This window comes from Amblyomma maculatum, chromosome 2 (genome assembly GCF_055883805.1).
Source record: "Amblyomma maculatum isolate TAMU_Amacu chromosome 2, ASM5588380v1, whole genome shotgun sequence".
Lineage (NCBI taxonomy): Eukaryota > Metazoa > Arthropoda > Arachnida > Ixodida > Ixodidae > Amblyomma > Amblyomma maculatum.
In genome coordinates this window covers 105,400,197-105,544,061 of record NC_139345.1, presented here as the reverse complement: position 1 = coordinate 105,544,061, position 143,865 = coordinate 105,400,197, and the positions used below count along the sequence as shown (strand labels likewise).

Sequence of the window (143,865 nt, the reverse complement as noted above, 5' to 3'; positions counted from 1 at the left end):
ACTTCAAATTTATGCAAAAAGACAAGTTTTTATTACTCATAACAAGCATTTTGATTTTTGTATACAAAGCTTTTTGAACTTTGTTTTTGGTAGTAGACGTATTTAGTCTGGCCACCACTTACTACCTGTTTTCGGTTCCCAGGGGGCAGCACCCGAATATTTGCGTGACACTTCTCTTCCTCGAGAAATCGGGGGCCGTGTGCCTTTGAATTACGTGGCACAACGCGTGTCGGGAAAATAGCCGGCATGGCGACTTACCAGACGTATCAAGACTTTATACAGAAAAATGAAGATCGCGATGGAATTAGGTTCAGCTGGAACGTGTGGCCGTCGAGCCGGCTGGAGGCAACGAGAATGGTCATCCCCCTGGGCTGCCTCTTCACGCCGCTGAAGGAGAGGCCGGACCTTCCGCCGATTCAGTATGACCCCGTCCTGTGCACCCGGCAAACTTGCCGGGCCATACTTAACCCTCTGTGTCAGGTGGACTACCGTGCCAAACTATGGGTGTGCAACTTTTGCTTCCAGAGGAACCCATTTCCCCCGCAGTATGCTTCTATCTCGGAGCAGCACCAGCCGGCTGAGCTGATCCCACAGTTTTCAACCATCGAGTACACTATCATGCGGGCCGCCTGCGTGCCCCCGATATTCTTGTTCGTTGTCGACACCTGCATCGACGATGACGAGTTGACAGCGCTGAAGGAGTCGCTGCAGATGTCCCTGTCATTGCTGCCAGCCAACGCACTCATCGGCCTCATCACTTTCGGCAAGATGGTTCAGGTACACGAACTGGGCTGCGAGGGATGCGCCAAGAGCTACGTGTTTCGGGGCACCAAGGATCTGACGGCTAAGCAGATCCAGGACATGCTGGGCGTAGGCAAGTTTGGGCAGCAGCCACAGGGCGTCCCGCCTCAGCAGCCGCGTATGCCGCACCATCCACAGCAGCCGCAGCAGCCACAGCCCGTACCGCCGGCGAGTCGCTTTCTGCAGCCGGTGCACAAGTGCGATATGAACATGTCCGACCTACTGGACGGCCTGCAGCGCGATCCCTGGCCCGTGTCGCAGGGCAAGCGTCCGCTGCGGTCTACGGGCGTGGCGCTGTCCATAGCAGTAGGGCTGCTTGAGTGCAGTTACCCGAACACAGGCGCACGCATCATGCTTTTCACTGGTGGTCCCTGCACCCAAGGCCCTGGCATGATTGTCGGCGACGAATTGAAAATTACCATTCGCTCGCACCATGACATCTCGAAAGACAACTGCAAGCACATGCGCCGCGCCATCAAGCACTACGAGGCGCTGGCTCATAGGGCATCTGCAAATGGACATGCCGTTGACATCTATTCGTGTGCTCTTGACCAGACGGGGCTGCACGAGATGAAGTACTGTCCCAACATGACCGGTGGCCACGTTGTCATGGGTGATTCGTTCAACTCGTCGCTTTTCAAGCAGACCTTCCAGCGAGTCTTTGCCAAGGACACGCGTGGGGAATTCCGTATGGGCTTCAACGCACTGCTTGAGGTGAAGGCATCACGTGAACTGAAGATTAGCGGTGCCATTGGACCGTGCATCTCAACCAACGTGAAGAGCTCTAGCGTCTCCGACACAGAGGTTGGCCTTGGTGGTACCTGCCAGTGGAAACTGTGTTCGCTCAGTCCGAGCACGACTTTAGGCATATTCCTTGAAGTGGCAAACCAGCATAACGCTCCTATTCCCCAGGGTGGTAGGGGTTGCCTTCAGTTCATCACGCAGTACCAGCATCCAAGCGGGCAAAAGAGGGTCAGGGTGACAACTGTGGCGAGGAACTGGGCAGATGCATCGGCCAACTTGCACCACATCTCTGCTGGCTTTGACCAAGAGTGTGCCGCCGTGCTTATGGCACGTCTGGCATGCTTCAGGGCTCAGGGAGAGGACGATGGAGCTGACGTCCTACGCTTCATCGATCGGACACTCATCAAACTGTGCCAGAAGTTTGGAGAGTACGCTAAGGATGACCCCAGCTCGTTCCGTTATGCCGAGAACTTTTCCCTTTACCCACAGTTTATGTTTCATCTTCGACGATCACAGTTTTTGCAAGTAAGTGAATATGGATGGCTTGCACGCAGCAACGGCAGGGGTGCTGGGGTGAAGGAACATACATATCTTCCACCAAACTCCCACAGAACAGACAGAAATTTGCATATTCGACAAACACACTTAGATTCATGCTAGATACAGTTGCTGTGCCTATTGAAAATTAATGTGTGTGATACCCGTACAATTAAATGACGCTTGTGTGCTTGCATATAAAGGCTAAGCGAACCTACCTATTTTTGTCACAGAATGTGAGGAAAGAGACGTCATATTGTGGTCCATGTTATTCTATTCGTGACTACACTTCACACTTAAAGTTATGAAAAATTGTCAGGTGCTGGCATATTGTTAAAACAAGGACCTGGTACTGAAGCCACATTCACATAGACCCTTCTTCGTTTGGGGTAACAATTACTGAGGAAGGAAGCCATCGACAGGCAGAACTGTGTTCCTCTTGTTATTATATTTTTTTAACAACTTGAATTTCTACCACATGTTAAGCGGTTTTTGAAACTGTGCAGTCTAATTAATATATGTGCTACTTAGGCAAAGCAAAAATTTCATCTGTGACGTCATCACACCAGAGCCAAAGCAGATATACGTTATTAATTATAACTGTTCTGCTTACAAGCTTTTAATGATGTAGGCACTACTGATTCTGATAAAATACACCTGGAAAGCTCTTACCAGTTACTTCTACTCACTTCTGCACTTGCAGGTAATCTCTGTTGCTTATAGAGATACACGTTCCTCAATACCATGGGCTTCTGAAAGAACTGCCTCACATTATTTTCAGCAATGTTCAGTTTGTCACTGGTGTTTTGGAAGCCTACCCTTATTTATTCTGCATGAATCAATATCGGCGCTGCTTGTGTATTTCAGTGCATTCCACAGGCAATCATACTTTGTAGACTCGAGACAGGCCGCTAGTAGTCTTCATGGCATCCAAAGGTCGCTGGAAAATATTGCCTACTTCTTGTTGCAGGTGTTCAACAACAGCCCTGATGAGACATCATATTATCGGCACATGCTGAATCGGGAGGACATGACCCAGTCGCTGATCATGATTCAGCCAATCCTGTATGCATACTCCTTCAGCGGGCCTCCAGAGCCAGTGCTGCTCGACACAAGCAGCATCCAGCCTGACCGGATCCTGCTTATGGACACCTTTTTCCATATTGTCATCTTCCATGGGGAGACTATTGCCCAGTGGCGCAAAGCTGGCTACCAAAACTCGCCTGAGCATGAAAACTTCCGGCAGCTACTGCAGGCTCCAGAAGACGATGCACAGGTTTGTCAACCGCATTATTTCACTTTGTGATCTGACCAGCCACTGCCACTATTTGCTAATGTTTCGATTGGCATGGAGTCTATGGTTGTCTCTGAAGAGAGCTTTTGAGAATCACAGTCCATTCTGGAGATTGCTGGGCCCCATGCAAGGAGTTTCAGTGGAAGGCTTTCCACTATTATTAGCTTTCCAGGAAGGCTTTCCACTATTTATTATCTACAGATCGGATTAGAAGTTGTCCTGTGCGCAGATTCAAACTTATGACCTTCTTACCGAAAAGTGCGAGTTGCCTTTGTCTGAAAGTAAACGGCAGCGTAACAAGATCCTGATATAGAAAAGTTTTTTTCCTGTCGAAAGGACTTTACTATAAAGGGGTTCTACTTAGAAATAAAATTTTAGAGGATACTGGGAACAAATTAATCCATTTTTTTGTTACCAAGAAAAATCAATGCCCTGTTTGTTTATGGCTCTGTCGGCATTTATCCAGCAGAAAAAGACTCTTTTATTATCTACAGATCGGATTAGAAGTTGTCCTGTGCGCAGATTCAAACTTATGACCTTCTTACCGAAAAGTGCGAGTTGCCTTTGTCTTAAAGTAAACGGCAGCGTAACATAACCTCGGGGATCAGTGCTCAGAAATTGATGTCGATGCCCGGATTTGCCCTTTGTGTCCCTTTAAATTTGGTATTGTTTTCATCCTTGCATTCCAAACAGCTTATTTGCGTGACTATTTTTTGTTGCAGACTTGTTCAGTAAAGTTGGATGAAATTTTATTTATGACTTGGTCTGCCAATAGTAATAGGGCATATCTGAGAAGCGTGCCATCTTGTCACAAATTGCCACCGTGAAACTTTCAGATATCGAAAATGCTTATTACCCACTGTGGTGGCTGAGTGGTTATAGTGTCCTGCAGTGTCACCCAATTATCCTGTAGGCTGTAACCCTATTTTGATGGATGCAAAAGAGACTACCATGTGCTGTGTGATGTTGGTGCACATTAAAATCCCCAGGTTGCCAAAATTTTTTCCGAGACCTTCACTATCGTCTCTCATAGTCCATATACCAATTCAGGCGTTACAGGGCAATTCCAGAGATTTCATGAACATTGTGAGTTTGTAATCACATCACATTTCGTCCCCTCTTTTCAGTACAAAAGTGATTTTTTTTTTTTTTTTTTTTCAGAATACTGAATAGAAGTAGTATTTTAAAAGAGCGAAAACTCTGGAAACCGATAACAGTTTTCGATCATTCTATGATGTCACAGCATACCAACCGATTACATCACGGATACAACCGCAAAACCTTTTGATAAGCTAATTGGCAACACATTGATAAGCTAAACTGGTGACTGTAGGTTACAGCTAGGATTACTGTTTGTTTGAAATGATCAAAAGTAATATCTAAGCTTTTCTCTGCAGTAAACGCAGATCAAATTTAGACGGCCATGCATCCAGTTACATCACACATTCAAGGTTGCTCGTAGAAATCTGCTCAGTTGAGGAAATCCCCACCAAATGGGAAATCCTAAAATTCATTTGTGCTGTGTAAATCATCGAACCACTGCGAAGTTTAGCACAAGTGACCAAAAGATTAAGGAGATTGTACTGTGAAAGTTTCAGTAAAATTCAGGGAGGTTGAAAAAATGCCAGACTTGCATTTTAAACTCCACAATTCAAGATATGAAACTCTTGTTACTTGTTGTAGCCCGATAGTACTGGATGCTACAGGTGCTGTGCTTAAATACAGATTTAGATTATGACACCTTGGTGTTATTAGTGTACCAGGAAGTCATAAGCTTATCTGACAGCCTTAAAATATTTTTTGATGCTTTAATCTGACACAGTTGATCTTGCTGTACTTATGAAATTTTCCTGTGTTTTTATTTAGCTACGTTGAGTCTGTGTGTAGCCGTCAAATAATTGGCATGAATTTTTACAGTGCTGTAAACTGTAGACTGTCTTAATTGAATTGAGCCTTGATTATGAGCCTTGATCAACAAAAGGTTACAATCACATTTTTCGTTGTTGATGCAGACAAAATAAGGTTTGCTAAAAGGTGACGTGAATGGTACCTGCAACATTCTTTTCTTATTTCTTTTTTTTTTTTTTGATGGCTGTTATGCATCACATGAATGCTGAATATTTCATTAATTTGGACGTAAACAGCAGTACAGAAATAAATGCACAAAGAGGACTCGGAGTATTTAAAATGAAAGCAAAATTTTCCTTCCACTTGGTTTATCTTAACTTGGTTTATCATAATTAATGGAGGTGCACGGATATCTGTGCATGCTTATAGTGAATCTCAAATGTTTCTCTATAAATGTTGGTTGGTAATTATACTCAAGAACAGAAAATGTTCATTAGCAGGATGTGCAGTGTAATAGGTGATGACCGGTAGTCTAAAGGAGGGGCAGAGTGGGCACATCAGTGAGACGTAGTAGGCAGTGGTAGAGAACAAACTGAGTGACGAGATTGGAGAACTTGCTGGAATAGTGTAGCTGTGGCTGCTGCAAGACAGTGGTAACCCTGAGGTCGCCAGGACAGGCCTTTGTCCCTTGGTGTTCCCAACTGGGCTGATGAGTTGGTAACGACAATGATAAAATATGTTACTGACTGATCAGAATTGCTACTTGCATTGAGGTGTGAGAAGCAGTCGTTATAAGTGAGGCAACATAGTTTGCAGCTTTTTCAGCAAAAGCACAGAAAGTTTGTTCTGTTTCTTAGCAAGCGCAAGGCAATATACTCCTGCCAACAATTTCTTTGATTCTGTTGCTGTCTGGCTTTGCAGGAGATTCTGCAGACACGTTTCCCCATGCCCCGATACATCGTATGTGACCAGGGTGGCTCTCAGGCCCGGTTCCTCCTTTCCAAGGTGAACCCATCGGTGACGCACAACAATGCCTACAACTGGGGTCAGCAGGAAGCTGGCGGGGCCCCCGTACTCACAGATGATGTCAGCCTGCAGGTCTTCATGGAACACCTCAAGAAACTGGCAGTGTCAAGTTCTGCCTGAGACTTGCATTGAAAGTTTGCCCCCCTTTTCTCACCTGATGCCTGACATCTGTGTTTGTGTGAGTTTAAAGGTATATCAAAAGTTGAACACTAGCTTACTCTGGTTCCCTCGTAGTCTGCGAGGCTGTCTTTGCTGTCACAGAGTTTCTGCCTCTTTGCCCCAATTCTTTTTTGTTTGTTTGTTTTATTTTGAGGTTTCACATCTCCGTAGAATTTACTAGGGAGCTAAATGTGTGAATAACGCAGAGGCTGCAGTGGCAGCCATAGAAAAGTTATTAGCTGTGCACTTGTCGTGCACAACTGGTCTGAGAACAGCAGCGATGGCACGAAGACAGTTTCAAAAGACACCAAGAAATTTTCAACTTAGCCAAGGTAGCAGGGCTTGTAGTATACTGCCCGATTGTTGGTTTCCCGGTTTTTATGACTACAAAAGCATGGGTGTACACCACGTGGGGCATTGTATAAAGAGGCATGATGGGGACAAGCTCGGTGATGTATTCTGTACGGCTCTCCAATTGCTTCGCTACTGCATCTCTTTTTGCCCTTCATCTCACACTTAAAATTTTATTGCAGCCTGACCCATGTAGTGAAATTAATTTGTCACACCCAAATCTGTCCAACATAACGGCTGTGTTGCGGCTCACATGTCTGCATATGCGTTGAAACATGTCACATAATTGACAGCCATTCTGCTTTTGTTTAAAGGCATTGTCGCTAATTGTACTGTAAAGGTTTTCCAAGTAAATTGCTGTCCATAACCCCAAAACATTCCTGTAGCTAACGTGCATTGTGTTGCAAAGGCTACATTGGTGCTATGTCATTCAAAACTGTTTTCTTTCAAAAACGCGCTCAAGCTTTTTCTCTTAATTTTATTTTTTATGCAGCATTGTATTTCTGAGACTGTTGTGGTCTGTTGTGGTGCAATTGGTTTCTGCCCTTTTTTTTTTTTTTTTGCGTTCTTGGAAGTGTATGTATGTGTAAAAACGAAGTTGGAATAAACAACATTTTCTGAACAGTTACCATCAGCGCAGCTAGTACTCCTTATCCACAGTTTTCCAAGAAGCGAAGAGCGTCTGGCTGGGCCTACTACTCTAGTGTACATTATATTTTTATTTGAGAAACTGTAAACATCACACGATGACTTTCTTTCTCTCGACAAATGCCATACGCTATGTTTCTTATATCATCTTTTCATTATTGGTGTCTTTTCTGACATGAGCCCTGTATTAGAGCTTGGCTGGTGCTTCTGGCTGGTGCATCTGGCAGCGAAAAACTTGCTTTTTAATATGTAGTGCTTTATTATTATTTGTCAGGGTTGGATGAAAAGATTTGCATTTAAAGCATGTGCAATTATTTGGCTGCGATAGAATTTCAAGATTGTTTTGCATCTTTTAATCGTGACAGGGAAGGTGTTGGAACTGGTAGACGTTATTGTAGACGTTCAGGGCAGTGCAGTTTCCTACACAATGCATGGTGCTTCAGGTTGAAGCAAAGGTTCCTTTGTGAAGTGGTGGACGTTATGGAGTAGCAGTATGATCAAACACTTTGTGTTGGCCGCAGTAAAGAGTAATGCAGCTTTTAGAATATGTCATGACCTGTACGTGGTGCACTCTAACGAGGGCTGTAATCTCAAACTTACTGATCAGTTTCTACAAAGTGATGAGGCCTTAATTACATCATGCAGCAAAGGGCATTGAGGTGCACAATGCTGTGGCAGTGAAGACTGGACAGCCTTTCTACATGCGAAGTTAAAACCACTGAGAACAGCATCATTGAACTGATGGTGCTGACTGGATCGGAGAGCAAAAGCAAAGCAGCAGTGGGCACAAAAGTAATTGCCACTGACATAGGTAACAAACATGCATTTCTGCACATCTTAAATATGTTCTATAAGAAAAAAAAAATGGCAATAACATGAGTTTTTCTGCAAATAATGAACAAAAATTGAAAGAAATGCATTCCATTTACATTGTTGCTTGCATTCCTGGTTGGATGATGCTAATTTTTGGAATGTATGAATATTTCTGAACTGCCAGAAAATTTATATCTTAGATTGCACTGTATGATGCACCATTCTTTAGTACTCCTGTGCTGTGCTGTTTGTTTCTACTGTGGTACCTAGGTAATTATTTGTGACCTTAAAGTACAGTGATTTTAATATTTTTATTTCTGAGCAGTGAGACAGCATTGTTTGTGTGTGCTAGCATTACGGGAAAAAAATAAAAGGCTGCAAATATTGCATCAGGTCAAGGCACTCCTTGCGTACAGAACTTATAGAGCAGTGAGCTACGACTTGAAATATTTAGGATGATTGTCATTCTTGGGTGGAATTGCATGCCTAGCCTAAAATTTAGTGATCATGCAGATGTCATTTTGAGGGTTGATTTTATTCCATTTGTGCTTAACGGATTTAGAGCATTAATTTGTGTTAATTTACAGCATATATCCAAGCTGTGTGCGACTACTTTCGATAAGCGATGACAACTGAAATAATAATAATAATAATTGGTTCACAGGAAGGGAAAGGCGCTGCTGTATCTGTCACACTTGTTTCTGTGGGCACCTGAACCCCACCGTAAGGGGAGGGAGGAAGGTGGTAGGGAAAGGGGAAAGAGAGAAAGAGAAATCGTAGTGGAGGAGTAGTAATTGCGACCACCTGAGGATCTCTAACCTACACAGTAAACGGACGCCTCTTCGTTTCGCCTCCATCGAAACGCAACTAAAAGGCAAAATCATTTCAGTGCGAATGCACTATTTCACAAGGTCTAACCGGGCCTTCAGGATGTGCACCACAGATACTGCGTCTTTTCTTTCGTGTAAACCGATTACTAATGAAAACAGTAGGGTATGTAAACATGATATAGTGATGATGGTAATTAATAACAAATACTAATAAAATGATAATCCATGATAATTAGTGGGATAAAATCATAAAGCAAAGATAAAAAAACTAAATATAACAAGAAAAATAATAAAATAGTATCTTGCTGCACGCCATAGTTGCTTGCACAGGCGCAGCGCTCAAGGATTGTGAGTGAGCCAGGTCCTACTTCTGCGGTCTCGGCGGAAGAAGTACGCCGTGTCCGGCGAGCTGAGTTGGAACGAGAGAGATGACGCCTTAAATTTGAACACGTTGCCTAATATGCGTGTATATCCTGAAGCGTAACCAAATGAAAACTTAAAGCAAGAAAACAAAAAGCAAATGCCGACCAACAGGTAAACCGAATTAAACCGTGCGAAAGCACGGTTTAGCCCTAATTGAAACGCTAATCATTGAACTTTGACGAATCCATTAACTCAGAAATGAAAAAAAAAAAAGCTAGCAGAGCGTGGTTTCGATCCACGGACCTCTGGGTTATGGGCCCAGCACGCTTCCACTGCGCCACTCTGCTGGATATTGCAGTGGATGAAACATATATGGAGTGACTCAAGCGCACATGCGCGCCACTCACGGCGGCGAGCGCGTCCCTGTCGGGAAGGCATGGCCGGTCTCGAGGGAGACCGGCCGTGGGGAAGGCTAGAGCAGACGGCGGCACCCGCAGTGCTGTCGTCGCGAATGAGGTTTGTTCCTCTTTCTCGATCACAAATGGCGCATAAAAACAGTCGGACACAATAGGCGATGATGATGATGAGTTGAGGCCATTCCCTTTGTAAGGGGGAGGGTATTTTTGCCGGTCGTGAACGCGCAATCACGTGACACAAAAGTGACGTAGAGCTACTACGTCACTTCTGCGTGTCCTGTCGACGTTTTTTTTTGTTTTTGTTGTTGTTTTTTTATTCTACTGGGGCAGCGAGGAAAGCGCTTGGCCGTCGGAGCGCGGCTTCGAGCTGGCGGAGGGAGAGCATCTAGCCGTCCGCACGCTTTCTTCTGTATTTTTTTTTTTCCTCCCAACATTCTCCCGTCCCCCGCCGATGCCGCCCATTGAGCACCGGCTGTGAGAGGGGAGAATGTTTTTGCAGATCGACGATGCGCAATCACGTGACACATGGGTGACGTAGCCTACACGTCACGTACGCGTATCTCGCGGAATTCCGCCCATCCAACAGTGAGCCGACCTTCAGTGATCCCGTCTTCATGCCTGGCGCTTATCCCGGCGCTCAAGGCTCACCGGATCCTCTTGCCCTTTACCTTCCTTCCTTGCCACTATCCCAGTCATCCTCCCTTCCTTTTACCCCCCTCCCCCTTAATTCGGCGCAACGGCGGTGGTCCCTCATACCTGAGGAGACAGTTGAACGTGCCGATCCCCCTTTTCTTCCCCAATAAAGAACCACTGCTCTCTTTCTTTTCTTTTTTTTTTCCTTGTAAGAGGAAGCGCTCGCGGCAGTTTTGTTGAGGGGCTTTATACCCGTGTTACACGGGCAGTGCCTTTTTTTTTTTTTCCTGCAAATATACATTGGTTATTCGCGGCCTCACCAGTTCTTAGTCGCGGAGGTTCCAGCCCCCGTTCCTCAGGCCTGCGTGCCAGGAGCGGGGAGTAGGGGGCCTCCTAAATCGGCGGGAATTAAAGTTTCAATCAATCAATCAATCAATCAATCAATTTTTTCTCCTGCAAGAAAAAAAAATGGGGAGGTTGTGGCTGCCCTCCCTGCAGCGGTGGAAACCGTGTGCTCCGCGTCTGTAAGGGGAAAAAAAAAAGAAGAAACGTGTTGTCTCACGTGCTCTAGCAGCAGTTTGGAGCTAGAACGCGTTTTCATCTCAGCTTCGGTAACGGCACAAACACCGCACGTACTGCGCCAAAACAAATGAGTATAATTATAGCACATGTATTAAACCGCAGCAGAAATAATGCTCATTCCGACAACATTATTAATCGCAATCAGGACAATCAAAGGAAACATAATGAACTATTCTATCAATAAAAGAATTGTTCGCGACAACATGGCAAGATGCTTTTGACAGAAGCATTAAAAAAATTAAGTTAAAAAGGCACTAACTTAAATATTATTTCACTCAAATTTTTCGGAAGTCGTGGTTAGCTTTGACGTCCTGCATATTACAAAATGAAATATAACTGGCATTTTTTGTTAGCCTCTTGTGCTTTGGGGCTGGAAGGCATTGCTATCTTGGCTTTAGTAGCTGTACGCAACTTCACAGTTTAAAGCCCCTCTATCTGGAAAGTAGCGAAACTCTCCTCCCTTCGGCTGCTTTCCTCCTCAATTCTCCTCTGATTTCACTCTCCCACCGGCGGGAGCGCTGCGCACGGCACGCTGAACCTGCCTGCGCTCGAGGGGCGCCGCGGAAGGGTCAATGATAGTGAATGGCGGGGGCTTTTTGTGTTGCCTTTTAAAGCGTTCTTTTAAATCTGCTTTGCACAGGTAACTACTAATCGATTTGAAAATGTTATGTTTGGTTTTAGCGGCACATATTGTTCGCAATAACAAAGAAGGAAGGAGAAGACATGCTCAAAACGGCAAGAAATGTTTGCACTCAGCATCGCGCTCGGGTACTCTGAAGCATCAAGAACGGGAAATAAACTGAGCAGGCAATTATGGTGTCATCTGTGTTGGGTGACAGATAGATGACCCTGAAGGTGTCATCTGTGTTGGGTGACAGATAGATGACCCTGAATGAGAGCCAATGGCCCCTTCAGAAATCTTCTGCATCTTTGCGCGTGAGCGGCAAACCGGCGAATTTTAACATCGATCGCTTCTGGCTAACCTATAAGCAAAAGCGTCGATTGTTGTATGCTTTCATTTTCAAATCACATCTGTACGAAAACGATGAAGCTGTGTTCCTACAGCTGCTAATCAGAGGCAGTGTAGGTGAAAAAAGTGGCTTTTATTTCTTCACAAAATCAATTGATCGGCAAAGTGACTCAGGCAAAATAGGGTCTTATTTTATTGTCACAATACTGGTTTGCTTTAAAGGTCGTAAGATGTGGCACATACAAAATACACAGTTCCAAATACAGAAGAAATGTAGCGATAAACACTGTTGCACATTGGAACCAAGTAGCATCTTTGATTTTACTGACACAGCACTGGTCGCTTTGAAAAGGGTCCTAAGACTGGCGCAGGCACATTAATTGAAGACACACATTTTCAAATAAAAATAAATGCGCAGAAAAACACTGTTAGTCAATTGGAAGATGCCGAGAAACCTTAACGAAATGATAAGATATGAAAACGAAGTGCAAGCAAATAATTTTCGTAGAAACATTTTTCACACACGCTACAGTCCAATTTTAATTTCGATGATTATAAGCTTCAGATATGCACGAGAATATCTTTAAAAAATGCAAGCAGTTACCAGAAATTTTGAACAATTTACAGATACATTCAGGCGACAGGCAAAATATTAATTGTATGCATATTTTCAAACCACAACTTTCACAAATGTTTCAAATTAAAGGGCCCCTGAAACGCCATTTACGGCCGTATTTTGATGCTACATGTGTTTAGAGGTGGTCTTAGTGAGCATCGAGATCACATTCAAAAAGCTCTGCGTGTTAGCTGTAATTTACAAATAATTTTGGAAAATTGCCGCTCGCAGCCGATTTGGGCGACTCACCACCGTGCGTTTTCAGCCGCCCAGCCCATGCGACGTCATTGGGGTTAGCGTTATCATTGGCCATGGCCATATGACGTCACGTGTAATTTTTGCAATTATAGATTTTAAAATTAGCACTACTCTTCCTGAAAGTAGTATTTTATTCGTTAGTTATTATTGTACATTAAAGAAAGGTAAGAATTCTGCGCGCATCTTGATAGAAGCGGAACACTTCCGGCCGAGAGAGATCCGTCTGCTCGCAAAAGCACGTGTTGCCCGGTTGTCAGTCTGGAAATCTCGCGATCCCAACTACTGCTGCTTTTTTTCTGGTCTGCAAGGACCACCATTGCTGTGTAGTTGCCTGTAAAGCCGAGGACAGGAAAGATGTTATAATGCGACATCGTGTCCCTACAAAGCAAGGTGTTACGCGGGAAAGCTGGCTCCAACGCGTCGGGCTGTCATCGTCGGACAAGCGCCAGGAGCTCAGAGTTTGTGGCCGCCACTTTTCCTGTGACGCATACCAGTATAATCCCAGTTTGGCGCAGCAAACTGGCCTCAACGTGAGACGTCAACGCCTCAAGTCCGACGCTTTGCCGACGCAGTTTCTCCCTGGAATGGTAAGTTTTCTGCGTTGCGAATTATTGTGGAAACACGCGTAGCATGACTCGGAGTCTCGTATGGAAGTGCATGAAGCCTAGCGCAAGTTTTGCAGGCGCAGATTCCTTGCGCGCAAACCGCTCTTGCGAGAGGACCACAACGAAAATGTATGAAAGGGAGCTCTCGCCCTGCGGCGCGCGGATAAGGAAAAAAAAAAGATAAGGCGACCTGCGCACATGGAACCATGAATTAACATACACTAACGTGTGCGCGAATACAACAATCGCAGTATAATTTGCCTGGGTGGTGCAGTGGGTTAGGGTGGTCGACTGCTGTGCCCAAGGCACAGCGGCCGCTTTTCGACGGAAGCGCAAGAAAGGTGCCCGCGTACCGGTGCGGACAAAAGTAAACGGAGCACGCTTTTTCTTCATTTTTCACTCGGTGCATATTTGAAACTGGTAGTCGTGGTATGCGTGGACCGGTAGCAGACGCAAGTGCCCTTTCACGGACAAATATTTCCTGATCTCCAGTGAGGAAGGCGTTATTTTAATTTGACTGAAAAAGCCTAGCTGCTCCGTTTACTTACGTCCGCACCTGTACATGTGATGTGCGATGTCACTCAGTGGTGTGCGGCGCCTCATCTGAGTCGAATTTGGGGCGTTGAACCCCATAAACCAAGCCTGACTTCTAATAAAAAAATACCAGCACACTAATAACAATACAGACCAACTGCATCCCCCCCCCCTCCCCCACCCCCATCCACCTAAAGATATGCTTATTTTACAGTGCGTTTAGTCTACTCTTGATCTTTGCCTTTTAACACCTGTATATGCATGTCTTTCTCATTCATGAAGCGGAAAATTGGCTCGTTATGATACAATTAATGAAAGGAGCCAGCAGTCGAGTCCAAGGTAAATGTAGGTTTTTTTTTAAATACTTTTGTGGTTGACATTGATCAGAATTAGTCCTGTAACGATTTTAGGCAGAAAGATAATTAAATACCAAGTGGAAGGAAAAATAACATGTGGTATATAGATAAAAAAAAAAAAAGAAGGTATTCCCTATGACCTTGCACTTGCAGACTGTTGTCTCCTTTCATTCTCATTCATGTGCAGAATAATAAAACTGCCATTAACACAATGTTGATTACGCACAAATTTCCTTTCTTTTCCTAGCATGGCAAACCATCATCGCCAGGAAGCCCGAAAGACCTCGGCACTACACAGGTTTCCTTTGGACAGGTTAGTACTGTTATCATGGTATTAATAACAATGTATATATACTTTTATATTTATATTTATGTATATTTAGGCCACATATATAACTTTAGAATATGTTGCACACATATATGATGGCTCTATTGCTAGAAGCTATATAAACTAGCACAATTGTTGCTATGTCATTATGCTTTCATGCAGTTAGTTACGTGTTCAACCATTGCTTCAGGCACCTACCAGAGGTGATCCAAATACCACAGCTCTTCCTGTAGAGGTGAGAATATTTTGGATAGTTCATTTTGTCCAGTGGATGATGCAAGTCTTTTGACATATGTAAATGCTTAATTTTCAACTGTACTGAACAGCTTTGTATTATATTGCATATGATGGCTCTATTGCCCGAGTAAGTAAGCTATGCAAATTAGTGCAAATGTTATGTCTGCTTCCATGCACAAGCTCGATCATCGCTTGAGGCACCTTCTGGAAGCAATTAAAATGTAGCTCTTCCTGTATAGATGAGATTATTTTGGAGTTCAAATAGTTAATTTTGTTTAGTGGATGATGCAAGGCTTTGGTGTGCACTGGCACACCAAAAAAAGAAACTCGGAGCACATATATTAACTGAATTAACATGGGAGACCCGACGTTCAAAAATAATGAGCTGCTGGATTGGTTCATGGAACAGTGTATTAGTCGACTGTCCTGCACTGTGTCTTTTGTTTGTGCTGCTAACATGCCTCCAAATTTTTCAGGGCTCTTGAAACTCCACAAACTACAGCTTGTCTGTGCAAATTTTTTAGTCATATCAGTTCTCCACTTTCACAATATTTGTGTATGTGTAGCAAGTTGACAATGTTTGCATTTTGTTACGGGCAGTTCACTTTATACAGCACCTGAAAATGAAAGCATGAAAAATTTCAAATCTGCAACCATCATTATAATTATGAATATCTGTCTGCAGGAAGCATCACCAGCGGGGCCTTCAACTACTCGCACTCATACTGTGGCAACACAATGTGGGAGTGCCATTCTGTTGGTAAGTCATTATTGATAAAGATGTTGTAGTGTTGTGAAAATGTATTAAAGAGCTATATGATTGATTACATTAAACGTAGATGGGGTGCTTGCAAATAATTTTAAATATATGAAATTTTTCCAGGCACACAGGTGTCTATTGGATTTAAATCTCTAGTCAGCACCAAGGTTCAAACAGAGAAGCCTGCCACCAGAGAAGTCTGTGGCAGGCTGCTATCACTGGCCAGTTACCGCTATCACTGGCCGCTCGTTGGAACAGAACTTCTTTCATCCACTTTTGTGCAATTGCTGGCTATGGCAGGCAAGAAAATTTGTCATTTAAGCACTGTTCATTAGGCAAAAAAAAAAAAAAAGAAAACTTGACGAAATACGTCACCTATGTGTCACATATTCACTCATTCAAACCTGCAAATATACCCTCCCTGTGACACAGTCCATTCGAATGATAGCGTTCATAACTCTCATGCATGGCTTGACATGATTAAGGATGTGGTAATACTCACAATGGGTCAACAAATATTGCCTTGATGAGTCTGTAGAGACCATGCCTCATACATACCTTGCACACCACTAATCTCGGACGTGGTGTTAGGATATTCACAGTTGCATCAGGTAGCAAAAGGGCAATTTTTCCTTACACAATATGGTCATGCTGTGTCTGCCTAGTGTACATTAGTGCTGTCTTTAGAGCTACTACGGAGCCATCACATGCACTTTGAAGTTTAATTTTGCACAAATATTTGAACAAGTCACTAAGATGCACAAGGATATTTGATTCTGTTGTGAAAAAAATATATGTTGCGTAGCCCTAAAGTGTACCTAATTTGCCATGGCATTTTTCTGTTCCCTGTTGATAGAATGAAAAGAAAAATGCATACCTACTATAAACTTTGACACCAGCTTTATTTAGCACATTTTACAGCCAAGACATTCCGAGATGAACATCCACGGCTGCTACGTATTAGTTCATAATATTAACAATCACATGGCACCAATCGCTGACATCACTGCACTTCTTTTTCAGCGACCATCAGGATGAAACGGCCCAGTCAGCGATTGAGGAACCCCTCTACAAAGAGCGAAAATTCCTTGTGTTCAAGGGTTGCCTGCGGCAGCTTCTTGAGACATGAACAATGTGCGGGCAAACAAGAACCCTTTACTTTAGCATAGCGGGAAGCCTTGTGACTGTGAAGGGGACATGCTCACTGCAACATTCTTTCCTCTGGAAAAGCCAACCACTGGTTGAAGGAAAAGCAGCAAGAAATGTCCTTCTGGCTGCAGGCACCTTGTTCTCTGGCTGCGGTATAGCTTCAGTTCTTTGGTTCCTGCAATCCATTGGGGTGCAAGACACCACAGAGAGGACCTACTACAACTACCAATGGGCATACTTGCTACCTGCCAGAAATGAGGTTTGACAATAAAGATATCTCTCATACAACATTCAAGTCAAAGTATATGTTATTAACTCGACAACTATATGTCGCATCCTTTCATGACAACAACTTCAAGCTACAATGCAACATATAAAACATATAAAATGCAGCATATATGCAACAGCGGAGGCATTGCAGTGCAATGCACCTGCTACTGCACTTCTCTGTTGCCTTTGGCTACATGTTTAATAGACCAGCTGCATGCTCTAGTATTGAAGGCATAATTTTTGCAATATTTTTTCTTAGTAAATGTGCTGTGAGAAAAGTGAAAAGCAATGCGGCATTTGAAACCTGCCCCCCTCATCCTAATATGCATTAAGGCAACCACATGACTGCAAGTTTGTAGCCTCTAAATTGAACATCTCCTTCTTTGCAGCTTTTTCAGCAAAGGCAAGCAGAACTTGCTAGTGAGCTTGTAGGGACAACAACAGACCTGGCAGGGGATGGTCGCTGTGACTCGCCAGGCTACAGCGCAAAGTACATGACTTGCAGTGTACTAGCTGTGCAGAATGGAGCCATTTTGCACACTGCACAAGTTCAAGTCGGTGAGGTAATGCGACTCATCCTTTCCGACAACTGAGGTTCCTCCTAACATCACATCCTATCTTACGGCATTTCAACCCTTCTGCTCCAACTTCAGTGCACACGGATGCAAGTGGCATAGGCCTCAGTGCTGTCCTCGTTTAGCGCTATGACGACTGTGAACATGTGATTGCTTACGCCAGTCGGACTCTAAGCAAGACTGAGCACAACTACACCATCACCGAGCAGGAATGTCTCGCGGTTGTTTTCGCCGCTACCTGTACGGAGAGCCTTTCGTAGTAGTAACCGATCACCATTCCCTATGCTGACTACTCAATCTCTGTGATCCGTCTAGTCACCTAGCCCGCTGGGCACTTCGCTTGCAAGAATACGACTACAGCATTTCATACAAAAGCGGCCGACGGCACGCAGATGGAGACTGCCTCTCCTGGTTGCCACCTGCCACGACGGAATGCGACGCGGACGACTTTGATCACTACGTCACTGCTTTATCTCAGAGATTTCCAAATACTCCTACCTTTTGAACCGAGGAACACACCGATCAGCATCTGGAGTCGTTCTTAGCTGCTGCTCAAGACCCAACCTCGAACAGCCAGTTTTGCCTATGCCTATGTGATGGCCTGCTATACAAAAACGTTTACTCTCGTGGCTGCTTGCTCCAGGAAAGTGTCTTGTTTTTTTCACCGAGCCCACGACCAACTTGTCCCCACTCCCTGTATGGCTGCCGCTACCGGCCAACTCTGCGATTACGATACCTCATTAGATAAGAAGGCTGTGAGAATCCGTTTTGCTACAGACTGTCGGTTAATTGAATATTCTTTTTGCCTTTGTTTAAACCTTGACCTGGCTTAGTATTTTACGCTGTGTTTTTGTGTAACTCTCGCCCTTACTTACTATCTCTGGAATACTTGCTTTGTTATTTTATAGTCTTCTTTATCGCAGCGTATGCTCATTGTCGGTTTTTTCTCTTGTCATTTATTGAGTCGTTTTTTATTACTATCATGTCCTGGTGTTTTATTAATTTTTTTATGCAGTGTAATTTGGACTACTACCTATATATGTTCCCATTGTGTGTTAAAAAAGTGACGCATAAATTTATTCCTTGATCACACACCAACACACGCACTTCACTGGTTGACCGGCCTAACTTTTAACTGTGTTCTCAAACCTCATAGAGGGACGACGGGTAACCGTAAAGTGGATCCCGCGCCTCTGTTATCGTTAAGGCAGGGTTTGTGACAATATAAAACAGACCAAAACTGCAGTAAAGGTATTACATATGCTAAAAAATTACAAATAGGTTAATGAGCTGCAAGGATTCATGGGATTTGCCAACTTTGAGAAAAATTTGTGGCACAACCTGCATACTCTAGTGCAGTGAAAAGAACTGCTCCCTCCCCCCCCCCCTCCAAAAGAGATTGCACGAGTGCACTCAATTCTGCTTAGGTGCAGTAATGTGAAAGCACTGCGAATTATGTCACACTGCTTAAATTGGTCCGACATTACGCTAGCAAACCTCGGCCGCACTCGTCCAGATGGCGTACGTGTATGCCATATTTACCCAGGTTAAATGAAGCAGTGGTGCAGATGGTACTTCATGAAGATCACAATGTTTGCCGCACAGCTGAACAGTATGTTGTAGTTTGAACTTGATGAAGAGAATGATGCTTACTGCACAGCATGAGAGTTTGTTGCAAAGTGCATTGCTCGTACCGTAGACGGGGAATGCCTCAGCCCACATAACCAAAGCAGAAGCCAGTGGAGGCCGCTTGGAACCGTCAAAGCCGACAGCCCACCATCACACACGCACGTAACTGGTCGGAATGCTCTGCCCCAAAGCAGGTGACCTCTTCTCCTTGGATAAGTGCTCCCTTCTTCTCTCCTTGCAAATTTCATCGTGGTCTTTTTCTGCAAAGCTGTAAATTCTTCAGTTCTGCTCCTTCTATCTGGTGCTCTGTTCTATACTGCCTTCCGTTTTCCTTTGACTATCCTGCACAGACGAATAAAATGTAAACACCAACACTGGAAAAAGCGACCATGAAAAGAAGCCACAGAAGAAGAGATATGCGGATAGAAAAGCGACAGTAAAAACTAGAAACATATTCACAGATCTCAAGGAAGCAAGATAACAAGCCAAGCTGTCGACAAAGTTCAGGCCCCAGAAATTGCAAGAGAACAAGTTAAAAACATCCTTATCAACAGTGCCAAATGAATGAATTATGAAAGAAGCTCCTCGCTCTATAAAATGCCAGAGGGATAAATATTAGAACAGGCAATGACAAGGTCTCCCAGCCCAACTAAGTGATTCCTGCGGTACAGGCCACAAAATGAGAAGCATTGGCTACCTTAGCTGGCGGAATTTGTGTACATATATTCACTGTGAAAGGAGAGCGATATAATGCACAGTTAGATACAGCTGATAATCAAAAAATAGGGGATTATGTCCAGGCATGACAGCTGGTGATAGCTGAGACAGCTAAAATAAGGCTTTTAGAGCATTCGCTCTACTTCTCCCGTGCACAAACCTCAAAGTGAATGCAATGTTGACTTTGAACTCTCACGCTGTGCAGCAAACAATGTCATCTTTATAGCTTAGACATGAGAGCACTATGCTATTGCCACAACCTATCACACCTCGTAGTAAAACTACAACACACTCTCCTCTGTACAGTAAACATCGCCTCCATCAATTTCTAATTGCAAGACATTTTCGTGCGCTACAATGATCATCGTCTTAATGTTTCATCTACTCCTTCTCCTTCATTAAACTTACGGAAATACACCATGCACATACGCCACCTCACTATAGACGGAGGTTGCAACCGTGCCAGACAGCCTGCCGAGACCATTGAACAAAGAGAAGCCAGTCTAGCCCATTGCCAAAAAGCTGAGCAAGGGTGCAAGCGAGCCAAGGTCTAAGTGGCAGCAGCAACTGTGACTGCGGCCAATGGCTAACGCTCATGAAATTTGGTTCAAGGACGGTTGAACCTGCACAACGTTTTGAAAATATGCAGCGCTGCCCCTACACTTTGGCAAACACACCTGAAAAGGACCAGCTATTACTGCAGCTTGGAGATAAGAAATGTAACACTCTGCAAGCGTATTAGACTGTAAACAAATTCAAATTAATAATTCAGATCAGCAAATCCAGGAACAAGAGTTGTGGTTTGATCTGTGCTTCACCTGTATTACTCCACTGCTGGAATGGATGTATTCTGCGATTTGTTGTCATGTATTCACAACTAGGAGTATCAATAAACAAACCTTCAAGCACTCATTTCATTGTGTCAGTATTGAGCACTCACACACTCGGTATCAATCAAAACACAGAATGCTTGTGCTGCCTCGGCACAAGCATTCTGTGTTTCGATTTTAATTTTTTTTTCTATAAAATTCCATTCCAAATAAATGAATGTTTATGGTAGATGCTTGGAAGCATGTGCTCAAGCAGACTTGGCGATGCTCAGCATTGTCCTCCATTCTGGATTGTTTTTGGATGTGCATCTTTTTTTTTACTAGGATTTGAATTTTCTTTCCAGGCTTTATTTTTCACTAACAGTTCTACACCTTTCTTGCTTAGATATCTATAAGTTCTGGCACTTTAGAGGAATGAGATGTCTGTTCTTAAACAGTGCCACAAAACAGACACTTGACGCAGTGCATAACTTGGCGTTCATAAAATAGCATTCTCTATTTTTCCACCTTAAAAATAAACGCACTTCCATGCACCACTCGAAGCAGTGCGCCTGGCACACGTGATAATGTTTAGAATACAGCATGCAGTGAAGCGACAATCACCTGAGATTAAAGGGGAGGGTGCCTGAATCCCACGTAGCTCGCCGACGGAAATTCACGCCGAATCCGGCAAACGACGCAGGCTGGCAGGGCCACCCTGTTGCCTTCGCCCAGCCTGCCCCAAATCCACTTGGTAAACAGGCGGTAGGCTATGAAGCGGTGCTGCCTGAAAATACCACGCTTTACAGTAAACGGATCATACACACACACAAAAAAAAATAATGCGAATCTGTCACCTGACGCTTCCGCACTACCTACTTGTTTACATCTCCGTCTCCATCGATGTTCGCTCCCTCCTCCTCTAGCGCAATGTGCACAGCCCGAAGGACTTCGGGCGTTAGGCACACGGAACGCTGGAAGGATCGTAATGCAGCCGCCGTCCTGCTGGCACACCACCAGCACCTCCGGCATGCTGCGGCAGCACACATCTTCAGGTGTGGGCATGCTTTCGCAGCGGCCGCAGCGGCACCTGCGCATAAGTAAAATGTGAAAAGGCCGCGAAGCAAACACGAAACGGCATTTCGTGAAATAAGAAAGTTGTAATAACTTATGTGCAGTGGCGCGTGCGCCACGGAACGCACCATGGTAGGCCGTCGTCTCCGTTGCCAGCGGGTGGTTCAGAAGGGCCAGTCGATGGCGTGCTGCTGTCGTCGCTGTCTAGCGGATCACGAAACGGAGTACAATCATATGGATCAAAGTCCAACTCGGCAGCGGCTTCACGCAGCCTCGCTTCGAGCTCGGGATCCATGCGATCCATGGCGACCGACACCCGAACCGCCGCAAACACGAAGGGGAAGAAATCGGAGGATCGGAGCACTACCGGAAGTAAACAAACCGAGAGTCGGTGGCGTCACTTCGTGACGCATTATGGGCGGGGCGTCGGCCCGGACATTTTCTTTTTTTTTTTGACCGGCGCATCGGCGTGTATGAGTTGAGGGCTACAGTGACGGGAGAGGAGGAGCGTCATTTTTAATATGGAATATCTGCGCTATTAAAGATGTTAGCCTAAAATTTTTTTGCGCTTTGCTGACTAGCGAAGGCACGCCGACCGCTCGTGCGCCTTTCTTAAGCACGGCTTCAAGCTTTTCATGGGCCCTTTAATAAAACATGAAATTACGAATGCATACTGTCACCGAATCTGAGCTGCAGCGACCCGCATGCCTACGCTTTTGCTACCGCATTTACTACTAGTCACTGGAGATATTTTGGAGGCTTCGTCTCGGACAAAAATCTGGATCCGTACTTTCACGAAAACACTCACAATCTCTTTTACAACATCGTGGCAGGCTGGGAAGCAAGATACCAATGAAATGCTATCTTTTATCCGGGCCTGCAGTTGTGCAGTGCTGATTGAATTTTTGAGGAGACCCTCTCTGTTACTGCGGAAAAAGTTCTCAGCAATTTTTACAGTTTCGATTACGGCTGGCGATGGGTTCGTCAGTGACATGTGAGACTGAAAAAATCTTCAACTCAATTAACCTTGCCGGTGCCGTGTTGGTAATCAGCGAAGCGCGGCAGTCGTTCTGTTCTACTATTCTATGTTCTGTTTCATTTCTACTTGAACACTGAAACGCGCAGCAGCACGACATCGCGTGCACGAAACTGCACGCGCGCGAGCCACAGGAACGGTACGACGAGGCAGTTTAATGGCGGCAGCGAGAAAATAAAAAACAAGCAAAACAAGATTTTGTGCGCGTTGATGACGTATGGTGACGTGTTTGTCACGTCAGGGGGCCCGGCAGCCAACGACGAACCAGAAAACCCGCCCTCACTCTCTCTTTGGAGAGGGGAGCGTAGAGGGACGAGGAGGAAAGCGCCGGGAGAGGGAAACGGCGGCAAAGATCTTACAATTTCGCTACTTTCCAGAGATAGAGGGGCTTTACCACAGTTTACTGCAAAGCGCCGCGCGTACAGCACGGAAGCAAATGGGTACGAATATAATCAGAGAGTATTGAAACGCAGTGTAAATGCACACTATATTACTCTTGGTAAGCAGCTAAACTGAAGAAAAAAAGAAACATGAGCTCTCGTCAGAAATTTTGAGAGTGCTCTTAAATTGTCATTTATGAATTAAGTGATATAATTTTAAATAATATCACGCTGATATCGGCTGTGGGGAACGGCTTTTAAAGCCGTAGAAACCGTGAAAACGTGACTCCGTCGCTTAATATTTCACTGTCACCGGCAAGTGCAAACAATGCGGCTTCAAAAGCTCTAGAAATTTCTCTTGAAACTGCTTTGAAAAAATGGGTTCTCTGTCTGGCGGGTACATTGCGACCTTTTCTTGCATTTGTTTTCCCCATTGATATGCTTTTTCTTTACTTCCTTTATTAGACGACCTCCTCCCCTTGATGATGTTTTCTTGCCGTGTCATTTATCCGCTGTTTGCTTTTTTTCTCTCTTTCTTTGTTCAGTTTTCTTCTCTGCTCCTTTCCTCACCTCGCCCATTACCTCTTTCTTTTCCTTCTTCACCTGTGCGGCAGTCGTTTTGACTTCTTCGCCTGCCTAACCAATAAGTTTCCCGCCCGTCCAAATCTTTACCGCCCCGAACCTTATTTGCCACTCTGTACTTGTTTTTGGTTCTGGTTGTGTCTATATAATGGTTCTTAGCTCAACTTGTGAGCCACATGCTTTACATGATTTCAATTTGTCAAGGACCTTTTCTGCATTTGGATCGGCTTAGGTTTGCGAGAAAAGCTCCCAGCTTAACTGTTTGCAACGAGGCACCGTTTGCTTAGCTCCGAAATGAAAGGGAGTGAAATTCCAAATCTACTGCTTGAAAAGCGTTACCTCAGCACCCCGAATAACTAGCTGTGAACCAATAATATTATTATAGGTAACGGAGATGACTCGGCTGCAGAGCCAGTAGCAGGTCCGTGCATTTTCTTTTCAGTCGCAACAACCCAACTACGGTGCCCTCAACGCTGCATGTACGGATAACTCACTGAAGGCACTGTTTCACCATCCACGCTATCCAGCAGAATGGCGCAGTGTGATCCATTACAAATCAGGCATTTGTAGCAACACTTTCATTCTCGTGTTGTGTATTTGTCGCGTAATTTTCGGTGTGCGCGTGCGTGCGCGCGTGCGCGTGTGCGCGCGCGTGTGTGTGTGTGTGTGTGTGTGTGTGTGTGTGTGTGTGTGTGTGTGTGTGTGTGTGTGTGTGTGTGTGTGTGTGTGTGTGTGTGTGTGTGTGTGTGTGTGTGTGTGTGTGTGTGTGTGTGTGTGTGTGTGTGTGTGTGTGTGTGTGTGTGTGTGTGTGTGTGTGTGTGTGTGTGTGTGGAGTAATGTTCTTTATGTGTAAAATCTGATAATAAATTAGGCAATTTCTTTCTGCAAGATCTTCAAAAGAATATTTATCAACTGTGAAAAAGAAAAAGTTGTACAAAGGTTTGTGCGACGTTGTTCTTCCGGAGCCCATCATGGGAGGCCCTGGCAGGAATGTACTGAAGACGGTAAAGAGAATGAAGGTGCCGGCAGCGGCTAAAACTTTCTTTTTTAAGTTGCACCCTGGAACTTTGCCAGTCAAAGTGTTTTTGACAGAAAAATGTTTATTTCTTCCGCGGGGTGCACATTGCTTAATTTGTAAGCAGCCTGAGACGATAGATCATGTATTTCTTCACTGTTGGGAGGGGGTTTATTTTCGAGACGTAGGTACTTCAAAGAACCATAAAGAAAGATTTACCTATTAATCCTTACGGAATACGGTACTTACCCACGCAAAATGAGGAGGGGGTTCCATATGATTCAATTATGCTAATGGGCCTCCACAGTATATGGCACTGTGATCCTGATGCACGTCCTGTACGAAATTTTTTTCCGCGAGGCTCTCCATTGGTTTATCGAGATTATGAAGTTTGTCGATGATAATCCTGAGTGGTTGCCAAAGGTAGAACTCTTGATGGATCTATTAAGGAATTTTAGAACGACGAAGCCCCTAGCTGGCAGGCTTATTATATCAATTTTTGGTGTGTGTTTGTGTTGTCTTGCCAAAGTCAGGCAATAAACAAAAAAAAAAAGAAAATAAGAAAGCAGAGCGGCGCAGTGGAAGCGTGCTGGGCCCATAACCCAGAGGTCCGTGGATCGAAACCACGCTCTGCTAGCCTTTTTTTTTCTTTTTTTTTTTTGAGTAAATGCGTGAGTCAAAGTTAAGTGAACAGGGTTTCAACTAGGGTCACGGTTTAATTCCGCTTAGCTGTTGGTCGGTATTTTTTCTTTTTACTTTAAGTTTCAATTTGGTTACGGTTCAGGCAACGTGTTCATGTCTACGGCTTCTTCTCCCCCGTTCCAATTTAGTCCGCAGAACACGGCGCGCTTCTTCAGCCGAGTCTGTAGAAGGACCTGGCTCACTCGCCGTCCTGGCGTGGTCTGACGTGCCGTAGCAATTGCGCGGTGCGGCTATGCAGGTAACCATGGCGAGCAGCAAGATACAAGCAGCGGAAGGCCGAAACGAAGCAGTGGTTCAGTGGAGCGACGGCGAAGCCCGCCTTGACCCTCTATATACTGTGCCGCTAAAAGTGCAATCGGCAGGGAGCGATGGTACCTGGTACAACTCCTGTGGCAGCTGCCTGCTGGCTGAGGCCCGCTGCTGAGTGTTACGCACACGCGTATGGCGCTATAGTGCTCTAGAGCACTATAGTACGTGGCGCACCAGGTTTGTGAGTGGTATGAGCACGGTATGAGCACCGACTGTGCCCTTTGTGGAGCAGTGGAAGAAACAGTCAGTCACGTGGTCCTGGAGTGCCCGGCTCTGTCTCCTCCCCGCTGCCCTGGGTTTCGGCGACGATTGTGAAGCATCGCTGGAGTCGATCAATCGCTCTGTGGTGGAGTGCACGAAGAGATGCTTGGGCTATTGGTGGCGCCACGATGCGATGCGGCGCGAGGACTTCAACGACTGTGATCGACGAGTGAGCCGGTTGCTGTGAACGTAATTAAGACGTGGTTATTTGTTTTTTTCTTTGCTAGAGAACTTTCTGGCTCCGCCGCGTCGCGAGGCGCTGGCGACCCGTTGCAAAGGGTACAGCCACCATTTCCATCACTATCCCATTTATTTATTTATCTTAATTTTTGTTTTTATTTTATGCTTTTATCATGCTAACTATCAAGGATAATTATTTTATTAGTATTTGTTATTAATTAACATGATCACTAAATTTTTACATGCCCTACTAATGCTTTCTTTAATAATTGGCTTACAGGAAAGGAAAGGTTGTTGTTGTTATCTAATGTGATGGCACATACCCACACAGGGGGACCGGCCAAGAATTGGGGTGCAGAGATATTAGATTTTGAGATGTATAACTACATCGCAAAAATAAAAAAATAAATGCTAGGGAATAGAAAAGGAAATGTAAATATGATAAACCAAAATATAAAAGAGTAAATACTAACGCACGCAGTAGGAGAATAGTAAGATTTATATGTACAGATTAAAACTTCAAAGCATATTAGAAAGGTAGACGTTTTGTTTCTATTAAGAAGTTTTGAATGACGTTAAAAACATACCTGTGGCTGTACCCAAGCATGGTGGCACTGAACGATAATAAAATTTGGCTGCTCAAATTAAGACCCAGCTGTTGTAACGGCTTCTCTAAGTACCGTTTTCTCATCATGGTAAAACGGCGGCAAAATATCAAGAAATTATCTATTGTTTCCGGTTCCCCGCAGAATGCGCAGACAGGAGAAAGCGCCAAACCAGACCTGTGCATATAGAAATTTAGGGGCGGAATACGACAGCGTAGCCTGGTTAGAGAGACCTCAGTCTGCCTTGATTGACATGATTTCTTATTCAAGGAATACGTGAGACGCAGGTAGTCATCCGAGGATAAAATAGGTCCAGACTGCGTGCTTAATAAGGCACGCCGCCGAAATCGTGTTGCTGTTATGTACGCTATTACCGGGAGGATGGGCAATACAGGGCCGTTCAGAGAATCTTTGGCTAGTCTGTCAGCAACCTCATTGGCTGTCACATTGCTGTGTCCTGGTACCCACACTATATGTATGAGGCTCAAATGTGAGGGGAGTAATGAAAGAAAGGTGTTTAAAAGTGGCGGATCCATATTCGAAGAAAGCGACAAGCACAAGGAATAAGAGTCTGTAATTACAGCCACTGTTGAGTATGTTGGGTCTAGTTTGCGCAGAGCAAGCACCACCGCCAGCAACTCCGCCTGGAAAATTGGAGTAAAATCCGGAAGACGGACTGAAAAAGCCCAGTCTAAAAGCGGACAGTATATTCCAACGCCGGCTTTTTCATTAAATTGAGAAGCATCCGTTGCTATCGTTATGCTAACGGGAAGACTTTGTAAATGATCTTCTAATAATCCATTCAAAATGTGAGGTGATAAGTGTTTTGCATTATTTGGGAAAATGTCATCATAGACAATTTGAACCGACGATGCACTTACTTTTGTAGAAAGGATGTTAGAAAGGACTACGTGCAAAGGTTGTAACAGATTTTGCACTAGAATTACCTGCGGGGTATGAAACCGAGGCCATCCGACTCCAAAAAAGGAGTCCTGCTCGCAACCGAAAATTGATATGGAGCGGTGGAATTGGGATTCATATATTTTCAGATACGTCTGGACAGTCAAGAATTGTAATCTAGTTAACAACGGTGGTATTCGGGCTTCAAGGTATAATACATTATTAGCCACAAATTTGGGGAGCCCAAGGCATAATCTAAGCGCTTCCCGCTCTAAAAGAACAAGAGAACGAATTTTGTAAGCAGGTGAACCAGAAAATAACACAGATCCAAATTCTATAATTGGGCGGACATACATAACATAAATCATTAAAAGTGCGTCTCGCCGCATCCCAGACCTGTGCAATATCAGTGGTGCACATCCTGCATATTCTTTTCCTTCTTCCTACAGCCACAACTACACGAGGCAGCGGAGGTGGCTCAGCTACAGAGCCAGTGGCAGGCCCGTGCATTTACTTTTCCTTTTTCCTACAGCCACAACACGCCGGGGTGGTGCAGTGGTAAGACGCCCGAATACTGTGCCGGAGTTCCCGGGTTCGATTCCGAACGCGGCAGCTGCGTTTTGATGGAGGCGAAATGAATTGGCGTCCGTGTTGTTGTGGCTGTAGAGGAAGAAGGAACAGAAAATGCACGGACCTGCTACTGCCTCTGTAGCTGAACCACCTCCGCAGCCTCGTGCGGACAGAAGAAAAAATAGAGAAGAAAAAAAAAAAGAAGAGGAAGAGAAAGACGCGCGCCGCAACAGCCGTCGTCCGCCACCCAAGCGGTGGCGGGTGCACGGCCTACAACAGATAAAATTCGGTGGCATGGCTAGCCCCTGCCGCATGCGGCGTTGACCTACCGTCACAGCCCCGTAGGGCCAGGAACTGTGACCCCTAAATTTGCGTCATAAAACCACCTTGAGCAGCCACCTGGCACAATCATTGTTGCGAAAGCATTAGAAGCCTCACTGGGAGGGAAACGCGCGGTCCTAAAAAAGTGCGTCATAAAACGACCTTAAGCAGCAGCATCACTGGGAAGGGAACTTGCGTTGTTGTTGTTGTTGTTAAGTACTTTATTTTTCCTCCGCTGTAGGAGGCTCCCTACTCTCCGCCCCCGGCACGCAGGCCTATGGGACGGAGGCCGGGGCCTCCGCGACTAAAGACAGGCGAAGCGACATTGTTTCTTCGCGGCTTCAGCCACCAGGCGGATAGCTTGCTGCTGGTTGGCGGATGACTCGCTCCGCAGTAGCAGTTCCCAGGCTTCTCAACTATTTATGTTTTCCTTGGCGCCATGGGAATCAAGGTATTGCCAGATTATATGATCCAGAGTACCCCTTTCTCCGCAGGTTTCGCATTTATCGTCCACCTTTTCCTCCACTTGCGTGTGGAAAAGCCAGACGGGACTTGGAAAATGCCCAGCTTGTAGGCGCCGCCAAGTGACGGCCTCCTTGTTATTTAGCGTTCGGTCAGGTGGTGGCAGGGACGTTTTGCTCAGTCTATAGTGTTCTAAGATTTCCTTATATGTTTGCCGCCTCTCGTCCATCCCATCCAAGTTTTATCTCCTTGATCCCATCGCAATCAGGCGGCTCTACGGCTGCCCGGAAGTAGAGAGCTCGGGCTAGCTCGTGCGCCGCCTCGTTGCCGGGGGCGGATTCGTGCGCGGGGGTCCAAATAATTCGAATCCTTCTTCCAAGTTTTCCTTTCTCTAAAATTTTGGCTGCCTCTTTCGAGACCCTCCCTTTTCCAATCCTGCCAGGGTGGTGCAGTGGTAAGACGCCCGACCACTGCGCCGGAGTACCCGGGTTCGAACCCGACATCGGCGGCTGCTTTTCGATGGAGGCGAAACGGAGGCATCCGTGTGCTGTGCGATGTCAGCGCACGTTAAAGATCCCCGGTGGTCGAAATTACTCCGTAGTCCTCCTATACGGCTCCTCTTTCTCCCTTTCCACTTTCACTCCCACTTTCCTTCCTTCCCCTACGGTGCCGTTGAGGTGTCCACAGAAATCAAGTGAGACAGTTACCGCGCTTTTCCCTTCCTATAAATCAACCAATCCTCCCTTTTCCAAAGTTCCAGACAGCCATTTTGTTGTCACTAATAACTATGCTGGCTTCCGTTCCAAACGAAGAGGCGTCCGTGTGCTGTGCGATGTCAGCGCACGTTAAAGATCCCCAGGTGGTCGAAATTACTCCGTAGCCCTCCACTACGGCTCCTCTTTCTCCCTTTCCCCTTTCACCCCCATCTTCTTCCCTTCCCTTACGGCGCGGTTGAGGTGTCCGCAGAGAACAAGTGAGACAGTTACCGCGCCTTTACCTTCCTATAAATCAATCAATCAATCTGGCTTCCGTTCCAACGCAAGCGAGTGCGTTCCTTAATTCTTTTATTTTATCCGTTCCTTTATTTCTCCTCGGCCTCGTATAATAATAATAATAATAATAATAATAATAATAATAATAATAATAATAATAATAATAATAATAATAATAATAATAATAATAATAATAATAATAATAATAATAATAATAATAATAATAGTAATAATAATAATAATAATAATAATTGGTTGACAGGAAAGGAGAGTAGCAGTATCTGTCTTACCTTTTTCTGTAGAAACCTGAACCGCGCCGTAAAGGATGGGAGAGTAGAATGGGAAAGCGGAGAGAAAGAAAGATTCGCGTAGTGGAGGGCTTCGGAGTAATTTCGACCATCTGGAGTTATTCAACGTGCACTGACATCGCACAGCACACGGGCGCCTCTCCGTTTTCCTCCATCGAAATGCAGCCGTGCTGGTCAAATATTTCTGGAAATACCCCAAGGTGGAGTAGATTTGTAATGAGTGAGTAATTACTCATTGACACCCACCCAACCTAAATGCAGCCGCCGGCGGTTGGGATCGAACCTATAACTCGGGGACAACTTTCTGTGGCAATGGGGTGGAAGCTACGGAGCCGAAACGCACCAGCTCACTCCACACAAGAATATAGTGCCGCCAGAAATTTCGCAGTGCATGCTCTGGAATGTTATACCATTACGGAACTATTAAGCTTATTGTTATTTCAGGCTTAAATTACAGTACTAGCTGCGCGGCCTGTCGATAATCTCGCAAAGCGCAAGCGGCGTACGCGGGGCCGGGTGGTGTTGGTGGGATGCGACTGCCGCCTTTCTCTGCCCATTTCTGCGCGCGTTCGTAACGCGCGTCTGCTTTTGACAGAGTACGTCATGCGCGTTGCCGAAACCGCAGCTGAGGCCAGGTACTCGGAACTACATGGCGTAGTAACATAGCTAGGAAAGCCCCGCCCTCGTAGCTTTGGTTCCATTGCCACAGAGAGTTGTTCCCGACTAGGTACTCCAGCACAATCTGGTCCGGCATCTTAACCACCAGTACTGCACCAACGTGGCGGAGCCTCCTAGACAGACGCCAACGTTGCTAAATCAACTAATATTTTGGACAAATCCGCCCGTCGGGTCGACTCCAGTACAGCTAGCCACGCTGTCCAAGCCTTGCTCACTTAGGCAGAATGAAAGTATATGGCATATGGCATATGTGAGGTATAAATATATAACGTACTCCGAAGCGACTCTGGAACGCGGCTGCGGAGGAATGCGAATTAATCTAAACTCCCTGGCGACTTTTTTTAAGGTTCTGAACGTTGCACTAATATGGCATGCTTGCTGTCGCGCTGAATCGCACAATATGACCTACAACGTACAGTAGCGTGGCCGCAGCATTTCCCGGAAGCAACTTACAGTCGACAAGCGGAGCCACTGTAAACGACGGGAATTCGGGATTGGCCTCCTAGATGTCAGCATTTTCCCCTGCGTCATCGACTCTCAGCAGTATATATCAGTGTTCCATGCGGTTAAATCATGGCATCGCATCAATACGAGGCGCCCGCATGACGATATCTCTGTGACAACGCAAGGATCGTGGCACATTTGAGCCTGTTTACTGTCATTGGTGCTTATCACGCCCCCATCTTGCGCCCTTGAAGCAAATTTGGGGGCACGCCAGCTTTGCGTTCCCCACGCGGCGCGATTTTCATGTTTCATACGTTTCATATACCGGGTGTCCCAGCTAACTTGAACCAAGGGTTAAAAAATCATATATTTGAGGTAGGTCAGTGAAACCAATTGCATGCAACTGCCAGCCTGTTTGCGCACTACAGGCAATTTTTTGTTTTGCAATTACTTAATTAGCTAATTATGTTAATTTTTCTAATTTATTAAATATCGAGTTTAGACCAAAAATGTGAATTGGAAAGTTGTAGAGCACCTTCAGAAACCCCCATTCCATTAATTGCGATAAAGAAAGTCTCACGTGTATCTTTTTTTCCGGGCTCAGAAGAAAGCCCGCGAAATACAAATAATACCACGTGACTAGCGCATTTGTGCGCCGCGATTGTGGTGCTCTCAGTCGTGGTTTGAGCGAACGAAATCAGCTGCGGCCGTGACCCGATGGTCCCGTTGCAGCGGCAGGCAGAAATGTTGGCGATGGTTCGAGCGAGCTCGAGCTCGCCCGTCGCCATCGCGATTTTGGCCAGACCTGCGCACCGCAGCATGCCGCAGCAGCCTACATCACGCCAGGCGGATGACGATAAAGAACCGGCAAATGAAGGTGCAGCGCTAATGTTAGTCGAGTCACATGATGTCATCTCGCCTCTTTACCCAAGCATGTATGCGCAGATTCAGTGGCTGATACCTTATTTCTCATCCGTTTGTCGTGACGTTCGCTGATGGGAGAGAAGGAGGTCTTGTTAGAATATCGGTGGTGTCGGCTCGCCGCTCTCGCTGCTACTGCACCGTCACGTGGGCCGGCTGTCTGACGCGGGCGAAAAAGCCATCGCAGGCATATCGGCCTGCCACTTTAACGGGGCCAAGAAGACACGGCCGCAGCTAATTTCGCTCGCTCAAACCACGACTGAGAGCACCACAATCGCGGCGCACAAATGCACTAGTCACGTGGTATTATTTGTATTTCGCGGGCTTTCTTCTGAGCCCGGAAAAAAAGATACACGTGAGACTTTCTTTATCGCAATTAATGAAATGGGGGTTTCTCAAGGTGCTCTACAACTTTTCAATTCACATTTTTGGTCTAAACTCGATATTTAATAAATTAGAAAAATTAACATAATTAGCTAATTAAGTAATTGCAAAACAAAAACTTGCCTGTAGTGCGCAAACAGGCTGGCAGTTGCATGAAATTGGTTTCACTGACCTACCTCAAATATATTATTTTTTAACCCTTGGTTCAAGTTAGCTGGGACACCCGGTATATGCGGTCAAGGCATTGCGTTGAGGAGACGATGTGGAGGATGCAAGTAACTGCCAGAGCAGCGGAATCCTTTCCGTTTACACCGTTCATCCTGGGAAAGCACCGCGAAACACTCGCATGATGGTAAGTCATACTGAGCGCGGTAGTATGTGACGGACATCTTTCTTCATTAGGACACGGTCGATCTTTTCGGGCTGCTTCTACCACGCTTGCTGCCAATAATAATAATAATAATAATAATAATAATAATAATAATAATAATAATAATAATAATAATAATAATTGGTTCACAGGAAGGGAAAGGCGCAGTATCTGTCACACTTGTGTCTGTGGACACTTGAATCACGCCGTAAGGGAAGGGAGGAAGGTGGGAGTTAAAGTGGAAGGAGAGAAAGAGGAGCAGTGGTGGAGGGCTACGGAGTAATTTCGATCACCTGGGGATATTTAACGTGCGCTGACATCGCACAGCACACGGACGCCTCTTCGTTTCGCCTCCGTCGAAACGCAGCCGCCGAGGTCGGGTTCGAGCCCGGGTATTCCGGATAGTAGTCGGGCGTCTTACCACTGTACCACACCGGCGGGGCTGTCAACCAGCCGTTTTTGGGACACCATACATTAATAAATTACTTCTGAAGAGCTTTCCGTTTGCGCCTCCGGCAAAATCATTTGCTACAGAAGTTGACAGCAAATGTTCCTTCAAATGAGGCTGAATTCACGAAAAACTCACCGAGACGACCTCCATCGTGTTTGGAGCGATTGAACGCTCGAGCAGGTGACATATAGGTGCATTGATTTTGAGAACGTCGCTATAGCCGACTTATTTGCAGGGGCAAGGTATCATAAGAAGAAATGGTAGGAATAACTAAATAAACAATTTATATTATCATGTTCATGCGTAAAACCGGACTAACCGTTCAAATCTAGCGTGCTTTCCCGCCTGAACGGGTGCTGCAAATTTTAGTTGACCATCGCTTTGACTATCTCGATTGAATGCTCCTTACAGGATAACTATGAGTTAAACTAATAAAAAAAAGGGGAGCTTTGAGCACTTTGAGTAGCTTACACCTGACACTCGTGGAACGCGCCGTGCGTTTTTATCATGCTGTCCTCATAACAGTTACATTCACTTTAAACTTAGGTGCTTTTAACCACAGGGTGATCAACATTCAAATGTCACTCTGAGATTGAATTTGTTATGTACTCGCTTAGTGAATGACCGTGGTTGTAATTACATCGCATAGCATTAATAAGCATCGTCATGATTACGTCTGTTGAACGCAAGAGGGCATTGAGTACTGTTTACTTTCGGGTAGCATGTGCGGTTGTCGGAGCGAAGTACGATTAGGAGCAAAAGTTTGGTACAACCGTAAAGTATTGCAGTGAATTGCCACCTACCACTCTTATCGCAAGTTTTTCTTGATACCAGCTTGGAACACCTTATAACGCCTTTTTCCAGTCGTTTCCTTGTCTGAAATGCATATTACCGAGGGTGTAGCTGTGTAGCATATCCTACATTGCTGTTTTCTGTAATTTTTGTTGGAAGTTTGTAATTCATGATACCTTCAGTAGGCAAGCATGGATGTACTAGAAGTGGCAAAGCTTAAATTCTCCTCGTTTCAATCCTGCTTTATTCGCATTCCCAAAGAATGGGCGAGGCACCAATCTCGCAATGTAAGTTGCTTGATGTGCTGTGTTGTCGACCTCTTGTAAGTAGCGCTCACTGAAAGCGTATGCGTGTCACGTATCTCGGTTCTTTTTTTGTCCTTAGCGCTTAGTCTTTTGTCCATTGCACACAGAATTACATTGAGAAATCGACTTATTGACAAGTTCTAGAGGGAACAGAACCTGCTCTGTCATTTTCCTAGTCGGCAGAAGAGACAGGTTTACGTGAATGTCCGGTGCAGTTTGCCGTCAGGCATTTGATTTGTTTTGTTCGGAAAAATATAGAAGTGTTTAATGTGAGAGCGAGTGCCACTAGGTCCTTTTTCTATGTTATTTCTATGTTATGCAATCTGACTCGTGGGCATGTTATTAATGCAGAAGCCTATAAACACACGCCCTTACTGGTTCACACCATTCACTAGTAGATGAGGTCCCATCTGCCAGTGAGACGGGACTAGTGCTTTATCTTCGCAGTGAATGCAGCAGAACTTAATAGGAAAATGTAATGAGCATGCTGCAGTGGAGCATTCTTCCCCTTTGCAAAGAAAAATCAGTGAGCCAGAGAAGAAACTACCCTTTTGATAAAAGCTGTGATCTTGGCGTTGGAAGTTATCAAGGTGTCATTCCTTCCTGTTTGTGAGGGAACCTCTGATAACATATAGTAAGCTCTTCGGAGTGTCTTTATTAGGAAACTTGCGAACTAACAGTCCTTCTTAATAGGTTACATGTGAATGGATCTACCTGTTCCAGTTGTGCTGCTTATCTGCATTCTCAGGTTAACTACACAAATAATTTGTTTATTTCATGCATATCTTGTGGACTCACCATTGGTCCAATGGCTTTGGCGTTCCGGTGCTAATCCCAAGGACTCTGGTTCGATCCTGGCTGTAGCGGCTATGTTTTGCTGGACACAATATTCAAGAATAGCTGTGTACTGTACGGTGTCAGCGTACTTCAAAGAACTATTAACCTGAAACTCCCCACCACATCGTCATCATAGCCCATGCTTCACTTGAATACTTTGAACCTTACAATTTACATTTACATATAATGTGACCTTTTCAGACGCTAAATCCTTATTCAAGGACTGTTCGTTCAAAGCATTTAAAATGCTAAGGCTCACCATACAAACGCATGTCTTCTACACTAAAGACATCATTGTTGCAAGAACCGTGCTGCATTGCTATATTGATATTCATGTGCATGCATGTGGCGAAAGATTTTTAAATTATTTTCTTATTTTCCAGAGCAACGTTATTGTTTACAAATTATGTTCTGCTCAAACGAAGTTCAGCATATATGTCTCATGGAGCCGACAGACGACATATGGTGACAACATAGAGATAAATGGTGATTTTGCAACATTGTATGGCTTCTGTGATGGAGAAGAAGTGAGTACACACTGCTGATGCAGGATTTGTTGAAATCATTCACCTTTTAGCTTGGTACCTCAGGCTAGGAGTTAATTGCCTTTTATCAGGTTTTCCATATTTGAATTAAGGTAAGACTAATGTTGACTGATATGTTATGAATTTTAACACTTTCTGAGGGCAAAGCTGGCTATCTAGCTTGCTTGTTTGTTGTTAATCTTTAAAACCTTTTGAGCCTAATTTGTTTACCAGTTTATTATATTCAGAAGTTTTTATGTCATTGCAAGGTTTGTTTTGCAGCCAAAAGTGCCCAGCCTTGTAACCTGAAAACTACCTCCTGTCAGAGCCATAATCGGGATTTTTTGCTCGGAACGTTGATGTAAACAGTGCCAACTCTGAATCGTGATTTCATGGAGAACGGGGCCATTAATGGTCTTATGTTAAAATATGGTCCGTTGGTGCACCATTGTCAGCTTGCTGGCACTTTAAGCTAGTGGGACAGGTGTGTACTGCTACCATATAATGGGTTAATCTACATAAACTTTGGATGATCACCTGCTGCTTTCAGAAGTGTGTAAAAAGAGAGGCCTTTGACAGCACTTTTCTTTTATCCCCTAGTCTATAGTTTATTGTTGTGCCCTTTCAACAGCCATCTCAGAGCCATCTCGAAGTCGCGAGTTTGTACATTAGAGAGCACCCACCTCATTTTGTGTTGGGGAAGAATGCAAGAATGTTGTTAGGTGTCTTGCAGAGAAACTTACCCAAAGCTCTCTGCTAATGGCCAATTCTTCTGTGTAAATTGCAATCTGAAATATATTTTGCAACGTTCTGTATTGTTGCAGCCGTAGCATACATCATGAAAGCTTGAATTGGAGCTAAATATGTCATGTATTTTCTCGTTTTTCATTTTCAGGAACTATTTTAGCTGTATGTTGCACGGAACACTTTCATATTTGTATAACACACTTAGACCATGGTGCAGGGCTCTTATATATTGTTGGATAATGTAGGTAAAAAAAAAAAAAAGGAGACTGCCAACAACTTTATCATTGCTGCTACATACAACTGTTTACAACATACTAGTAATATCAGAATGGACACTGTTTAGGTCACGCAAGCTTAACCAGGAGCCCATGCCAGATGCTCAATTAAAATAACTAGCAAACAGCTTCTGTTGTTATTATTATTTCGGAATTTCTTGTACAAGTTTCCATACCATCATGATACCAAGCGTGCTAAGATGATAGGAAAAGAAATGGCCCCATTGACATTGTGTTGCTCACTAGTACAAAAAACCTTGCTGAAATGTGCAAGAAAAACGCTTATATTCTTGTTTTAAGCCGGTGGCTAGACATGGTTTATAGAGACAAGCGTCAGCCCGTGACGTCAGTGGAGATGCGGCGGCGCTGGCGACAGCAGTGACTTTCGTGGTGTAGGCAAAAGCCCGAACCGTTTGCATTGGATGCGCGGCGCTTGCTGCATTTTCGGGCATTATTCCCAATATTTCTGCAAGCTGTGGTGAGGTTGATTGCGCCATGAGGCACAAAAAGCAAAATGGCACGTGTTTTAACATGTTTCTTGCGGTCAGATAAAGATGAGAGCGAAGGGCAGCGGCGTTGAGCGCGGCAAGTAGACTTTGGTGACGGATTACCTTCGCGGCTAACGTGCTTTGCACTTCTGCACTGCAACTAGATGAGTTTGTTTGCAACCCTTAATTGTCGTGATGACTTTTTGGCGGCACGACGAAGAGCGCAATAACAATAAACGCCTGCAGCTCGAGCCCGTTTTGACATACTATCAAGTCATAAGGAGTTTAGACGCAATATTTCGTGTGCGTATGATCCCGTAGGGAAGCTGCACTAGTTCCATTCGCCTGCAGTATTGCCCGTGCATGCATTCACACAGAAAAAGACACAAAAGCTGCTGCGAAGGTAATTGCAATTACCTTGAGTGGTCACTCCAGAGCGATATTGCCGATATAACAGGCCTGCGGACTTAATTGTGAAGTGTAGCTTTTCTTTGTTTTTCTTTCAAGAGTTTCAAGTGACTTTTCATCACCGGTTCTATAGTAACATCGTTATGATCTGGGCAGTCCCGCAGCGTTATTTCTTATAGTCTTAAATTTTTTTTTTGAAGTTCATTAAGATCTTGACGAATGCACGAATTAAATATCCACGTACAACGCAGCTCTGGTCGAGCAGGATATTTAAGTATATACGGTACATGGAGTTTAATGTCCCAAAGTGGAATCGGCTATGAGGGGTGTAAAATAAGCATAATAGATGACGCGCATTCGAATAAAAAATTTCCAAGTATATTAAAAAACATCAGCAGATCGCGAAAATTTCGCTGCAAGCGATCGTGGAGAACGTTAATTTGCATCTGCACTCATGCGTCTCTCCTAGAGAGCAAAGAGAAAAAAATGAGAGCATTAATTCTCACAGGCCTTCATGTATATATTAACCTCTGAATGACCTTGGCTACGTATGTAAGATGGGACGGACGTCAAACGTCTTTTTTATCGAGCAGGCGAAAACAAGTTGGCAGCGCGCTATGCGAATATGTTACAATTACTAAAAGATTGAGTTCTTATTAAATATGAAATTCTATGACTTAAGTTGGCGGTAAAGTGAGCTAGAAATGTAATTTCTAGTTCACTATATATAGTTGCTGATAATATTGTTCCTTAAGTGAAAGTGCTTGAAGCAGCTAGAAAGGCGCGCAGTCAAAAGAGTCGGCATTTGAAAACACGTGCACTTCCAGTCATTCACATTGTCGTCTTTGCATGCGCTAGGAATAGGCCCTGGAGTTGAGCAATGTTGATTATTAGTCTTTCTTATACATTGCACTTTCCCGTTTTAATTTAACTTGATCACGCACTGCAGTCGCCTACGCACCGTAGCCGCGCACGGATAAGGAAGCCAATGCAGCGCTCTTCGCTGGGTAATTCCAGAAGTGATCGGCTGATAACGTGCTGCAATACTCTCCAGGCATAAACCAAACTATTTCTACGCAGAAGCGAAGCATATGCTTCAGAATATTCGCACGTGCAAACTGCTTTCGAAGGCATTCGTCGCTTGGCGCAGTGTAGGCACGCTGCGCTTTTGCCTACACCCCATGTCGTTGCCAATCGCAGCGCCACCTTTGTTTACAAACATGACGCTTGCCTATAGGAAAATTAAAGTACAATAATGTACTGTTTTCATTCTGTTCCCATTACAAGTTACTGTTTTGCTTTTGCTATGAACAAGGCATCCAGAAAATTGCATTCATGGTAGGTGCAAATGGTGCACTGCTATCTTTCCTTTCTTTGCCTTTTAATTTTCTAGCTGTTTGGCTGTGGGCAGTAAACATCTGTTGTAGTGGCTGAAGTGGCCACATTGACATTTGACGCTGACTTTTGAGGTGCTTTTTCTGGAGACTCCAATATTACGAACAAGATGAGTGATGTGTGAAATTATCTGCAGGGCCCTTTAAATATGATACTTACGGAATGTGCTGAGGGATTTTTTGCAAAATGTATTTAAGTAGCATACAATTTGGGATGTAAACATGGCATAAGATTCATACACTTAACATTCTTGCCACAGCCCACTGCAGTGGTTAGGGCACTAGACTTCTGTGCCCAAAGATGCAGGATCGAACCCCGGCCGCAGTGGCTGCTTTTTGATGGAGGCGAAAAGCAAGACGCCCGTGTGCGGTACATGTCAGTGCACGTTAAAGAACACCAGGTGGTTGAAATTTCCGGAGCCCTCCACTACGGCGTCTCTCATAGCCTGAGTTGCTTTGGGACATAAAACCCCATAAACGGTACCAAACCAAACCTTCTTGCCACCTTTTATATATGAGGCTTATGTCTTGCAGCTTCTATTAAAACTTTGAGTCAGGTATAATAAAAAGTCGTACTTTTAGTTTTTATTTCCTGAAAATTTGGCATACTTCTGTTCATTCAAGCAAGTGTCGCTTTTTTCTCCCCATTGATTATTATTTTTGACGAGTGAATTACTGGCTTTTTTAATGTGGCCAGCCTGTGTGGTCGAAAGCCACTTAGAATGTAACGCAACATTTTCGTCAGCATGAACAAGTTATTTACTTAACAAGCAATTAATACTACTTGGCATGTGCTTATAGGAAGAATTGATATTTTCATGATAAGAGTAACTCAGCTTGAAAGAGAAAGCCAGCAGACAGATATGCTTAAGCCAGAGGTGAACATGCTATTCTTTTGTTGTCACACTGGGTAGAGCGGGAAGGTAGAGGCGCATCAAGTGGTTGTCTGCATATTGATAGCGGTGATGGAACTCCCACTCGAAGGTCACAGTAGCCAAAACATTCATGACACTTTTCACTTTTCATGACACTTATGCACAGCTTCACGCTAGTGTCCTACAGGTAGATGATAAAATTAACCAACTAAGTACTCTAAGTGAGTGATGATAGTCTACTAATAATACTTAGCTAGTAGGCTGCAAGGAGGAATGCTTCCCAGTCTGAAGAGCCTGGTAAGCTAGCAGATTTGTTTGTCAAGTCACACAGCATGCTGCTTATTCAACAATATTTCTGTCGTATCATACGCTTGGCTTCTCTACTTGCTCAATTTTCAACTTTGATTCAGTGTTGCTCGTATCAAACAGCCAGGTGGCTACGCCTTGCATGCCAAGAGTACTGACATCTCTCCACTATGACCAAACTTCAGAAACTGAATTTGGCATATTTTTATTGTTTTTTTCTTATTTTCCAGTTTAAATAGAAAAGTTCAGCCCCTAAGTATACAAATCTATTTTATGTAATGCAAGTGCTGTTTGATGGTTGGGATATGCCACCTTTTGGATATGCCTCAACTTTTGCCGATTAGTTGTGCCTTAGCGGAGTGTGCACATTAACTGAAGTTGTGCAAAGCTTGATTATGAGCATTTGTTGCTGTCACATGCTGCAGGCATTACTTCTGAAACGAGTGCTACTCTTTGTTAAGGCCATTGTTATGAGGCGACATGTATTTTGTGCTGCATTTTAATCAATGAAAGAAAATAATGGCGTTGATTATGTCCAAATGGCAAACACCTTTTGCTGTTTACCCTGCTAGCATTCATTTTCCCTCCCTATGTTAATAACAATTTAGTTGCTGAGTACAGTGGAAAATTAGGAGAAATATCTGAATAGCATATCTGAATGCACATCGTGAGTGCACACTTTGGCCTTTTGCCAAATGGCGGCATGGAAGTTGCGTGGAGCCTGCAATTTCACGGCTTTGAGTTTTTACAAAGGATACTTTTGAGCTTTTTTTATGTAAGTTCTTCCAAGGGCATGTTTATGCGATATTGAGATGGGAAGGGAGGGCTCCGTGCCCTGCACCATGACGGGGTACTGCTTTTCTGTTGTGAAGCTTGTAGTGTTGTCAGTTTAAAGGCGGCAAATTAGTGAACTCTGCGTACAAATGAACATACAAACGTTCAACAATTTTGCTGAGCTCTGGACCTCCTGATTACTGATTTCACACTAGTATGATAATTTTCTTAAATGCCATGGGCTGCCATCCAACACAGTGGTTTCCAGGAACCCTGCAAATTATGCTTTAATGAATAAAATGAATATCAGAAAATATCTGAGTGATTGATATTTAAATTAATAGATTTTTAGGGCCTTCAGTGAGACCAAAGAAAAGTAGAATGGCACCTCAACTCATGCTAGATACTGTCTTAATATTTTTTTTAAAATTCACAGGTGGCAGTGGAAAGACTGGAAGATGTCCACAATGCAGAAGAGGTCAAGATAAAAACTTCAAATTACAGGGACTATGAAAAGCTTGTGAGCATTTTTTTTTTGCTTCCAGATACATTGGACTTCTGGGGAAAAGAAAGAAAAGACACTGCATTGTTAAATTTTGTGAAATTTGACAGTATGTTTGGGCATTATATGACAGTTCCTGATAAAGCAGATGAATAATGGGAGGTGCGTTTGGTTTAGCTTACTGCCTCCTGCTTAGCAGATTGTACTTTTAAAGAACGCTCTTATATGTAACCATACTCAGCGTTGACAATTGATCTCAATGTTTTCCATAAGGCTTAAAGCAAAAGCTTTCCTTGCCTCATGAGTAATGTGAGCAGAAAGGGATGCCAAATATACAATATGATTTCGTGTCAAAATTGTGATACAGCTGTTCTTGTGGCGCATTCGGTTAGGGGGACGAGAGCAGAGACACCGAGCATTGCAGAGCAGTACAGGAGCACGCCGAGCGAGAGTGTAACTATCCTCCCACGTGAACGCTCTCAGCGTGTCGAGAGCAGTGTGCCACGACCACGTGGCCGCACTTCTCTTCCCAGCATTCTCCGCCTGCCCGCAGTGGCGACAGTTGAAACCCGAGGAGAGGCCAACGCTCCGTGAAGAACTGCTTGTTTTGTATTCCTTTGTTCTCATAGCACGGCGATTTGCCTCCTTTGGCCCTTTTGACACCAGAAGCGACTCTCAAACATGCATACAGCACCTAAGCAATGTTTTCCGGTCCCGACGTAAATTCACTTGAATTCGAAGAGCTCGCTGAGCGCCGACGCTTTGCAGCCGCCATTTTGAGTGTCGCCAACTTGAGTGTCGCCAACTTGAGAGAAAAAAACATAAGCGCGATTATGACGCTTTATGCTATGTGACTTCCTCTACACTCGCTTTAAACGAGAGAGCAGCCGGGAGTGCACTCGGCTGCTCTCAGTGGAGGAATAGCCTTCCTCCTCTACCATTGGAAGCCAGTGATTCTACTCCTGCTCTCCCACTGAAGTGCGCCCGCTTGTCTGAGAGTACTTTCGAAGTGCTCTCAAGTGCACCTGCTCTCCCACTCGAATTCGCCATTAGTGCAGCATTCAAGGTGGTGTGATACCATTTTGCTTCCCATGATGACATGCTTAGCTTCATTTATATGCGGCAATTGTAAGAGGTGTCCACCGAGAAATGAGACAGACAACAAACCTTACCTTTCCTCAAAATCAACCAATTTTCATTTTGGGGAAGGCACACTTTGCCAAACTCTCTGCTAGTATCTCAGTGCTAAGCTATGCCAAACGGTGCTTTCGCATGTCTTAACTAGTGTAAGTGGAGTTTAGGCTCGGCTAATTTTTTAGCTCCCATAATAAGCGTTCTCACTGTGTGATTTTTTTTTGCATGATTTGGTTAGACTGAGGCCATTGTTACTTAATTTTTTAAGGCATCATCTTATTTCGCTCTTGGGTTTAGTACTCATAGCAAATATTTGATGCTGTTTTTTTTTGAAGTGATAGAAAAGGCATACATTCAATTTGTCTTCCTGGGCAGGGGAAAAAAAAAAGTCTATTAAAGTAATCAGTGGCGTCTGCGGCCCCTATAAAGGACTATTTACGAGATTTGATCAATTGGAAGTTTATTGCATCCTACAGATGTTTTGCCAATGGTGGCTTGATTAATATTGTCGAGCTATTGTAGGGTTATATGCAGTTCTAGTATGTGCACATTGTTGAGGGCACCTTTCTGGAAGGAACCACTGTTGCTTCACTTGCACCTTTATACGTAGTCACCCTTTATGAGAGTAAAAAAGAGCTGATCGCCCTCTATCAGCACACAGCAAATAGTTGTCAGTGCTCATGAGTTTTTTTCATCGACAAATGGCATCCGTGATTCACCTTCATTGAAAAACTTGGGATTTGGAAGCTAGTTAAGGTGCCCTTATCAAACCACACCATGCTTTGTCATCTGCAAATCTTTCTGGTGGTTATCACAAAAAACAGTGATTGCAAGGTAGATCTTACCTTGGCAGAGTGAAATTATGAAGTGATGCCCGCTATTCTCTGTGCTGTGGTCTGTCCTTGCATAGCACTGCAGCATTTGTTTGAAAGGGCTTATGCTTGGCCACATCCCAAATGTAAGCCAAGACTTCGCTCACTGATGTTAGGCCTTCGTAAGTGGTCTTAATCTGCCTCTGTCAGTCTTGAATGCTGGAGGAAAGTTGTGGCTGCCTTGAAGAGATGCATGCACAGAAGCTCTTAGGATCGTCATCACCAAATGTTGCTCTCAGAACTAACTACAATTGCGTAAAAGTTCAGCCCATTAGAGTGTTTATATTAGAAGGTTCTCAGTTTTGCTAATGAGGTGTGCAGATGCTGAAGCCTTCTAGGCACCTCTGGTTATCTGAGTGTGAACGATCTTTATGGTGTGTCTGCATAGAAAGGTATTGTCCACAAATTTACAGTGAAATGATCAGCTTTGGTTCTTTTCTTGCTCAAGTCATTTCATCTTGAATAGGTGGGTATAACAAGACAGGACTCAGATGCTCATGATCAGTATTTTCTGTGTTTCATCTTTTATGCACCATGTTATGTTGACTTCCAGCATTTGTATGCTGAAGACATTCGTTCGTAGTTTGTAGTACTTTTTTCTTTTTTTTACAGTGGCTGCTTATGAGAAACTACATTCCTGATAGCTTGGCATGAAAAGGGGATGTATATGGAAGAAGAAAATGTAAAAGTTGAGACAGATTTCTTAGCCCCTTTTTACCACGTTTTTTTAAGGCAACATGGTGGTGTTTTTATTGTAAGCAGGTCTTGCTGCTTTACACTCTGTCCCTCGTGCACCATTGGACAGAGACATATACAATAAATGCCATCCCATGCTTTATTTTAGGTCATCTCATTCATTAGGCATGCTATAGGTGACAACTTGTTGCTGTTGGTTGAAGCTAAATAATATGCTGCCACTTTTTTGTGTGACGCACTTTGTGTGACGCACTCTACTAACACTATTTAAAATATTAAATTAACCATTATTAAATTAATTATACGTGATTGAATTAAATATTAATTTAGGTGAATAAAATATCACAGTGAAATGTGTCTCAAACACCATATTGTTGTGCCTGAAGAATGTCGTCTGAATAATTTTTGTCAGCACTATATCCGCTGGAAGCTTATGGTTGCTGCTATAGCAAAGCTATGCATTGTCTCATGTTTTGGTCAACATACTGTAGCAATAATTGCTGCTGTAACTAAATTCATGTCATGTTTTGGTCAAAGTATTTCAGCAGTAAGCTTCATGTTTTAAAACAGTGTAAATTAACCAGTAATTTCTTTTCTTTCACTGTTTTTTGTTTAGCCATAAACAGCACCTTTGCTTTTTTTATTCATTTGGTTCAACTTTGTTCCAGGCTGAGTGTGCCACGTTTCTCGAAAATGTGTTGTTGAATCAAGTTCGCATAGTCTGGAGCGGTATGAAATTTCCTGTGTGGACGGCATCGCTGTCTCCGGTTTTTGTAAATATTGGTGAGTTTGCTTTTCTTGATAAACTTTTATTGCTTAACCCTCTTCGGGTAAACTCCTGTAACCACGTTTCTTTATTTTTTTAATATAGACTTGCAGTTTGCATTTGAAGTAGTCTCTGAGTTAAGTTTTCTGGCTATGGGTTCTGTATGAAGAATGAAATAAATAATTTTTTGCTCTTGTACTCCATGGGCCACCCTATTACATATTAAAATATATTGGTTTGATACAGTGTTGAATTAAAATGACACCTCAGAGCAAAATCGGAGCTAGCATATAAACTGTGAGAGTAATGGTAGTATACTATATCAAAACAATTAGTACTGAATGCCACTGTTATGATATTTAACCAAGCCAGTAATAACAATTCATCAACTATGTTCTTAAGCTGAAAATTGGTTTTAGATATACCTATATATATTGAGAGCTAGCTTTTTTTCACTTGAAATTAGTTTGTTGATACTGCTTAAGGGGGAATGAGGGTCTCAAAACCTTTTTCTTTATTTTCCAACATATCTTGTTGAATCGTAGCATGCAAGTGCAGAATAGAATGCTGATTTGAGATACACATTTAGATTTAAAACATCTTAAAAGGAGCGAAAATATGGCATAATAACATGTCTGTTTCTTACGGGCCATTATGGCAATCTCTCGTTGAAAAATGACCTCATTTAGGAACATGCACACATTTAAAAAGGTCCACCTAAAGTGAAGAAAATTCATATAATGTCATTTTCGGGACCATAAATAAATACCAAAGTTGCAAAAAAACGTATGTGGCAGTATAATTAGACAAAATATTGTTTAATTGCTGATATGACAACTAAAGAAAATAGAAAGCTTTAGGATTTGCGGTGGATTTTTTGAAATGTTTGAATGCTCCTAAAAGAGGTCTTCTTTAAAGAGAAATTACCATAATTGCCCGTCAGAAACGACCTAACTAGGATAATTATTTTGCCCTATCTTCTCGAGATCTGAAATCTAAAGGCATATTTGAAAGCATTATATACTGCACTTGCATGCTGGGTTTCAACAGGATGAGCTGAAAAAAAAAAGTTTTCAAGACCCTCATACCCCCTTAACTGTGCAATATTCAAGCAGGTAGACTATCAAAGCTTTGAACTTGTTTATTGCATGAGCGAAATTTGTAAATTTGGCTAATTTTTTTAGTATTTAAGGGTGAGAAAACTGCATGGAATAAATCAGTAACAGAATGCAAATTAATGCCATCGCTGCTTACTTAGTTATACACCCCATGAAGTTTTCGGTTGTTAGCTAGTAGTGATGGCTTGTACAGTGATGGATCTTGTAGTATGCCTTCTTTATCTCTGGCAGCTGGTGATTTGACTGCTTTCTTGAATAGGTTGGAGAGTGTGCTTTGTGTACGGCTGGGAGGATTTGATGTGCTTTTGTTAGTGGAAATGAAAACAAGATGTATTTAATCGTGCAGTATTTAGCATTAGCGATGTACTTGACATTATGATGTTAATGGGCTACTTAATTCCTAGCTACTTAATTCCTACACAAATTTGGCACGGTTGCTCCGAGTGGTATTTGATCTAGCTTTGTGAAACAAAATATTGTGGGAGATTGTTTAATTAATTAGATATTTTGAAACTAGACATAACCTGTATTATGCATTGTAGCTTTGTTGTAATGTAATATCGGTTTTGTGACAGCTATGAAATAATGTTGATTTTCCATCTTTTCCAGAATCTGTTATACCACAGTGCACACCTGTAGTTCTTGTTGAAAACACTCGTGTGATCGTTGACCCAGACATAAGCCCCGAGATGGAAGAGACAGATATTACTACTTTGCCCAGAGCGTCAGATCAAGCTCATCACTCGCACAGTACCAGCGCTTCTACGAGCGGGTCTTGGATTAGCCAGTTTTTACACCTTCCTATGGCTATTCTGAGCCGACCAGCAACACGAACACCACCTGCAACCAGCCAGTGGTATGATTCACCACCCACAGAACAGCGTGCTGAAGAAGTGCTGTCGTGTTACAGAAGTGTGTGTTTCACTGCCAGGGTGATTCCGCGCAAGTTCTGCTCGGTGGAGTTATGTGAAGGCCGTGGTAGCATTGAGAAGCTGTTGCACGATCACCCGACCACCGTTTTTGCATCAAGGTCACAAATTCCGGTGGGTTCACTTTGCAGTGACGACCAATCAGTCGCAACCTTCATTGCCTCCATTGCCAAGGTTGCATCGCCTCAAGAGAAACTAGACAAGATACGTTCAGACTCAAAGGGCGAGTCAAGCGCTTCTGTGAAGCAGAGGACTGAGGCAGGCCTGCCTGATTGTGAAACTTGCTTTGTACGAGTGTTTGTGGTTCCGATTACGTGGCTAGACTTTCATCTCTTGCATGGGACTGACTTGGTGCTTGTGAGTGATACCCTTCGGCGGCAACTGGGGCTTGACTATGCGAGCAAAGTGGAGTTGAAGTCGCATTCAGCATCTGAGCAATCTATTGCCTTGGGCTCAATTACCTTATACCCGTTAGGGAGGACGGTGAGTGGATTGGCCATTTTCGGAGCTGTTGCATCCAATATATGGCTGCTACCGTGTTAGTTCGCTCAATTTCTGGTTGTCGTGCTGCCTTTGAAGATCATTGTTATCATCATTAGCCAAGTTTAATGTGTTGCAGGATTCTGGCCTCTCCCAGCGACCTTTAGTTACCGTTATTTGGGGCCAGCCATGGGGGCCATGTTTTTTGAACATATTTCCTGAGCTTGTCATTTCGTGTGACTTTAGCTGCCCTCAGTTAGTTTCCTTCCCTTGATGGTGTCCATTCTGACACTTTCACTCAGTAAGAGTCAACATATTGTAATATAGAAATGTAGCTCAGAAAGGGGGCTAGGGACATAAGAGTTTTTTTAGTGCAAAAGCGCTAATAGGTTAGCAGGATGAATTTGAACATTGTCTCAATGAAGCCTCTGGCAGGCGCTGTTAACCCGGGCTTTGCCATTGAGATGGGTGTCATCGGAATCCAGCCTTCCTGGGCCCTTGGATCTAGAGTTAGACACGCTACCACCAGGCCACGCAAGGCGCATTCGGAAGACCTGCTTAAAGTGGAACTTGGTACCCAAGTCACTCATGGCAATGTGGGCTTTAAGGGTAGACATGTAGTCCACGTTTAATCATGCTTTACTGTGACCTTGACGTTTAACTTTTCACCTTGACCTTGATAACTTCAAAATATTACTTTTGAATCTCTTTTTCTCCAGTGCTTTCATGGGATATTCCATGATGAGCTGAGCTTAACTGTCTGTTGTTTCTTTCTTTTCTTTTGCTACGAGAGGTTAAAACATTAAAACATGTTTTACTGGGGCTCCGAAATTGATAGTTTATGGAATATTTATTCTTTGCCATTGTTAAATATTTTGAAATTTGGAAATTGCAAAAGATTAAGATAAACAGGTTCTTGCTTGAATGCTTTGTTTGAGGCACATAATTTATGTTTATTTTCAGAAGTTCACAAAGCACAATATCTCTAGTGCCTTCCGTTCATGGTGTGACAGCATATCATCATGTGGATACCCACTTGTACTTTCATCTGGAGGCCTTTTGAGGCTGAAACATGACAGTGGTGAGCATTTTGTCGTGCTACCATGCAGATTATCATGCTATCATTTTTGACTGTTTTGTATTTGCTGCTTGCAAGAAGTATGTGAGGAATTGATTCTTTAAGCATGCATCAGTAAATTACTCTTCAGGCTGATGGCTGCAAGTGTAGTCATACTTGATGTTATGATTGGACTAATGTTGTCCTTGGATTAACTAACCAATGCTTTCATCGCTATAAGACTTTGAGGAAAGCTTTTTAGTGAAGCTTCAGTGAAGCTTTTCAGTTTTTGAGCGAAACCTCGCTTGAACCAGGCTAAACACATACCGATTTTTTTTTTTATTGCTACAAAGGTGGCCTTTACACTGAGTATTGTATGCCAGATCAAGTGCACATGTAGTTTGACACGTCGCAGCCGTTTTCCATTTCATCACATTGCCTTCACGGAAAAAAAAACCTGCTGTGGCGAGGCATTAAACTTCTTGAGCAAGGATGACTGCTATGCAGGGATAATACCTACTGCTTCACTGTTGGCTTACCGCTTCATACGAATTAACCCAAGTCGCTTTGGGACATAAAACCCCACAAAACAAGCAAGCTTCGTACGGATTGCTGCATGTCTCAGATTAGTGCTATGATTTCTGTTGCCAAACCGCACAAAACCAACAAAACAGGTTTTTAAACATGTATGACAGCTGTACTAACTTTCTTCTTGGGAACCTGCTAAATTTGGAGAGAAGTTTGTCTTGTGATTATAGATGGACAATACATGACAAAACAATGTGCGAAAAGCAATATGGTGACAAAACAACACGGAAGGCATAGCAAGTTAGAAAGGAGCGCTGAGTGACAAAACAGTGCACATAGAAACTAGCGCAATGACAGAAAAGCACAGAGGAAAACAGCACAATGACAGAGCAGTGCAGTATTGTGCAGTGTTGCCTGAAGAGTTGCTGCTTGCTTGATTTTAATGATCTGTTTCTTTTTTTCAGCATTGTATAAGCAGAAGCTGGGCAACTGAGAAGGGAAATTAGCCCAGACATCTGCCTGTGTTTTTTTGTGGTTTTGCTGCTATTTTTTAACCTATAGACCAGGTTGATTTTTGTAAACTGATTTTTGCTGAGATGACAATGCATTTTCTCATTAAATCATTTTTTGGTTCTTGGAATTGTAGTGAAGTAATCTCACTCATTATCCATATGACTCAAGCTGCTATCTAATGTCTGAAGGTGAGGTTGTGCTGTCATGTTTAAACAATCATTTCATGAAGCACTTGAATAAATAAAGGTCATTTCAAGAAAAGCACGTACATAAGAGACAGAACAGGTGTTTTTCTAAATACTAGAAAGCCATAGAAACATAATTCCCAGTCCATATGATAGTGGCATTGTCAAGTCAAGTTGTATAGCTATAGAACTTGACCTGACAGTGCCACTGTTGTATGGACTGGGCGTTACCTTTTGTGGTTATGTCTATGGCAGTTCACCCTTCATATAGCGCTGCTCTGTTTTGTCGTTGTTCTGTTTTTTTGTGTGCTGTTCCTAGTACTGTTTTGCCACCTTGCTGTTCTTTCCTTTGTTGTTTTGTCACTGCATTAATTTTTTGGGTGGCGTTCTGGTGAGTGCTGTTTTATTGTGTGCTGTTTTTCATGTAACGATGTAAATAATGGAGCTAATTGGCATACATTAATCGTGAAACAACTGAAAACACTGTCTTTTAACAGACAGGAAGAGGGCTCACTGTACGAGAAATTAATTGCAGCATTCATTGGTTAAGAACAGAAGAGCTTTCTCATGTAAAAGTAGAATATAGAATGATTACCTTTCTTTCTATTTGGTGCAAAAATTGTTTTTTTTTTAGATCTGTTAGTAAAGAAAGTTTATTAAGACATGTTATTTGTTACATGTGTTTCTGCAGAGATATCGGATGGGATTTACTTCTGAATCATCGCATCCATAGTTTTATCGTAAACAGTTGTATTATGAGGCATAATTGCATATCTTTTTCTCTTATTTTATTTTTTACTCTTTTGGAATAGTGTCTGCTCTTCCTTGTAGTGTGATTGGGATGTGGAATAACGCAGATATTAATTTTCCAGGATTGATGTGCATCACAGTGGTGCTGCAAAGCCATGCTTAAAAAATAATATGTCTGTAAGGTATAGTGGTATGTGATTGTTGATTTTTATCTTTTTTTCATAATGCAGGAGAGCTGACAGACTTTATAGTCAAGCTTTCTCCAAAGAAGAGCGACAGTGGAGGTACAGGGAACAGTCAACGTGATGGCGAAGGTGTACTGCAATATTGTTTTCTTAAAGATTCAAGTAATGTAGACATTTCCCTTGAGAAAGCTGCCAAAGCACAGCCTTCAAAGAAATGTGCAAGAGAGCTTCCTGTCACAAACATCAGTCTCCTTGATCCAGATCTTCAGGCTTCGAGGCTAGATAAACTTGGGTGAGCAAAGCAGCAGACTGTTGCTCAAAATGACCTTCATTAGTGTGCTTATGAAAGAAGGCAATAGCCTTTAAAGCCATGGAGAGTGTATGGGATCGTTGCTACTGTCCTTCTTTTGCTGCTGCCTGGAGAAAGTAATTGAATAACTGGCTTTAGTTTTGAAGCTTGTCTCTATGCTGCGTGTGATGCATGTCTCATAAAGTAGATGCCGTGCTGCTGGTAGAAACTGAATCCAGGGTGTCCATGCATGATGTTGTTGCCTTGGGTTCCATTTCCTGCTCTTAAAAATTATTGGTTTCTTTCATGCATATCCTGGCTAGCCCTGCATCTTGACCTTGACAGGAAGGATGGCAGTTTTGTAGTATTTTGCTCTGTGTCACTTCATAACATTGCTTTCCATCTTGAACTAGAAACAGGGACATTTTCTATTGCCTTTATGGAAACACAAATGGAGTTACGGTGATGAATATTGAACAGTTTTTTTTTATAACATCTTGAGTTTGAAATAGTACTGATGTGGGGGAGGGAGGTAAAACGAGAATATTGGAATGTGAAATGATGCAGTTTGGAGAAAGAGCTCAAGGGCTGAGTTGTGCTCCATGCACACAATAGTACAAATTTTTTTTTAGCAAACATATTGTGTTTTTTTGGTCATCAAGTCACAGCATTATATGGCTTACACCTTTTACATATGATCTTATTTCTTCTTACAGAGGGTTAATGTGAAAGTCTTGTTGATAAGGTTTTTTTTTTTACGGTGCTTTCTTTGTTTTTGAGGGCTTCTCTGAACTATGTACCAAATTCTTGTGGGCTGTTACAAAGCTCCTGTGCACAGAATCTTTGTTCTGCTTCTGTGCTTGTGAGGTGCAATTCATGAATGATGGCAGTGCTTTGCTTAGCATAATGTCATAGGTTCAAGAACAAATGTGGCAATTATGGGAGCTGGAAGAGAGGTACGAGGATATCGCCTTATACTATTGCAACGGGAATATGTTCTCAGTCAGCCTGCTGATGGTATAGAAAATGAAAGATTTTAGACCATAGCTCACCGTTTTGCTTTATGTGATGATGTCCTTTCTCAATAAAGCCGCAGAAAATATTTCATCATGCAGGTAATGGCAACGCATAAACGTTTCATGATAGGCTGCTTGTATTTGATAGAACTATCATGGCCTGCACATAAGGTATGAACTTCTCGAAAAGTATCATTCTTTGAAAATTTGGCACAATTTTTTTGTGTTCGTTTCAGAACACAGTTTTCGTTTTTTTCTTCAGTGAAAATATTTTCTGTCAATGAATTACTCTATATTTTTTTATGTAATATATTTCTGTGGTGTGAAAAGTTTAAACTTAGAATGTATTGTAAAATTTTGAGCAAGGCCCCCACCCGTGCCAGCCCCTCCCTTACTTCACTGCTAATTTCAGATTTCCGCGCCGTTCCGGGAAAGCGCCTCCCTCTCTTCCAAGCTGCACTTGCCCGCTCCCTACTCTTGGGCACCCCCTAGAGGTTGTGTAAGGAAATCACTGCTGTTAACGGCATCGGATGCCCACCGCAAGCAAGGCATCCGATGCGCACGACCAAAACAGCAGATGGCCGCTGTCTAGACAGGAGCTGATGACAAGATGAAAGAAGGCAAACACTGCCTTCCTGAGGCAAACACTGATTAAGTAGGCAATCAGTAATATGTTTCAACAGCACGCCGAGTGGAAACGTCGGCAACTGAGCAGCAAGGATGCACTGCATAGCAGCTCGCCGATGTCTCGACGCACACTTTTCAGCCCGATTGCCCCGATCAGAGATAAATAATCCTTTAAATTCATATGCATGGCGTTAAGATTTTTGGGGGTGAAATTTGTCATTGCAAATTTTGGCTTTGTTCTGGGAAAGCACCTTCTCCACTTTTCCAGTAATTTGGGGTGTGAAAGGGGGGGGGCGCTTGCTCGGAATTTTACGGTCATACTATGTTGGAATTTTCACCCGTACGAGAAATTGATTTGCCAGTAATTAATGCACAGCTGATCTGCTTGGCACTGTTCTTGTACAGGGAAGTGCTTTTGGCCCTCAAAATAAGTTATATAAAATTAATTGTGACACTTTCTGATAAAAGCGGAGGTGGAAGTTTACTTCTTAAAACTGTGTCATTTTACCATTTGATTGTTGCACTCGAACTCAGTCGAACAAAAGGGCAGGGCATGACATGGTCTACGACAAAAGCAATTAAATTGCCACTGATCTCTTGGAGTTGCAAGGACATTTAGAGTTTCTTTATAACACTTAAGCATGATTTTGCATCAGTGCTCTTAGATACATTGAAGAAGCTTGCTTAACTAACTGTCCTAAATGGGGGATGACAGGGAATAAAAAATGAATCACTAGCTGATGGTGAACAGATGGTACCTCTCTTTATAAGGAGCAATGCCTCAAAACCTGCAACTTTACTACATAATCAAGTGGTCCCGCCTTTGATTGATCTGTAGGAGTTGCAAGGACGTTTAGAGTTTTTCTTGGAGGGACACTTAAACATGATTTTGCATCAGTGCCATTAGATACATTAGAAAGGCTTGCTTAACAAGTCATTGCAGTCATTACTTTTGCACTGTAAAATTTACTGCTGTAGTCATACTTACTGAATTTTATTATGGTAGATTTTGCTTTTAAGTGTGCTTGTATGCATATTTTTACTAGAACTGATTTAACATATTAATTTAGTTTTTGTGTTCCACTTGTTTTCAGCAGCAATACAGGTCCACGCAAGTCACAATACATTGTGCGAGTTACTCAGGAGCATAAATTTACCTCTTTTTTTTCCTTTCTGCTTGCGCCAGTGGTGTGAAGGCTCTCTGCGAGAAGGGCCTGGCTTGGCTGAAGTCACGCACAGTAGCACATCCAATAGCCGCACAAGTGTGTAGCCCACAGCTGCTGGTGGGAGACGTGCTGCTCATCACAGGTCAGCGTGGCAGTGGGAAATCAACCTTGGCAAAGTCACTTGCCCTGCATCTGCTTCGGTCTCCCCCATTTGCTCACGTCCAGGTTATCCAGTGCAGTTCCTTAAGAGGTGAGCATGCATCAGTATCTCACAGGATGCCCAGTGGCCCGTGGCTTGGGCTCTAAAATACCTCACGTTAATGGCTTCGTTTTCAATGCTGAAGCATTACTACCTGCATCCTTGAATTTTTTTGGCATGGCTGTGAAGGCTCCTTTGAGTAGCTGCTCAAATAAACACGAGTGGATTTCAAACCCAGCATGAGGCAGAGAGATCGGCATCACTGGCCACTGCGTTTGACCACTGCACCATCTTGGTTGCCAGCTTCTTGACGTGCTAGGTTGCTAGTCTTTTGCGTTGTGCTTCAGATGTCATCTTCAGCTTCTCCATCTACTGCAACAAAGTTGCACTTAAGATCTTAATTAGGCCTCTTTCATCCTAATAAAAGTCTAAACACTGGTTAAACATGGCAAGAAGTGGCAAAGAAAACTAAATGAAGCAAAGTATAGCTGAATGAGTTCTAAGTAATGTTTCTGCATATGTACCTGTGCTGAGCCATGCTAAACCACTGTTTAATTACAAAAATGTTGTGCGGCATATTTAGGGGAACTTTAAGCATATTGAGTGCCCCTCTGAAGCCATCAAATGTTCTGCTCAGGCATAAGGAGCCAGGGAGACAGCGAGGCTTGAGGGTGAAAGAAAATTGCATTAACAGGGCAGCAGATTTTAGAAGTGTAGGTGATAGCATGTTCATGAGGGCTTAGCTAAAAACAGTCAAAAATAGGTTGTTCACACATGAACATGGGAATTGTATGCACTGACTCTTCCCAAGGAATGTGCTGGCGCTGTGTGTTTGTAGTTGTACTCGTGAAGAGAGGAGCAGAAAAGTGGTCCATATTAAGAAACAGCAGTGCATGAGGAAAGCGCTTCAATGTTTCGCCTTGAGTTCCACCACAGGTTAATTTTGGGCAAATGCAGACATACTACATAAGTGAAAGAGGGCCTCTTTTTTTTAAGGCGAAAGCCTTTTTATGCTCATGAAACGTAATTCCATTCGTGAGAGTTGTGTGTGAGAGCTATGCAGGAAATTTGTGCTTGAAATCTGTCATATTCTGCGAGATTTCACGAGATGCATTCTTGTCTAGCGTTCCTGCCATCTGCAATCGCATACTTGAACGTGCGCCAAGGAACGCCACGTGACAGGAGCGATGTTGTACCGTCCAAACTCTTACTTGCCGGAGAAAGTATGACAGATACTGCGCCTTTCCTTTCCTGTAAACCAGTTATCATTATATGTAGCACTGCAAAGAATGCCGATAAGAGGCAAATCATGAGAGGCAAATGATAGTGGAGGAAGGGTAGGCTTTGCCATTCTCCTCTTAAAAGACATCTAAGAGGTGCTCTATTCTTTTTATTTTTACCTTGATTGTTTTTGCTTTGGAATGAAGCGAAGGGTGGGCTGTTTGGATTGGTGAGCCTTTCGACGAATACCGCAAATTTTGCAGGATTGGATTCCACCAAATATTTAGAAAGGTGAAAAGGATGATGTTGGTAAGGGAATTGTTCAGCCTAAGCACAAGGGTGTCGACCTGCATTAATAACTATATGTGAATGGTATTGTAAAATATTTTAATTTTTTTATTTGTTCAATTGAGAGGCGCATGTGACCACGGCTAAATCTGTACAAAGCAGGAGCTTTGGAAAGAAATGCTTGAATGATTTTTTTATCATCACTTGCAGTGTACGCAACCACAGGTCTGGATAGTATTCTAGTAAATTGATTATAAACATTATGAATGAAGCCTTTAAGGAAATACCTACCATGTTTGTTCAAAGTTATCTTTGTGGGGAGCGTATACAAACTAGCGCTTAGGAAGGACATCATCTATTTCAGTTCCCGGGAGCTCCTCATTTTCTTTATTGGAGCATGTTTCACATTGCATAGAAAATGCTGTTTGAAATGTAGTATCTTGAGAATTTTGAATGCACTGCTTCGTACCACACTCAGTAGAAGCTGCATCCAATAAATCATGTGTGGTCACAGAATAATTTTTTTCGAATTTGATTTAACAGAAATGATAGCTTACGTCATGAATCCTCTTATGCTTTGTTTAGCACGAGTGTGACTGACAATCATGTCAGGTTCAGTGTATTGCGTTTCGTGGCACCCTTCTTGGGGGAAATGTTCTATAGCATTGGGCAGTGTGGTGTCAAAATGTCTGTGACTGCTATTGTGCTCCTTATGCAGGAAAGCGGGCTGATAAGATAAGCAAGATGTGGGAGGAGGTGGTGCTTGAGTGCTGCTTCAGGGAGCCTGCAGTGCTGGTGTTTGATGACTTGGACACACTGGCGGGTGCTGTGGCTGGGCCTGAGCAGGAGAAAAGTCCCGATGCTCTTTATTTCAACAAGGTGGCTGACGGTGAGGCCTGCTCACTTGGTTACACCATGCATGACCGTGCCCGTTGATCACAGGCGAAAAGTAAGCTCTGCAACATGGATGGAGTGATAAACTTGGCACCGTAGAGGCCTGAGTGGTAGTTCTTATTTTGTCGGGCTCACAAGTGCCATGCTCTACGCAACGAGGTCTAGGGGTGCTTCAGTATTTTTTAACTTTGAGGATTGACTGTGGCATCCTAGAAGTTTGTACCTTTGTTGCCGTGAACTTGTAGATGGCTCTTGCATAGATTTAATGAGAATACAAGACTAACGTCTGCTCAGACGTCTGCCAGGTAGTGTTGTATCGAGTACCTTGCCGTGACAAATTAGCTGTAACATACTGTGATTTCTGGTTTAATGTGAAATGAGTCATTGATAAGATTTTGGAAATCATTAGTCTTGTCCGCGTAACCCTCCAGATTGCGCGCAAGAAGTCTCCTCGATTTGGCTGCACTTTTGAAGAACTGAAAACTGAGCGAGTTGGTGCACCGTTGAAGAACTAGAAACAGTGCAGCTACGATGGACACGAAAGAAGGACAACTGCTGGACAAGTAGTGCTTGTCATTCTTTTGTGTCTGTCATCACAGCGCTGTTTTTAGTTCTTCAGTGATGCACTTTCTGCACCAGTTCAGGCAGTGTGGTGCTCCCGTACTGAATTTGCCAGTGTAGCTAGTGCCACCTACACTTTGGTACTCGATTTGACGCCGTGCTGTGCGTGGCTGCATCTGACAGAAAGCTTATGGCGTGAACTCTAAATGGACAGCAGTTGGAACGGGCCTGCATCATATAATATGCATCACGCTTATTTAACACAGTCAAAGGAAGCATTATGGAATTGTGTGAATTGATTTTATACTGAGCAGCTAGACACACGGTAGTACTTTACACAGCTCTGAAACATCATGAAACTTGAAGTGCTTTAACAATGAAGAGGCATGTTTTTACTTCAGTTCTTCAAGCTTTTCCACTGCAGTTCTACTTTTCGACTCAGACGTCACATTCACATTTCACATTCCGTAGAAGCTCCACCAATCCCTGTCGCAACAAACTGTTTTAGACAATACCAAGTGAAACCATTATGAAAAACTGCTAAAATAAAAGCGAGAATCAAAACTAAAACTCATGTGGTGACCAAGGATTTCGCTTTGCATGGCGCTGTAACAGCATCACAAAAATTTCTAAAGAAACACTCGTAGACACGTTGAATAGCTTAGTAGCGGCTGAAAATGATGTTCTTTCATAAAATTCCTCAGACGACCCTATGCAGGCTTTTTGTTAGGGACACTGGAATGAGTATTCACATTGGGGGATACTTGTGACATCCAAAATGTATTATTGCGCATACAAATAATCTGAATTGAGGTCACAGAAATGGTGAACTTTACCTCTTTAACTGCCAAATTAACTCCTGAAGAATGTGAAATAGTATTGCCAAATTTTAAAAATACTTATAACTTTTCATTTCAATTGTGATTCTGAATATATACTACTTCAATGGTTTTCTATTTAGAATTAACTTAAATGTTTAGAAAAGGAAAAGCTGCTTTTGCGGACAGCTTTGTTCCAGTGCGTGCTGATGCTCTCTGTTGTTGGTTTCTCCTCGGCGCACAAATCTCTCGTATGAAGTCACAGTCACTGCCTAGAAACAAATTCTGGACTGTCAGCAATGCTGCTGTCTGAACTGCATCAAGAAGCAGCTCTTTTTCTTTAGACATTGCCGCCAGTGGCATTCTTGTTTGATGCCTTTTACGAAATTACTGTTTTCAGACTTAAAAACGTGTGCACTCTAAGTGTGTTTTTTTATGTACAGCTTCCACTCCTTAGTGCGGCAAATTGCATTCAACGTTTCATGCATAACTTGTCTGTGGCATTGATAGCAGCACAACAGTGGACTGTGCCAGTGTGACTTGCATGGGCGATCGTACCAGTACGATTGTCATTAGCAGCATTGAGTCAACCAAGATGAGTACAACTTGGTGTTGGCGATTCAAGTAGATTTGTGTTGGAATTGAATGTCGCATGGCGCCCAAACATAATGGAAATAGCCAGGAGCGAGTGAACGAAATATACAGTATAGGTACCATTACAGTTTGGTAGGCTTGGAATACCCCTTAAGCTGCTCTGTAAATAGCAGCTGTTGTCACCCATATTGAACATAGGATGGTAAACATTTTACAGTAGTAGCTGCACATGGGACACATAAGCTAACGGAGCACATCCTCGTGCAGCTACAAGGAGGAGGGTGGGAGGGGGGACCTCTGCTTACGCAGTGGCGGTGCACGAATCATTGCGGAAGATACAGTAGGGGGTTATGTTTAGGTCTCTAAAGATAAGAGCACTGGGGGGGCAATGGAGGTGGGCCGAAGAAGCAGGCAGCCGCACATTGCATTGGTACTTTATTGTGAGTGTGGCACTTGCATCGGTACTTCCAGATTTGGTTTGTGAGGTAGCCAGTCATGGCGCTTGTGCTGATCTTCACAGTGATGCACAGCAGCTACTAAAGACGACACACGCAAAGCTCAGCGACTCAGGAAAGCACAAGATGAGATAGATGCAACATGCATACCACTATGCATACAGGCATAGCCAAAGCGTTATGAAGTACACTTCTGGGGTTTGGGATTTTCTCATGTGCTCTAGAGAAGATATGATGGTTACTTGGGTTTTTGGGCTTACGTGCCAGTGGCGTGTGCTTACATGTGTATAATACACTTCTTTAGGCAGCGTGCCAGAAAAGATTTGTCTTTTGCTTCTTAGTCATATTCACATAATTAAGAAAGGCTCGGTATCTTTAGGGTAAACTGTAGCCATGACAATTAGCATGTCCCTGTTATCCATTGAATTTAATACTGACAAATTTTGAAGCCTTGATCTCATCTGTGGTAGCTGCAGTGTCCATGCTTTCGAGGTCTGTACTGCATTTGAGCCGCAGCAGTCACCTTCTTGTTCTCTTCAGCTTTCTTCAACATGCTTGTTGCTCTGCGAGATTCGTGCTCGAGGGTGGCTGTTATTGTCACGGGCCGCTCGAGGGAGGCCTTCAATGCCCGGCTCACTGCCAGTCATGGACAGCACATCTTCTACCCGGTGCTCGCCATCCAACCTCCCAACAAGGTGGGTGCATAGAATGTGGTGCATAGAATGCTGTAGAAGGTATGCTGCATAGTTCCGAAAAAATAAAATTTGATTTTAATGCAATGCTTGACAGGACTAGACTGAACAAAAAGTATCCCGAAGTACAACTACTTTATGCAGCTTGCAAAGCCGTGCAGTTGACTTCAGATGATTTGAAATCAAAAGGGACTGAAAATTTGTTTGGACTGCTAGCATGTGGTGGAACCATGCTGATGTAGCCTGAGCCTAAGTTCGAATAACCAGTGAGTTTGTATTAAGCGAACTGAAAATCACGAGATTCCACTTTGTAGGCACTGCGAGTATATTTACTTCTGAACATGTGCGACCAGTAGCGGTGGTGCAGTCTTCCAGAGGGTGTAAGCAGGGAAATTTCGGTGCACACTTTCATAAGTAGTGCAGAGTCTTCTTGTTCGTCATGGAGTTTTTTTCGGGCCGCCATGGGCTTTAGAAGGAATAATAGTAATAGCTTTGTTGTTGACTGCATTCGCACTCATGAAAATTCTCCGATGATGTTGAAAATGAGAGCAAGAATGGTGGAAGCGTTCATCAACTCGTGCAATCATTGTCAAGTTATGATCTTTCTGCATAAATATTTTCATCACGTGTATCACGTGTTGTTTCTTTTCGTCTTAAAGGAACTGTAAGAGGCCGCTTTCATGTTAAAAGTGCTCTTTAGAGCGAAGCAAGTCAGTATATAATGCCCGGTTGGCCTCCTTTGCTTTGTGTCGTTTGTCATCGGCCTGTGGCAGACGTTGCAATGACTGCACTCCCATCTTTGATAAAAGTTTCCTCTAGTCATCGACATGGCTAGATCTGAAAAACTTAAAGCTTTTAGGCAAGTTTTAACTTTCAGAAAAAATTGTCAAACCGCAGGTTGTCCGAAACCCTGCTGCATTTACAAACATAAGGAGCTCACATAGGGATGTCGGAAGTGGTTGTGGCCATCACCTGCAATGGCGCGCAACTGGTTGTCATTCACTTGCCGTGCCATTTGAGAACTGCTTCTCATATTGAGCATTCTGAGCTGCCTGGTTTAGTGACTGCACTAGTGAGCCAGTGTAGCTCACGGGACAGTATGTCGGACTTCTGGAGAAGCTTGTGCAAATTGACGCAACACTGTGTGATAGAGCACAAGTTGGTATTGTTTTGTCCGGCTTCACATTTATTATGCCGTGTTGAAAATATAACTTCGAATTGACGTTGCATACTTTGCCACAGTCTTCTTCAAAGCATGCGACAACTATGAACATACGGCTGCCTAAATGAGTACGCGATGAAACAAAAAAATAGGGTTTCGAAAAATTTCGTTTTCATGCGCTTCTATGGGTCCCGCTCCTATCCTGTGCCAGCTGCTGGGGCTGACTCCCAAGCACACATATTGCAGTGTTACTAAAGAGGCATCGCCTTTGAATTGATGTTTAATACTTTCACAAACTGTTCTAGGTTATACTTGGCTATTCTTCACGAAGGGACGACATCACAGATGCACTGTGAAATTATAAGATATTTTTAAAACCTGCGTTTACATGTGTTTCTATGGGACGCCATCCCAATTGGGACACAGAAGTGGCCATTGATGGCTCTGAACTCGGCCACCAACAGTGACGGTGTATGGTATGGAACTTATAGTCTTTTTACTTCTGACATATGTAAAAAACTCGCAGGATAGTTACTACTGTTGTACCACTTTGCAGCTGATCGTCCTGTAATTTTTTGTAAATGTGAATTGTTGTGTCAGACTTCTGTATATAATAGAATTTCTTTTCAGTATTGTCATTATCATGAAAGGAAAGCCTTGTGGAAAAATATTTTGCATTGGGCATAACAATTCTAAAAGATGCAGCTTTGGCTTGTTTGTTCTAAATTTTTCCATAGAGATTTCATCTTGCTATCTGTTTCTTTAAATACTCCAGTTGGCGATAGCACATATTGGAAAATGTGTCATATGGCAACCTGATGGCAATGAATCAAATTCAGCCATTTAAGTGTATCGTAATTGTGTTCCTTTAAATGGACCTGGAACAAGCAACTTTGCTGCTACTATACCACATATGCCAGTGTGCTTTTTTCCCCAAATGGCAGCATCAGTCTCGTCATTTTTCTAGGCTTGCCAACGTATGGCTGAATAAACGCTTAAATATGAGCATTCTTAGTCCAGTCAGATCAGTTGCAATGGCACTTTCTTGATCGTGCTAGTACACAGAGTAAAAAATGTGATATTTACGTGTGATTTGGACACAAACAAGCCAGTGCAAAAGTACTTGTTAGTGTGCAGCGGTTTAGGATATGCGGAGAAACAGCAGGCATGCAGCACTGTTGTCATTGCTGTCCTTTTTAGCAGTATTTAATGTCTTGGCACCAGCTGCTGCATACTGTAATGTTCGGCAGTGCTGATCTACTTCACTCCTGGTCCCCCCCCCTCCCCAAAATATGTTCAGGCGGAACGTGAAGAAATCCTCCGGTGTTTGGTGAAGATGAGACCCCACCTGTGCGACAGTGGCTTTGACTACAGCAGGGTGGCCCATTGCACAGAAGGCTGCTACGCTCAGGACCTCGTCACCATTTTGGACCGGGCAGTCCACTCCTTCTGCACTGATGCTTCAGGCAGCTCTGTTGCCATGGCTGCGACACCTGGTGAGGGGTTCTCGCATTCTAACTCGCATGTACCTATGTTAAACATAAACTAGAGATTGCGACAAGCAGCGAAAGCTTAGCTTAGCTAGGCTAAGCCATTGTGTAGTCTTTTTAGCACCAGCTGAGCACTCGCACAACAGCGCTCTTCGCTGACACAGTCACTCAGGCATCCGTATTTTAAACCAGGCTGGGCTACAGTTTTTGTTTAGAGCACCGGCTGAGCGCTGGCACAACACTCTTCGCTGACTGAGACATCCGTATTTTAAACCTGCTAATGCGCTATAGACATCACCACACTGCAGCCAGTGCAGAGGCTTCTCATTCCTTTCAAGTGGGACGAGCATCATTTGAAATGAAATCCATCAAAGCATACCTTCTCACAAAGGAAACATTTCTTAGAATATGGAAACTTACGTGCTCATCGCACCTAATCCTTGAGAACACTAGTAGGGATGAGTTCGCAGTTCAGTTATATGCTTGTGATTGTCTCGATTGAAGCTGTGGAAATGGAGTGTGCCGAGAATTCTTCCTTGGCAACAGAATTTTTGCATCACAGTACTGAGAAATGCACGTCTTTGAAAATTAAAAGAACCTAGCACTATAACTGCTGGCTGCATTTATCTTAATATAGTGAGGCGCATAAGTAACTGTAATAGTTGTTGTCTGTTACATTTTAGTTAACAAGCCTACTGTTAGTGGATTTAATCTGCATTTTGGCACCTTTCATTATTGACACTGCAATTCCGAAGCAGCCTTCTTTTTATCTTAAAAACAGTATTTATAAACATTACCAAAAATCCTTGCTAAAGAACTTGTATTATAAGGTGTGAGTTGTTACTGATTAGCTTGGAGGTGTTGAGGCTTTGCCAGTGAGTTTAAAGGGACCCTAAATAGAAAAATGAAGTGGGCTTGCATCGATAGAATGAATGCCAGTTCCCGATTACAAAAAAAGCCACTCTTACTGAAAACGGAGCTTTTATAAGGTAGTAAAGAGGAAGAACAGGAATACAGGTATCGCCGCCACAGCCGAAACGGCCGAGACTCGCAACTACAAATCACATGATGCGCAAGGGATCCCGGAGGCTGACAAATGCAATTTACGTTGCCCGTTTGAATGCGGTAGTAGGTTTTTTTCTGTAATATGATGACATGCTTTTATCACACGTAAATGACTGCAAAAAGACAACGCAAATGTTGCAAGGCAAACACAAAAATATACTTGGCGGCGCCACAGGCACCCACTTCAGTTTCGGTTATGTTCCAGCTCAGGCACTTCGTGCGTGCTTGGATAGTTTTGTTTTGGACCTGCGGCGCCTGAAACACGAGCTCGGAGCAGCAGATGCGCCTACCTTAAGCACATACCGAATGAAGATTATGACTCGGCATGCACCTGCGAAGCATTCTCCGCTCTCCACGCGCCAGCAATCACGGAGTCTCCTCTTGTGTCATAGTGTGTGTCATCCTACCCTACTATGTAGTAGGAGAAAACAGTTTGAATTCCTCCGGCGGGAACAAAAATAAAACCTCAACTTCTTATTGCAATATCTCAGCAATAATTAAATTTTTTGCTGCATAATATGCGGAGACAGTGTCACCAAATGCCGTTTATTAGATTTTGATAGCATATTTGGGGGTCTTTAGTGTCCCTTTAATGTTGTGCTGCATGCAAGACCAGTTGCTTGGTTATAAAGGGGGACATAGAGGGGACTGTCTTTTGTGGTCTTTGAAGCAGCTTGACTGGGATTGAGATGTTTGGCGCCCCTGTATTCTTTGCATTGAATTGCTATTTAGAGCATCCTATCTATTTTCATGGCCCATCTGGCTTCTGTGCAGTGCTCTGCAGTGCAATGAATGAAAATGCATTACAGTAGAATCTTGTTGATACGTTCCAGGTTCGTACGATTTCCCATTTCATACGTTCAGAACCGCAGGCAGTATAACATTTCCCATAGAGTTACTTTATTTTTTTCCCGGCTAATACATTCCCGGATAACACTATTTTCCTGTTACTGCGTTCAAAATTTCAACAAAATGTAGTGGTATAATACATTTTGCGATCAACTGGGCATGTGCTTACAAGCGCTTGCGACATGAAAAACTGATCAGCGGTGCTCACCCGTCACAATTTCTTTCCTGTAGCGCCTTCTTAAACAAAGGCAAAACATCAAAGAAAGCCAACACGCCAATACGCAAGGTGCCCGTTCACACAGAAACATGAATACACGAGGAGAAATGCAGTGGCATTTTTGCAGGGCCTTAGGGGCATAGGGGCGAACCATTTGATAACTACAACTATTCACCTTGATATGAGTGGGCCGGGTCCGGTCAATGCTGCATGAGCAAAAACACTGCGACCTTAAGCTACCGTAATGGCTTCTCCACATGTCACTAGTGCAAGGGGGTGAAGCACCCGAAAACAACCAATGAAGCGATCCCGGCTCGCCTTCTACAAACCATATTTGTTAATAAATCTCTTCCGTGCTTAGGACAACACAAATACGGACTGAATTCTGCGAGAGCTGAAAAAGGAGCTGGGCATACTGGATTTCTATAGATGCTAATCTACACTGTTATGCAGGCAAAGTCTATATTCTAAATGCCTTCGTGCCTCATTCAGCAGTTACATTTTTTGAAATCAGGTGGTCCAGATCATACGTTTTCCTGGATAATACATTCTTTTTTCCTGCATTTAAAAAAAAACATACGTATGGATGAGGAGTTTTAGATGGATGCCACTTTTGCTGACAGGCTTGGAATTGTGTGCTAGTTTTGTTTGGATTCAGTCAGTGCTTACAGTCCGGCTGCCTCGAAAGGGGCTCTCTAGTTTTTTTAGCACAGGTGGAGGGGGAAATAAGAGGGGGAGAGAAACCAGCTGCGGCCTGCTATGCACGTTGTTAAATACAAAGGGGAGAAACCAGTTTTAAATGTGTTAGTTGCTCAATTTTTGATGCACTTGAAAAAAGAAAAAGTGATTCCCGTGCTCTAACAGTGTGCTTGACAGTATGGAACGTAAAATAGCTCATAGGCAAACAAAGTCTCGTGCTCTAACAGTGTGCTTGGCAGTATGGTATGTAAAATAGCTCATAGGCAAACGAAGTCTCGTGCTCTAACAGTGTGCTTGATAGTATGGGACGTAAAATAGCTCATAGGCAAACGAAGTCTCAGCATTTGTAACATATATAATATTTTTCGCTGACCCGCTATCGTATAGTACACTTGATGTTGAGGACATACATTAGTGTTTATGAACAGTACTGATGGGCTGACACGACGGTGATTTTGTTGAAGTGAAGGAATCATGAAAATACAAATTTTGCAAATAAAATCCTTTAAATACGCTTTCTGGAAGTATAGAGAGATTTAAGTGGTTTAAATACACTTTACACAAGAAGTGTGAATTTTAATTAATACACTTGAAGAAAAGTTAACCAAGTGAAGAAATATAAATAATTTTTCCCCTGCTAGGGAACAAAACAAAAATGTTGTAAGAACAACATGGTTGGTTTGTCTGACAGTCGATGCATATAGCCTCTAATTGCTTAATATCACGCAATCATATGAGCAGTTCACTCAGTCAGCCCATGCCATGATACAAACCGGCAAAATCGGTGGGAGTTGTAGCATGTGCATGATATCTCAGCTCCAGCCCTTGTATAGTGTGGCTGACTTTTTTCTTCTCTGTATTGAATATCAGAGAAAAAAAATGTTAATAATTCTAATTAAAATACACTGCTAAATTTTTGAAATGCTAGAGCAGAAATGTTCTGACCATCACTGACAAATTAAAAAAATTGTATCCTGCTTCGTATTCCTGCGGTTCCTGTACATTCGAGCGCAGAGGTCTCAGATAACTCTTAAAGGACTATAGATGCCTAATTTTCGGGCTCGTGTTTTGTCATTTGTAATGATGCCTAGGGTATTACTCTACACGGATCACCATGTCATATTTGCCTACGACTGCTGAATAATTCATAATCGAATTCCTTTTCTCACCTGTTTCGGTTTCAACAGCTGAGCGATGGCTGTGACGTCGCAGTCAAGTCTATGTCAGGCGAGGGATGAAAATGCAGCGATATAATCATTTGATTATATCGCTGCATTTTATATAATCATATAATCATATAATCATATATGATTATATAATCATATAATCATATATCATATATTATATAATCATATAATCATGGCCTTGAGGGTAATCATAAATAATAAATAATAAAAATAATAATTTCTGTGTCATTTGAATTCACTATAGATAAATCCAGCCTGCCTCAAAAATAGGAATCACTATAAGGGAAGAATGAGTGATTATATTGCTGTTTTTTCATGCCGCGCATCAAGACATGATTGTAACATCACACCCATCTCTCGGCTGTTGAAACCAAACTGGTGAGAAAAGAAATTTCAATTATAAATTATTTAGTGGTCGTAGGTGAAAACTGCATTCGGATCGATATCCTTTTGGTTGGAGGTCTCAGACTATCCTAAGACCCCCTGACTTTCAGTCCTGGGTATAGTTGACATAAATGTTTACCTTGAGGTGAATTGAATTTTATGCGTATTATGGCTTCGTGTTGTAACAAAGTATTGTTCTATGCTTGGTGCTAAATTTTCGTGTCATCTAAAATGCTGTCTGTGCTATCTTCTCTCCTATTTTTGCTATTGCCAAAGATTTTGGGAGCAGAATTGTTCTGTCGGATGAGCACTTTGAGGTTGCTCTGGAAGAATATTGCCCAGCATCCCTTAGGGGACTCAACTTGAGGACGGAGCACACTCTACACTGGGACGATGCCGGCGGTCTGACCGATGTGAAGCAGACTCTTCAAGAAGTTTTCCTGTGGCCAAGCAAGGTGAGCCGACACTTACTTGGCCTAAATTTGTCTACCTTGGTTCCCTTGGTATCAATTGGTGCTTGGAGACTACCTCCGTTTACAAGGAAGTGCTTTACTTATCTATGTTTACACTCCGTCATGTTCGAAATAAACCCCTTGCTCAGCAGTACAGCATTTGCAGTGTTCCTGCCGCAGCTAAAATGTGTCCACAAAGTCTTTTTGAAGCTTACCAGGCACTTGCTCTGGGTCTTCATATTTAGGAAGAGGGCGAAGTCTGATGGAGCTAAATCTAGCAAGTAGGCTAGCTTCAAAATTGAAGTGGTGGTTGTTTTGGGTGATGAACCCATTGGTGAGGAGAGCTTGACAGCAGTACACATTGTCTTCATGAACATCTAGTTTTTTATGCGCCACAGTTCCCTTTCTCTCTTTTTTTTTTGTGTCATGCATTTTAAGGTAGTGATCTTTTTTTTTTTTTTGCAATAGAAACGTTGGCAAGCATTAGGTCATATCATATGGTAGACTGGCCCGGCTTTTTGCACCCCTAAATTCTAGGAGAGGTCAGATAGGCTGGCTTCACTGGGCTACAGCTACTGCACTTAAGGCTTTTTCACATGAGAGCAGTGTCTCACTGAAAACAAACACTCCAGACTGAAGGCTGCTTTAAAGCCTATTCAACATTCACCTTAACATGCTGCTTTACAGCGTTTGTGCTGCCAGTAAGTGCCCAAGGCCTCGATGCCAACCAACCTGGCTCCATGCTTGAGAAGTGGTAGTGGGAGTGCAGTTAGGAGAAGCGCCATTTGCAGGACCACAGCGCAGTTTGATCTGTTTACTAGAAGGGAGGATTTTTACTGCTTTGTCAATTGTCAATATTTTTGTGAGAAACTTGTCATAGATATTTTCCAGTTCTGCGTTTACTATGCTTTCAAATTGGTCAGTATGATGAGTAGTAACCACAATGGCAGTGTCATCAGCACCCGAGTCCCCAAGCATTTCGTCCTAAGCGAGATGAGCACCAGGCCGAGGGAAATCTTGTACCCATTGAAAAACCAGTTGGTACCAGAGAATTGGGAATCAAACCCAGCATTTCTCATATGCAAGGCCGATGCTCTACCACATGGGCCACTGCTTCAGGGGTCTTCTTGATCCCTTGTCGTCTTCCAGCGATACCACTCTTGAACTGCGCGTGCCACACAAAACGCCTTTCACAAATCATTGCAGGATTGTCATAAGCTTGAGCAATCATGCCAAATGGTTTTGTGGCAAATTTGCTTGCTTAACGTAGAATTTAATGTTCTCTTTATTCACATGATGTTGTTCGTGATGATGTCATAGGTGTGGTAAAGTGATAGTTGCACAGTTCCCATTGCTATACACTGGGCAATGTGTGTAGACATAGTCGCAGTGACTTTACGATACTTGTCTCGTAACTTTTTGATGCTATCTTGTATCTCCATCTTGTTCAATACATTAAATTGGCTGCTTCCATTTTTCGCTACGCAGAGTGCACAGGCTTGTGCTTTTACATCTTTGGCAGTTGGCTGCTGATCCCAAGGCCACAGGTTTAATCCTGGTTGCAGCTGCTGTATTTTCAATGGAGGCAGAATAGAAAAACAACAACGTCCGTGTGAATGTGATTCTAGCATGTGTTAAAGAACCCCAGGTGGTGCAAATTAATCTGGAGCCCTCTACTATGGCGTCCCTCATAGACCACGTGTCAGTTTGGGACTTTAAACACCACAGTTGACAGCTTATTTTAGTCCTTATTATGTCATAACCTTTCTCAATGTGCAGAAATGCTTGTTACCTCTGTTACAAGAGTTCACATCTAGTTATTTGTTTGTGATGCCTTGTAGTAGAATGCTGTTTCTCATTCTATTTCTTTGACCATTTATTCTAGTACCCTGAGTTGTTCGCAAACAGTCCCATTCGCCCGCTGTCTGGTCTGCTGTTGTACGGAGCTCCTGGGACGGGCAAGACACTTCTCGCGGGCATAGTGGCTTCAGAATGTGCTGTTAATTTCATCAGCATTAAGGTAATAACTGAGAACATTGTGTTCTGGGCATTTCAAATTTGCATTCATTTTACAGCCGACCACTGTCATCGTTTTGCTATAAGAAAGGAAATTGTTATGATTATAAATGGCAATAATGTTCCACCATTCCCTTTTTTTTCAAGGGCTTACTATTTATTTCGAGGCACTATATCTTTGCATTTGTATTTACTTGTTGTGGCTGAAGAAGTCATAATACAGAAGGTTTTCATTATGTAGTCCAGAATAATTAGTTTTCATGGTAAATTTGTGGCTCTACTACTACAGGGTTTCATGTGAAGCCAGTTGACTGTGTCATTGTGTTGCTGTTTCTAAATTTTTTTTACTGCATCACAGCAAATTCATATCTTGCTCCTTTTGTGCTGTTGCATTGTGTTGCGGTAATAAAAAGCTAAACTGTAGCTTTATGGGGTATTCTGTGCTCCGGTGTAGACAAACACAGTGTTTACAAACAAAGGGGGCGCTCGTAACGACACACAAGACAGGGTGAAAAGTAGGCTTAGAGCCCATAGAAATACATGGAAGTGAAAGTTTTCTAGGCAGTTTTCAGATTTCACAGGACACCAATGATGTCGTTTTCTTGGCACAGAGCAACCGTGAACGCCCTAGAAAAGTAAGAAATGCCATTTCAAAGGCGAAGTATTTTTAAAACAGTGTGAAACGTATGGAGTTTACCATATTAGGCGTCCAATTGATAAATGTTGACGAGCGCTTTGAAGTGTGTGGCAAAAGTATGCCACGTCTTTCCGAAGGCAATGGATTATTAAAACGCTGCTAAATATGTGTTATGAAGCCATACATACCACCGATAGGCTCGCTGTCTGCTGGGTGTTTCTCCGAACTGCGCGAGCTTCTTGTGTTATGAAGCCATACATACCACCGATAGGCTCGCTATCCACTGGGTGTTTCTCCGAATTGCGCGAGCTGCTTGTGTTTGCTGCCATATGCACTCAATCTGATTACTAATACCAGTTGATCAATGTATGCAGCCTCGGCAAAAGTAGATTCAAAAAGCACTTCTCAAACATCATGACAAGTGAATGATAGAGAATGACATACTGTAACAGACGGCGGTGTAGACGGCTCTCTAGCAAGCGCAGACACAAGGCGCGGACGCCAGTGACTTGTGTAAGCAGACGGGGGATTTGTGTCATCTGCTGCTGCTCACGGTTCATGTATCGTGCTGTGTGAGGACTGCCTTCAGTTTAAATGTTTGTATTATTTGCACAGCAGTATTTAAGAGGAAATGTACGCCGAAGTATGTCTGACAGCAAGAAAAGCTGTTGCGATTGTGAGAAGCACCCAGCAGGTAAAGAGCTTTTCCCAGGTATGTCAGACTTTACAATATGCATATATCGAGGCATTTAATAGATTGACTTTGAAATGATGTATCATACCTTGTCGTATTTTTTGTTCAAAACACTTGGCCACACTTAATTATCGTTCTTATTTACGTACTGGTCCTCTCCGAAACAAAAAATAATTTTTGGAAGTTTCTCTGTGTGTGTTTCTATGGGTCATGCTTTCGACTGGTACCTGCCTAAGTTTCGCGGTGTTTTAAATTCAGTCGAACCCGGATATATCGAACTCGAAGGGGATCACGAAAAAGTTCGATATATCGGTAATTCGATATACAGAAATTGGCTTGTGACGGCACTTACGATGCGGAAAAACGATACCGTATTTGCCGCGTAATCAACCCACTCTCCACTTTTGCACCCGAGAATTTGAGAAAAAAAATAAAAAATGCGTTAAGGCCAGCTCGCTCACATGTAAACGATTGAGCGATCTCAGCGACGAGCGGCAGCGACAGAGTGAAAAAATTCCAACTTGGAACTGCGTCCCGCTCGCCGCTCGAGCCACTGCGGCAGCTCAAAACGAGGTTTCTGTGTCGCTGCGGCAAAAAATCGCGAGCGTTTTCGCTTGCATGTCGATGGCGCGCGTCACTCCGTTTAGGTCATCGCATCCACAGGTCATTTCTTGGCAGCGTGCCAAGATGTTGCGCAGCGATAAATCAGGGCGCGCTTATCTTTTTATAGCTCCTCCGGTGGCGGGGAGCGAACTTGGCCGAGTGCCCATGATGGCTTGATTGCACAAGCCTGGTTCGATTTATCATGCCGCGCTTGGGGCGGGCGTCCTGATCGCAGCAGCTGACGGCGTGCTTCCCTTGATTCATACATGCAAAGATGAACGGCTCCCGCAAAAAAAAAAAAAAAAAGCCTGTCGCTTCTTAATGTCCGCAGCTGCCATATCTTACGCTATGTCGCGCGTACAGCACAACATTAAAAAGTATGACTCTCGTAAAAAAAGAAAAAAAGAGAGAGAGAGAAAGAGAGCTGCCACTTCTTAAAGTTCGCAGGCGCAATAGCCACGTCAGCCGCCGCGCGCAGAGGGTTCGCAACACACGCTGGAGAAAGCGTCCCACGTCTGTCTGAAAACGGGCTGAGCTGGCTTGGCGCATGCGTAGCGCGTGCTGAAGGAGAGAGCTCGGCAAAAGAATGGGCACACCCACTCACATGGCTTGCAAACGTCATGTGTTGACGTGCGGGAAACTATAACTGCACATTCGCGCGCCTTTGGGGAATGGGCGCGGCGCTGTCCAGAACTGTCCCCTCTCATTCCTTCCGCCCGTGGCTTGAAAACGTCAGGTGGCAAACGGCCAAGGGTGATGCGATCGTCTTTGGGGAAGGCAGACTTTCCAGTGCGTGGTGCGGAGTTCGATATATCGAACGACCGGCGAAATTGAGTTCGATATATGACGCGACCTTCCTATACTTTTACATGGGATTTTCAAGGGGATATTCCGTGTGTTCGATATAACCAAAATTCGATATATCCGGGTTCGATATAACCGGGTTCGACTGTATAGTCGACTGGTACCTGCCTAAGTTTCGCAATGTTTTAAATATAGTCTGCTTCTGTAATGAGATTTCATACTTTAAAAATTTGTTCTACGATGTTCATGTTTACTCTGCACCGAACGACAACATCATAGGCGCACTATGAAATAAAAAAACTGCTTTGAAATCTTTTGATTTCATGTATTTCTGTGGGCGCTGTAAGCCTTCTTTTCACCCCCAGTTGACCCAGTGTGTCGACAGCAGTGTCACCGCATCTTGCTTACATCACAGATCGGTGTTGGTCTATGCTTCTTGCTTGAGTGCATGACTAAGGTTGGATTTGTCAATAGAAAATCTTTGTAGTCATTGAACTCGCTGTGCTCTCTTCAGTCAGAGTGCAATTGCAGCACTCTCAGAGGGATTGGAGCAAAGTAAATAATTTTAGCACAGCTGGCATTCTTCTGAATTGCAAGCGACAAACTATGGCTCTTACTTTGTGCTTGAATGTGAGTAACTTGCTTGCTTCTTTTTGTTCTTTGTAGGGTCCGGAACTGTTGTCCAAATATATTGGTGCCAGTGAACAAGCCGTTAGAAATGTCTTCCAAAGGTGGGCCAACAATTTTAAATACTATTTAAAAATTCAAATACAGATGTATGTACGTTAGGAAGATACAGTGTTGTTATGCAGTTTTTGTTAGCAGTTTGCAAAATTTTTTTATGCATGGTTATTTTCAAGCATTAAATATAAAATATAGCTTGGACTGTATGTAGCAGAGCTGTTGATAAATTCTGTCAGACAGCAAGAGCATGTCACACATTTACAATACATGGTAAGATGAACATCATACTAGCTTACGTTTTTTTCTTTAGGTTTTTCGAAGCACTAAGTGCCTTTATTTCATACATGCTCATGTTTTGTAGAAGTCGGTCCATCTTTATGATTTGTTAGCAGAAGTGTCAAACATTGCAAATGCAAAGACAAACGCTGTCACTGTAGTACATTATTGTTTTTCAGATGTTCTGATTGCCTTTCTTTTGGCACTCAGAAATTGCAGTCAAGGCTCATTATTGCCGAGAAGTGTGTACCTGACAAGAATGCAGATGTAGGAATCATAGCTGTACATCACTATGTGGCCTCATTTGCTCGCAATAACCTTGGAATAATGTCACCAGAGTTATGGAATAGAAAGCTGTACTATATGTATCTTAGAATGTATACAATAGCATAATGCTTGTTAGCTGTGAAATTTTTAAAAGCTCTTAAGTTTTTCGCCAATGCAAATAGAATGTGTATTGCACATGCCTCAGGTCCACGAAAAACCGGTTGTAAATGGAAGGCCTTGAGCTGCTCTGTAGGTGCATTTCTTTTCAGGAGGCGTCCTGTATTTTGCTGCCTTCCACTACGACTTCTCTTGCAGCAGCTTTATAATTTCAGGACTTATGCGCACATGCATGCATGCATGGACACACGTGCACGCACACACACATGCACGCAAGCATTGCACATTTTTGCAGCATGTGCTATCTCTTGTGGTTTATGGCTTGGGTCTCCTCCTGGAACAGACTTTGATGAGGCCAGTCAGGTGCGAGAGAAAGAACGTCACACTCTTATTGTCATTTGAGGCCTATGAGTCAAGTTTTTTATTGCTTCCACTGTGCCAGTGGTCTATTTCATGTAGTGCTTATGCTCTCAGCATCTCCTCCTGGTCTCGGCACACCTTGCCCTCTGCCTCCTGGCCTGGAGAATGTGCCACCTGCAAAGAAGGGCTGCAGTTATTGACAGTTCAGTTTTGCGATGGACCGTTGTGGGTCGAAGATCAGTGCCAGTTGGTTGCACTGGCTTTTTCGACCCCATGAACCGAGCCCATAACACAAGCCGCTTGGGCACCCGGCGGCTAGTCTACTGTGTGGAAAAAAAAAAGCTGCCGCCTGCGTTTTCGGCTTAGCTGCAGACAACCATGAGGAGCTTGTACCACTTCAAGGCTTCTCAGCTGATAATGTACTGATTAAAGTGCTAATGCGCTAAGCTTAGCTGTGACAATTTTTTTCATTATGTGCTCTGTACCTTGTTTTTGGCAGTTCATTTTTAGCACATTGAGCTCTTGCTTAAGTGGAAAGCGCAGGCAAATAGCGAATTTCAATACTTATGGAGAGAGCATTATTCTCTTGTCGAGGCATTGCAGCGCAGTTCACTAAAGCTTGCTATGGATATGCATCATATAATTTGACTGCGCTTCTTCTTTCCAGAGCTCACAGTGCGAAGCCTTGCATCATATTTTTCGATGAATTCGACTCCATTGCACCAAGGTGAGCTGCTACTGCCGTTCTGGGGGAGAAAAGAAATATTCGTTCCTATCTGCAGGGTTGTTTGTTTTTGTTTCAGTAGTTTTTATCTGTTTTACTATTCAGCTGTCTATCTGTTTTGTTGAGTGAACATATTAAGTGGTCGGGATGTAATTTTTCCTGCAGGAGAGGTCACGACAGCACTGGGGTCACTGATCGTGTTGTCAATCAATTGCTCACACTTCTTGATGGCGTGGAAACTAGCACAGGTGAGTCTGGCTGGCCCATTCTAAGCCCAAATCATATTTTTGGACAGAGGTGGTTTTTTATGTGAAATCATGTCGAATAATTAAGGAATGATTAGTGCTGCAAAGTTTTCCTTGCTGTGCTTCATCGGTTATACCAGTAGTGTGTCACCTGTTAGTACTAGTTGTCAGAAGGAACAGTTGAGGGCCTAGACAGGCTAAGCGTGATGAGAGGCTTAAGACCAGAGTAACATTTGACAGTTTGGTAAAGAAGGGGCAGTTTGCGGATTTTAAATCAAATGTATTGGAAGTAATTAGGGAATGCTCCTGTCTAGGCTGAGTAAACATGGAAAGTCTGGCTCACAAGAAAAAATTAGCAGGTGAATAAACAGGGGTTGGAGTGTATGCAGCTTTTACACCTGCATCACTAATACTAGCCTACTGATGGGGTTGTAGTGTGTTTGGCTGTTACTAGCCTACTGATATCCCCAAAAATGGAAGTTTTGTGTATAACTGGTGTGTCATACAAATATTCAACCGTGAAGCCAAGACTTGAAGACGAAAGAAAATGTTAGAAAGGAGGCTGAGATTAAAGCATGAATATTAAAAAGGAAAATGTTAGGTGGACCATTAAAGGGCACTCAGCACAAATTGATGTGGTTTTGTTTCGACATATGACCAGGTTCTGATATCAAACACACTACTTTCACTAGAAGCAAAGCTTTTATCTGCTGAAACAGGGACATAAAAATAGAAATAATATTGCTGGTGTTACCGCCGGCTGTTTTTGCAAACAAAAGGCAGCATGTAAGAATTGTTTAGGTCACATAGCCACGAATGCATGATAGTGTTGCCAGTACTACTGTTGTATGACCAGATATTTACTCTGCTTACTGAGTGGCATTTGGCAGAGGAAGAAGGCATCATTCAGAAAGGCTCTATTCAATTCTTAGTGCAGTTAATGAGACTGCACTGTATATTTGTATGCATTCACACCTTAGGTGAATCGTACTTCCAGGCAGCATAATTTTCATGTAATTGCATAGTGTTTCATTTGCCACATCATACATCATAGGTAAAAACATATCAACGCAATTACTATATTTGGCACATTGGCCATTCTTTTAACTGTAGTAGCTGAGTTCTGTTTATGATGCATGGCCAAGCTCAATTAAATTTCTTTTAATTTCTCATAACTACTTTTTTCATTGTGATTGTATGCAAGTTATTCTAATATAGTTTTAAAATTGTGGAATCCTCTAGAAGTCAGAGAGAAGCATCCTCTTCTCACTTGTTTTGTATACGGGTTCCTCCTCTCTTTAGGGAGGGTCCACCCTTTTCTGCACTTCGGGTAAGTTTTATGCGTAATGTGGGTGTGTGGCAGATTTTTTGCTGTTATGCAACTGTGCTCTAATGTATGTAGTATGTACCATAAAGTAGTATGTAGTATGTGTGTAGTATGTACACTTATGGGGCCTCGCAGAAAGTTGATGAGCAAATTGAGCACATCTAATTGAGCACCAAAATTACTGTCGACTCTTGAGAGATCCAACTTGAAGGGGACCTGAATTGGGTTCAGATTATATGGAATCAAGAAGAGCGTTTTTAATATGCCTGATGCTGGCAGGGTCAAATTCTGTGTTTGCACAAAACAGGAAATCCGAATTATGCGAGTCTGAATTAACAGGATTTCTCTCTGTGTGCACGCTTTCTCTTTGCAGGTGTTTATGTGTTGGCTGCAACGAGTCGTCCTGACCTTATTGATCCAGCTTTGCTTCGTCCTGGCCGTTTGGACAAGTGCCTTCACTGCCCCCTACCAAATGCGGTAGGAAACGTTGCTTTCATATTTTGCATATAAAGCAGGACTGCACTAGCTCAGAGCAACTGTTACGGCTCTCTTTCTCTCTCTCCTTCCTTTAAGCAAAGCGTTAGGCTAGCTACGATAGCTATGGAACTTTGCTTAAAGGGATAGAGGTGCCAAATTTTTGTGTTGTACTTTTGTGTTTTATATAGTGCGTAGCGATTCTGCAAGCATAGAGCACGGTATTAGAAGCGCAAAATCTCATTACATAATTTATTATCGCATTATTAGTATGCTGCAGTTTGGGCTCCAATTCGTAGCTGCCAGGTTTTTACTTGATGTAAAAAAACAGAAGACATAACATTGAAAAGTCACGTGGACAAAAACTCGTGACGTCAACGAGTAGCCACGTCGTGCGCTTTTTTTGGAGTGTGACTCCGCCATGAAAGCATGGCAGAGTCGTACTGCGAAAGCAGTTGGTCAACTGCGTCTGAAAACATGTTTGCGTCATGTTGGCAGCCCTGTCACGCCGTGCTAACGCAAACTATTCAGAAAAATTTTGGTTGTCACCCACCAACAGCTGTTTCCAACTTGCTGTTTGAGAGTTAGACAACACCGTTTTACACTATGGAGACTTGTTTCTGGTAACAGCGCCGGTGTCAGGAGCTGCTCACTTCGCGACAATTTCACCCAAATTCCTACATTATACAAGGGGCTGGGAAAGATTAAATAGAATAAGGGACTCTCCTTTAGTCTAGACTTGATGCGCCAGTGATGGGTCCAGAATGCCGAGCATTTCCACAAACTTTAAATAGCATTAAAATATTTTCTATGTCTCCCTTGAGTTTAATGCTTGACTGTGATCGTCTTCACACACAAAGGAAGCACATGACAAGCTTTTGCACAATCTGTAATCTGCTGTCCCTACCCCTTTGAATGGTGTATATACAGAGACAAGATAGGGAAGGCACACAGGCTACCTGAGAATTCTTTGGTAGGCTGCCCTGCACAGGGGAATATGATGAATAGAATAAAATAAAAAAGGAAGGAAGGGAAGTATTAATTTTTTGTATCCATTTTTGTCTATGGCCATGGTCAATTACAAGGCCCTGTAATTTCGGCAGTGAGAAGGTTTAAATTGTGCAGCCTTTCACAGATTTGAACAAATAACCATGATATTTCGCGAGGGGCGTCAAATTGTTGCTGAGAACACACCTCATACTGTATTCACAACTATTAGTGTAAATGTTTTGTCCCAAGCTCTTCAAGGATGCTAAAGTGATCTTCGCCACCGTGCTCACAAGTGACTAGGAGAAGCCAGCTTTCCAGTGACCATGGGGCAAAGTGCACGGCATACAAGTGCAAAGGTGGCTGTAGACATTTTACAGTGTGAGAGCATGGGCGCTACTATGTGTTCATGTGGACATTCTGCCATCACCAGCCTTTGGGCCTCCTGGTTTCTATGGTTGCCAGCTCGCTCGTACGCCAATGCAAGGTGCAGTTCTTACTGTCGTTGTGGACAACAAGCTGGCGAATGGCACAAAAACCTCATGCAGATGCACACAGTATGTATTCATGTTGCAACATGTTTGCTTTAACCTTAACCTAGTTCATTTACTCGTATTAGTCTGACTACCCACATCAGCTTGAACTGATCAACAAAACTAGCCAGCCATCTGCGGGTTCTTAATTTTAAATCAATTTCCTATCTATTTTGATTAAAAATCGCAAGCATAACTGGAGGAACACAGGAAGACAACATACATGAAATGTTATGTCATGTCTTGTCCTCCTTTGCCCCTGTTTTTCTGCAGCGTTCACCAGCTTTCGCTCTTATTTGTTGTCAAGCTGCATAGATTACAAGGGGAGTATTGCTCGCGATCTTTCTTTTCACTACTCAGTTATTGTTGCCAAAAGGACAATTATGCATGTTCAGGTCACGGTGGTTGACACATATTAAGGATGTTCACTGCTCAGCGCTGTGCACAGTAGTATTGACAACTGATCGTGGATGCACGTGCTATCCTCCGACCATTGACCAGATATTACTTATCTCCCATTAATGTTCCAGCCTCAAAAAAAAAGCTACGCACATGGCTCAAAGGCTGCATGACACACTCAGCAGCTTTTATCTGGTTTCTGGTTAAATTAAGGTGAGAAACTGCACCAAGTTCACATCCATAGATGTAGCTGGCCAGAATTGGCTTATATATATACAAAACCGTTTTACTTTGAATTGCACCATTGTCCCACACATTAATTCTATAAAATCTTCTATTATCCAATGTATTGGATGAATGTTAGTCTAAAGTCAGATTTGCGGGCATCCAACAGGGACTTTCCTCCTCTGCACAACAAACTCGTTACAAATATGTTGAGAGTAATGGCCACGCCAAAATACTTTTAATACCCTGCAAAAATAATGTGGCTACTGTACAGCAGCCTGATATAGAACTGCTGTGAAAACATTAAGGTCGTTCTTACAATCCTACAGCTACTACCAACGTTGAAATAAGCTTCAGAGATAGGTTCATGGTATTAATGCGAAAGCATTTCTTGGCTCATGAGTAATGCGGACAAGGTCGGCGGACAGGATTTGTGGACGGGATTCGTGGATGGGATTCGTGGATGAGATTCGTGGATGGGATTCGTGGACGGGATTCGTGGACGGGATTCGTGGACGGGATTCGTGGACGGGATTCGTGGACGGGATTCGTGGACGGGATTCGTGGACGGGATTCGTGGACGGGATTCGTGGACGGAATTCGTGGACGGGATTCGTAGACGGGATTCGTGGACAGAGCGTGTGCGCACAAAATGGGTTTCAAACCTGTGCCAGGATGAACAGATCAGCTTTCCTGGCTCAGGCACAAAAGCACTGTACCATAGCCACAGCCAATCATACCTTGTAAAAAACTGCAGCACACTCTCGTGCCGTGCAGTAAACATCGCTTTCATCAGGTTACACTGAACAGAATCTCAAGCTGTGCAGTGAACATCGTCGTCTTCAGGAAGAGTGCCGCACCTTCATTTAACCTAAGTAGTATGCCATACACATGTGCCATCTGGCCAAGTGCGGGATGTTTGCTAGCATAGTTTCTGGCAATCCGACCGGGCGGCTGACAGAAATCGCAATGCTCTTGCATTACTGCACCTATGCAGACTTAAGTTCACCCCTGTGATTTTCTTTTTTTTCCCCTACAACTCAAAGACGTTTTTTTCCCCCCCAGAAAGGAGCATGAACTCGTAATACATCTTTGAGGAAGATGATGGCCTGGGTTATGAAGTGTAGCTTTTTGAAAGTGTCTGTTTTTCTGCTAATAGCGCTACTTCTGTGCACATTGGTTTAGCAGTACAGGTGACATCTATACCGGAGCAATGGGGTTTAAAAGTTATTTGACATTTGTACACAAGCTGTGCAGCAGCGGTTCATGCTGCACATTGATGTTGTGCGAGTGGTGCCATCTGTCGTGGAGGACGAGAATTTCTTCCCCTAGACGGTCAGTAGCCCTTTGCAATGAGGGCTGCTTGGGAGTCACATCGCTCATTGGGCATGCACTTGGCACTAATGAGGTGGAAGCAACAGCGGTACCAGTTTGCAACAGCCCAGATAAGTGTTTCAACTCTTGCTTGCCCAATGCGAACGCTTACAGACATGGAAAGAAGTCAATGCAGGTTGTTGAGAAAGAGGAGGCACTGATAGAGTTGAATGAAGTGGGGAAAGCGAAACAAAAAAAATCTGCAAACGAGCTCGAGACTTGGATATTGGAAACGCCGAAAAATGTAGGCACGGACACCATTACAGCATTGAGACAGTTGAAGCGAGTTGCATTTTGATCTGCAGGCATGCCGGTTGCCTCCATATCATCCCTGCATATTGAAAATTCAAATTTGCCACCACAAAGTTTTGTTCAAGTTTGTGAAGTGTGCATCACTCTTACTTCCAATAGTTTGCATTACTGGCTAGTAGACAATGTGTGAAGTAGTTTTTTATTTGCCACCATGTAGCGATTCTGCTTGATCTCAAAGCCAATACTGGTGGATATTTGGAATCTTCATGACTTTTTAAGCCGAAAGCCTTTCTAGGCTCATGGAACGAAATTCGGTGTGTGAGAGTTGTGCTTGAGATCTGTCATGTTCAGCGAGATGTGTTCTTGTCTAGCGTTTCTGCTATCTGCAACCGTGCTCTTAAACGTGCGCCAAGGAACGCCACGCGACAGGAGCGATGGTGTACCGTCCAAACTTGCACTTGCTAGAGAAAGTGAGACAGATACTGTGCCTTTCTTTTCCTGTAAACCAATTATATTTATATGTAGCACTGCAACGAATGCCGATAAGAGGCAAACAATGGGAGAAAAGGGATATGCTTTTGCCATTCTTCTCTTAAGGGACATTTAAGAGACCCTCCAATTTTTTTTTGCAAGTCAAAGATTGAAGGTTGTTGAGCCTAATTCTTCCAACTGTTGAAATAATGTACCAAGGAAAGTAATTACTTAACAAGGTTCCTTCAGTGCCTCTGCAGCATTATTACGAATTCATTCTGCTTGATTACTTTACGATATGATCTGTTCTCTCTTATGTCTTCTTTGATATTCAGCTATTTTGTGCATAACATGAAAACAGCTACACCACCTTATGTTTTACAGACCATACCAATTTATTGATAAGACGTCCTTCTGCTGAGCTCAATTGCAGAGCTTCTGTCCTGTGATGGCAAAATCTGAAGTGCAGCTTATGGATGTCTGTGCTAAGAGTTTGTCCCAAGTTGAGAATCCCTTGTGAAGCACATCATCTATTATCGTTATATTCTAAATTCCTTCTTAAATTATGCACCAAGTACACACCAGTACAGAATTTGATGATAGAAGCAGGCCTATGGTTAGCCAAGGTTATGCTCATAATAATGGCTTTTTAATGTTGCAAGCTGAGGTGGCTGCATCTTGATCAAGGCAAAATGCAAAAGGGTCCTGTGTGCTGTTTGATGCCAATTTATGTTCAGTTTAGAACTTGAGGTGGTAAATTTATCTGCAGCCCTTCACTATGGTGTCTCTTTTAGGTCATGTTTTGCTCTGGGACGTTAAGCCTCTCAATTTTTTATGCTACACTAGTTCGTACTTTATATGCAGACCATACTATGGTTACAACAATGCTCTATTGTCTCAAGACATGCAGTTATGTACACAACAGCAAAGTGGGATTAAAAAGTTCCCTCATCCATGTGTATCACTTTGGTCTCAACTACTTCAACTAATTTTAAAAAACTTTGTTTTTAAATAATGATAAATAATATGTACATACATAAATTAAAGCAAGCTGCTTGAGAGCACTAAAAGTGCACTAACTATTCAGAGTTAGAGAGAATCTTACCCGACCTACAGTAATATTGTTGAGATGTTCTGCAGTTCAGCTGCTTCCATGGACTGTACTTGTGTTTTCTTACCGTGCAGTGTTGTTTCTTGAAGTCTGCCTTGTATTTTGGTTTCAAAAAGCAATGGATAATTAATGTGGGCATATTTCATGCGTGCATTCACTTCAACAAATTAATTTTGTAAGTTTCTCTGGCACTGCTTCATGTTGTTTGGGTATCATCTCTCGCAGGCACGTTGATTTCCACTCGTTTTGCACTCTGTCCTCCGCCGCATCATTTAGCATATGGTTAGCTACTTTGGTCATCTTATGAGAAGAGAGGAGTCGCTGGAGAAAGATTTGATGTTGGGAAAGGTTGAGGGTCACCGGAGAAGGTAGGCAGTGAACGCGATGGGTAGATGGCATCCTCGAGGCGCTGCAGTGAAGTTATGTGATGTTAGGAAGATAGTAAGAGACCGGAAAGCGTGGCGTGATATGGTCCATAGGGTCACGAAGAGTCGGACACGACTGAACGACTGAACTGAACTGAACGTTATCTTATTGCTGGCTGGCATTACTGCTTGCATAATAATATTTCAGAAATTAAAAAGTGTTTGGTTGGCATTTACAATATTAGCAATGGAAAATCTGAACGCAGCTCTTCAGTTATTTTGATTTTGCGATATCTTGAGCTGAAGAATCTGAGAGAGACGTGTTTATGGATGTGCGCAGTTAAAACGTATTCTATATTTTTTCACATAACTTATTTCTTTCCCAGTTCTTGATTGTTATAAAGGAGGTGTCATGCCAGTGCTGCTATCATGCCTCGTTGACCTCATCTCAAGCAGCACATGGGCGGCTTGGGCATGTTTCTTTTCCACGGAAATGTATTTTAGTTTGGGAGCATTTTGGAGACACTTACGTCCGTATTCACAACGCGCCTCGACTCGACGCTCCACCTCCACTCCTTGGAGCGGAGAATACAGCCGCTACTCCACTCCAGGGCTGATTCGGATTCATGAACGCCCCTTGGCGTTAGCTCCGACAAGTTCTCCTCGAGAATACCTCCTCCACTCGGAGCAGCGCAAGTGGCATATGGGGACGAGATTAAAATGAACTTTTGGTCCGAAAACTGCGTGCTGAACTGTGTAACATGCTCAATTTTTCATGTCAAGTCTTCTAAACAACTTCCGCAAGTGACTTCGACGTTAACAGCATAGTGTAACTTGTTTTGTGAGCTGGATGAAAAGGACCGCTCGTCGGCTGCAAACATCTCTCCATAGGGCGGGCACACCAACGCGCTCCCTCAACAGCGGCGCGCGTCCGAAGATGTACTACATATCCTCGGGCGACGGGCAAGCCATTGATGCGCGGGGTACAGCACAGATGTTCGCACAGTCCCACCGCGCCTACGGTGCCCCCCAGCTTACTGCATGCAACGTTTTTCCCTCACAAATTCGCCGCCGTCTACGGAAGCGCGCAGGGCGAGCCACGGAGAATTGCGCCGCCGCTGCTCGACTTTCGAGTCCGGCCGCGGGCGAGCTCACCATTTACGGCCAAATCGCGCCTCAACTCTGCACTCGGTGGGCTCCGAAAAGTTGTCCATTTATCCGGTGACGACTTGAAATGTGCCAGCGCCACACAAGCGCAATGCGATGATACGACGATCAACACAGCACAGACGTTGGTGGCTGATCACGGTTATCCATGTTCAGCGTGAGCGGAAGGGACGGACGGAGGCTAGGCATGGCCGCATTCGTAAAACGATAGCGTGCCAGAAGTCCCGGGTCACTGTGACTCTCAGCTGATGCTTTCGAGAAAGGTTCGGTGCATCCTTGTTGTATCTTCTTTCGTGAAAAGTTTGGTATACCGGTAGAACGAATTCCACACTGCAGGCGAGCGATGCGATGTCGGCCATGTTTACAAGCGGAGTGGTGCTCGAGGAGCGGCCAACGTAACGTTGTCGCAGACTCGAGATTCTCGAGAAAACTCAAGTTTTCTCCGCCGCTGGAGGAGCGATTCGAGTGGAGATTGCTTTCTGAAACGAAAAACAGGCCTCGAGGGCCACTTGGAGTAGAAGTTCGAGTGAAGGCGTGTTTGTGAATACGGCGGTTAAGCTCTGCCTTGAAGGATATGGCTCGATAGTGTTTACCCTGCTTTAGCCAAACTGCCCAACATCCCTGTGCCTCCTGGGTGTTGCATGTCTGGCTCGGTATCCAAGGGCCTTGGGTTCGATTCCTATGTCACCTTCACATTTGGTAGCTGTCAACTTGGGTAGCAGTCTGTTACCTCCGTGCCTGTTATCAGTTTGACCTGTCAACTCCCTCATGCCAGAGGCATGAGACTGAATGGGAGCCTGAACTCTCCTGAGTTAATATTATGCCTCAACCAGTGTGAACTGAGCACGATTCCTTTACCCTTGCCATCACCATACTCTCTTCCTCCATATTTTACCTTACGCTTCTCTTTTTTCTTCCTTTGCTGCCACCGTCCTCCCTTTTCAGCCGTCTCCCCTACCACCACTTTTCATTTTCGCCCTATGAGGGGTGCATTGCTGTGCTCTCGCCATGAACCTCTGTTTTCATGAAAGCCATCATTCAGCTTCTTCACGTAACACCACCTCCAGGTTGCGCATTCTTGATCCCTCATCATAACCTCCTCCTTCTATGGTAGAAAACCTCCTGGTTCTTTCTCTGGCACCCCCATTGCAGTTATGTGGCACCCCATTGATCTTGCCCCGCCGTGGTGACTCAGTGGTTACGGCGCTTGACTGCAGTACCCAAGGGCGCGGGATCAAAGCCAGACTGCAGCGGCCACTTATTGCTGAAAGCAAAAAGCAAGGCGTCTGTGTGCTGTGCGATGTCAGTGCACGTTAAAGAACCACAGGTGATCAAAATTTTCGGAGCCCTCCACTATATTCTCTGATAGCTCAAGTTGCTTTGGGATGTTAAACTTTGTAAGCCTAACCAAATCCCTGTTCTCGTCACACAGCCCGAGCCACTAAGCCACCTGTTGACTCTCGCTGTCTTTCCTCTCTCCTAAATTCAGATGCAATTCCTAGCTTTCAGCAGTAGGATCCCGCAGCTCCTTTTTTCTCCTTGGTCATCTGTCAGCAAGTGAAATGATGATTTCATTTCAAAAATTCTCTGACTGCAAACTAAAAGGTAACGCATATTCAGGGACGGAGTGCATTATTCGTGTGTCATTGTTGCTGTATATATATATATATATATATATATATATATATATATATATTTTAAGCGAAAAGCTTCATTACGAGGGTCGGAGCTGAGCTTCGCGTATGCCGTATGCAGTATGCCGCGACCGAGTGACGTCACAGCCGAGGCCAGCTGCGCAGCCTCCTCGCCAAGCTCTGCCGGCGTTGCCTAGCAACGCTTAAAAGGTGTGCGACTCCTCCTCATTAAAAAAAATTAGTCTCCATCCGCGGGCATCGAACCTCCATCCCTTGGATCCCCAGCCGAGCGCTTTACCGCTGTGCCACGTTTTTTTTTTTTTTTTTTTTATTGCCAAATTTATTATCAGATTTTACACGTAAAGAACATTACTCCAAAAATACACAACTTAGGTTAAAACCACGCGATTTGGGCTGCGCGATCCATTATAAATCAGGCATTTGCAGCAACACTTCCATTCTCGGAAGCCACTCAGGCACTTCGTCTTGTGTCTTGAAAACTTCAATAACACTCGCAACGGCTTCGCGAAAATACTGCCGTATTTTCCTCGCATCAACGTCTGCATTCCTGAAAGCCACTCTGGATCGCCAGATACTGTGCAGGCGCAATAACATGATCATGTCCAGCGGTAGCCCATCATCATCCTCAATTGGTAAAAATCGAATTCCGAATGCATCCACGGGTAGGTCTTTTTTAATTGTTCGTTTGGGACATTCTACAACCGCTGTGCCACGCCCCGGGTCGTACGCTCTTCATAATTCCGCTTGTCCACCATGACGATGATAGCGGGATTCCGCGAGGTCACTCAATTAGGGTGACGTCAAGGACGTGACGTTACCCATCTGCCGTCAGCTATAAGGACCAAGCGGGAACGAGTGCGCTCCAACGCCACCGGGCGGTGCTTTTTGCCTTCCGCGAGTGACAGATGCTACGCCTTTCCTTTTCTGTTAACGAATTATAGACGCCAGGGAACTTAGACGCGCTCGACATGGAAGCCAAGGAGAGTTTAGCTGCTGGCGAACGGCGCAGAAGACTGGAGAAATTAACTTCTACTGATCTCGAGGTAGTCACTGCTTTTCACTACGTATATGCAGGCATAGCAGAGCTAAGCCATCTTTCATTTTTTGTTTTTTTTTTTCGCAGATAAACGCTGCTACAACTGATAGTCCACAGAGGCCTGCGAATTTTCTCGAGGCTGCGTTTTCTTCGCCGCCACCGGCTGTCTCGTACTCTCCTCTGTCCCCATCATGTTTTTAGCTCACCTTGATAACATTGGTAGCACATCTTACTACCTATCCGGCCACGTCCACTGTCGGCCCTGTAGACAATCTACGCTTTGAAAGACACGGACGGTCTTAATTTCTGCCGATTTGAGCTTGGTACTAGCTTGCCGTTCGGACAAGTTGTGCGGTGCAGGTGCTGAGTGCTGCCTCGAGAAGCGCCGGTTGTCTTTGGCCCCTTCACGTTACGCTTGCGGTGACGGCCGTCCTGTCGGACACCTAGGACAGGGGTCAAAGGCGGGTCAGGGTAAGGTCCCGGTCAACGTTTATAGATCCTTTAAACGCTGGTCCCGGTATTCAGATATCCTGAGTGTTTCCGTCGAACCACCGTTAAATATACTCTATGCTAGACTAACCCTTTGGTCAAGATGATAGGAGGGTATAGGTGAGAAAGAGCAATACCTTCATGTTTCACTGAGGCGCACATCTACACAAATAGCTGCATGTAGATTTTTGTTTCTGCAAAACAGACAGCGTAGCTGGTGCTGTAGGAGTACTATGTCGTAAACGAAAATTCCTCCTTTTGAGGCGCCTGGAAGAGTGCGCCGTCGCTCTGAAGAGGAAAAAAAAAAAAAAAAACCTATTTGAGCGTCATAATTACTTTGTTCCCAGGCAACGAGATGACATATTCATGTTGTATAGCATGCCTTTCATTTGGGACTGTAGCCATGTAATCTCGTTGGCTCATCTATGTCTAGCTTACCTGTTATGAAGCGGTCAGTCAGCAAGTGAGTGTTCTGCAGCTTGAACGACAACTGTCATTAGGCCGCGCGGGTTAATTTTTCACAAAGACCGAACATAACTGCACCACAAGAGCAGTTTCGGTTCACACGTACGCTTTCGTTTATTAGTTTTCTTTTTATTTTTGTCCGCGCGAAATTTAGGTCTCAGTTTAATTTAGACGTGCTTGATATATTGTCTCTTCGAGTTACCATGAAGCCGTTAAGACTGATTACTTTTCACGCTTTTATGGTGAAGCGAATAGGAATAAAATTGTCGTCCCATTTTGTTATTGGACAAAGCGTCAAGATTTCTTGTGGCGTCCGCTTCCCGATCAACGCGCAGGCCCTTTCCGTGTAGCGCTGCCAAATTTTTCTTCGTGTTGTGTTTGGAGATGAAAAAATTGCACACTTCTTGAAACCAGAACTCGCGAGAAAATTCATTTACAGCGCCCAGTCTTAGTAGCTTTGTTGATTTTCTTTCGGCGCTGGTAGTTTTATTAAAGGGTTTTTATTGCTGTAAAAAAAAAGTACAAAAATAAACGACCTACTAGTAAAGATGTAAAATTTAATGCCATAAGAAAGAAAAAAAAAAAGGTGGGATATTTTTACCGAAAATATTGGAAACATTGGAGTGGTACACAAACAAGAATTCAATAATTTCTTTTCAGATACGCCCAGACTTTGGCACGGAAAAATCGTTTTGATGGATTCTTGCTCACATACATGCTCTTTTTCCGAGTGGGCTTTAAGAACTGTCACGTGCTGGCATTGAGTAAAGATGGTGGATAGTTCTGTAAGCCGCATAAGGACCAAACGGTGTTAGGCGCGATGAATAGCCACCGTAGAGTCATTGGTTTAGTTTCTACTTCACGATATTTCGGCAATCTCGTCTGGTTACAGTCTCGAAGGAAGACAATCTTGTGAAGGTGTGTGATCTAGGGGTATGCTACCGTAAGCTGGCTGACGGTGCTAAGGAAAATACGGATTAAGGACTGACAAGCCGACCAGTGCAGTGCTTTATGAGGCGTTGACACAAATTGTACATTAGGCGTCCCAGTTAAATGTAACTAAGATTTTAAAAGAGGCGCGCAGTGCCATAGCCCCAGTGAAACCAACTAAGGGCTGTTGAGAGTCGTTCCCTAGTCTGCACTATATTTTTTTCCCGTTTTCTAAACTTATTCCGTTAGTACGCAACTAATGTGCAAAGTTTTTAGTTATTGACTTGAGGAACAAAAATGTAAATTCAGATGTGGTAGATTATCTTCAAAAACAGGTTTCGTCAGGGTTTGCACCACCAATTACGCAAGGTTTATTTGTTGGCCTTGAAAGAACTATCACCTGACCAGCTGCTGGCACAACTCTCTCCCGATGCGCGCAAAGATTGTTGACGAGAGAACTTTAGAGAAGAGCTTACTTTGTTCTCTAAGACGCTTCTTGGACGCTCAAGCTTTGTCGCTGTCACGTGGGAGCTGTTTTATGGCGCGATTTGTCGAGGCCGGTAAAATCTTTCTAAAAAAAAAATTCCAGTCAGCTGCTTTTCAGGACAATACAACTGCTTATTTTAAGGCGAAAGCCTTTCTGGGCTCATGGAACGAAATCCCATGCGGGAGATCTGTCATATTCCACGAGAATAATTCTTCTCTAGCGTTCTTGCCATCTGCAATGGCACACTTGAACGCGCGCCAAGGAACGCCACGCCACAGGAGCGATGGTGTACCGTCCGATCTCACACTTGTCGGTGTGTGATAGATACAGCGCCTTTCCTTTCCTCTAAACCAAATGTAAGGATATGTGGCACTGCAACGTCCTTTTCTTTCTTCTCTATTTTCTCCTCTGTCTGCGCGAGGCAGCGGAGGTGGAGGAAGAGGAGGAGGAAAAACTTTATTCTGCGAAGCATTCGAGGCACGCAGGCCTCCTGTGCCGCAGCGGAGGTGGCTCAGCTACAGAGCCAGTAGCAGGCCCGTGCATTTTTTTTTCCTTCTTCCTACAGCCACAACAACAACAACAACGCCGATAAGAGACAAACGATGAAAGGCCACTGATAGGAGAGGAAGGGTAGGCTTTCGCCACTCTTCTCCTAAGAGACATTTAAGAGACCTAATTTTTTACCCCTTATTCCTCAAGTTGCTTGAGGCACCCCGAATGCGAGCCTTCGAAGATCGTTTTCGGGATCCTGAAATTGCACTTGCTAAGCGGAAGATTTTAGATGGTTGGATATGACAAAATGATAAGGCAAGCGCTCGAAAACGTAACAAAAGAATGTGAACTCTCTCATGACATCTCTGATTTAAAGTATCCTTTACCCGCTCACACTTTGTTTCCCGATCATCATCACGCTAAGCACTGGCTTCTATCAATATATTTATTCGAGAGTAAGAAGTGAAAAGTGCTTTAATGTTTCTGCAATGTAAGATCAAAATGAAGTGTAGGCTTTTTTTTTTTTGTTTTGTTTTGTCTTGTCTTGCGTAAACTCACGTTTAGGCATATATGCTCTCGCGAGAAAGTAGCAGCTAGCAGCAGATTAAGCATTAAAGAATTCGATTTTAATATTTTCGCCTTATGTGATCGCTTTGGCACGTAGGATAAAACTTAAAAAAAAAAATAATATTGTGAGCCTTCTGTGGACCTTCTTTCATTTGTACATGCCACGAACTTCTTTGATGATGCTGCGGAGACCGGCGTCATTAGATGTTGTGGAAGAGTGATCGCACCCGTGTCGACAGATAGGCTTGAGGGCCTGGAGCTCCTCGCGGATGATGGCTCGAATAAGTGCCCGCAGGTCGAGATCAGCATAGGTCGGGCCAGTAGCGTTGGCGGGCTGCAATCGGGAGGACTGCAGCTGGTCGATGTGTTGGCAAGTCGTAATAATGGAATCAATAGTTGAAGGATTCTGAGCAACTAGGATGTTATACGCCGTAGAATTGATTCCTTTCAAGACGTGGTGTACTCGTTCAGGTTCCGCCATGGTGGGACTAATACGCCGGCAGAGTGCAAGTATGGCCTCTATGTAAGATGCATATGACTCATCAGGACCTTGAAGGCGTGAAGCGAGCTTGGTCTTCGCGATCTCAGTCCGAACTGCCGGGTCGGCGAAGTACTGTCGGAATTGCTGTTTGAAGGTGGTCCAGTTGTGTGGGGCTCGCGGTTGATGAACCAAGTCCTGGCGACCTCAATAAGGTAGAAAGAGATGTTGAGAAATTTCAGAGCATCGTCCCACCGGTTGTAGGCACTGCAGCGTTCATAGGTGTCAAGCCAGTCATCGACGTCTTCATCGCGACGACCAGCGAACAGCGGCGGGTCGCGCTGTCGTGTGGGCACAGTCGGAGGGGGTGGTGCAACCGAGGTAGAGGGTCCGGCCTGTTCGTGGGTAGTGTCGGTAGACATAGCGATGGTGGCAGTTGCCAAACGACGACCGGAACGTAGCTCCAGCGAGAGGCAGGGCCCAAGGCAGCAAGGGGATCAAATTTCACCTCCACCACTTGTACCTTCTTTTACAATATATATATATATATATATATATATATATATATATATATATATATATATATATTTATATTTAGTCCTTCGTCACGAACTGAAAGGTAGGCGTGATGTAATGGGTCAACCCCAAAATGTTTTAGCACGGAAACATAATTCTAAAAGAAGCGTACTTTGTTCCTTTTTTTTTATCTTCTGCACTCAGTCGTTCGCGTAAGGCATTTTTTTCCCTTCTTTTTCCTTCTTTTTCCGCGTCAATTCCATCACCACTCGCCAGCCAGGCATTTGTTTAGCTAAAGCGAATGCTTCTTTTAGTTGAACATAATGGCTCATGCTGTCGTGGACAAAATGTGTCCCACTTTTGCGGCGTTCTGATTGGCCGAGGCGGGATGATATCATAGAGGTCTCGACCAATCACAGAGCACCACCACGGTATGCGCGAATTCGTGCCTTATATGGCCATATGTCAATCAATGATCAATTACTAATTAACTTATTAACAGTTAATCAGTTGCTGAAGTAATTATTTATTTACCTACCTAAATACTAATTAGTTAATTAACTAATTAATTCATTACTAATCAGTGCCAGTTGCGTAGCAGAATGCGGCACTCGGGCTTTCGCCTTTCACTGCTTTAGTCGCTAAAGTCTCTCGTAATTTTTTTAAAATATTTAAACCGCGTGCATACTCCTGAATATCAAGTTCAGTAAAGGCAGCGCCCTGGTGGTCTGGCGCGAGGAAATTCGAAGGAAGTAAACGTGACCAGCACCTGCAATCAGTGAATTCAAGACTTCCTAGCGTTGAGGCCGCTGCGCGCTATATATAGCTATCTTCATATCGCAAATAGGGTGCATTTTTTAGGTTACCTCGCAAATGACGTAAACAGAACTTTAGTATAGATGGGAGAGGCAAAGAAAAAAAAAGTTCCGAGAACACTGCAGAATCTGCACTTACATGCTCTGCACTTACATGCACTTAATGCTTACATGGCGCGTGTGTGTGTGCTTGCGTGTGAATGAGTGAGTGCCGAGAACACTGCAGAATCTGCACTTACATGCTCTGCACTTACATGCACTTAATGCTTACATGGCGCGTGTGTGTGTGCTTGCGTGTGAATGAGTGAGTGAGAGAGAAAGAGAGATTACAGCCAATTCCGGAGATGACGTTGCCGTTATCCCAGCTTTTTATGTGAAAGCAATCGTACTGCCCTTCCGTTCGCCAACACCCTCTTTCTGCCCTTCATTTCCCCATCTCCTTTTCTGGGGCCGAAGAAGAAAAATCATAAAAATATGAAAAGAAATATTTATACATCGTCTCATTATTATTTCCGTTTCCTCGAGCCAGCTCGCGCGAGCGCCTGGCAGGTCGTCACAGGAGCCGCCGCGGAGAATACGCAAATAGGCGTCCGGAGAAGAGGTCTAAGCTTTCCTCTCTAATCTCTCTTTCGGGAGACGACATTCCGTCATTCAGTATTTATTCTGCAGCTTCTCCAAACTGAACCGAGCGGCCTTGCGGTGCGCTCGGTTTGATTTATCGCTGCTCCATCTTTCTGGCCTGAAAAAGACAGAAAATGGAAGCTTCGCACCGTGTCCTGCACAGTATGGCGTGCGGCCCATTCTTCTTTTCGAGCGGCGGCATTTTGCGGAAAATTGACAAAAAAACGTGAAGCCTCGGGATCACGGAAAGCGAGACCGAGACGCGCCTCCTCGTTTGGCGGTAAGAGAAATCCTTCTCAGCCGCGACGCCTTCGCTAGCGGATTGGCTTCCTCTTTCCCATCACCGCCTCTCTCGTACGTGCAGAATAAGAAGGGAACCAAATTATCAGAGAGAGAAAACGGGGATTCAATGCGAGCGCCTTCTTTTCCCGGCCTCGCACAAAAAGTGTCATCATCCGCTCTGAATGTGCGCCGAGGTTTCTTTCGCGACGGAGGTGTGCGTGCACACGTGCCTGTCCGGAGATAGGCGGCCGAGCGGCTTATGGCGGTATGCAAAAAACGTTCTTCTCTTCGAAGCTGGCGCTGCCCCGTTCGTCCTGTCTTTAAGGAGTGAAAAGGGAGACAACGCAGGGATGTCGCGGCGGCGGCGGCGAAGGTGGCTGTGTCACTTGCGGGATTAGGCTTATATTCCGGTATTTGTGTCTCGCTTTCGTTTTTACTGTCTATATGCTCCCCTCCCTTTCTATTTCGGCTTTTCTTGGAGGGGTTCAGGTGCGCGCTGTGCGGAAGGAAGTGAGCGTTCGGAAGCGGATTTCTCTTTCTATGGGCCGCTCGCTTCCCCACAAAACACGTCTCCTGAGCGCGCATATTCACCTTCCTGTCTTGGCCGCATTGGCGCGCTTCGCGGATGATTGGCGCCGCCGCGTGTGTCTGCCGGGAATAGTGGATAAAAAAAAAAAAAAAAAGAGGGGAAAGTAATGGAAAGATGCTGCGTTAGAAGTCTCGCATAGAGCGATCGGCTTCGCCTTTCAGTGTCGTTATTTTTTCTGCTCCCTCTCCCATCGTCGCCTTCTTCTGTTCGCTTTACTACACGCGCGGCTTGCGATATTATTCGTGTCTTTTGTTCGTTTTAATTCGGCCCTTTATATCCGCCCCCGTGGTGCCCTCTGTTCCGTTTAATCATCTGTGCGGTGCTGCTGCTGCATAGCATGCTGCCAGTACGTCGCTTTGCCTTGCCTTTGTCGTTTGCATGGTGTCTTTACGGCTTTTGTCCCCGAGGTCGCAGTGTGTGTGTGCGTGCGTGCGTGTGTGTGTGTGTGTGTGTGTGTGTGTGTGTGTGTGTGTGTGTGTGTGTGTGTGTGTGTGTGTGTGTGTGTGTGTGTGTGTGTGCGCGCGTGCGTGTGTGTGTGTGTGTGTGTACATGTGTGTGTGTGTGTGTGCGCGCGTGCGTGCGTGCTGCTTTACTTCTGTTCGTTTCGTGTGTATGTTTACAGCGTTCATTGCGTTGTTTGCAGTCTTAGTTTTTTTCTGAATTTTTGTCTTTGACTCTGAGTAAGTCACTTATTGTTGTCCGCCTTTCGCTAATGAGGGACGGCCCTAGCCCAGTGTCCTTCAGGACTCCTACTGTGGGAAATAAAGTTTCACCAAACCAAACGGCCCTGATACCTGCTGGAAGGGGGCGCTAAAAAAGGCTATGAGACGAAGTGAGGCAGGGCAAGCACCGTTGGCGCTTTGAAAGAACTTGCCAGACGGGCTAGAATGGTTCATATTTTCTAGAAGCGGTATTGTACATTCAGTCTGGGCTGTCATCTGTACAGCTTTTATACCCACTCAATGCACGCTCTGAATGGCACTTCCACGACTTTTGATTCAGCCGCGGCTGATAATACTTCGCGTTCATAACGCGCAGTTCACGAAGCAGCTCGCGAGGCCGTCCATTGGCAAATACAAACAGGAACCTTTCCAATCCCATGGCTATATAGCAAACTTTTCCCACATCTTAATGCACCTACGTGCAAACACTGCTTACAACCGGCCCCATTCATTCACTTGATGTGGACATGTACACAACACAGTGCAGACAATTCAGGTACAGTGGATGCGTGGGAGTCCCTCCTGTGTACCACCGAGCTCGCCCAACAGCGTCAGCTCATTTTGCGCGCATTGGAGGTCGCAGAGTCCCAAGGGATCCTTGTGATGACCTCCAAGCAGCATGATCAGTCTTTCGGCTGATTTCCTTATTTTTGGGAGTAAATAAAGAGCTTATCACCATCATCGCCGTTGGCACGCCGCGTTCCACATAAGAAAACCTGGGAATGAGATGGAGTTCGTCTGGACAAGTTGGTGAGCAAATTTGCTCGTATATTAGCAACTTACCATCTTGTTTAGGTAATTCGCTTTCCGTCTTATTCTTGCTCACATCGTTGTCACTAGGTCAAAGTATCCGGAGCTTGTACCCGGCTAACCTACATTCTGGAGTCCCTCAAAAGGATCGAAAAGCAGACCTCTCTAAAATCTTCTCTCAAACCCTTCGGTGTCGCAGGGATGCTTCGACACGTGGCAGGCAGGTCGAGCAAAAAGGCTGCCAAGCCATTGTACTGTCCTGTTTTGCGGTGCTGGTTTTGCGGTGCTGGCCGCAAATCCTTCTTGATGCAGCCTCGCTCGTGTATATATAGCGTTCGTCGCACGTATGCACATGGAAATAAGGGGACTGGCGCCCCGCGCGTATTATATGTATATCCGCTTCCAAGAGACCGGGGGAGGCAAGAGCCACCGAGCCATTCGTTTGTTCACAATGCTTGGCGCCGATTCTTCCCGGCCTCATTTCTTCCGCAGCACGGGCGGATTAGTGCTTTAGAGTTTGGTTTTCGAAATTCTCGGCTCTCCACTGCCGGCCAGGTTCGCCCGTGTGCGTGAGCAGTCTGTGGCTGGCCGAATTCTGTTTTTATTTATTGCTTTCTGCTGCAGTCTTTTATTCTCTTTGCACATCTTTTTTTTCATCGCCCCCCCCCCCCCCCCTTCCTTTTTTTCCTTTTTTGTTTGTTAGCGGGCGTTACGCAGCTTTTTTATGCCCGCTCAGCCACCAGGGATCGAGGAAGGAGGCCTTTTTTTTTTCTTTTTGTTTGAGTGGGTAGGAAGGAGCTTTAATACCTTTATCGGTGTTGTGCACCGGTGCTTATTTAATCCCGCGACCGCTTCTTATTTCGCGGCGACTTGAAAAGGTGGCCTGACAGAGGGCGCCGTGAGATTGTGACCCTTCCTTTTTGTACACCGGTTACAAGAGAGCCTGTCTGTGGCAGCACTTACTCTGGCACCGAAGTTCGCTTGTTGTCCTGGTTGAATTGCGATTCTGGTGGCTTTGCAGTCGCCGATGGCGCCTTCTTCGACAACGTCTCGCATGCTGTTAAGCAGTATAGCTGCTGCAGTCACGTTGCCGAGAGTGTGAAAAGCCAATATATATATATATATATATATATATATATATATATATATATATATATATTTCAGCATATTAATTACTGAATCAAAATATTTTTATTGGATTCGACGCTTTCGACTGATGCTGTTTTCGATTTGCACTCCGAAGTGAACAGTTCGTCGCAGCGTACCATGCCCTTCTTTTGACCATGACGCTGTCTGGCACTGCCGCTGAGCTGCCTGTGACAATACGGGTGTGGTTAAAAACATCCCCGGAAGAAAGGTCCTCGGAAGGTACGTCCCCGGAAAAAACGTCCTCGGAATAAACGTCCCCTGAAGAATCGGCAACTAGGAAAAAACATCCCCAAGGCCAAAGCCGGCCCTAAAAACGATTTCTTCCGGAACTCACATGAAAAAAAAACAAAAAAAAAAAGAAAAAAAGAAACGTTTATGCCATTCTTTCTTGGCCTTGAGTTAAATGTAATCATCATTTGGCACCTGCGTTCTCTGGGGGCCCGAAATGTTTACAAGAACTGTGTAAAAGCAAGATGAAAGAACCATCTGACTCTTTATACTTTGCGAGGTTCCGAGCTCCGCAGCTCGTTAAGCAATCATACATGGCAGGTCTAATGAATTTGGTAACACTGTCCACTTAGAAAGAAAGGTACAAGCAGATCGGCGTATGGTAGTCTCGGGTAACCGCCCAAAGCAGAAGACGTCACTAGAATTACTTTCTAGACCTTCTGGTGACGAGGTTCAACCGTTTTTATGATGCTGGTGTAGAATCGTGATAAGAGTGATGATGGTATAAGCAGAACGAGGCTTAACCGGTCGTGCATCATGGACATATTAAAGCATCGCTCCAAGCTTCTCTGGTAACGCCAGTGGTCAGCTCCTCTTTTCCCATTTTGTCATGAATGCCCACATCAGTTGGATGTTCGCGGTCAATTCCAAGCAGACAGGTGAAACCGCTGTAATAAAGTTAACATGCATCATTCATCATTGCAGCTCGCCACGGGGAAACGTAGTCTACGCCATATATAGCGCAAGACTTCAGCCCCATTCGGGGACATTTTTTCCGGGGACGTTTTTTCCGGGGACGCTTTTTCCAGGGACGCTTTTTCCGGAGACATTTTTTCCGGATCCCGTGACAATACAGCCGAGGATCAGCTTCAACAACTTTAGCTATATTTTGACCTTCTGAAGTGCTATCGTGTAGTACATATTTGGCCTTTACGCTAGACACGTCCTAATTAGTGCCTTCGCCACTCCACCCCTAGGCGTCTGGCAGTCCGGTGTATTTCACGTCTTCGCTGTGATAAAATTGTCTAATGGCTGGTCGCAATTGCCGGCTGTCCTACACCATTGCGAGCGACTCAACAGCGACACGAACAAGTCGCTTTCTTAGTAACGTATGTGAAGCATGGTGAAGCACGTGTGGTTCTCCGCATCCCTCGTAAATATGTCACCGTAGTGCGTCTTTATTGGCACTTCACTGTGGTGCGCCCGCGGGCCGCCCTACAGTTCCTTTGGGTAATCACGCAACCTTTGAAACCTATAGGCCACAAATAAGCTGAAACAAGAGTAGAAAAAAGCGGAATGATAAGAGATAGTTTCAAGCATACCTTAAGAAAGGCTGTCATTGTTCTGACACCGAGCTACTATTAATTGCCATTCGTTACCGTCATTATCAACCTTCGCATAAACATGAATAACGCATTTCAGGCTGGTTGGTCGTTCGCCGGGAAGGGAAAACGGCGCAAAGCAAGGCCTGTGCCCGGTCTTGCCTTTTATGTCTGTTGTGGTTTTGCACTGCTTCCCATTGTACGTAAACATTTTATCGGCCCCTTTCTGCAACGGAATCGGGAGCAGTTTATTTCGGCACGTGAATAGTGCGCGTTACAAACTGTATATATTTAGGCCGATGCCTAGCAGTCTCGGATTGAATTGGGTCGTCCTGAGGTGGACGGCTGATATAGGAAGTTTGCCAGGGTGATAAGTAGGACAGGTCTTCACCCTGCAGCGGACGTATAATGTGATTATGACGATGACGGTGACTGTGCACTTTGCGGACGTGCAAATGTTCAAAACAAATGCGTATATACTGAGGAAGAGTAAACGAACTAGTTAGAAATTTGTTCAAGAAAGAGTGTGAGAAAAAGCTCCACATCCATTTATCTCTTCCCTTGCCCCTGCCCCATGTTTTATTACATTCTTTTGTTTTTAAAGGAGGAACGCGCGAGCATCCTGGTGGCTCTGAGCCGCAAGCTCCTGCTGGCCGACGACGTTGACCTGGATTCTGTGGCGGAGCGAACGGAGCATTTCTCAGGCGCCGACCTGCAGGCGCTGCTCTACACGGCTCAGCTGGAGGTTGTCCACGAAGTTTTTCCTGAGGATGGTGCGTTGTTTTGCTGCTAGAAGTGACATCCTCCGGTTTGTTCGCGCATATATTTTCGTCCCGCGTTGGGGTACACCCGGAGCTTCAAGTGAAACGACCTCATTTCGTTACTTGCCATCCCCCGCGGTGGCTCAGGGCGGGCGGCTTCTGAGCGAACTCAAGAACGCGGGATCGAATCCCGACTGCAGGGACCGCATGTGTATGAAGGCGATGCAAACATTCCTACGGATTGTGCGATGCCAGTGCACGTTAAAGAAAATTAACCTAGGGTGCTTTACTAAGGCGTCTCTCATAATCTGTGAGCAGCTTCGAGTTCGAGACGTTAAATCTTGCGTAATGTACCGTATACCGTATGACTTTGTGTGGGCCTAGCACGAGTTCGGAACAGGCGCTGAGTGGCTAGCAGAAATTCAATTTTTCTCGTATTTAAGAGGGAGAGCTTTGAAATTCTAAACCCGACCCGCCGCGCTTACTATGAGGCCGCTGTTCCAAAATAATAATAGTAAAAGAGGGCAGTTTCTAATACGATTTGGGAATGCGCCACGTGGCGACTTAACGTTGTTCTCGCTGTTGTTTCGTCACGACTCACGACAGTGATGTGCGCTAATTCGCCGGTGTTTCATAGCTCTATGCTAAGACCACGCGCACGTTCTAAGGGTGCCGCGTCGAAAGTTCGTTAAGTGGCGGGTTCGTTTGCAGCTTTGAATTTTTGTCTAATGCAAATGCTTTGCTAATGCAGAGCCCGCTGATGCTTTGTTGTGAACCGTTCTTTTTTTCTTTCTTTTTTTGTTCCTTTTCTTTTTTCTTTTTTTTCTTTGGCGGCTCCGCAGAACTGAAGGGGGACAGCCCTGGACGGCGCCTTGACTGCTTGTGGTCATCGGACGACGCGCCGGGTCTTGGAGAGACCGAGTTCTTTTGTGCCCCGTCGGCCATCCAGGGACCCGCAGAATGCACGTCCGACCAGGCGCGCCAGCTTCAGCTGGAGGTCAGTTTTCATCTCTAGTTTATCCAGGCCTTGTCTGCAGCGTGTACACGCTGAACTGGTCGGGTATAAACTGTATCGTGCATGCAGGGCTGTTGGCATGATTGCGGCAGAAGTACCAAAAGGGGTGCGAGCGTTTATTAACGAGGAAACACAAAATATCATCATTATTGCTGGGAAATTTGTATTGTGTGCTTTTATGTATTGTGCTTCATACATGCTTTGGAGATTTTATAGGGCACTGGCGCCACACGGAAATAATGGCGGCTTGCGTGTCGTCACGATTTTTTACTGATGATGGAAAGCTTCGCTAAACTCGCCAGATTCCGCAGTAGGGAATTTGCCTCGGTTGTGTGAACCAAGGTCGTGGAGGCCCGTTTTATTCGAAAAATCTCTTTTCGCGACTCGGTCGTTTCATGAGCAATGTAGGTACCTTGACGCATGAAATTCGCGACTTCGATTAGCTTTTACTACGGGCGTGGAAATATCGGTGCCTGCTTGTTGTAACCCTCCACGGAGTATGGAAGGTAGGATTTGCTTTTCGCGGAGAGACGGGAGTCCCGCGCGGAGCACGAGTGTTAATTACGACTGCGATTGGTATTCTCCCGAAGAGTCCCGATGTCGTCTTCTGCGACATATCAATTGCTGTCAAGTTGATGATACCACATGTTGGCACTGTCGGAGCTTTCGCGGGCTAAAGCCAACCGGGTGCATACCCCGCAAAAGCACACTACCTGTGCTTTTGCGGGTTAGAGCCAACCTGGGATATCGTCAACTTAACCGAAATGGACGTGCCGCAAAAGGCAACATCGGGAGAATGTCACCTTAGGTGATAACTGATATATGTCCCTTGAGTCTCTTGAGATAACGACTCACTGATTACCTATTCAATGATCGTCACCACACCTGCTTTTTTTTTTGTTTGTTTTACGGAGCACTGCCTACCGCGCTTCAGTGTAATCCGGTGACACAGCTGGATGCGACGCCCTGTCCATCGCGGCGGCCTGAAGTAATACATGCCGAAGGAAAAGCAGGTCTGGTCTGGTCTTGGGGTTTAACGTCCCAAAACGACTCAGGCTATAAGAGACGCCGTAGTGGAGGACTCCGGAAATTTCGACCACCTGGGGTTCTTTAACGTGCACTGACATCGCACAGCACACGGGCGCTAGCTTTTCGCCTCCATCGAAAAGCGACCGCCGAGGCCGGGATTCGATCCCACGTCTTGGGCACAGTGGCTAAGGTAAGGTAAAAGCATAAGGTAGAACTATAATGAACTGCTAGTATTCTAGTACTCTAAAGGTAAGGCAATTAGTAAACACATCTAGCAGGACTTGGCGACAGTCTTGGCGTGAAGCCAAGAATTTCGTGCGGTTTGACGCCAGACCGCACAGCTCAAGATAAAAAAAAGATGAGAGAGAAAAAATAAAAAAATGACGATTACGGTACTTTCTAATGCGATATTTGAGCGCAGCTCGTCACCTGTTTCAGCTTTTCTATAGATTTAGGCAACTAATTCGAGCAAGACATATATGTACAATTACAGACAACTGGTTACGAGGGACAATGGCGACGACGACGCGAAACCCAGGAACAGGCGCCAAAGAGCTTAATGCTGGAACGATGCCATTCGAGACATATTTTGAAAAGAGAAGTTTTTTTGTTTTTGTTTTTTACCGTGGTGAACTAGGTGTATATAATAAGCAAGCTACATCAAAATATGATGCTTTTCTCTGAGTGTGTGAATTCTCGGTTACTGCACATGTTACCCTGCAGTTCGGTGTGGGCGCTCGCATTATTCATGAATTATCTTTGCAGTGTGCACCATTTGTGTTCGCGTCTTCCACTTGAGCTGTGAAGCGTGCCTTTCATAATTGTTTCACACGAATGTAAAGGCGAAGTGTTGGTCACTTGTTTCTGTGGACACCTGAATCGCGCCGGAAGGGGAGGAAGGTGAGAGTGAAAGTCCACTTGAGCTCTGAAGCGTGCCTTTCAAAGTTGGTTCACATGAATGGAAAGGCGCAGTATTTGTCACACTTGTTTCTGTGGACACCTGAATCGCGCTGTAAGGGGAGGAAGGAAGGTGAGAGTGAAAGTCCACTTGAGCTGTGAAGCGTGCCTTTCATAATTGGTTCACATGAATGGAAAGGCGCAGTATCTGTCTCACTCGTTTTCTGTGGACACAGCAACCGCGCCGTAAGGGAAGGAAGGAAGGTGGGAGTGAAAGTGGAGCTGGTTACGAGGGACAACGCCGACGCCGCCGCGAAACCCAGGAACGGGCGCCAAAGAGCTGCGCTCTAAAACAGATGGCGGGAAACAGGGTTGGCGTGGTGTTGTTTTGGCTGTAGGAAGAAAGAAAAGAAAATGCACGGGCCTGCTACTGGCTTTGTAGCTGAGCCACCTGCGCTGCTTCGTGCGGACAGAAGAGAAAATGGCGAAGAAAAGAAAAGGAAGAGGGAGAGAAAGACGCGCGCCGCAACAACAGCCGTCGTCCACCACCGATCCAGTGGCGGGTGTAATGATGGCCTACAACAGAAAATTCGGTGACTGGCTAGCCCCCGCCGCAAGCGGCGTTGACCTACCGTCCCAGCCCCGTAGGTATACCGTAGGGCCAGGAACTGCCACCCTTCACCACCTTCTCTTTCCGCTTTCACTCCCACCTTCCTTCCGTTACGGCGCGGTTCAGGTGTTCACAGAACAAGTGTGACAGATACTGCGCCTTTCCTTTTCTGTGAACCAATTATTATTATTATTATGAGAATATCACGGGACGTGACGGTCATGTTGCATGAAAATAGCACGTGGCTGCGCCGGAGTTCCCGGGTTCGAACCCGACCGCGGCGGCTGCGTTTCGATGGAGGCGAAATGAAGTGGCGTCCGTGTGCTGTGCGACGTCAGTGCGCGTTAAAGATCCCCAGCCGGTCGAAATTATTCTGTAGCCTTCCACTACGGCTCCTCTTTCTCTCTTTCCACTTTCATTCTAACCTTCCTCCCTTCCCTTACGGCGCGGTTCAGGTGTCCACAGAGTAGGTGTGACAGATACTGCGCCTTTCCCTTCCTGTGAACCAATTATGATTATTATTTCGTTTCGCCTCCATCGAAACGCGGCCGCCGCGGTCAGGTTCGAACCCGGGTAGTCCGGTCCACTAGCCGAGCGTCTAACGTTCTAAACTACTGTTTCGTGACGCATAACTATCTTCTCGGTAGATTGAGGCGCACCGTCAGCGCGAAGGCGAACATAAACGAACTTGCGCAAAGCTCACTTTTCAGTACACCTCTGCCGCGCCGTCAGAAGAGAGACTTGCTGAAAGAAAAACGAGACGCTCTTGAGTACCGTACGCCTTTCCTCCACTTCATTCCATGCTTGCATCGGTAGTGAACTCTATATAGTGGTTCTCTATAACTGCATCCACTCTCGACGGCGAGATTGACCGAATTTCTTTCTGCGCCTATTTATAATTTATTAAGCAATGTCAGTGTCGCGCTTTTCAGACGCGATTGTTGCGGCGAGTGCTGACTGGCTAGTCTGCCACTAGATGGCGCCACCGATCCTACTGATTGTCGAGGCAAGCGTGTACGACTCTGGTGCTGAGCGCGCGCCTTGGCATTCTTATGCACGGAGGCTTCTTCTTTCATTGTCTTCAACATGCAAAAAGCGAATGTCTCCACGGCAGGCTCTCTTCTCTGAACCTGCTCTATTTTAACGCGGTAGCGTTAAGGAGCTCGTGTCGCAGAAAAGCCGGTGTCGTCGGCGTCCAGTGAGCGATAAATCCCGGCATGCACTTCATAAATAAAAAGCAAGTTCCAAGATGGGCTGGGTGGGAATCGAACCAGGGTCTCCGGAGTGTGAGACGGAGACGCTACCACTCAGCCACGAGTTTTTTTTTCGATGCTTGAAAGCGGTACAAAAGCGCTTCTAGTGAATGCGGTGTTGCCTTAGAAACATGCCGTAGAACGTTATACTGCAGTGTATATCGGTAATTATGAGCATGTTACTTACAGAAGTCGCAGTTACACGAGTAGCGAAGTACGTTTCCGCTACATTTCTTCTGCGCTCTGCTCACATGCAGAGCCATCTTGCGGCAAACACAGAAGAACCCTCCTCGCAATGTGCGGCGCTGCCCCGACACGTGGCGCGCCACTCGCCCCTGACGTTTCGCCGTGCACCCTCACAGGTTGTAGAATCAAGCGTCTTTCCTTTCTTTAGATCACTATCCTCGCTCACCCGCTTCTCCCCTTCGGGCTGCGCGGGTACGGTGCGAGGATGCCCCAATACCCTTGCGTTTAGTAAGTTTTCTCGACGAGGTGCAATAACGCTATCGCGTTCCACTCTTGAAGGCGAAGCTTAAGCGTCCTCCAAATTTTTACTTTAAGCGCTCTCAGCTGGCACTCGAATGAGCTGGCGTATTGCGCGAGAAGCAGATACCAGTGTAGAGTCCTTAGTTATTTTCTGGGCTGTTTGCTCAGCGTTTACGGAAGTTCTGGTATTTTGTGAAGCAGGCATAGCGCAAGCGTTTAACTGTGTTTCTGCTGCAGTGTGAGGAATACTTCCGGAAACTGGTACAGAGGAAGCATGCAAGGATTTTCTTTTTTGTTCTGGGCGTGATGAATAAAAAAGCCGTAGCGTACACTTTATGCGGTGAATGACCGGTGAATGCGACGTGAGCAGGATTTATAATTGCAAAAGCCAACTGAAAAGACGCAACATGACAGCAGAGGCAAACAAGACAGAGGCTCGGCTGACAACTGACATATTATTGAACGAAAGGGGTGCAAGAGCACTGCACTAAGATGCGTGTTCTGACACCGTTGAGACAAGGAAAGGGCTGATGTGGTTGCGCGGTACCAAAGTGGCGCTGCTACACCTTTTAGCTACACGACATTTCACACCGACTGAAGAAAGTCGTGGCAAAGCACAATGCAGCTGTTGTTTCCACAGCTAAAATAAAATTGGCAGCCTTTGCGCATAGATGAAACCAGAATAACAAGATCTCAGTGCTCGCTATTCCATCAAAGTAGGTTCGCCATCTGCAAGAATGATGTGGTTTATCAGATTCGCTACCCTGTAGGACAGACTTATACGGGCAGAGAGGAAGGGGGTCTTACCAGGCAGCACAAACCATGGGCCTAATATGGTCCGATTGTTTGTGCCGCCTTGGTTAATGTGCGCCTGAGTGAAAACTTAATCTGGTTGGGGAGGGCGGCATCTTCTAAATAACCTGGCTTTGCACTGCAAATCTCGCAAATGTTAGTTGGAAAATGATCCGTCTGTTTGCAGCCCTAATTTCCAGCTATGGGACGGCAGCAAACAAATCTATAGATAGATAGTTGAGGCCTGATGTACCGCGGCAAATGCCAAGTGTGTTGCTGTTGTGGCTGTAGGAAGAAGGAAAAGAAAATGCATGGGCCTGATACTGGCTCTGTAGCTGAGCCACCTCCGCTGATTGATTGATTTATAGGAAGGGAAAGGCGCGGTCCACCTCCGCTGCCTCGTGCGGACAGAAGAATGTAGAGAGGAAAGAAAAAGAAGATTGAGGGAAAGACGCGCCGCAACAGCCGTCGTCCACCACCTAAGCGGTGGCGGGTGCTATGACGGCCTACAGCAGATAAAAAAAAAAAAAAAAATCGGTGGCTGGCTAGCCCCCGCCGCATGCGGCGTTGATCTACCGTCACAGCCCCGTAGGGCCAAGAATAGCCACCCTTCACCACCTCCCTCCCAAGTGTGTTGCAGCGCCGTGTGTGAATTATAGTTTGAAAGAATTGGCGTTTTTTAGATGACGTGTTATTGTGTCTGTAACTCGTTTGATGCCCGCCCTTTCACGGTTTGCGGGCATGTGCGCGCGTATCTTTGTACAGCCTTCTTTTACCACTTTCGTTCAGTAAAATTTAAGTTATCAGTCCGGCCTCTGACTTGTTTGCTTCTAGCTTTTATCGTGTTACGTCTTTTCCGTCGGTTTTTGCGATGAATCAGTATCAACTCGCGCAGTCGGTCGTCAGCCTTGCTAAAATATCGTTCGTGTGATGGAAGCTATCCGTTCAAGAAACAAACAAACAAACAAACAAAAAAAAAAGCACTGCTCCTCCCGCTGTGGAGAGCAGTATGAGTCATGAAATGGCTTTATTGCCGGCTCTCTTCTGTCTGGCTCCACTGGTTGGGTTTAGCAGTTCTATTTTTTTTTTTTATTCGAGACGGTTTGTCATTCGACATAGTGAAAAAGGGAGTGGGAAGTAGGAGAAAGAAGAAGAAGAAACAGGTCTCTCTTAAAAATTCGCATAAGTTGCCGATGAACTGATTCTCTAGTGTCCACTTGCGGTTGTCACAGTCCAGGTTCCACTGCAGGCCTACTTTCCTTAGGTGGTGCTGTCTCACGGATGCCGTAGCTGGGCAGGTCCACAGTAGATGCTTCATATGGCACAGTTCTGGTGATACACCACAATGCGGGCATTTGTCCGTCACTTGAAGGCGTTCGTCACGCCACCGAAGACGCACAGAAGGGCTCAGAGCCGCTCCTGCCGAATCCGGCGCACAGATACCTTCTCCTGCCGAGTGAGATTACGGGGGAGAGAGGGTACGAACAAAAAGGAACTAGAGCGCGTGTTCGCTGGCGCAAATATTTTAATCGGAAACATGAGACGGGAACGGATCTGGGGGAAGAGGAGAAGGTGGCGGGATGTCTGATATGTCAAGGTGTGCCATTGTATCTATATGTATATTATGTAGGCCGCTAAATAATGTACACGCACAGGACAGGGGTATTCGGCTTCCTTTAACCAGCCTGCTGCAGTGACACCTGTGCACGTGCTGACAGGAAGGACGCCTAGACGGACATCGATGAGCGCGATTTAGCATAGCGTAGACGTAAACTGGTTTGCCGGACGTTGTTGTTGTGGCTGTAGGAAGAAAGAAAAGAAAATGCACGGGCCTGCTACTGGCTTTGTAGCTGAGCCACCTCCGCTGCCTCGTGCGAACAGAAGAGAAAATACACAAAAAAGAAAAAAAGAAGAGGGAGAAAAAGACGCGCGCCGCAACAACAGCCGTCGTCCGCCACCACCGAAGCGGTGGCGGGTGCAATGACGGCCTACATCAGATAAAAATCAGTGGCTGGCTAGCCCCCGCCGCAAGCGGCGTTGGCCTACCGTCCCAGCCCCGTAGGGCCAGGAACTGCCACCCTTCACCACCTCCCCTCTCCTTCACCCTTTGCCGGACGCCTCCTGCTGCGCACGCTGTGTGCTGCGTACCGTTGGAGAGGCGAGCTTCATGCATAGAGGTATAGAGCCCCGCTGGCCTGATTGTGCATTCGTGCTGACAGCGGCGTAAATAACAGTGGCGTACAGGCGCACTGTTGATGCGGTAGGTGCGGCTGAGATCGTAGCGTTGATGAAGGGCGCGTTTCATTATCTGCTTCAGCACTTCTCCCCTTTGACTACTCATTTGAGGTACTCATCGAGAGGTGATAGTCTTGTGCCGTTTCAGTTTTGCGAAAAGTTCACTTAAATTCGCCTTCATACTTTGACAAGGAGTTTTGGATGTGCACCGAGAAGTAATAGAGTTTTGCGCCGTCTCAATTTGGCGCCTCGAATCTAGCGTGGAGTGGAGGAAGGATGACGAATGCACTTGCGCAGCGGCAGCGCACCTTGTAGGCGCCAGTGTCCGAGTGGCTCACGAAGGTCCGTTTAGCGTCGCCTTCGGTTTGCCTAGTATTCTCCATTGGTTTGGTATCATGTTCTCCCTTCCGCACCGACAGCGGGTGCTAAACAGACTCCATGCTTAAAACGTCATCTTGCCGTGTGTGCTCTTTCCGCAAATCTAAAGAGGGAGATGAGAGATATTCAAAGATTTAGCAGGTTAGAGAGGATATTGGGGCATTGGCGTATAGTACGTCAGGTATGGTACCTTTGATCGAATACGTTAGACATTTTTGGCCTTGTGAAAAGGGGGAAATCGTTTTTCTTTTTAAAGTAATGTGACATGCCCCATCCGCGGTGGTGCAGTGGTTAAGATGCCCGACTACTGTGCCGGAGTACTCGGGTTCGATCGCGACCGCCGGCGGCTGCGTTTCGATGGAGGCGAAACGGGGAGGCGTCCATGTGCTGTGCGATGTCAGTGCACGTAAACGATCCCCAGATGGTTGAAACTACTCCGTAGTCCTCCGCTAAGCTCCTCTTTCTTGATTTCCGCTTTCACTCTCTCCTTCCTCCCGTCCTTCACGGCTCAGTTCAGTTGTCCACACAGAAAATGTGATAGATACTGCGACTTTCATTTCCTGTAAACTTTATTATTATTATTATTATTATTATTATTATTATTATTATTATTATTATTATTATTATTATTATTATTATTATTATTTGCACACTCGTAGTGAGCATATTGCATCATTGCCGTATGCTGTCTTGATCGTATCGGACGTCTAGGTTGGCGACTTCCCCAGTTTATTGCAAAACCTCACCGCGTGTCATTGTTCTAATGTTCGCTCCATCGTTTCCTTAACGCAGCCAGGAAACGGGCACACTCTCAAGCTCGCCCACTCGCTTCGCTTTTTCGTAGCTAACTGAACTCGTCGCAGTGTGAAGCTGGGGGTTCCCCCACCATCCTGCCAAACCGGTCCCAATCGTGCTCTTACGCCGCGACTTGTCTCATGCATTACTTCCAGGGTCCGTATTCCGTCGAAACTGTCGCAATCTCCACGACCTCGATTCAGGTGGTTGGTGTAAACGCCAGAGCCGGAAGTGATAGTGACATCCGGTTCCGGTGTTTCCACCAAGCAAATGACTCGAGGTCGTTGAGATCGTCACACTTTCGATAACGACGAAAACTCGGATTACGGTCCATAGTACAGACCCTATATGTTTCAATACGGTGGTAAGGTTCCGTTGTGACACTCTGCTGTTATATACACTCGGAATAGCATGACCTCAGATAAAAAGACAGTCTTCGTGGTTTCCGTGATTGAGAGCCACTGTTATTTAAGCTTTGCCTATTCGTACCTAGTGCGGTAGCTGAATCGCCCGCGGGCACATTTCTTCAGGTGGGCGCGCTCTCCGAGAACCTCCTGGGCCAAGGCCCGCGCCGCCAGCAGCGTCGTCGGTCACGGCGAGACAGCACCGCCCTGGCACTGAGCATTCACCAGCGCCACCTGGAGCAGGCGCTCGCCAAGACGTCCGCCTCGGTATCTGCCAAGGAAAGGAGCAAGTTCGACGCCATGTAAGGCATTATTAACGTCTATTCACACTTGCGAGTCACGAAGGGCGCGGGACCAGAGAGCCGCGCAGCGCGACCGATGTTCACACTTGCAAATGCGTCCTGCGGGTCGCTTTCCACTTCTTGTCTACCTTGACTGTTCACCACATAAGCTAACTTACGTTCACGTCAGCTAAGCCGCTGATTGGTTTAACGGTTTGCGACCAGCAGTCGCAAAGTTGGAAAATCCAGCAGTTGTCGAATGGCCTGCGACTGTCGCTTTTCGACCAATGCGACCATTTGCGACAGTCGCTTTTCGACGGGTCGCGCAACCTCGGCGAGTCGCAAGTGTGAACGGGCCTTTACGCAACACCGTGTTGCTTTACGCTTATGCTCTGGTGGAGACACTCGGAAACATTCTCCCCTTCTCTATTCTCTCCCCAGATACTCCCTGTTCAGATCCAGTTCCTCGCTCGCCGAACTTCGCATGGCTGCTGGCAAGCGCGTGACACTGGCCTGAAGACTTCCGCGCTCGCCTTTGCGGAACAGTGGTGAGTTATATGGATCTCGAGCCCCGTATCGCGCGCAGTTCGGAGCACAATCGCCTGCCATGTGCCGGTGTGTGGTATGCAGTAGCCTGTCGAGACTGAGTACGAACGCGGTCAAATATACTTACTTATACGTTAGAACCGATACGTGAGCGAATTTATCGGCGAGCGGCTGACGAATCGCACAATGGGGTTTCACGAGACTGTTGTTATTCATGTTATTACTTTGATGCAGTGTGTTCGACTAGACTTTTGCAAAGCCTGACGCATTTTCCGCTCTCTCACGTATATCGTGTAGCGGACTGCACGCGATCTGATGGTGCTAAATTTGTTTTTTTTTTTTTTTTGTTAATCGTTATCACCAAGAAATCTTCGCACTTTCCTTTGCACCTCGTCTCGCGAGCAATTGTGCCGTCCGTGTCGTCCCAGTGCAAGCTGCCGCTTTTCAGGTGTAGGAAATCTGGAGGCTGCTCGTCCTCAACCTCCCTCTCTGTCAGGATTGCTCCACTCCTAAACACGGCTCCGGAGCGCGGGGGAGACACTCGGTCAAGAAGACGGGCGGCTTCCGGGTGGCAAGATCTTGTGAAGCAGGAAACGACAAAAAATGATAATAATAATAACGAAGTTCTCGTTTGCTCTCAGTGCAAATTTGCCCCAGAAGCAAACAAACCAAAGTGGCGCCTAGACTACAGTAAAAGCAGCAAGTGACAACGACCCGTTGTTAAGCTGGAAAATGTGCCGCCTGATTGGAGCCCGCGGTGGTGGTGAGTGAGTAAAACGGGAAACGCTGGGAAAAAGGGAGGGAGGGGGGGATGAGGGTGGTTAGATCTCAGCGGCGCGCAGAACAGTATAAGCACCCTTTCGCGCAGTGCCAGCGGCTACCGAACGGCAATGGCGGCGGCTCTTGTTTATCAATCGAAGAGACAGAAGCGCTGAGAAAGAGGGCACTCTCTTTCTTCTGGGAAGGGCGAGTGGATGGGAGGGGGGGGGGGGGGGGAGGGGGGCATAGGCCGGTGCGACCTCGCTGGTGAAGTGCTTTGGTCAGCCGAGCATGGGATCATCCGATTTCGCCCGCGTCTGCTCGCCTGCCTGTCCCAGCCGACCTGTTTGCCCGCCTCTGCGTTGGCTGTGAACGCTGCGTTAGATGTTGCGGGCATGTTGCACCGACCCGTAATGAGCGGTGTATACCCCACTTCCCTCTCTGTGCCTTTCTCTTGTTGTCGCTGCGGTGCTTGTAATGTGTGCCGCAAGCCCTTCTTCGCTCATGCGGAAAGGAGAGCGAAAAAAAAAAAAGAGGGAAATAGGAAGATAGAAAGGTAAACGTTGTACTTAAGAGAAAAATAAATCAGTCCTCTCATCGTTATAGCACTGTTTCCTTTCTTCTCCCTTTTTCTTCTCTCCTCCGTCCCGTGCCAAGGGGATGCGACGAGTCTTGGTTCCCGTTGGCGCGTTCTCGCGCTGTAGCCGGCGGCCCGTAAATGCCGCCTCCCTCACCGCCTTCTCTTCGCACCAGTAACGGCGGTGCCCTTCAGGCTTTTGTCGCTCTTCAGGGCACACTCGACTCGACAGGGAGGAATAATCAGCGGGACTTTTATTTTCGGGCTTTTTCCTTAGTTCTTCGCGTTCGTCGCTTTCCTTGTTGCGTCTGGCTTCCCCGCAGCCTCCGCGCCACCTCCTTTTTCCTTGTAGAGGTCCTTGTCACTCCTGGTGTTTGCTTAATACCCCCTGGGTGAGTCTGTGTGTGTGTCGGGTGTTCCGCGTGGAACCAGGTTTAGACTGTAACGCACCGCCTTTGGGCTGAGTTTTCTTGTTTCTTTCGGGTGCGGTCCTCGTCGCGATGATTGCTGCTTATCGGCTTGCGCTCGCTTCTTGCGCGGCCGTTGTGGGGCCCAGGGCGTTGCGTGCGCGCAAAATTGAGTTTCGCCTTCGCTTCGGGGGCGCCGCCGGCGAGAGGAGTTTGCTTTGGATCCTTCCTTTCTTTCGCCCGACCTCGCGGGCTTTGCTTATACTGCGCCGCACTTTGGCCCCACCGCATCTTGTTCGCTGTCGCGATTTCTCCCTCCGATTTTTTACTTCTTTGCTGATATTTTTCTTCCTCTTTGTGCTTTGCTCTCCTGCTTTTTTCACGGATCCTTCTCGGAGCGTTTGTGCGCGGAATGACTTTTGTGGCTCTTTTCTCCTCCACAACGCCTTTGGCTCCTCAGAGGACGATCGCACGTTTGACTGCCTGATGAGTGGGAATTACGCACGGATCGGTGGCTTTTAACGGATTCGCGAATACACGAACGACAACGATTTGGGCCTGTTCGGGCGTCTTTTTTCCACGTTTTCTTGATTTTGATCACGTGATGCGCTTCCGGCCAATGGCATTCGTCGTGCGGTCGGGTGAAGGTGTTAGAGGGCGAATGGGATTCTCGCTCTCGGGCAGCGTATGTGGGGCTTTTTATTTCCTTCCGCCACCCTCAAACCTGCCCTCCCCTGTCTCTTACGCGTCCGAGGGCGGCGTTCTTTCGAGCCCACTAAGCCTGCTGAACTTCACATGTGTGCCTGATAGCGGGTCATTGAATTGGGCTGAGTGGTTACCCACACTATATTATTGAACTGTTTGCTTATCGTGAAAAGTTCTTTGACGTGGTGTTTGTCTTCACCGCAAATTGTTGCTGTCTTGTAGCTTTTAGTGTTTCCTCTTTGGGGAAATAAGGAAATTTGCATTTCTCTTGGATTCGGAAGGGGCAACTTCGAATTCGAAGCGCTTCAGAGATAATTCTTGCTCCAAATTTTCAGCGCGATTTTCAAATTAACCGGGGAGTGAGGACGACGTGTTCGGGGTAAATTTGCTCCGTGAATATGTTTATACACAAGTACCCGTTCCTGTTGACTTCACCGATGCGGGAATACTGCGCGTGAAGACTGCTGGGAAGCCGATAGCGCAGGAATTGTTTGTGGTCTCTCGAATGTATTTTGAAGGAGCCTAGCTTTCTAGACTGACAAAACCTTGCGAAATGATGCGGCAGTCAAAGCCGTGTCCGGAATTCGAACTTGCCACAAGCACGACAACGACTCGAGTGTTTACTTGTGCAGATTGATGAAGTCCGAAATTATACGTGGTCTGCTTAACAGATGAGTGTGCGACACCTGTGAGTGAAGTAAGCGCTGAATCTCTTAACGGGCTGGGTGACAGCGGAAAGAAATACGACCACAACGGGACGATGCGCCTTTTCTTTACTCTTATAGTTTCGTGAAAGTTAGCGCTGTTTTGGTTCCGTGATGAAGTATGAATTAGCCCGTGACCGTGTTCTTTTCAATAGGGCGTGCGAAGACTTGAACTTGAAACTGTTTACGATTGTAGGCGGTACGCCAGCCGCGTTATGACGAGCGCCTTTCAGATACTATACGCGGTAATGAATATAAAACGCTCGACTCGCCATTGGGGGAATATGAGTGAGTGTTCGGCCACGTCAGCGGTGGAAGTTTGGCGGTTTGGGCCCCGAGTTTGGCGCAGGGTGTAAATTTGTACCACGCGGCAGCGTAAGGGCCCCGTGTCGCAAAAAAGCCGGCTTCATCGACGCAGTGAGCGCAAAATCCCGATGGGTCATGATGTCATGGGTACATGACTTCGCGCAAGAATTTCAAACACACCATAGGCCCGACCTCACACATGGAAATATGAATGAAAATGATTAAAACGTGATTTGTAATGTTGTTTAATGGTCACCGTTTTCTCAGGTGGTTGAACTTTATAAAGTAATTGATTGCGCTGAAAGGAAAATTTTTAGGCTGGGTTCTAACCGACAACCCTTGGTTTGCGAGCCAGACATGCCACCAAGCGGCACACCCGAGGTCTACTTGTGTGACTTGAGTACAAGTGGATATCTTTAAGTACACAGGGCCGTGGTGTGTGGCCTTTCACGTAGAGCGGTACCTCGCGACTGTATGCTAATGAGACTTCGTACTTAGAGAAGGTCACAGGCCGCTATCGCGTCATACCCGTAACGTGGAACATAAGTGTCTCCCCATTTTTTAAGTGGTGGGCCATCCGTCGATCGTGGCGTATTGACGCGTTCGCGGGCGTCATGTCTCTCAGCTAATTTGCGTTGTTTTACGTGGTTAGTATAGTTCTCGCGGGTTGTTAGCTGTGCGTCGTGGCTTACAGCGTTTTCTTTTCTTTTTTTTTTTACGCGCTTCATGTAGTTATTAGAGCAGCCATCCGTGTGACATCGTGCATCAGCCGCTGGCAGCGCCCTATAAAGTGTAGTGGCTGGAACTTGGTTTTCCGTGGTCAAGCTCAACCGGGTGCAGCCTTGGTAAGCAGCGCGCCGCTTCCTAAATTCTACTTTCATACGGGGGAAGCACCGGCAGGTCCACTTTTCTATTGACAGACAAGCCGGTGCTGCAGCTGACAACCAGCAGCGTTTTGTTCACACTTCGTCTTCTCCAGACGAGCTGACCGATGATGATGGATATGCGCAGATGAAGATGACGTTAATTCGCAGTGTTTACAATATATAATTCGAGGTGGAAGCCGCAAGAACTGTTTTTTACTTTATCTCCACTCATCGCTCGAAAAGTTCCGAACTGAATAGGAGACGTTGACGCAAACTCTGCGCTACATAACTGCAATTTATTAAGCCAGAGAACGGTAACCATTACAAGGAGACAAAATGATGGAAGCACAGAGAGCAAAAGAAAGCATGCGACTATACTCGGGGGCAACTATCCGTCACTATGCCACCAAAGTTACCGTGCCGAAACGCATCAGCTCATCAGCTCACTGCACGGCAGAACATAATCCCTTCAGAAAATTCGCGGGTCGTGTTCTGGAATATTATGTTATTAAAGAAATATTCACATTATTATTACATCAAGATTATACTCTAGTAAGCCAGTGCAGTGTAGTGCATTTTAAAACGAGTACACAACGCCCTGGACGGACGGAATATAGCAGCCTCGCCTTTGAAAGGGGTGATAGCAGTTGCTGTCATGCTCGTTTTTCCCCTCTATCTTATTGTTTTAGATCGGTTAACTGTACCATTATTCCATTTATTGAATTTTCATTTTTACATTACTAACGTTATGTTCAAGCCACCAATCTTCCAATCGTTTTTTGCTAGCTTCCACCACAGGTTCATTCACCCGGCCACTGGTATCTCTAAACCGCAGGGCCTCAGGAAGAGCAACTGCGTCTGCATCGACTTCCGGATGGAGACCATCACATTCGAGTATAAGATGGTCAATTGTTTTTATTGATTTACCACATACTGCACATGTGCCCCGCAAATGTGATGGATGCGCCGTCTGTCGGGAATCCCGCGAAGAGTACGTCGGCTTCTGCTGCGTCTACCCGCCGGTTTCTGTGCGCTTTCTCAGTGCGCTTGTTTCGACAACATACGTAGCGTGGCTGCATAGAGTATTCATCAACCTCGAATTTGCGTTCACTTAGGCCTTCAGTGGTAAAGAAATACATTCGTGCGTCGTTGGCGGCTCGAAAACTATTATTTCAAGTAAAAGCGGAATTGAAACCGAAACCAAGGCCAGATATGCCATAACTATACTTGGTTTAGTAATACCTAGTGTTTCTGTATATACAGGACGTCTGCGCTTGAGCCCGTTGAACTTTCCACGCAATGTTTAGAGCTCACCAACTCGCGAAACGATTCTGAGTTTATTCAGGACCTGTGAAACCGGCTTTATCAACCCGGCTGTTATCTACTGCGTAGTCCATATGCTATTGCTGTGCCACTCATCGACCATACTGACAGTGTGTTTGTGTGTGTGTGTGTGTGTGTGTGGGGGGGGGGGGGTGCCGTACCGGCACCAGTGCGCATGTCTGACTTAATTGTCACGAAAACGAACAGACCAAACTGTAGCATATTTGACGGAGAGGAAGAGCGATAAGGCTGGAGGCAAGCTTGAACAGAAACGAAGAGCAAGAGACGTAGCCGAGGGTGTACGTGGTGCTGAGGCGCCCGCCAATGTGGTTTCTGCGGACAGTTCCGCATTGAAGCGGACACAAAAACGCGCCGTTAGGAAGAGGGTCGTTACTTCCGGTCGCGCGAATCGTAGCCGCTCCGGGGCATGTGTCCCGGGAAAAACGAAGGCAAAGAAAATAAAACCCCGAAAAGGGGGCTCGCGAGAGGAGCTCAGGTTTGCGGAACACTGCGAATCGCTGCGGGGCACACATGCGCTGAGAAGCGCCAGAGCGTACGCGAAAAAGAGCATCAAAAGCAATAGGAGTATGCGCACTGACTGAGTGCAAACGGAGTTTGCATAGCCGAGATTGGAAACGAATTAAGGGAGTGATGCAGAGGCCCAGCGGCGGGCTCTTCACTCTTCTGTGTTTTCACGCGCGAGTAGGCATGGTCCTCTCCTCATAGGAAGAGGAGGGTGGCTGAGGCAGCGGTGGTGACGCTTTTATTCGGAGTTGTGCGTGTGAACAACTTTTGTGGGTTTGGAATATGGAGAACTTTGTCTCTTGCTTCTGTGTTTTTGCACGTGTTCTGCCATGCCACGTTATTTTTGCTGCTGGCTTTCGAATGCTGCTCAGCCCGTTCGTTGTCTAGCAGCGGTAATCTTACTGGAATGCAGCTAAACACTTAAAGGCAGAGATGGGAAGGTGTAAGAATGTGGTGCAAAACTATCGTTATTACTATGGATAGTTGAGTCATTACTGGGTTATCGGTGGTGAAAAAAAATACTATTTGTTTGGTTTGGTTTTGGTGCATAACGTCCCAAAGCGACTCAGGCTATGAGAGACACCGTAGTGGAGGACTTCGGAAATTTCGACCACGTGGGATTCTTTAACGTGCGCTGACATCGCCCTGCAGACGGGCACCTAGCTTCTCGCCTCCACCGAAAAGCGGCCGCCGAAGCCGCTATTCGATCCTGCATCCTTGGGCACAGCAGTCGAGTGCCCTAACCACTGCGGCACCCCGGTGGGGCGAATCTATTTGTAGTACTATCGCTAGTTTAAGACCGGGTAGCATATCGCATCTAATCACTGCAGCACAAACTTCGCTACAATTTCCCGCGCGTCTGAGCTCGCGATATATTGTAGCGATTATAGAACTGGTCGTCCTCGCGGACAGTTCACTGGATAAAGTATTCAGGCTCAGAGTACCGCGAGTGTCCTAATTGTGCTGGCAGCAGCGACCGTGAATAGTCATGACTCCAAGGACCTTCCCAGGAGCATGTGCCAGTGCGCACGCGCGAGCGTGGCTTGTAGACGTGTACTTTATATACGACGACAGACACCAGCGTCTGCGCCACTGCTTCGCGCTGCTGATTTCAAAATAGCAAACTAGCCCCGATCGCGCCAGGTCACGTTGTACGGACCGCTCAACGTCATGTCGCGCTTCAGAACTTGAAAAAGGAGTATTATTATTATGACTCGCACTTATTACTTTTGCGTTTTGATTAGTGTTAAATTTCGAGGGTGTTTCACCGCTCCACTGTAGCAGAGAGATTCGTTTTGCAGGATGCCGCTTTGAGTAATTTTATCTCTTGACGCAAGTGGAGGCCCGGGAAGCTGTTCCATGTTCCGTTGACTTGTACTAAGAAAAACAAAATATATAATATAGCGGTAAAGAAATCTTGGCGATCATTTTACTGATGGCTCCACTTACTCGCAATACTTTAACGATGGAGGGAGTCTCAATCCTTCCGTAAGACTCGTATTCATACTGGCCTGTTCCGTTTCCGATGGCGTCGTGAAAGATGTACTCACACGATAAGCCGCCCCGGAAATCAACTTCCACGAGCTTGCTTTCTCCTGTAACCTAAACGGGCAGCCTTGTTGTAGCTCGTGGCAAACTGCTTTTTACGGAGGTTCAGTGAACGAAACTGGAGCAGCGGGTGCAGCGGAATCAAACGGACCTCTTGATTTACACTCGTCGACCGATGAGTCCAAAAGCTCAGTGATATCGGGCTATCGGCGCATGCTTTATGGAATTGAGTGGCTTAAAATAAAATATCGGTTATAGAGTAGTGCGCGCGCTCAAAATGTGCCGTTGAGTCGCATAGTAGTCTGCACGCTCGCTGTTATTCGCTCGCCGCAGATGTGGCGGACGGGTCGCGTATCTGTGGCGCAGGTGTTGGAACGGTAAAAACGTCCCCGGAATAAACGTCCAGGAAAAAGCGTCCCCAAGCTGGTACAAACCTATGCGCCTAGCCGAGCGGCACAGCTCGCTCCATTGCCTCCCGGTAGATGTCGCAAGTTCAGTGACTTCAGGATACAAGTTTTCACAGTACCGCGTTCTTTTTCCACGCGCCTCCGGAGTAGGAATAAATATGGCTGCCGTAGCCCGATGTCTCCAAACCGGCAACACTTAACTTTGAAAGGAATTTTCATACGGCGGCGGGCATCCGAAGCCTCTGGGTCCCGCCCAAACGATCAAGACGCTGCTTCAGCGAGTTACAGAAATTACAGTTTTGCGCTTGCGTACGTTAACAATGTTACGAGTGCGGATGCACAGGGACACACACAAGCTATTGGAGCGCCAGGCAGGGGCAGCCACGAAGCATCCATCCAAATCCGGTGGCGTGAAAAGGAGGCTCATAGTATACTGTGATTTTTTTTTTTTTTCATTGACTTCCCGCTAGTACAGTGCCGCTAGTCGTTCAAGTTAAATCGATCCGTAGTTCCACCACGTGTCGCTTCCGCGCGCAAGGGGCCCTGTCGCTGGTGTGTGTGTGTGAACGACGCGATTGTTTGCGTTGCGCAAGTTGTTTAATAAGCTATTCAAAGGTGCAGAACACACTTCTTGCTACTGACACGCTACGGAGCGTGCGAGAGTCGGCGGGCAACACAGCCAAGCTCATCCCTATTCGCGGCATTGATATGAACTGCTATATATATTTCAGCTTTCTGATAGGGTCGTCACTTCTGACGCCGCCGGGAGAAAAACTGAAATGACGATTGTGTCGCGTAACATTTCGCGATAGTGTCTGGCCTATATGGCTTTTTTTTTTTTTTTTCGCGGATAAAAGGGGGTGGTGGGCTAGATAATAGAGACCTCGAGCAGCAGCAACCGCACCGCGTATCGCGCACACTGTCGATGCATGAAGGAAGCGTACGCTTTCGTAGACGTCCCGGTGACAGCGTGTGTCATAACGGCTCGACGCTCCCGGGGGCGTCCGGAGGAGCGATAGTGCGCGGGCGGCGCTGAATTACTTTTCAAAAAAGAAGGGACCATCGTCGTTGTCGTGGTGCACCTTTTGTGTCATCGGGGTGGCTTCGCGTATACGTTCCTTGCTGTTGCCACCGCTGCCTCCACATTGGATCGCGACAATGGACAGGACGGGCGCGGTTTCGAGATAACGGGAGGACGACCTGGCCGCCCGCCCGTCCGCTTTTCGGGTGGCCACCGCTTCAATTGTGGGCGCGAGCGCGTGTAGTAGCAGTGCGGTGGGGAGGGGATGCGGCCTATCGCGAGCTTTTAATCGTCGGACGATGTTGCTGTCCGCCCTTTTGTGTTTCAGTGTTTCATTTCTTTTTCGGGAAAAAGCGAAGGGCGAAGGGGGGGGGGGGGGGGGGGGGGCGGATGCATGCGTCTGGTGAGCTGTCAGTCAGGCATGCGCGCGCGAGAGAGAGCGAGCGCGCGCGGCGGGTTTCTTTTATTTTCGGCGCCTTCGGGGGCTGGTGGCGCGTTTTATCGGTGACGTCATCTGGCTACGTTCGAGGACTTCGAGCCGCGTGCCGTGTGGCGGTGGCCGCTTTACGGGGTCCTTCCGGGTGCGTTCGCGCGACCGAGCATGGTGGTTTTCGAAACACTGCTATTCTCAGCCGTTCTTTTTTGTTATTTTTATTATTCTCCTCTTTTCCTTCTCGAGAGGATGAAACACGGGACCCTGCAAGGGGTCTGGATTTGGGGCGTTTTGGCTTTTGGGCTTCCCCCATTGTCAGGCTTTGGATGGAAAAACTGCGTTTTCTCGCGTAGGCGAGCAAATGAGACGGCGACTGCCGCGGTTGAGGGTGAGGTGGCGGAGATTAAGGCTCGGGACTCGATTTCTCTTTCTCGCCCCGACGCTTTTCCACGTGCTATACAATGTAGACAGTAAGGAATGAAAGTGGGCATCTTTTTTTTTTCTTTTTAATAATGGAGAAGTAGGCTAGCTACTGGCTTAAATGTAGCGATGCCAGACCAATAGCAGTTAGTTTCATTGGATGCGCTTCTGTGCTGTTTTCCGTCGGTGATTCACCGACTCACGCGAACTGAAGGCAGCGTACGGTGATGGTTCTTGATGTCCAGGGTTGTGGTTAGTATGCCCAACACCACCAAAGTCCGCGTTTTTCAGTAACAGTCGCACTGTGCGCGCGAGAAGAGCCTATATAATATATATGCTCTGTATGCACGACATCGAACGCTGCCTTTTATTTTATTGGCACTTGAAGGCGCATATAACGCGCGTTTGGTTATTATTTGTGCCTTCCCCCCCCCCCCCCCCCCCCTCTCTCTCTCTCTCTCTCTCTCTCTCGTGATTGTCTTTTAATTTTTTGCGCAGCACGCTAAAATGTCACTGTCTTGGATTGACAAGTGTTTGACATGGTCGTTGCACGTATACTTGGCACTGCTGTTTTTAAAGGGACGAATTTGTCGCAGAATGGGCTACATTTGTAGACACACACGGAAGCAGCGAACAGCCACTGACACTAAAGAAATCATTGGGTATTTTTTTCTTGTTGATCAATACGAAATAATAATCTAATTATGAGTTGAAACAACCACATGCCCCAAATTGTGCGTCCGTTGCTCTGCCAACTCAGCTATGGCGGTGGCTTATCAATCTTCTTAATTATTTTTAGCAATTATGTTGCATGCAGCCTATCCTTGAGAGCGTTCACCAGCGCCGCCCTCCTCCATAACCGCGCGGACGTGGAACCTCCCGTGTTACCGCTAGTGTCACGTGGAACGTGATTTAACGGCTGTTTAATAACCTTATTACGCTACCTATGACGTCGTGGCTGCTATTTTTGAGACCCTGTTTAGGCTGTTTAGGAAACTAATGTGCGGAAGTCAGGGGCTGCTTATAAGATACATAAGAAGAAAGCGTAGGGGGTTCAGTTAGTAGAGTGCCAGGCGCGAAATTCACTGGTTGTGGGTTCGGATCCAGCGGAGGCATGTGCTTCTTTTGAGCTTTCTAATGAGTTATCTCCATGAATAAATCATTTCACATTGATCAGTAACAAAAGGACATTGCCTATTATTTTCTCTATGTCGTGGCTGTTGGCTCCCTTCGTTTATAACTCATCGCCCCTTATATTTCCAACATTTGTTTACTGACTTGTTGACACAGTAACTTGTGCTTGTCTTTCCCCTGCAGGTATATGCTTTAATGTTTCTCTTCCTCAGCCAGCAAGCCTTTAGATAAAAAAATTCGCACATGGATTCAGTGATGTGTGATGTCTCTTTTGCAGATGTTTACTATCCAGTGGTGCGGCGGCAACCTTCCTGTGAAGAAGTGGAAGAAATGAAAGAAACAGGAGATGTGCTGCCCGTCTAGCGGCGCGAAAGCCTCAGCTGGATGTGTTCGCTTGGTGTCTGCGGCACTGCTGTGCTTTGTGATGACTATGCAGGCTGTTAAAAGCGAGATCCCGTTGTCTTTTTTCCTCTTCATGCTTCTACGCAGCCGTCATTTTGTTTCGGGGGCTTCCCGAGAGTGATCGGTAAAGATATGCGAGCCATTTTTCTATTTTTCAGCGATTTGTTCGCTAATTGTGCCTTAATGGTTCGTGCGAAGTTTTGTGTAGACATCCCTCATGCTAGTGGCAGCCTTTTGATGGAAAGTGCCTATTTTTGGTAAACAGTGACATGACATTATACGGCTGCATTACACTGTGGTTGAGAGTTGCCTTCCTATCGACTTCCATGGTGTGGTCAAGGAATAGTGGGTTACAGGGGGATTGTGGTTGATTAGCAGCGTTCGATGCGTAGTGGTATTTCTTTTTTTTTTTTTTGCGTTGTGCCAATGTAAATGAAAGGGACAAATACTGCGCTTATTAACAAATAACACATTTAAGTTATATGCAAAATATTCCGTCGGGAGCATATATTTCAAATGGGTGGCCGCGCTTCGTATCTTTCCCCTTCATTTGTAAAGCACACAGTATCCGAAGAGTGAGAGTTGCTTGCCATCATGCGGTGCCCTCACTTTTCTGCCTATATATTGCCCTCAGTAGTGCGCTGCTACCATAAGTGTCCTTCATCTAGCTGTGCAGTAAGTGTGATGTTCAGGATGTTTCACGTAACGTGAAACGAAATAACCTTTACTTTAATTACGGTAAAATATAGGGGCGACAGACGCGAGGTGTGGATACGCAGCACAGCGGGCAGGGGACGTCCGCCCTGCCATCCAGCATTTGCGAGAGTCGGTCAGCTGCTCCTCCGGGTATCGGTCATTTCGGGTATCAAGGTATATTCGTGCAGGAGGGGATATTAGAGCCAGCCCATGAAATTCGTGCAGGAGAGGATGTTAGAGCAAGCCCATGAAATGTAATACAGAGCCAGGTGGTTTTGTACGAGCAGGAAGGTTCACCCGACAAGCCGTGGAAGCGATGGAGCAGAAAAGAAGAAAGGCAAGCGTTGCTCTGATCCTCGCGGAAAAAATTTGCCGCTTGATGTCAGGGACGATGTAGCAGGGGAGCAGTAGTTCCTGGCGAGATCAAACTTTGTCAACTTGCTCCCGTTTGCTGACAGCAGTGGCGTGCAGCCATTGGACGTCTTAATGGTGCGCAATGTACGTGTTGCGCATGATGAGATTAAGGACATCATGGTGCAGTCAAGAGATGAGCTGGATGTGGAGGCCTCGAGTGTTTTGTCCAGAAATAACTAAGGATGTAACCCGAGACGAAGTTCGCAGACGGGTTAGTTGGGTGATGTGATTTGCTATGAGGAGCTCGTGCAGCATATTTGTCATCCACGTCGAAAGAGCATCCATTACTGTGTCGGTGGTGGGGCACTCTCGAGTCGGATTGCGCGTGTGCTGCAAGCAGGGACACATCAAAGCAAGGGACGACTCCGCTGACACTTTTCTTTTTTTTTTTAACTTTCAAGTGCATTATTTTTTACATTCTCAATAATTGTGATGTTTTTGATTTTTGATTCCTGAATAAAGCCGGCTTTACAAAAATGGTGCCATTGGGCTTCTCTTATACACTCCCACTTTGAACTTGAGAAATCTTTGTCTCATTCATTTTACTGCTGTACACGCCGATGACCATCGCGTCGCGAAAATGGTACCCCCGTGGTCATTGCTTCTACATAGCTATAGCTGTACAAAAAAGACCACGTTCGGCGTCTGAGTTAGGGCGCGCACGACCTTTAGCACACATGCACACTATAGTCGGGTACAGCTAGAAGACAGAAATGAGCGGACTCTCCTCAAAGGAGACCCTCCAGACAATGGCGTAAAAAGGGGGAGCTGCATTCTTAGGCTATTTGCAATATGTACTTGACTTTCCAAGTTCAGGTGCCCCATTCCCCCTCTTTATTAGGATGACAAGTTTCACACAAAGGAGAGGACATAGCTCGCGTGCGTGGTTCTGTTGGGGCTGTAGAGCCCTCGTGACCACGAGTAACGAGATTTAAATCTTATTTTGTCCCGCCGCGGTGGCGCAGTAATTAAGGCGCTCGACTTGTGTGCCGAAGGATGCGGAATCGATATTCCAGCCGCTGCGGGTGCTTTTCAATGGAGGCGAAAATCAAGGCGCCTGTGTGCTGTACGATGTCAGTGCAGATTAAAGAACCCCAGGTGGTCAAAATTTTCGGAACCCTCCACTACTGAGTCTCTCATAGCCTTTTTGAGACGTTAAATGCCTCAAACCAAACTAAATTTTATATTTAAAGAATATTATGGAAGTTCTTGCAAGTATTACGGAACTTAGACAAGTGCTTTGAGGTCTGAACTCCTCTCTTTGACGGCGTCAGTGCTATTTAGAAAAGGCAAAATTTCGTGCTGATGCCTCAAAGCATCGGCCAGAGCCTGTTTCAGAAACATCGTTGAGGGCTCGATTTGGACACGGCCGGACTCAAACGGCTGCGCGCGCCTCCGCCGCTCGAGTCCGGCCATGCTGTGGGGTGACCCTTTTGTCCATATCTTAATAAATGATAAAGAATGGTATACCGCGATAAAATGAGATGCCAATGCTACAGCACTTGCGCATTCCGCTGTTCGAATTTACTGTCGCCGTGCGTGAATCCGGGTAGTAATTAAAAACACCCTAGCGACCATGGGCGATAAACATCTGTTTGTAATTGCCCAGGGACACAAAAAATTTGAGCACCGGAGTGCGTATGCGCCGCTTTGTTCGAATTTCTTTTATTCCCTCTCTGCAACATGCACCATATTGCAGCGCTACATGACGACAGTGATGTGGTACTGTTCATTAAGACTTTCTTCTTTCTTTCTTTCTTTCTTTCTTTTTTTTTTCGTGAGCTCTGCCGAAACCCGAGATTTATTCACCGCGGATAAAAATGATCGAAGCATCAACAAGTAGAATTCTCTGCCAATGGCAGCCTTTCTTAAAATCGAGTCTGCAGCCTGTGCTTGTGCTGTCGGTCATGCACACGAAAGCGGTAACAAAGCCTTCCGAAGATATTCCCATCAGCATGAGTTTAATATGCCGGTGGTGCAGTTCTTAATTCATCCTCGGCATTTTTATGCTTTGACGAGGAAATGTGTAGGAAAATCCTGGCAGAAACTGTCGGCTATCTATCCTCAATATGCAAGAACCCGGCGCTTTCGGTTTTGACCTGTTTCATTTTTTTTTTCTTGCGGCCGTACGTTTACGGGCATTCTTCATTTAAAACTGGAAAGTAAACGGCCTAGCTGTAATTGACGCGGGCTTTTCTGTGCGGTAGCGGGAGCTTTCCCTTGGATCGTTGTACACGATAGTACAGGCGCATGTATTAACCTCTCAATAGTAATAGTGAAATAAGTCTTTTATTCGGCCAATAGTTAATTAATGTGGCATGATTCGCAGCTGTTTCTTCCTGCTGGTGGCATGGTATATACTCGAGAAATATCTTGTTCTGCGTAGAAGAGCACCGCGCTGACAGCGGCCTTTCAAAACGAATGGAGTGTTAAGCACACGCTCTCTGACATTTATGAATACTTCTTATGCGATTACATCTATCAGCCTAAAAAAATAAAAAATAAATATAACAAGGTTGCTGCGCTAGGTTGCCGTGATGCACTGTGAGAGTTTTGGTAGCCAAAGTTATCGGGGAGATAAACATCGCTCCGGTAACGAAAGAGGAAGTAAAGAAACCCTTAGAGCAGTGCCAACGAAGAAAGCACCTAGCGTGGGTCTTGTAACATATACATTTTTTGAATGCGATGAGGAGATTGCACTGCAAAAAATTCCCACCCTGCATACGAAATAACGTGAACATGAACCTACTGGAATCTTGGAAGAACGCCAACATTATCTTGATTCTTAATAAGGAAGATGTCAAAAACCTGCAAAATTACGGACCGCCCGCCTATTACATACAAGGTAGTCACTATTCAGAACAACCTTAGACTTAATCAACCGAATGACCGGGTAGGTTTTTGTGAAGAGGACTCGACAGAAGACCATATTCACTCTGTAAATGAGGTGTTAGAGAAATGTGCACAGTATAACCGACCGTACATGACATTCATAGATTACGAAGAAGCATTTGACTTAGTAGAAGAGCCATGTTTATTGAACCAGATATCTATAGCGGCTGCGCAGGCAAAATTTCATTTTAAAGAAAGTAATTAAACACCAGTAAAGAAGGGTGTCGGCAGGAACGCACGACCTCTGCAGTGCTGTTCATCGCGTGTTTAGAGCTTACAAGCGGTCTTCAGAATCTTTTATTTAGGATGGATGAAGTGGTAATGGTAGGTGCCTTAATCATCTGTGCTTTGCTAAGGACTCATTGCCTTGCTAAGGAACCAGCTTACTGGGTCCAGCCAGACCCGACACATTCGTCTAAGAAGGCTCGATCAAACATTAAAATTTCATGTTCCGCGTGATATTCCGCGTCATCAGGCATGCTTACTACATAGACTTTGTTTAAACGTGGCTTTCATGCACAAGTACTTACATTTAATTGGCCAAATGGACTCGCTGGAATGTTCAACTTGTGGCATCCCAGAGACTGTGAACCATATATTATTGGTGGGCCCAGCGTATGCGTGCGAACGAAGTGTGCTAGCCGCTTCCTTGAAGCGATTAGACAAGAGGCCTCTGTCGGAGGAACTGATGCTGGGCGCTTGGCAGGACAAGGGGAAGGGTGTCCAGGCAGTGCGTGCTCTTTGCCGTTTTTTGTGCGCCAGCGGACTTGATTCGCGCTTGTAAAACAAGCTACTGTGTCTGTATATGTATTTCATATGTCTTCTCCCACACCGTCACCCGTCATGACCTTCTTTCTTCTCTCCTTCCCCTTCCCCAGTGCAGAGTAGCAGGCCAGATTTGAATTATTCCGGCCAACCTCTCTGCCTTTTCCTTTCAATAAATCCATCTACCTAGGGAGACGAATTGCAAAGCAAAACGTGATCAATGACCTAAACAGGTAAGCAGAACAGTGCGTCGGCACACACGCACGTACGCACGCACGCACGCACGCGCACAATTTTTCCACGAAGGAGTGTAAACAGCAGTTGCCGTATGTAGGGAGGCCTTGCAAATAGTGAGGAAATCTCCACACATATATATAGCGCAGGTACTGACTAGGCCACGACTACGACAGTGAAGTGAGTAGAAGCACAAGAATGAGGTGTATCGCATTTGGTAGGTTCTCTGGATTCTCCCAGATCGTTATTGGTGTTTAACAGTACCGCTCAAGGGAAAAGTACAAAGCGACACTATCTTACCGGGTGCAGAAACATGGAACCTGATGAAAAGAGGTCAGCTTAAATTGAGGGCAGCCAAGAGAGGTACGGAAAGTAAAATGATGCTTATAATGTTGGGAGATAGCCAGAGGAAGAGCGGGTCAGGGAACAAACGTAAATGATGTACTAGGAGAAACCAAAAACAAGAAATGGGCATGCGTATACGGCATTAACGCGAAGCCCAGATAACCGATGATCTCTAAGGGTAGCAGACTGGATTGCTAGGGAAGGCAAGCGTATGATAGGGGACAGCACAATGTTACGCGGACGGATGAAATTAGAAGATTGGTTGGGATACAGTGGCTGCAGTTGATACAGAACCGGAGTAGTACGGTAGCTGTTAAATTGGGCGAATGAGTGTGGATATGCAAACTGTCTTAAAACATGTGCTAATTTGTCTTCCTGAATATTTGTTACGTATGCAATTTTTTTTGTGTATGTGTTTGTGCTTTGAGATGGCTGATGTCAAAATTTTTGTGTTTTGAGTGTTTGCTATGTTAATTCCTTATTTTGTATTTATCTCTACCTTTCTGAGCAAAGAAAACGGTATTTCCACGTTTAAAGGGAAGCTGAAGCACTTTTCGAAAAAATTGAGTTTTCGGCAGCATTTAGTTGTTTTTGGTCCACTGAACAAGAATATCGCATAAAAAAAGGGCTTAAATAAACGCAAACAGCTGTTTTTTAGAAGAAAACGCGCGCCAGCGCCTCAGGGCGCCGAGCGAACGCCACTGTCGCCTGTGAGTGGTCGGGACCGTCGTGACGTCATCTACGGGCGTCCCGCGGGTCTACGGCCTGCACCGACGGCGTTGCTGCGTAGTGCGTTGCTAGCGCGTTGCTTCAGTTGGCTGGAAGGCCTAGTCTTGAAAATTATGGATAGTGCGGGCAGTAGTGAACAGTTTGGACTCTCGCCATATATGTTCGAGCCATCAGCGGCTGCAGAAAGCGGCGGAACCAACGACGCCGCGGAGTGCGCCGATGGAGAAAGTGACGCCGCGACATTTTCACGGGTTTGAAATCTCCTCTGGTACGTATGTTTTGAGTAGGTGCTTGTTTTTACATATCTTTGCGATGTAGATGTGCAAGTGGTAATAAAGTAAATCACGTCGAAACGCTGTTGCTTACTGGCTGCTGCATAACAGCCGAAACACCAGACACCTGTAATATCGAATTCAAAACGCCGGCATGCTTACACGAGTCACGCGAGGTAAAGCATTTGTTTTTCATTTATTTAGAGCACGGTGCCTACTTACATCCGAAGGCCTTTTATTACTACGAAAGAGCACCAAACCTGTTTAGTGAGTTCACTGCTGGACTGCAGTGTAACGAGATGACAGAGGAAGCTATTCGTGTGTGCTATTAAGTGCGCCCCTGTATTTTTTTTTCTTCTGTCGTCCTACGAGATGTAGTAGAGTGGAGAGCTAGGTGAATTGGCACATTTTAAACAAGTAAAGCCAGCTAGAAACCGAGGCAGATCTTTGCCGCGTCGTCCTGTGTACCTCTTTTTGTCTGCGGCTTTCCGTTGGTCCTGTTTCGGCAGGATGTAGTTGGTGGTGTTGCGCTGCGAGATAGTCAGCAGAATAACTTACAACAGATATATGCATACCGCGGCTCGACGAGTTTGCCATTTTTACTCGAGGAAAAATTTGCACGAACGCTATACTACTGTCGATCATCAGCCTTGTCAAGCGTTCACGAATGCAAATTGTTTGCATTGCTCAAATATTTATAAGTTCAAATAATCGGATTTTGTTCAATTAGGTGCAGCTGCATGTGCTGCGCGCTAATGAATAATGAAGAGGACTGCTTGTGCTGCCAGGTGGCCGCTCTTGGAGGTGGCGAGGCGTTATTGTTGTGCGGGAACACTGACGGAACGACTCCGGGCTTCAGTCGCGCTGATTTAATTGGAATTCCGAGTGCTCGCATCGTTCCCAAGCTCCGATAATAGTCACTGTCACGGAAATGGTTCGAGCACAACACAGTTGATTTCGTAGGTACCGTCTTTGCCAAAAGTAACCAGGCTGCTCCGACGGCTGTCGGAGCAAGCGCGCGGCCGTGTGACGGCGTTGCGCTCGCTGTGGCTTATCGGTGCTCGTCAGTTCCGAGGGTACAACAGCTGACGTAACTTCGCACCCTCACTCTCGCCCGTTGGATGATAAAAACTAGGCGCGTATGGTGTATGGGCTGCGGTTTTCACGTGTGCGAAGCCTGGTTGTGCCCAGCGAGGGCGCTCGTTATAGTGACGGGGCTATTCGCTCTTCTCGGCAACAGCCCTGAAGCCGATATTATAAGTCGCGTTTCTTGCTATATAATTATACGTGCTTGTGTTCTGTATTCCGCTGCTGAAACGTACCAGCATAATTGCGCTTTCCGGCGTGTTTGATGCACCTGTAAAATAGAGAATGATAACACACCTCGAAATTTCAATATACCTTCTCCGTGGTGCCTTGCGTACTGCCAGTTTAAGGGCCATAACTCCGGTACAAAGATATGGGAGAGCTTGTTAACCCTTTCAAGCCACCTTATCTCTCTTTTAGGCCTGCAAAATTGTGTTAACCCCTTGGGGTGGCTGTGTATAAATAAATGCAATGATTGATTCTAACAAATTCTTGCATTTGCTTGTAGGTAAGTTTTGTTTTAAGTAACGAACTATAATGAAACCTTTCTCACGCTTAGCCATAAGATGTATATGATTACTTTCTCGTTCGCGGAACCCTTATTCCAGGGCAACACTGTCAGGCAAACCTAGCATATATTCGTCCTAAAAAGGAACAACCAGAGCTCACCGTATCTACTATCACCTGCCTTTCTGTTTTCAGCAGTTGCCGAGAAGAGCGAATAGGCCCGTCGCATACTGAGCGCCCTCGCTGGTCACAACCAGGCTTCGCATGCCTGAAACCGCAACCCGCACATCATACGCGCCTAGTTTTTATCATCCAACGGGCGAGAGTGAGGGTACGAAGTTACGTCACCTGTTGTACCCTCGGAGCTGACGAGCCCCGATAAGCCACATCGAGCGCAACGCCGCCACACGGCCGCGCGCTTGCTCCGGCAGCCTTCGGATCAGCCTGGTTACTTTTGGCAAAGACGGTACGAAATTTTTCCTCTTCACGGCCGAGACCCACCGCGCTTAAAGTTTCTTGTCCTTTGGAAACGTGTGAAACACCACGTCGTCCCGGCCGCCAGTGTTCGCGCAGCCGAATGCTGCGCAGAACGACGGCATGATGGCCACTTGTCGCTACACCCACTCCACACAGAACGCTCGAACTAGAAAAACCAAACGGCACTAGCAAAGGATTACGTTGAATCGTCGTTCGCCACGCCAAAGCGCGAGACGCAGCGGAGCAAGCAATGCGGGACGGGCAGGACGGCTGGCCGGCTCCCCGTGAATGGCGTCACTTCCGCCAGCTCTCCAATTTTGCCATCCCCCAACCCGGCGCTTCCGGAGGCGACGGGGGCGTGTCCGCGGCGGGTTTTTAAAAGGCGATTGCGGCTGTTCTAACGGACAGAATCGAGAAAAAATTTACACATATGATTTTCGAGGTCTTTTCTTCCCAACCACGGCATTTCATGCAATTTGAAAACCGCTTCAGCTTCCCTTTAAACTGTATGCCGCTGTATCTCCAGCGTACAGATCGTGTGGGGTCCTGAACCCCGTCAGGTGCAAGCAAGCACCTTTTGTTCAGCCTCCCGCAGTATTTTCTATGAGGAAACTGAAAAGAAACTTTAAACTTCGAACTATGGGAGAGGCCACTCTTCTGCAGCGGGCGTAGTCGGACGTGGTGGTCAGGATGATGCTTTAGGAAAGCAGCTAACATGTACTGGAACTACCAGCTCACTGGCAGAATGTCGGATTACATTTCCAGCTTTCGCAGATTTTAGAGTGTTAGCTAAGGAAGTCGGGAGCTTTCAAGAATGCCGGCGATGCTATGCACTTTGGGTAGTCCGCCATTTTGCCATCCTCGCCGCCGTAGTGGTACAGTGATTAGGGCGCCCGATGCTGTGCCCAAGGATGTGGGATCGAATCTCTGTTGCGGTGGCCGCTTTTCGATGGGGGCGAAAGGCAAGACTCCAGTGGGCTGTGCGATACCAGTGCACGTTAAAGAACCCTAGTTTGTCGAAATTTCCGGAGTCCGCCATTACGGTGTCTCTCATAGGCTGCAGAGTCACTATGGGACGTTAAATCACACAAACCGAGCCATTTTGCCGTCCTTGGCAGCAGTCCACGTAACCACCGCATGTATATGGCCTATAGATATAATGCCAGTATATTCTAGGCACTATATAGCACGTGCAACTCAGCCGCCCACAGACCTAACGTGAATGACAGAAAGTGTGTCCTGGACCATGGCGGAAGTACAGCCGCCCACAGACTTAACACGAATGGCGGAACGCGTGGCCTGGACTGCCGTCAGCGCCGCGAAGCGATAGTAATCGGGTGCGAGTGGCCCACCACTCTTCGCTTCCTCCATGCGCTTGGACAGCCATTGATAAAGTGCACCCAGAAGCTTTATGGCTGCCGCGCCAGCGTCGCAAAGCGATAGTCAGCGGGTGTGAGATAACGTTCTCGATATGTTTACGGCGGCTGACGATAGCTATAGTGCGTAGCTCGCTTCCACTGATTTGTCGATTGTTCCCGATCGCAGTTTAGACAGCGCGCTCGTTACGTAGGCATTTCTCCGTGTTTTGCTCGCGTATGCGGCCTCGCTGGTCCAGCCAAAGCGTTGAAGTTTTACTTCGGGAACCCGAAATTGCGTACGCTACGATGCCGCACGCTCATTGCGGTGAGCGGGCAACGCTCTACCACATGGTTTGGGCGTGCCAAGTTACCCCTTCCTTAAGCCCTCTCCCCCACCCCTGCATGGAAGATTGGGAGGCCGCCCTGCAGGAAGGACCCCTGCCCGGAGCGCCAGCAATGGCTGGCTCGCCGCGCTGTTACTGCAGCCACGGCCAACGGGACCCTGGACTGAGGGTCCCACCCCACTGACTAAATAAATAAAGATGTTTTGTCCTCCTCACCCACCTCGCGAGAGGTACCGGGCATAATTTCATTCGACAGTTTTATTTGTTATCGAAACTTGTCGGCTTCTCTAGCTCGTTTTTTCTTTGGTGCTGCTTATCTTTTTTCCTTGATTAGTGTGGAATTCACTTGAAATCGCTCGACTCGAGACGTAACGTTTATTTTGTTATATGCGCAGCATTTGGACGAAACTCGGAAGGGACGCTTTCGGGTTTCCGAGCTAAGCGCAACGCGTTTCCCGGGTGTGTGAGACTGCTTACGCGAGCGAAATGCAGAGAAACGCCTACTTAGCGAGCTGTCTCTAGGCGGCGACCGGGCACAGTCGAAAAAGCTGTGAAAGCGAGCTGCGCACCAGCTATCGCCAGCCGCCGTAAACGTACCGAGAGCATTATACCATTATACCGCTCCCGATGGCCATCGCGTCGCGGCGTTGGCGGGGGTCCAAACCATGCTCTCCGTCATTCGCCTTAAGTGTGTGGTAGGCTGTACGTGGTCGCGTAATGTGCGCAAACAATGCTGGCGTAATAGTGACCTGTACTGTAGTGCGCTGCAACAGCCGAGCCCAAAGCAAAGCGCAAAAACTGAAGACCGGACAGCCTACTGCAAATTCTTCGGGATTCAAATAATACACCTGCGCGAGTGTGGAAGAGCAAAGGACAGCGACGTCGAAGTGAATGGCTCGCACAAAGCATCAGACGCGATTCTCGACGGCAATTCGGGCAAGTACCAAGTCTGTCTACGCGACTTCGTGTCAGCGTCAGGAAAAATGATGTGTGTGGAAAACGATGGGTGTAACACCGGCGTGTTGCGCTTCGCAAGGCAGATGCCCGGTGACGCGTCTGTGTAGTTCTTTTTATTTGTTTCAAGCATCTCGAAGGTGCTTGAAAATTAATGATTGCGGCCGAAACTAGCAACTCTTGACTTACGCGCGTATAGCACATTTTCCAGATCACCCGTAGAAGCTTTTCGTCGATTGCAATCACGACTGGGCCCTTTCGCTGCACCTTGGTTATGCTCTGAAATCTGCAAATTATCTGAGTTATCATCGCTGCTAAGCACGATGACAGCGCCCTGCCGAGTGACGTAGAATTAGTCCTCAGAACTAGAAATTTATGAATGTCGGCGATGTTTACGGGCGGCCACAAATGCAAGCCCACTGTGCAGTCCGCGCGTAGCGTGAACAGGTCCACGCCGCAGTGCTTTGCCTTTTCCTCATAGCGCGCCTTATCTTTCTACAACATCGCGTCGACGTATACGTTCCCGAGGAATCTGCCCTGCCGACATCTTGCACGTATGTAGGGTCAGCACACGAGTGACCGCATGTTCGCTTGGTGGACCGTCCAAAACGACAAGGCGCTCGGTCAATTCACTGCAGCCTGGCTGTTGCACTACGTCGACTGCTGCCAAGGACGGCAAGATGGCGGACTAACCAGAATGCATCGCGTCGTGCAAGCTTTCTATACATACTTCTTTTTCCGAGATGCAATGGGGATGCTCTCGTCATGAGTTTTAGTCGAATATCGCGATGGTTATCTGAGCGCGTGCCAATTGTGCAGGATGCGTTTGTGGTTTGTGTGACCTATAATCACTATAGATAAGTTGGGCAGGGAGGACGCTGACTGCGGTGCACGCTGCATAGTACTTACACGATCACGTGTTAAGCTACGAATGTACGAATGCGCTAACGAAGTTTTTAAATAGTTCAGAGTTGAGTCCAAGGCTGTGAACTTTCAGTGCGCGACCTGCGCATCGCGGACAAACTTAAAATTGTGTCCTCGCATTTTTGATGCAGCAAATATGGAACCCGTTTGTATATGCGGTGCCGTAGAAGCAGTGAGCATGATTTCCGCGACAATGCAATCCCAGCGACAAGTTAAAACTATGCATTGCGGGAAGCCAGCGTTACGAGACAAAAAAAAAAAAAAAAAAAAAAGGCGTATTTCTGACCTTAAACGTTTCGAACTGGATTGCCGATAAAGAAAACTTAAAAACTGGACTCAGCTTTTATGTTGACGGCCTTCATTCTCTCGTTGTAAGGTTGGCCCTCGAAATCAAAAGTAAAACAAGTTTATTGGAAAATTTTAGCGGATCAATTGCTTAATTAAATTTATGAGCAGTAACATATAATCTCCATGTTGCTGTGCAAGCCACCTGCACAGACCGCAGTTCGTATCTCTCGCAAGACTAAAGCAACGATCTGTGAAGAGCTAAAAACAACAGCTGGTCTAAAGTTACCTGTTGTCTGTTCTGGTTAGTGGACGTTATGCCTACAATGCTTAAGGTTTATGAAACAGTGCACACTTTCCGTGTTAGAATTTATTTTAAAGTTATGCCCATGTGTATGCAGTGTGAATCGCAATGCGGCGGCGGCAATTGGCGGCTCAGGTGCCGTTCGCAACATTTTAGTGCCCTGTGACAGGCATCAGCAAACACCCGAGAAATTTGAGGCCGTCGTTTATATCATACAGATGGTGAACACATCTCCGGAAAACGGGACGTGTCACCTTGGACAACCAGCTTGCATACTACGTTCGAAGGAAAACCGTGAAAGGGAACCACCTTTTTGTAGCAGGTACCCTCACACTTACTATATCTTGGAGTATAGGGCCGAAAACTGCCTCATGATGGCGAACTCTACTTTTCTAGTACCTATAGTGCAGTCAGGGAGAGACGGTAGGGAGGGAGGGGAGGGAGCGGGGTGGGGGAGGTGGGTACGGAGATCTGGGTACGGATCGGAGGTGGGTTGGGATTGGGAATCAGTTTGGAGGCTGATGACTACACATTCGGCTAAGACGAGTGCTCGCCCTCTATGAAGGTCTAAGAAGTAGCTCAACTCTGTTGGACCATTTGAACACTTGCCACGCTGTCCCAATTCCCTCTTTACTCCCATAACCCACCTAATCCATTTCGCGTCCCGCCGGTGTGGTGCAGTGGTAGGGCGCTCGACTACTGTGCTCAAGGATGCGGGATCGAATCGCGGTCACGGCGGCCGCTTTTCGATGGAGGCGAAAAGCTAGCGCGTGTGTGTTGCGCGATGTCAGTGCACGTTAAAGAACCTCACGTGGTCGAATTTTCAAGAGCCTTCCACTACGCCGTCTCTCATAGCCTTAGTCGTTTTGGGAGGTAAAACCCCACAACCCTAATCCATTTCCCAAATTCCTGCCCCCTGCCGCTACATCTTCCGGGCCCGTTCCCTCGGCCGTGGGTCGCTCAGTTGCAAATCCTCTTTTACTTTTCATCTTCAGATGACGAAATTATTTTCTTCGTTCGGACCAATTCATTTTTATCTCAATGGAAACACTACCTGCTATAGATTAGCGGGCCGAGGAGTCTATAATTATTAGACTGATAACCTGTCGTCTATATACAGTTGTCGCATTTGTCTATCACTCGTGGGCGTGAGAGCTGAGCTTAAGAAAAACCTCCTTTTTTTAACGCTTGCGGCTTTATACATATATGTACTTCACTTCGCAGATCCCCCCCCCCCCCCCCCCCCCCCCCCCCCCCCGAGCATCGATTTGAATACAGATGTCACGCAGTCCTCCACCGGGTTTTAGCAAAAGGGAACAAACACCAGTAATATATCACAATCACTTCAGCACAAAAAGTCGGACATCTATATTTCCCCAATTGACTCTCCTATGTCAGCTGCGGCTACCGTATTCCATCAAACTTCCTTATCTCATCCGCCCTCCTAGCTTTCGGCAGCACCCTGCTACGCTTCCCTTATCTTCGCCATCAGTAACGACTGTCAGTTATTTACCCGTGATAACGCATACAGCTCATTCTGCTGAAAACCTTCTGCCGCTGTAAACAGCGGTCGGGAAAATAAAGGTAAACACTCAAGCTCTGCCTTTCAGTGCTCGGTGCTGTAGCGTTAACGGCTCCCGTTTGCCAGTTCTTGCGGTTCGTCTTTCGCATGTGCACTTTCATTTAAGATAGGGAGAACACCTAAGCAGCACTATCGCATCCGTGCTTAAGGCAAAGCTTATTGGCATCGTGCAAATTTTTCCATTCACATTACACGTCTTGCCCGTGACCATTTATTCTCTATTTAGATTAAAATGTCAGTAACTCGATTTCGTTCCCTTACCCACTGTGCCCGCTGCTTGCTTCTTAACGTTACACCTACCATATTCCTTTTCATACCTGGCTGCATTGTCTCTGATATAAGTCGAACCCGTCACTTTCCATGTTTCCGCCCTTTAAATGAGAACCACTAAAATACAGTTTTTATGTAATCTTCTTTTGAGGGGAACTACCATTCCCAAACGGGCTCCGCCGCATTCTTATTCTTCTAGTTATTTCAATCGCACCGCACGGATCTGCGGCCACTAACTGCCTGAAGAAGATGTGTTCATTTACAATTTCCAGCGTTTCGCTATCTATTGTAAGCTCGGGTTCATTTCTGAGACTGTTGATTATTATCTTAGTTTTCTGCCTATTAATTTTCACACCTCCTATTTGCCTAGAGAGTTACTTAATGGGGCAACGCGTCATCAGTTAATCGTAGAGTACTGAGGTCTATACGCCCCACTAACTCTTATTTGCATCCATTCCAAATAGCGAACTGTGAATATTTTCTGTAGACACGCGGAGAATAGCACTGATTATGTGGTCTCCCTGCTTAGCACCTTTTCTTATTGCTGTTTTGTCACTTTATTTATGGAAGACAGTAACGGCTTTACATTCGATATATAAATATATTCCAGTATTTTTACATATTGGTAATGTGAACCATGGTTCTGCAATGCGTGCCTTAGTGCTGATATTTCGTCTGTGTCAAATGCTTCGGCATAACCTGTGAAGGACATGGAGAGTGTTATATTCTGCGCATTTCTCCATCGCCTGATTAATAGTGTGGTTATGGTTTGTTGTCAATTGCAGAGACAAAGGGCACGTCTTTTATCTCGCAGTGCCATTTTGTCTCCACTAGTCTCTACTCGGGATGATATATGGCGCGTGTGAAGATAGCTACCATCCCTTTGTACGCGGAGTGAGAGAAGTCGGTGCGTTCGTAAACAAGAACAAATTTGGGACACTTTTCTTGCCCGCGGCTTTGTACGGCCACGTTCTGCAAACACTAGCGCTTGCCCCTGAGTCAGCAACAATCTCTGTCCTTTTTCTTTCAATGTGAGCGCTGTAGATTCGATGGAAGCCACAAGCAGCTTCCATTCGCGACACCCCACCGCTCTTTTTTACGTTTTTTTTTTTCTTTTTTCTTTTTTTTTTTTTAGTGGCCGTCGGAAATTGCTTCTATTCACATAGGCTCTATCACAGCCGCGAAAGGAGGCTTTTTTTTTTTGTGCTCTAGAGATTACCTGCGTACGGTTCCTTTTTTGAGGGGACGCAGTTCTCTGTGCCTCCGAGCTAAGTGAATAAGCTATGAAAGGACGAATTACTGGGACAATGGTGAAACAAAATGAGGTGTCAGGGTAAGCGCCGACATAAAAAGAAAAGGTGGGAGAGGAGGAGGAGGAGGAGGCGAAAAAAACAAAAAAAAAAAAAACGAAACAAACGAAAGTTGAGCTCGGTGCCGCATGCTTCCCTTCTTCCCTTCACCTTTCTCGCGAGTACCGCGTGTGCCCGTTATTCGTATATTGTCCTGCGCCAAACTTCGCGCACGCGGCCCATTGTGAGGTCCCTAATCGACTTCGGGGCACGGCCACGGTTCGTGATCGCCGCTTCATTGTGGAGGTGCTGCAAAGCCTCGCGCCCCCGCGCCGCGTATGCCCGCCTCACTACCGCACCGTATACATCCGTGGGCGCGTGCCGACCTCTGCGGTGCATCTCGAATTGGATGCAGTGTCATGGCGTCCAGTGACGTTGTAGAAAACGCGTCGAGTCAACGTACCTCTGCTGTCAAGCGTGTTGAATTTAAGCAGTTGCAATAATTTTTTTTTATTTTCCCAAATTTGGCGAGTTTTTAGCGACCAAAAGGCGAGTTTAACCAGTCTAGGTACGTTCGAAGAAGTCTTCTCAGTGGCATCGAATTCGTTTCACGGGAGGAAGCGAATGCCCTAAGCTAGATGCATGTGAGTTCCGTCACGCTGTGTGCCTCCAGGCCACTGCACCTAATAATACGGGCGGAGCATACATGAACCCTGTATCTGTCCACGCGATAGATATATCTACCGCGTGTGTAGCTGTATGGGCAGGCAGGCTGAATGGGAGCAGCGCGAGAGACGGGGCCGGATATTCGGGAGGGCTGGTTGTCTTTATTATTATTTTTTTTTTTGTGGTTATCGGTGTTGGGAGTAGACGAACGTGAGGCCACTGAACGCCATAAAAAAAAAAAAAAGTAAGTTGGAAATGAAGTGCGCGGGAAATAGAAAGAGAGAGCACTTTGAGGGGACATGGAACGCAACCTAAATTGCCTTCTCCCCCGATTCTCTCGCATTTTCTTTTATTATTATTGTTATCATTGTCACCACGCTATGCGCTGCTGCTGGTTTTTGTTCACACTAACTCTGCCCCTGAGGAATGCGAACCGTCTTGCCACCGGTTCGGTTACCCACTTGGCCACAGCTTACGACGTTAGTTCTCTTACCAACGCAGCAGAGAGGCGCGAACTGTATAGATAACCCATAAAGCCGCACATAATAAATCTCTGGTAATATCAGGCTTCACTTTCTGTTTTGCTTGTGAGCTTTTCTACTATTCCTCTTTTTTCATAACTCTCCATTGAAGTCATTACTCGACATCTATTAAAACAATAAAATGCCCACAACACCTTTAAGATTGAACCGAAGGTTTGATTGCGCATGCACTTGTTCGGCTACGTTGGCACTTACAATCCGGTCTGAATATTCACCCATTTTTATTTTTGTAGGAGATGAACCGTGTGACGGTGCAAAAACTGAGTTCAGTATGCAGAGTAGGGAATTGAAAAGAGACTTTTTAAAATAAGAAACTTGAAATGATTTACGGTGAGCAGCAAGTAATGGTAACTCTAAAAAAATTACGTGAGCGTTATACTAGCTAAGTGGTTGTAATTATGCCAGTGAAACGAGAAGCATTGTCCTGAACGAGCTGAAGTGATTACATGAGTGTCTCAGACGAGTATAAATAATCAAGGAAGTGCAACGAACTACTATTGTTATGAAACACTAGAATTTGTTTTCAAGGAAACGTTAGATCCCAGATATATCGAATCATTGCTCATATCAAACTCAAATATCCCCTTGAAAATCTCAGGCAAAAGGATACGAGGCGTGTTCGTGTTTATCGAACTCTCGCTCAGCGGAGTATTCGATATATCAAACTGCGGGCCGCTCTACTACAAGTTGCGCTTCTCCTATGACACCATACGATAATTTTTCCTGTGCGTAGCCGAGTAGGCTGCACAACCTTGGTCATATCCTGAGAGCGCTAACGCTGTAAAATCGCTTGATGAGGTGAACGTCGAGTCCGCTTGAAAGTGGCCTTCTGTCTGGCGTGCTGGTTTTTAACGCAACACGACTGTCATGCGGAAAAGCCAGAGTTCACTGCATTGATTGTCGTGCGGTGAAGCCAGCCTCGCCGACTGAAGGCATGCGGCGGCTGTTGCATGACCTGCTTCACCGCTGAAGGAGGCAGAGAACTAAACTGCATCCTATTTTAATTGCGTTATTAGAGCGTTTATAGTGTTCCAGTAAGAGAATTACAACTTGTATGGTGAACGGTGGCGTTTCCCAAAGCACTGTCCGCAGCAGCTTTGATGTGAACTCCAACCGCAACGCCTCATAAGCCGCTAGGTGCGAACATATGAGCATCTCTGATCTGACTCTTTCAAATATTTAGAGCACGCACTGGCGTTCATGGAACGGCACATAGGGGTGCGCTTCTCTTTTTGGCACCTGGCACGAGGTGACGCGGGTGCGCGCACGTGCGCCTCGCGAGTTGCTGCGCCCGAGGCGAGCAGTGGGCTGCCAGTAGGGTGGCGTGCAGCACATCGCTGCAGAAAGCGTAACGCCAGCTTGGGTGCAGCGTATTGCTGCTTCTGTGTTACAGGAACACTCGTCTCTGGACATGTTTTATATATCGAATTATTGATATATCGAACTATTTCGCAATCTTCTTTGAGTTCGATATATCCAGGCTCGACTTTCAAGAGGGAGTTCCAATAACATTTAGCGCTCCATTTTAACATTTATTATGAGCGAGATGAAATTTCATCACAATTATTGCGCGAGAACAGTCTGCGCGCAGAAGCATGACAGCGGTAAATAATTTTTAAAATGACGTTACTAGTCCTTCTGGGAAGGAGGCTCTGTGCTCAAAAAATTAACTTACAGAAATTCGGGACTTTTATATTACTGGCTGTTAGCTTCAGAAAATTGTCTAATTGCTAACAACACCCGGCAATAACCAAAGTGGTTTAGGTTTATGCGAGCAATGCAAGTTTCCTAACTCTCGACAGCTGCTGCAAAGGTCCCGAATATTCTGTAGCTACATTATACATCTTCAGCCGCCCACTCGTTGCGGACCCAACCGTTCCCGAATAGAAGCACTCGTTTCTTTCACTGCCTAGGCGGACCGCGGCTCTCTGCGGTAAGTACTGCGCACACGAATTCTCTTCAAGTGGGCGTGCACTTGGTCCGTCGCGATGCCAACTCGAAGACAAGCACCTTAAGACGCGCAGGGGCCAGCGACCGATAAGTTCTTTTTCCGCTGAAGGACCCTACGTCGCGCTGCTTTTAAACCTCCGTTGGTGAGGGCCAGCGTACTGCGCCAAAGGCTGTAGTTTGTAGAATAGTTCTCTTTCATTCTTTGTTATACTGTCAATAGAATGTTACTGGTAGACCCTTGAACGCATAGAGATGTTTTCCTTACGACCTATCCTTGCGGGCGCAATGTCCAGCGACCCACGCGTTTAGGTACGAGCTGCTCTGCCGCTGAAGCTGAGCCGCCGATATATAAAACTCCCACTAATTTCATTTAAGCGTCCAGTAAAGGTCTTTGCATGGCCTATATTTGTTACTCGCCTTGGTCGCCTATAGGCGATGCGCAAAACGCCGACAACGCCGCCTGTCGCCAAAGCCACAAAGCGTAGGCGGGCTCGGTCGGGCGCTGTTCATGTCAGCCTCTATGCGCGCGCGTCGCGTTTTCATCTTTGGTCGTGGTTTAACTGATATAACGCCGCTGTCAATCTTTAGCAACGTCCGGGAAGAGTTGCTGCGTAGTTGATTTTTCAAACAGACATAAAACCTTGCCAGGAACACGTTTGTATAAGTTTCCAGTGATGCTTCACGAGAACGACGGTGGCCGTGAATCGTGGTTTTTCGACGCAGAAAGCAAGCAATCGCACCGAATGACATTTGTTCAGGTTAATGCCATTTTTTTTTCGACGCGCTGCTACACGACCAAAGCTAATGCCATTTCCAAAGTATGGTAACTGCGATTGACATGCAAATGTTGGTGCGCCTTCAATATGTTGCGAAGATCACTGCGCTGTAAACGAAAGCAGCCTTTAAATTGACATTCCTGTCTTGCATGCCTTGCAACCAACCTTTTGATTAGGACTATCAATTACGAAGTCAGCGGCAATGTCGGCGGCGCTTGTTTACGAAAGGGCACGGAAGGTGCACACGTCTGCGCTCGACTGCGAAACGCGTACGAGTTTCAACAACGCGTACACTTTGCGCACTAAAGCAAGTGTCAAGATCAACACGTAAAATAGGCAGTATCTAGTATACTCTCCGAAGGCGCTTCTATAGAACCTTCGAGTATCGCCCTATGGCGCAGCATACTACAGCCCCGTTGACTCCCGTACGTTTTCACCAGATCGTTCGCTCGGCGTATTAAGGCCCGTCGAAAAATGCCCTAGCTTGGCCTCATCAAGAAAGCATATGGCAAATTCGTGACGCTTGCCACATTGGATACCGCGAGCTTACCGCAACGACGCTTCCCGCGAAAGCAGCCGACGACGGCGCTCTGGCCGCGTGCTAGGCCCTAGTTGTCGCTATGCCTAAATGCCTAAACGGTTTCACATCAAAGCCGTAGCTGGAAGCGCTTTGGAAATAGTAATTTTTTTATTCCTTCATCAAATTAGGCGCTTATTATCCATAATCAACAGAGCATGCGTTTCTGAAGGTGGCGAAAGAAATTTGCCGTGTCGGCAACTCGGCGCCGACAGACCGCGGCAGCAGGAGCGACCTGTTCCGCCCGCGCTGGATGCGGTGGCTACGGATTGGCTGGCAGCAATGGGTGCCAGTTTTTTCTCTTTTTTTTTTACGATGGCATTTGGCATATTTCACAAACATGACAAGCTGCACAATTATAGGAGCACAGTAGCATTTATTGCAGGTGGCATGTTTGTAGTTTATTTTGGGTGTATCTTCTCATCGAGTCTCTGGCGTCGAGATAACACATTTCCTCGTTGATCGCATTCGGATGAGTACCTCAAACTCATTCGATACCTAAGGTCGTTTTCATCGAATGTCATTATATTTTCTCGGGTAGCAGCAAACAAATATCATTTTGAACGAACGTCATTCGATGGAAAAGGTATTAAATTTACCGTGTGGCAGGGCTGAGTGATAACTATTGATAACTATGTTTTTAGTGTTTTCTGCTTGTCATTGCACTTTCCATGAACACTTCTTGTTTAAATTTGGTTGACTCCACTACCGGGAATATACAATACGCATTAGATTTGTTAAATGCTTAGCCAGACAATATTTGGCGTGCATTGACATCGCACAGCACACAGTTGCATTTTGCGTTTCGCCTCCACTTAAACGCGGGTGGCGCGGTCGACTTCGGTCCCGATAACTCGATCTTCCTCAGTAGCCTGAGCTGCTGCGGCAGGTTATTGAACAGACAATTTCCAATATGCGTTTTGAAACTTGTCATGCAATTACTTTGAAGACCAGAGCCAGTGTTCTTGTTGGCTGGCAAGATTACGAAAACATAACATGTCGCTGTACTTGATATTCAATCTAAATGTTCTAGAGCTTGTTATAAAGCGCGCTGTAATTCTGCAGTTGGGCGCGAGGGTGATACAAATGAAATCAACATGATATTACAATAATAAAATAGGATATAAAGTTTAAATCTAATATGCTCTTGGCTAACCTGTGATGCGGCTTTTCAGATATGCTGATATCTCATTCCCCCATGAAATTATCTACCCGATCTGCCTTTTTGACGACGGAATACGTGAAATCCATGCCGTACAGGCAGTGGTAAAGCGCAAGCATGGAAAATCTGAACTCTTGCTACAGGAGCCCAATATGCGCTATTTATCTGATGCTCAGAATTTGCAAGCTCGCTGGCTTTTCCTGCGGTCGCACCGCTACGAAACCGCTCGCAGTTTCGAAGACGCCACCTACTTTTCTGTAGCAATTTATTGCATGTAAACGAAGCAAGCGTGTATCATGAAGCAAAGAAAGAGCATTGGTTCATAGGTCAAGGAATGAACGAATTAGGGTGGCGTTGTAATGGAAGCGGGGCACCCAAAATGAACTGCACTTCGTATATATGCGCAACCTTGTTTACGCCAGTCTGCAGGAGACACTTGACGCATATGGAGGCGATGCAGTTTCAGACGGCCGTGATATCAAACACATGTCCGCTATTATAAAAGGCGGTCCCCTTGCGCACACTGTCACCGCGGAAGTGCCCGCGAGACGCGCACAAACGGCAGATCGCACGCGCGCGCCACGGCCAGGCTTGCCGCATGAGGCCCGCCTCGGGTTCCGACGGCCGCCGCTAGGCGGCTTTCAGTGGCGCCCCTATAGGCGCTGCGCATGGCGTATAGTGGTTACGGTATTGCGCTGCTGCAGGAGTTAGTTCGTTATATTTCGAGCGAAAGAGGCATTGCTCATAGTTGGAGGCCAAATGCAATGAACCCTGTCCATCGGGATTTAGGTGCCCGCCAAAATGTCCCGGGTGGTTGAATTTAACCAGAATTCATGTATTCTGTGCCGTTCCCCACAGCCGATGTGAACGTATTACTCCGAACAAGTCTTATACTTCAAATGCAAGTTGAAAAAAAAAAAAAAAAGGCGATGCTTAAACGTACTTAAACCAAGCAAGACGTGCGAAAGTCTTTGCGGACAGCTGGAATTTGATAAACACGCCGACGTTCAATGTACCGATAGATTCTCTAACCAATACATTAAAAAAAAAAAATTAACGAATTCATAAATTAGTTCAACCTACCGTTTCTGCGATGAAATAGGATCACTAAATTAGGTAATTGAGGATTTCTGGGCACATCTACCTCCAACAGAACTCTTGCCTGAGTCCTCACTTGACACGTGGAATGAAGTAAAGGTCAGTGACAATCCGGGAATTCAATCCTGAGCCGTGGCGTGGGTCTATGTCGTCCGGGATCTTCATGGTTTCGGAGACCCGTGCTGACCGCCTGCCCTGCCCCCACCTTTTCTCTATATAATAAGGTTGTTGTTGGTTATTTACAACACGAGAGTGTGTTGCAGTCTGCGCGGGGGGCGATTGGTTGCGGCGTTGGCTAGCTACGGCGTTTCCAACACGCAATGAATTCCGCGAGGAATTCCTGGATTCAAATCCGCTCCGCTTCGACGGCTGTTTTCTTTTTTTTTTTTTTTTTTTTGTGCGATCTCGGCACACGCAAGTCACGACATTCTTAGTTGGGTTTGACTTGCTTTCATTCTAATGTATCCGGGTGTAATAGGGTTAGACCGGTGATACCATGCGAAAGCAATGCTTGAATTGCTCGCGCCGGGACACGTGGGCTGTGACGTCACGATTTGACAGACCAATCAAGAGACCGGCACAAACAATATCATTGGTCGGCTTGGACGATTGTATGAGTGCTTTCGCACTACAACATAGGGTTGTTGTATCGAAGATTTCCTATATGGACGTAGAATTAAGCGCACAGTGTGTTTGTTGAGGGCGCCTTGGCCGCCACCGAAAACATTTTGGGGGACATCATAGCTCCACCTTTAAGTGTATGACTCGATAGAATAGGATACTATCCGATGATACAAAGCCCCGCTCCCATGCCCTTAGATGCCGAGTCAAGCACGCTACTCCGCAGCTGCCAACTTTCCAATGTCACGTGGTCTAATTAAGCTCCACAAACCATCGAATGACTATATGTTGACAGCATTTGTGGTTATTTTACATATCACGTGCGATTGTGTGTGTGCGCCTGAATTTCAGACAATAATTATACTATTTAAAGTGTTGTTACGGTAGACGGATTGCCGGCAGAAACCGCAAGGCTGAACCGACCTGTTGCCAGAAACAACCTCGACTTTCTCTC

At 45.5% G+C, this 143,865-nt stretch overlaps 3 protein-coding genes and 1 non-coding gene across 8 annotated transcripts; 2 read left to right on the top strand and 2 right to left on the bottom strand.

The window, feature by feature from the left end:
- The first annotated feature begins 141 nt into the window (after positions 1-141).
- Sec23 (transport protein Sec23) lies at positions 142-8,623 on the top strand. The gene is made up of 3 exons (XM_084594964.1): positions 142-2,070; positions 3,053-3,358; positions 6,146-8,623. Exons 1-3 carry the CDS (start codon positions 247-249, stop codon positions 6,368-6,370), a joined length of 2,355 nt encoding a protein of 784 aa, XP_084451090.1. The 5' UTR covers positions 142-246; the 3' UTR covers positions 6,371-8,623.
- Positions 8,624-9,689: 1,066 nt separating this feature from the next.
- TRNAM-CAU (transfer RNA methionine (anticodon CAU)) lies at positions 9,690-9,761 on the bottom strand. The gene has a single exon. It is a non-coding gene; the product is annotated as a tRNA-Met (tRNA).
- A 6,667-nt stretch (positions 9,762-16,428) lies between these two features.
- LOC146199478 (uncharacterized) lies at positions 16,429-22,285 on the bottom strand. Of its 5 annotated transcripts, none has more exons than XM_084594960.1 (5): positions 22,061-22,285; positions 21,738-21,948; positions 21,483-21,645; positions 19,246-19,674; positions 16,429-17,033 (listed from the first exon to the last, which is right to left on the bottom strand). In XM_084594960.1, exons 1-3 carry the CDS (start codon positions 22,234-22,236, stop codon positions 21,535-21,537), a joined length of 498 nt encoding a protein of 165 aa, XP_084451086.1. In that variant the 5' UTR covers positions 22,237-22,285; the 3' UTR covers positions 16,429-17,033; positions 19,246-19,674; positions 21,483-21,534. The 5 variants fall into 5 exon arrangements, with proteins under 5 accessions (XP_084451086.1, XP_084451087.1, XP_084451088.1 ...); XM_084594961.1 differs by having other exon boundaries at positions 19,357-19,674; XM_084594962.1 differs by lacking the exon at positions 19,246-19,674 and having other exon boundaries at positions 16,430-17,033.
- Positions 22,286-34,367: 12,082 nt separating this feature from the next.
- On the top strand, positions 34,368-120,226 carry LOC146199477 (peroxisomal ATPase PEX1-like). Its single transcript, XM_084594958.1, has 22 exons — positions 34,368-34,882; positions 36,121-36,264; positions 41,965-42,048; positions 45,401-45,515; positions 47,226-48,028; positions 48,989-49,106; positions 51,289-51,535; positions 54,362-54,591; positions 56,768-56,938; positions 59,912-60,066; positions 62,526-62,721; positions 67,393-67,571; positions 69,454-69,588; positions 72,989-73,053; positions 74,694-74,753; positions 74,916-74,998; positions 76,696-76,799; positions 97,878-98,046; positions 98,877-99,031; positions 108,055-108,230; positions 108,651-108,757; positions 120,168-120,226. Exons 1-21 carry the CDS (start codon positions 34,787-34,789, stop codon positions 108,724-108,726), a joined length of 3,561 nt encoding a protein of 1,186 aa, XP_084451084.1. The 5' UTR covers positions 34,368-34,786; the 3' UTR covers positions 108,727-108,757; positions 120,168-120,226.
- Positions 120,227-143,865: the final 23,639 nt, after the last annotated feature.

Coding starts and splice junctions, on each gene's coding strand:
- Sec23 (XM_084594964.1), top strand. CDS start 247: ATGGCGACTTACCAGACGTATCAAGACTTTATACAGAAAAATGAAGAT. Junction 2,071..3,052: donor GACGATCACAGTTTTTGCAA/GTAAGTGAATAT, acceptor TTCTTGTTGCAG/GTGTTCAACAACAGCCCTGA. Junction 3,359..6,145: donor CTCCAGAAGACGATGCACAG/GTTTGTCAACCG, acceptor CTGGCTTTGCAG/GAGATTCTGCAGACACGTTT.
- LOC146199478 (XM_084594960.1), bottom strand. CDS start 22,236: ATGGATCGCATGGATCCCGAGCTCGAAGCGAGGCTGCGTGAAGCCGCT. Junction 21,949..22,060: donor GGAGACGACGGCCTACCATG/GTGCGTTCCGTG, acceptor ACTTATGCGCAG/GTGCCGCTGCGGCCGCTGCG. Junction 21,646..21,737: donor GGAGACGGAGATGTAAACAA/GTAGGTAGTGCG, acceptor TGGTATTTTCAG/GCAGCACCGCTTCATAGCCT.
- LOC146199477 (XM_084594958.1), top strand. CDS start 34,787: ATGGATGTACTAGAAGTGGCAAAGCTTAAATTCTCCTCGTTTCAATCC. Junction 62,722..67,392: donor TGCCATGGCTGCGACACCTG/GTGAGGGGTTCT, acceptor CTATTGCCAAAG/ATTTTGGGAGCAGAATTGTT. Junction 99,032..108,054: donor CGCGCCAGCTTCAGCTGGAG/GTCAGTTTTCAT, acceptor ACATTTCTTCAG/GTGGGCGCGCTCTCCGAGAA.